Below are 144,179 nucleotides of genomic sequence, written 5' to 3'. Positions count from 1 at the left end.
TGTCCTTTGTTTAAGATGCACAAAGACCAATGTGAGCGACACAGGCTCTAAAGAGCCTCTAGTTTTTTTTTTATAAAACAATGCATGCGCTTGTCGCTAGATTATAATAATGTACTGTATATCATATATAAATTGTCGCACAGCTTAATACCAATGAAATTATAACGGTTTTTAAACATATACCTGGTGTAAAGGAGACAACTCAAATGGATTGAAGTTATAAAATAAAGCCATTTATCTTAGAAACAGTTTCGATCATGTAAAACATGCAAAATGTATTTTGCAACTGTATAATGCACAACCATGGCATACACTACAAAACATAAGAGGACCTCCGATTAATATGTAAATAACAACAACAAACTAAAATAAATTGTAATCCTTTTCCTGATAATTATCTTTATCCTTATTTATCAGTAACGTAATATTTATAATAGCTAAGATACAAAATGAATCCTTAACCTTTCACTTCACATTATCATTAATTGTTGGACGTTTAGCACTAGCACTAGCCTTCTTTAACCACATGATTATCTACATATGTATCACTCATGTGTAATCCTTGAAAGAAAAAAATGAACACTGGCCCTGTCTTTCAGAATATCAGCAAGGAATAAATGCGTTAATAAGTAGCGTTTCACATTGTCATTAATTGGTGGACATTCAGCACTAGAACTACATTAAACACATGCTTATTTATCAATCATAATCATTGAGAGCAACATTGAACACTGGCCCTGGCTTTCAGAACTCAGCACGGATCAAAAGCATTAATAAGTAGCGTTTCACATTGAATTGTGCATATATTATGCTGCTCACTTTGAATAATAGTGTATTTGTTTTGTCGCTGTCTTTTCCCATTATAGTGGCAAACGGTTAAAAAATATTAAGTAACCATCGCTGCAATCTAATTAAAAACCGATCTCTCATCGCTCCTGTTTCTGATATGTCGCGTGGGAGATCTAACGAAACCGGCTTTGAGGTCACATGTGAGTGAACTAAAAGTTACGAATTTATAATGATATGCAAATGAGTTGACGACCTATTAATAAGCCAATCAAAAAAGTTTATGAATTATTTTGACTGACGATTTCGTCGTAAATAAAATGAGTTACATCCCTTTACCTTACGTTAAACTTTCAAGATCGTGTGGACTCAATTTCATTGGTCGAAAAAGACACACCTATGAGGTCACTCACATGTGACCTCAAAGCGGGTTTCGTTAGATCTCCCACGCGACCTATCAGAAACAAGAGCGATGAGAGATCGGTTTTTAATTAGATTGCCATCGCTGATTCAGTGGGATTTCCAGTGAAACTAGAACAATAGAAAAGTCACTCTTCTTATGAAAGAGATAGAAAAGGTCTAAAAACAGGAGAGACAATTTACGCATAAAACCCGATATGCATAGGGATGAATATCTCTTAAAACACAAAACCATTATATAACTTTTATACAACCACTATAAATAAAGTATATGTTAAAGCTAAATGTGTTAATATATGATTTTTTAATTGCCAAACATGCTGTAAATTGAACAACCTATTGTTCAACATAGGGGTGTGTAAAAAACTGCCACATTTGACTGCATATTTTTCTTTTTTTTTGAAAAAAATATATATCAAACCTTAATAATGTAGCTTTCTGGGTATCCAATTTTTAACGTGTTCCGAAATGTAGTTTCGTCACAAGAATTTTTCAAAGTTGTGTCATTTTGCCTATATGAATGTCGGTAAATTCGTATGATCGAGCACACCGACAAGTATATCGTTGGGACAACTCGATATAATGTAATCAATATACGTGAAAGATTACCTAATGTGAAGTTTATCAAAATCATCATAACATAATTGATCAACACATTATGTTTGAACAACATGAGTCCTACAATATAAGATTTAAAGGTGCATATCATTTACATTCAACGTTTTTATTGGATTTTTTTTAACTACAATGTAACCTCGAGGTTCAACGTTGATAGTTAAAAAAAAAATCCCAGAATTTTTTTGAATGATATTGTAAATGATATGAACCTTCGAATTCTTATAACATCGGAATAGAAAATATGTGATCCGAATTAACCATGCACGTGTGTTACAGAAGATTATGAACTTTTATGATTTAAGGGTTTTTCTTAAACAATATTATGATCCCAAATTTGATGAATTTTGTTGGCAATACTTTAATATACACACTACATATAACAAAGTATATATTAAATCTCAATGTATTATTATTAGGAAAAATGTTTGACTCTGTAAAAAAAAATCTCCCCCCTCCCCCGTATTACATGTAATGGTTTAAACCTAAAGGATTCGCACTAACTGCCCAAAAGGGGTCCGCTCCAGTCTTGAATCAGTGATTTTGTTTATCATAAACAAAATATTGTCTCACACTGAAAGGGGCAGTCGGGCAACATGCACAGCCCGGATTGTCAAAACAACTAAGATTTACAAAAATGATTACAAACAAAAACCATCAGTTGGACAATCTTACTGGAATCTGATTATCTCTACTGATAAATAATGCAACACTAATGACACATTTAAGTTTTGGAATGATTTTATTCACAAAGAATGTTTCTCATTGGTATACATTTCTATGCTCTTGTCTTTTCAGAGTTTATATTGGAAATTAAAAATTGCTGCATGAAAGACACTAGCTCCACATTCCTATGCATATGATTTTATATGCATGAGAATCATTCCATAAAATATCCGTTTGATATCCTTTCAATGCATGACACTGTCTAGTGGTTTTTCTGCCACAATTACAAGGAAAACCTGGCTAAACTTGTGCTAAATCAAACACTTTTAAAATCTTACATCGCTATTGATGTTAAGCAATTATTTAAAGGGCCATCCGGAACTGTTGGGTTTTATGACAGTCTTCCTTCCATACACACCATCGCTGCAAAATAATTTGAACATTCAATTAGATGATTATAATATTATTTGGCAATCCAAAGAGAACCTGAAAACATCAGACCACAATAAACAGAGACCCCAAAAAAAGCCAATTTTACTTTACAATGAAATTGAAAAAGTAGTTAGTTACATGTCAAATCATCTTTTGGCTGTCGACAAAAAATAAATAAAATCTAAATTTCGTAGCATTTTACACCCCCCCCCCCCCCTTTTTTAACTGAATTTGTTCAAGGTATGGTGGTTTTACCCCTTTTCAGATTTCAGTATGTCATGTTGTATATCTTTTATAAATTAGATGAATTTCTAGCAAGTTTCTACGATATTCTTTATCATTTGACAAAATACTATGCATCTGAATTAAATTGTTTACTATTTGAAAAAGCGCGCCTTCTTTTACTTTAATTTACTTCCCTTTATTTAACATAGCAACAAATATTAAAAACTGCCACATTTGACTGCATATCAATTTTTTTTCCCAAAAAAAATATATGTCAAGCAGCATAATTAACTTTACAAATTGGGAGAAAATCAAGATGTTCCGACTATAGGTTAGTATTAAAAAAAAATAATGAAAGGTTGGCATGATTCCAGGTTTGAACCCTGACGACACTTAAAATCGAAAATTCACTTATTTACCTATCATATGGAGATACGATGATGTGATAAACTTAACAATTAATAATTTACCTGGTGCATTATCATATTCACATTACGTTGACACGTCTCAGTTCGTCTGTGTTAGCTCATTTCAAGCTAGTCTCGATAACCCAGACGCATATTTAAATATAGCGTCTGGGGTGATTAACCGGACTGGTCAGATATTTATAGGGGGCGTAACAAATAATTAAATATAGAACATATCTATAAATAGCACTTCCGTTATCCCCATTATATTTAAAAAAAAAAATAACAACAGTAAACAGTGTAACGTTACATGTATATGTGACTATTAAAACTGACATTCTTGTAGCTGATCCTATGTTGCCCAACTTGCAGATGGGCAATTTTAAAAGAACGATAAGAAACTGTAATAAGGGGCGATCTTTTTTTCTGAAATTTGCCGTCACATGTAACAAAAAATTAAAGACGTGATTTTTTTTCGTGGGAAAATTTGGTTAATTATATCATATAAGGAAACACTGTAGCATGACTGTATAGTGCCCTCCTTATAACAAGTTCTGGATCCGCCACTGGTCGTGTATAGAGGATACCACGCTCTCTGCGCGCTAAGAGAGGGATCCGTAGGTGGACCGTTGTACATAAAGTAATCCAATATAACTTAATTTTCTGGTGAGTTATAATTTCTCGAACATCTATCCCCAACGGGCTATAATTTAGGACCTCATCTTTATAATTATTGTAATTTGTTTTCGTCCTGAACATTACCATTATTTACCACAAGACGATAACAAAGCAACCCAAAAGAAAAGTCAATCTATTTTTATATTTTAACACACCACGTTTAATATTCTCTTATCTTCATACTATAAACTACCATTTTTCTCTATTTTCATATTATAGCACACCACTATATATATTCTCTATTCTTTATATTGCATCACATCGTCCTGAACATGCATGAAATATTTGCCACTTGACGTTAAGCAACCAAGTCGGTATATTGTAGCCACGTTAGTCTGTATTCCTTTTTTTTAATTTTTATCCATTTTTTTTAGTTTTGTCTTATTCTTATTTCTGTAAATTCTTGTTATAATTTATTCTTTCCTTTTTATAATAATCTTTCAGATATCTGACGCACTTACCTTACTCGAAAAGCACACATCAAGTTAGAAAAACAACTCTAAGATTACAATGTAGAAAACCCTGCTTAACAACTTATCACTGGCAGATCAGTGAGATCACACAATGAGTCAACTCAATTTTTATTTACAAAATTAACTGATCTTAAAATTGCTAACGACAGAATAGTCTGAATGTTTCACCAATAATCTATATCGCCTAATCCTTTTGGGAAGAAAACATTTGGGGATCAACCTTCACACGATACCACTTTGTCAATCTCCGTGTCTATGAAGAAATACAGAAGTTAACCAGTCATTCATGAAACCCAATACTCTTTGAATGTATGTTTGAATCAATCACATGGAAAAGATGGAATGGGATTTATCCCATACTGCATGATAACTTGTACAAAAAATAACTGAAAAGTGTATTCTCTTACTACAAACTATTATAATATCCATCATGACTTTTGTTTAAAAGGGCAGCTTCACAAAAACAACAACTTCGAATTCTCCTGTACATGTGAACCTTTATATAAAATAAGGAGATTGGTATGATTGCTAATGAGGCAACAACCCAGAAGAGTTCAAATGACATGGATATTCGCAAATATAATCACTGCTCGGCCTCCAATATTAAGAAAACTCCATACCATATAGTTAACTGAGAAGGGCCAGACATGTAAATGAGATACAACGCAAACGTGAAAACTGTTAAATTGTTTATATGATTTTTAATTTGTTAATACAAATCTTAATTCTCCGACATATCTGACAACAATGTGTTTCTTGATGTTTGTTTCATTTACTTAATATATGTCTGTGTACCTTTTTTCGCTTTGTGGTTGCTGTCAAAATAATGTTAACCCAACATTTTTGATACTGTGATTTATTTATAATGATTGCTGCTTCAGTAATTAAAAAAAATTCTTTGAATTTTTTTTCTTATAAAATTGAAGCTGTTTATGATACAATGAAAATTCGAATATTTATATAGATTTTTTTTAATTCTTCACATTTTACACATAACAACTGTGTCCCGAAATCATCATTGGTTTGTCTACAAAATAAAGTAAATGTTAAAATCATATTAATTTTTGGTCACCAGCATAGCATATATGAAAAACAAAATGTTTGGAAAAAAACATCATATAGAAATATACATTTAGAAATGTCTTGGTTCAAGCTGAATCCCGCTACGGGATGCGAGATTATCTCGCTGTGATGACACGACCCATTGGTGGCATTGGGTTGTTTCCTGCTCTTTTGTCGGGTTGGTGTCTCTTTGACACATTCCCTGTCTGTATTCTCTATCAAAATCATGCATGAATTTTTATCATTGTTAAAGGCCATACAGTTGCCTATACTTGCTCTCATCCATCTCCTTTGAACTTGGGGTGGATAGTTGTCTCATTGGTATTCATACCGCATGTTCTTACTTGTATAATGTTGACCTTTTGGTACTTTTATTTTCAATTTTTGTATAAGTCAACAAGATGTCCTCTTAATCATGTTGATGTCTACTTTTGGTAATGTATGTCATTGGGTTCACCGGTTGCTGCCTCATTGACACCTCCTTTCATTGATGCTGCATCTATTGTTTTACTGTCTTGTTTTGCATAAAAACAAATTTTCAGTGTATTCCTCATGCCATGGTTTTGTTTCAAGGTTTAGAAAGCCAATTGGTATATATTCACAGACAACATTTGTATTCTTTTATGGACTTTTTTTAGTGGGAAAAAAATGCCTCTTAAAAAGTGCAAAAAAGTATTTTTCTTTTTTAAGTTGACCAGTCCAGACTTTGTTTACTAACAGTATATTTAAATTACTTTTCATAACAACGTGTCCCACTTCTTATATGTTTGTATAAGCTAAATGCATTTGTTTAAAAAAAAAAATCGAGCATAAATCATTTTGACCGTTTTGTGTATGTACAAAATCAGTGGCATCTTCTAGATATTATATACTTTGTTTGTTTTTCTTCTGCTTATGGTTTTGAATTGCATTCCCTCCTTCATATGTGTACAACATTGCGCATCTCTCCTTCCCCCCCCCCCCCGGGCCCCTTCCCTTTTTTTTTTACACATATCAAGATGCAAACTCCTTTATACACTACATATAAATACAACAAACTTATCTTGGATGAAGTTCATATTTCGGCGTCATATCACTTTTCCATTAAGTATTTTTAAAGTTAACAACCCCAAAATGTATTTATAGCGTACACACGACTATTCGAGTGGTCCCAGTCAATACAAAAATTTCCATTTATTGTATAATTATTAACTTGCTTACGTAGCACGGACATGCATAAAAGAATATAACAACTCGATGTTTCAGTTTGCATTAACATTTATGTAACAGTTTGTGTTGTTATATAATCTTACCAAGGTTTGATGTGCTGTTATTTTCCTTCGCGGTCATGGAAGCCATGCTGTCTGGTGTTTTCCACGACTTGTATGTCGTCACAAACAAAATATAAATAGCTTTAAACAACAATCGGTACACTCGGGCTTTTCAATAGTATTATCGTAAAATAATTTCTTCCGAAGTCAATAACCAACTTCTTGGTTATTCGTCTTGGACATTATCTTTAAAAACAAGCTAAAAAAGCCGATACTATTCCGAATGTCATAAATTACCATTTTTATATCACTTGTCATCCAGACGCTCTTCTTTGAAAAATAAAGCGGCTGGGTGATCGAGACTAATTTCAAGCTCGTAAACAATGTACACCATTTTCCGCTATTCTTTACCGATTACCTCTAGTCAGAAGAGCCCACTGTTTACAGGGGCGATAATATTTTGTCACCAGTTCACGCACTGGATTAATGAAAGGAAACTACACTTATGCGTTGAAAAACAAGATATTCTCTTAGCTCCACTGAACCGTTTGTTGCTGCATACATGCTCAAACAGGTTAGATCATACTCCACAAAGTGTATCTGGTAGATGATAGAGTAATATAATATTATTTCCTAGTGATGAGGGACCGTTCAATATTTATCAGATGGATGGGCCGGTGCAAAATGGGGCGGGGCAAGCACTTTTTTTGTGGAAATATTTGGATGGGCAAGAACTTTTTTAAAAATATTTAGTGGATGGGCCAGAATATATTTTGTAGGAAAAATTTTGCTATCAATTTTATTGATGTGTAGGATATTTCTTTTGCGGGCACTCAAAACATGTCTCAACAAACTGGTAGCTTGGCTCATTTCTGTCAATTTTAAGGATTTAATTAAGGAATAAAAAGCTAGAATTTTCTGTTCAGACTATCTTTTAAATTATTTTGACCTTATAGAATACCAAATTGTTTGATAGTTTGGTGTATTGCTGTAAAATTTATGGATTTAATTAATAGGTAAGAAAAAAAAAGCTCAAATGTTTAGATAAGGCTAAATTCAGATAGTAAACTTTAAATTTTTTTCTAACTTTTTCAAATCAACTTGGATTTTCCTAAAACTCTACAGCTATCTCATTTATATATTGATCTTATAGAAAGCCAGGTTGTTTGGTAAATAGGTGCATTGCTGTTAAATTTATAGATTTAATTAATAGGTAAGAAAAAAAACCCTCAAATTTTAAGTTTAGGCTGAATCTAGATAGTCATCTTTAATTTTTTTTATAACTTTTTTAAATCAACATGGATTTTCATAAAACTCTACAGCTATTTCATTTATATATATTGATCTTACAGAATGTCAGGTTCATTGGTAGTTTGGTGTATTGCTGTCATTCTTATGGATTTAATAAAAAGGTTAAAAAAAGCTCAAATTTTCAGTTTAGGCTAAATCCAGATAGTCATCTTTAAATTTTTTTATAACTTTTTCAAATAAACATGGATTTTCATAAAACTTTACAGCTATTTCATTTATATATTGATCTTATAGAATGCCAAGTTGTTTTGTAGTTTGGTGTGATGCTGTCATTCTTATGGATTTAATAAAAAGGTTAAAAAAAGCTCAAATTTTCAGTTTAGGCTAAATCCAGATAGTCATCTTTAAATTATTTTATAACTTTTTCAAATCAACATGGATTTTCATAAAACTTTACAGCTATTTCATTTATATATTGATTTTATAGAATGCCTAGTTGTCTAATAATTTGGTGTGTTGCTGTCATTCTTATGGATTTAATAAAAAGGTTTAAGAAAAAGCTTAAATTTTCAGTTTTTGGTTATTTCAAGATAGTCATCTTTAATTTTTTTCATAACTTTTTCAAATCAACTTGCATTTTCATAAAACTCTACTGCTATATCATTTTTATATTGATCTTATTGAATGCCAGGTTGTTTAGTACTTTGGTTTTTGCTGTCGTTTTATGGATTTAGTTAATAGGTTGAAAAAAAGCTACGATTTAAAGTTTAGAATAAGTTCAGATGGTCACCTTTCATTTTTTTATAACTTTTTCAAATCAACTTAGATTTTCATATAACTGTACAGCTATCTCATTTATATATTGATCTTAAAGAATGCCAGATTGTTTTATAGTTTGGTGTTGAGCTGTCAAATTTGGGGAATTAATTAATAGGCGAAAAGGGCTGCATCAAAGTCAAAAACATGTCTGCCTATATTTGCTTAAAAAGACCATATTAAATTTCTTTTTTTGAAAAGTAGAATAGATAAAGGGACATTGATATTTGAACTATAAACATGTTCTGTTATAAGGACAATAAATAGTAATTCAGTATATGATAATATGTTTACTAGTCCAAGAGTTATTGTCCCTTAATTTAAGTTATTTCCTTTATTTTAAATCAATATTGTATTTGTCAGGCTGCACATATAAAATCAAATCTGTACATGTATATTCATACTGGTTTTGAAAATCAATAAAATGTATGGTTCTGATACACACGTAGATATATACATATAGAATTAACTAGCACATTTTAAATATTGTATAAAGTCTATTCTTTGATTTCAAGACATAAAAATTTAAAAACTTTGAAATAGAAAAAGAACCTAAATCATTTTTTATTGTCTTAGAGTTTTAGAGGGGCAAGGATTTTTTTCATAGCTTTTTTTAGATGGGCAAGGACTTTTTTCAGAATTTAAAAGGATGGGCAATAACTTTTTTAAAAAAATAATATTAAGAATGCACTGGCCCATCCATCTGATAAATATTGAACGGTCCCTGACAGCCATCTGCGTCAAAGATACCAAATTCATTCAAAGACATTTCGGGCTATTTTGTTACAACATTCTACATGATTGTTAATCCTACATGATGCTGTATCCAAGTTAGATTTGAAAGAATCTGCGACCAGGTTTAATTTAAATCGGGCAAAATCTTGTGAATTCTAGTGCAGTTTGTCATAATATGTACAATTAGAAACGCACACATAGTGCTTAGTCTTTAGTTTTCTATGTTGTGTGTTTGTTTTGTACTATTATTTGTCTGTTTGTCTTTTTATTTTTCAGCCATGGCGTTGTCAGTTTATTTTCGATTCATGAGTTTGACTGTCCCTCTGGTATCTGTCGTCCCCTTTCTGAACACAATTGTGTCGACTGCAAATCCCATTTGAGGGTGTCTATTGAGTTAAAGATAGAATGAAATTCAAAACAGTGTGGCTGTGGCAATTGTTTGACACATTAAATTCATCCATTGACTGGGGCAATTTAGGTGAACGTTTGTATGTAACGACCACTGCTCACTATGTACTCTTTAAAGACACTTAAACTATGGGGTCACCAAAGGTTCTCAACACCTTAATAAAGTAATTCGAAAAATTAATTAGATATAACACGATGTTTTGATTTATATCAATTATATAAATCAAAACATAAAGGTTATTCGTGATTAATTTTTCGAATTATTTTATAATTAAAGGCGTTAAGAAACCTTTTGTGACCCCACAGTTAAAATGTCTATCATAGGTGCGTTGTGAACAGTGGTCGTTACAGACAAACGTTCACGTAAATTGTCCCAGTCAATGGATGAATTTAATGTGTCAATCAATGGCCACAGCCACACTGTTTTGAATTTCATTCTATAATAGTTAATGGCTGGCTGTTCCATAATCGATTGATTGATTGATTGATTCTCTTTATTTCCTCCATTATACTGAAGATTTACATTTTAAACACAAGTATACTTATTACAAGAAATGAACAACATATAAATACAAACTATAATTAAAGCACATACACATACACAAAAAATAATTACATTTGACAAAAATGTATATGTACCTACAGGCTACATTTGTTTGATGCAAATGTTTAAGTGTCCAAAATTAAACCTAGTATGCTCAGATAATTCGCCTTTAAATTTTTCGTACAGTTGAAAAATATGATCTGCCAAACAACACATCATGTGACCCTAATTGTCAAAAGTTAAAAGAATGCATAAAATCGGTAATGCCACCAAGTAAAGCTACGATTATATCGCTATCATCTTCCTGAAAAAGCGTACAGATTCCTGGACTGGTAAAACATCAACAATTCCGTATATGTTTACTCTTGTTGGTAATGTGTATGACTTGGCATTTGTTGGGATGAAGTTCCAATCATTCTTCCATGCTTGTAGGGTCTCAAAATGCTTTTGCAGTAGGTCTGTGTATGTGTTGTTTTTTATTGCCCTGTATAGAACGCAGTCATCAGCAAATAGTCTGATTGATTATTTGTTCACTGTGTTATCTAGGTCATTAATGTAAGGGGAAGTGTTGATTGGAAAGGTGGAGTGTCCTATGTTCGGTGTTCTTTCATCCAGCTATGGAAATTACTTCGTGTTCCATAGTGATTAATGCATTAGTCTTATATGTGGTACCTCATCGAATGCCTTGGAGAAACCCAAAAGAATAAAATCTGTTTGTTCGGTTTTCCCGTTTTACAAGATCCTGGACAGTGAATATAAGTTGTAATTCACATGACATGTGTTCCCGGAAGCCATGCTGTGTGTTAAGGTGGTGTTTCATGATAATTTTCATAATTATATGCTGCAACATTTTACAGGTGATGAATGGGAGTGAGAAAGGTCTTTAATTTCAAGGGCGGCTCTTAGAACCTTTCTTAACCAAGTGTTTGTCTACAGGTACAGGCAATCTTTGTATCTATGGAAGACGTAATTGTTTTCAGTATATCGTGGTAACGAAAGATTTTCTTTATTATTTACCATTCGTACATAGATTACGTTCACTGAAATATAAAAGTAACTACATATACGGGCATAGCGATGAGTTTGGATATTTAAACACTGTTAGGCGATGCCAAAGGAACATTAACAATAGGTAACGAAAAATTGTTCCTTTTGTCCAAAATTTTCTACAGAGTTAATTGTACCCCCTTGCTTAACTGAAATATCAAAATCTAAAAGAGGACAGTTACTGCTGTTTTTAATTTGAAATATTTAATAAAAAGTAAATATAAAAAGAAGATGTGGTATGAATGCCAATGAAGCCACTTTCAACAAGAGACCGAATGACACAGAAATTAAGAACTATAGGTCACCGTACGGCCTTTAACAATGAGCAAAGCACATATCGCATAGTCAGCTCTAAAATAGGCACAGAAATGAACAATTGAAACTTGAAAACTTACAGTCTAATCTATAAACAGAATGATGAACGGAAAACAAATATTTAACACAGGAACAAACGACAAACACTGAAGTTCAGGCTCCTGATTTGCGACAGGCACTCACAAAATGTGGCATGGTTAAATTTGTTTGAAGGTTATAACCCTTTCCTGACCTGGGACAGTTTTGTTCGAAGGTTCCAAACCTTTCTTGACCTGGGACAGTTTTGTTTGAAGGTTCCAACCCTTTCCTGACCTGGGACAGTTTTGTTTGAAGGTTCCAACCCTTTCCTGACCTGGGACAGTTTTGTTTGAAGGTTCCAACCCTTTCCTGACCTGGGACAGTTTTGTAACAACACAACAGAAGAATAATCTATAAAATCTGTTGAAAAAGGTTTCTCTCATTATATTGATACGAATAGAAATACCTCTAACTAAATCACTGAGTAGACGTAGACGGGTACTGATACATCCCAACAAGTACAGATCTATGAGTACACACAGTTACTGACAGCTAGTTCAAAGCCAATAATATTTTTTGTTGATTTAATTTTCAGTAACTAATAAAAAAAAATCAATATTGATATCAATAAAAACGTTTTCAAAGATCTAAATACGGTGTTGTATTGGTAATCTTTTAGAAAAGTTTATTTAAAGGATCGATTTGTTTACCCGGATCGTTTCTAAATTTTCGGGCTCGGTAAACATCTCTGTAAAAATGAGAATTCTCCTTTGGATAAATATTGACAGTAGATGTAGAGATTACTGACGAGTTAAAGAATAAATATAACCAAAAGAACGGTAAGTATTGTCAACCGAATGTGATTTAGACGGGTCTTTACTATTTTGGCCATACACTTTGATTTATAAATGCACAAGAACAAGTCTGCTATTAATGCGGCTCAATTGGAGCCCATAGGCGTTCCTGCAATCAATCTGTTGATAAATTGTATTGCCGAAACGTATAAGAATGTTGTAAGAGATTTTTATGAATTACAGCAAATACATTTACATTCAGATTTTTCAGTCTACTCCGTTCAGTGTACAAAGCTATGGATAATATTTCTAATCCATAGTATTTCAATATTTTTCTAATTTCTTTAAATTTAATATTACTGAAGTCCTCAATAACAAAAACAACATGGATCCGTTTTGAAGACCGTACTTTGACCTATAATGGTGTGCTATTACAAATTGTGACTTGGATCATAAAGTTGACTCATTGGCACTCATACCATATTTTCTTATATCTAGTATGCAACACTGGTGCCATTTCAGTGGATATTTCATATCAGTCTGATTGAGAAATCGGGGTCGATGGCAGATCTTAAGACGTCAAAAGACTTTCATAACATGCACGTATAGAATACACTCGACGAAGCGTTACAAATGCTGTGCTATCATCAAAGATCAAAAAAGGAATATTTACCACCAGATGTTTACAAAAGAAAAAAAAAAATTTTGCTTGTCAGTGAAAAGTAAAATCACAAAAATACTGAACTCTAAGAAAAATCCAAAACGAAAAGTCCCTAATCAAATGGCTAAATATGGTAACAACAGTCAACACTGTGTTACAATCTCAAAACAAACAAACATTTACAAAAAAGCACAAAAAGCATCTAGAAAATTAAAAAACACATTCATTGCATTGCGTGTTTGACGTAAGAAAACGATAAAACATACTTTTAGTCAAATGTTGTTCAATTTGTTGCATAAATTAGTTCTCTTTGTGTATCATATTGAACAAGTAAGCAACAAAACCTCTTATATAAACAGAAAAATAAGATAAATAGAAAATGCCTACTTAACTTAATATAATTTGAAAATGCAAGTTCATAAAGTTTTTATCCTATTATGATTTACGTGATGTTGTTGTCTTATATTTGAAGGCCAGTCATGTACAATATTACCCGCAAGTACTGTATTATACGCTTTGTTAATATTTTGTTTAAGGCAACCATTGTATGATAAGATGATAACATGACCATATGGGATGTTAGCAAAAACCACTTCCAAAAAAATATAAACAAATACGCAAAACAGGCGTCATTAAAACACGACAACATCTCTTATTCACAAAAACGGTCTAAACACAGAAGCAGTTACAATCCATTGGCCTTTGGCTGTTTCAAACTTTGGTCAAGCCTATCGTGACACGTTTTACGATATCTTATAAATGTTGATAACTGATTCATGTATTAAGATGCGATATGATCAAATTTATGCACAATGCTTTAATATAAAGGTACATCTGATATTTACATAAGTATTACGGCACTGTTTTAACAGGTGAGAATTGCCTAACATTATACTAACAAACAAGTATATTCTGGGATAAGAGGACAATTTTATAAGTTCATTTGTTGAATTTTGCAATTCTGATTCATTCCAATTAACGTTTTGTACAGGTTTTCTGAAAGCAAACAGAATGTACAAGTTATATGTTATATTAACCATAGCAATATTGGCTGAGGGAGCTGTTGACAAAAGGAACCATGTTGGTAAGTCATTTAAAAGATAAAACAATTGATAAATCTGATTCTTAAACTATATCGGTATTATTTGATAAATTAATTGCCTTTATACTTCAAAATTGTTTGTGAATAAGGAAACCATAAGACCACTGCTCATTTTGAAAAATACTTTTTCTTCGTTTAAAAAGGGACGCGTACAAAATGAATACAAGCATTAAATAGAAAATTGTGTGCAATATTTAGATTTACCGTTCCTAAACCAGGTATTTATAATTTATCTTTTATAAAAGGAAAATGTATTCCAGTAAATGCTAAATAAATGCTAAATGTGACTTAATAATTACTTGTGGGATAATTTAAATTGCCTTGAAACCATTTATATAATTATGTTTCGGCCATGAATGTTATAGACAGGTTGAAAGTATTGGTGATCGTATGGGTTCCAATTTTCCCAAATTGATACAGAAATAATATGAAACACAGTTACTGCCAAAAATCAGTAAAAATTCAAATTCCATTTAATTTAGACATTTAATAACACTCACCTTTGCCTTAATGATATTTTGCTTTTGATTAAATGATCAAGGAATTTGAATCAATACTGCGGAAATTTACGCAAAGAAGATAATTTGAAAAAAAACTGTTAAAAACATTAATATTTGTCCTGTTGATATTTAAAATTACTGAAAATGACATTTTATCAATTTGTAAACAGTTTCTGTGTAATTTCATGCTATTGTTGTTTGTGATGGTCTTTATTTGTTACTAAATAGCACTTTTCAGTTGCTCATTTAGTATGTTCTCTCCAAAAGAGACGATAGAGGATAGTATCGTAGGTTAAAATGTTTCCCTTTTGGAGAATGTCTCCCTTCAGCTCCAACTTACATTTAGTTTGTTTCCGGACGCTCGCTATTCTAGTGTCTGTTGTGACTTCATAGTTTTAGAGGGTCGTTATTTATGTATAGCTGGTAAATCATGAAGCCAGCGATTTCGTTCCCATAGAATACTTAAAACCTTTATTGAATTATTTCATATCAAAAGATTTGGTTTTTGCTTGATTTCAAACCATTCCACAATCAAATCTTTTTGAAATGATTTTCCCATCAAACAAACGGGATATCACATCCTAGTTTTCTTTAAGTGCGTTTTGTCTTTATTTACTAAGATCTTTTATCCCCCGTATTTGGTTGTACGTTATTCCAACTGTTGTAAAGGACCAGGTTACCCATGCCTTTTTCCGGTAACTCTGAAATTTGATAAAAAATTATTTTATGTGTTATTAAGGAGCTACATTTATACACAGCCAATTTTGCATAGGTACTATTTTTGTACTTAAAATCTGTAGTACTGAAAATTTACTTTTGATATTTAGTACTATTTCTTTACTTTAATATTATTGTACTTTTTATGTACCTGTATTTTACAGTACTTGATTTGTACTTAAAATTTTGGTACAGAAATAATACCAAAGCGATCACAATATTCCATGTTTGAAAATCATAATTTTAAGAGATTTGAAATAGACATACTATCAAAATGCTGAAAATGTAACGTTGTAACCAAAAATATGTAGTACTTAAATTTTCAAGTACAAATCAAGTGCTGTAAAATACAGATACCTAAATATTACAAAAATTTTAGAGTACCAAAATAGTATTGAATATGAAAAGTAGATTTCCAGTACTACAGATTTTTGGTACAGACATAGTACCTATGCAAAATTGGCTGTGTACGGAACATAAAAGTTAAGCTACTTAATCATAAATGGCTAAACAGAGACTTCATACAAAACAACATACTAGTAACTTGAAAAATAATACAAGTATTATTAGAAATACAAGCAATCTTAAAGTATTAATTTATACAAATTTCCATTGAATCGGTAAGTTCAAAGCCATTTCCAACATTTGTGTTTTTGCTTGTTTCAGACATCGTACTTTGCATGTACATGTAAATTAAAAGTCGACAAAGACCGGTGTTTTATGTTATCGTATCATAGTGATTCCAAACATAGCTCTCTATTTCATTTTAGTTTCTCATGTTGATACCGAAGTTAAAATACAATTACATCTTTCCGACGTCCTTAAAGACTTCTCCGAGAAATTGAATGACAAATCAAGTGACGATTTTCAGAGAAAAGCAAGCCAATTTTGTTCAAAGGTTAGTAAGCAAAAACTTATTTATTTATTTAGAACTATAATTATAGAAAAAATTACGAGACCGGGTATTCACTATATTATATACCAATTTAAGGTGACTACCTATACTTTGTTCTTCTATCAATATACTAGTATATGTTTTATTTATATTAATTGCGTTGTTCATTTTAAGCTTGTTATTTGGATATCGTAGATCATGCTCAAAACACAATTTTAAATTAGTGTTTTGTATTCCTAGAAATTTAAATTAATTTATTAACCACAAAATAACAACTACATGTAGGTAAAATGTTTGAGTCTGTAGAAAAAAGTAGGAGACCAAAATAATATGGTAGGTCTTCCAAATAGGTAATTGAGACCTTATCGACAAATATGTTGCTGTATGAATACATATTGCTTGAAAAGCGCCGATAGCCAAAATTCATGCATTTATTATGACTTATTTCTTACGTATCATAAGTCATTGTCATATAATATACGAAAGTGTTTAAATAGCTCTATGTAGAGATAAAAAGATGTGGCCGTCGGTTGGTGTCTGCCTCTTAGTCGGGTTGTTGTCTCTTTGACACATTCCCTATTTCCCTTCTCAATTTTATGTGGTACATGTATGAGTGCAAATGAGACAATTCTTTATCCCAGGAACAATGTGTAAAACGTAAACAATGATAGGTCAAAGTACACTGTTCACTTATGGTTTATTCAGTATGGACGGATATGGAATTATTCCATCGGAATAAAACAATGTAACGCGAAATGATTTATCATGGATTACTTTTGTTGTGTACATTATGTGTTGATAAACACGAGAGTCCCAGTTCACTTGTACCAGACAGAAATATTTAATTCATTAGATAGAATGAGAGAATAAACATGTTCTGTGTCAAAACTAACTTTTAACTTAAACCAGAGAAAAGGTACTATACAAAAAATACTTCTGAAAATAAACCATGTCGTTTCTTCTAATTTAAACTATAAACCACAAACACAAAAGCTGAAGAGAATTTGTGATTCTGTGATATCTTTTTGGAAAGGGATAATTGGTACACGCTGTCTTTTTGAGACTAGCTTTCCATGATCATATGAGATGGTACATGTATTTGCAAGCAGTATTAGTATTTGTTTTCCATTTCATTGTTATAAAAAAGAATAGTCGGCCCTTTGATTAAAGGACATTAAGATTATACCTGTCCCCTCACATGGAAGTATTTAGATAAAGTGATTGGTAGACGTGTTGTCGGACAGACACGTGGACTAAGCATAACACACAACATAATATATAATTTCAAACAAATTATACTTTATTATTTACAGCTCGAAAAAGTATTCCATGGAGATCTCCCCGTCATTATTTCTGGATCAGAACCTTTGAAGTTTGAAAAGTGTGAAGTCGAGAAATTCAACGTGTAAGCTTGCTTTATAGACAAATTTGCATGAAATTATAGTAATTATAATTCTTTTCCAGTTTGTACATTGCTGTTTGTGAAATTGCATAGGATGTCAGTATCAATTTTATGGAAGACGACCAAGATTACTTTGGGTTTATTTTACTTCGGAATTGAAATATTTCAGTTGTTTTTCCACGCTAAACATGCCATGTATATAGTGGGTTTTTTTTATATTCGGTACTTTTGATTGACAACAATCGAGAGGCATTCATAATTTAAATTCAACATTCATAATTACATGTGCTTCACTTGACTGTGACGTCTTAGGAAAATGAACAAAAACATTTTGATACCACGTTATGTCATAGTTGTAGCATATAAATGGTATTTAAAACTTGAATACCTCTCTTGGAAATATTTTAGAATCGTAAAAAACGTATCGTGCACAATAACGAGTTTTATTCATTTTATTGGTTCTTTCATATTCATGTACAGTTTTCATTGGTTGAAAATAATAAGGGATGGTTGAGGTTGTAAACAATCTATTTTAACACAGCTATAAGCATGATAAGTGATAAATTTCGTAATAGTATACAGCAAATTAAATGTTCTTGTTATCTGAATATTTTAGGAAAACCTTTAATGGTCTTATATTGGAAACAACTGTCGATTTCTACCTTTATTTCACGGGAAGATACGACGAAAAGTTAGTACCAGCCATTTTTAATGCAATAGTGAAAAACCGCGATAAGTCAGCAAAACCTTCACACAAAGGCAAAGGGGTAGTCAGCATTGGTGGACTTTATTTTTATCAATTTGATATTATGTCTATAACTGTATGGGTGAACACCCATGAAATTGAAGATGATGAACGCTTTGATCGACGATCTTGTAAGTATATATTTGAACTTTATTATATACAATAAAAAGGCGGGAGTTTAAAGATTGAAAAAGGGAACACAATCACAAGGGGGCAATTACAAACCACAACTCGAAGACAAACATGTAACACCATGACAAGGCAATAAATGTCTACAACAGTCCTCAAAACACTACACCGAAAAACTATCACAAAGACTAAGCGAGAGAATCGGCGCCATTCAAAACCGGGAGTAAACCAAGATGCTCCAAAAGGGTTAGCAGTTCCTGTTTCACTAAATAAGTTTCGAATTTCATGATGAGTACCTATTGTTTTGTTTATCAATTAGTGAGGTTTTTTTTTTATCACGTGTACACTATACCACTTATTTGTTACATCATAATATGTAATTGCTTAATTTCATTATTTTTACATGATTATATAATTCTACTGGCGAAGGATACATTACTTTAGAAACTAGCAAACTCTTCCATCCATTTGACTATGAATTGTTTCTCTTAAATTATAAACATCAGCACTGCGTTTTAAATCGTCATTTTTTAATTTATTTACTTTTAGTGTAAACGCTAGACGAATTAGAACTATTTGTAGGTGTATGTCATTTGCCCTTTTTCGTTGTTTAACTTTAAGGGTTGTATGCTACTCTATAGATGCTCATTCTACATCTTCCGCATTGTTGGTCTCACTGAAGTTCACCACGAATTGCATGTTATTGATATATTTTCCCTCTTTTTGACAATTTGTATATTTAAACGTTTGAAGGTCCCATTGTTAGACATTGGCATAGAAATATGACCACACAAACTTGTCTTAGAGAAACGTCTTTTTGTTTTGTCTTGCGGTATATGTTTAAAACTTTAAATACGCATTTATGTCAGAATTGGGACGTTTCTTCCGTTAGTGATGTCGAGAGAGTACCAATCAGTCTTATAATAACTTTTCTGAAGAAAGGCTGTCTACTGCAAGGGAATTAAGCTCTATCTAACATTCACAATCTACCACAGGCAATCTTATTCTCCTTTCTATAGACCTTCTTTGCAAAATACACCAATTATCATCTTGAATAAGCAAGAAATATTTGCTACTGGACGTTAACCAAACAATTATAATCATCAACATTACTTCTGACATGTGACATATATAATTTTAGCTTTAGAGACAAGACTACTCGAAATTCTTCTTGACAGCCAAATCGGGAAGACAGTTGCTAGAAGAACCATGGATCACAATAGCAGCGAACGAATGGTTTACGAACGAATACCGGTTCAGAGAATTAATGAAAAACTCCAAAGATTGATGAAAATAGAACAAATCACGGCCACAAATACAGAAAACAGGGAGTACAACGATGATGCATTTGCTCTGCAATAAACTGTCAAATAAAATGAGAAAGGAAGATGGAAAAGACCTCATTATATGTTTATTTCTTAACTGTTTCTTTATCATAAATATGTTTAAATTTATAAAGCTTAGAAAATGATGTAAGTTTTATTCATTAAACTATAAACGAAATAGTTGTTTTTAATACTTTGTCAAAATGTTGTTTGCACCTTGTATTTTAAAAACAATGAAGATTATAACAAAAATGAGTATTAAGACATCGAGCTTGTATGCCCCACTTACGATAGTAGAAATGCATTATGCGTTCTGGTCTGTGCGTCCGTTCGTTCGTCCATGCGTTCGTCCTTCTGTCCCGTTTCAGGTTAAAGTTTTTGGTCCAGGTATTTTAATATGATGAACAACTTGAAAATTAGTACACATGCTCCTTATCTTTCTAATTTCAATGCAAAATAAGAGATTTTTCCCCCAATTTTATGGTCCACTGAACATTGAAAATGATAGTGCGAGTGGGGCACCGTGCACTATGGACACTTTCTTGTTTTATTTTATTTATATGGCTTTTTTATGCAAACATCTATGGTCTTACAAGCTTTTTTAAAAATAAATAAAAAAACAAAACAAAAAAACAAAAAAAGTTTGTAGGCCGACTATCTGCTAGCTCATTGACTCATAACTTTTACTCATAAGTCATATTTGAACCGAGGTTTTAAACTCATTACAAGAGGGACGAAAGATACCAAAGGGACAGTCAAACTCATAAATCTAAAACAAATTGACAACGCCATGGCTAAAAATGAAAAAGACAAACAGAAAAACAATAGTACACATGACACAACATAGAAAACTAAAGAATAAACAACACGAACCCCACCAAAAACTAGGGGTGATCTCAGGTGCTCCGGAAGGGTAAGCAGATCCTGCTCCACATGTGGCACCCGTCGTGTTGCTTATGTGATTACAAATCCGGTAAATAGTCTAATTCGGTAGGTCACATTCATGAAAGGGAAGGGGATTGTAGTTACGCCGTAAGGAACATATCCGATACCATTTGTGAAACGGTTATTCCATAACGGTCAACCAACTCGTGATGGCGTCCGTAAAATTTCGCCGAAAACATTAAGAATTTGATTTTTTTTCTATTATAATATAATTAACTTTTTGAAAATTTGCAAGTCAAGGTAAAGACCTAAAAAGTGAACAAAACTGAATTAGATTATGATTCAATCAGGGAACAGTATATGTTCTTGACTCAATGCATCTTTCTGACTTGTTGCTTGTACATGAATAAATTCAAAGTAATATAACAACTCTTGACTCTTACAAGCTTCCACAGATATATTAATTACGATTTCAACTCATTGCAACTATAACAAGCTTTCTCATTGCTGAAGGGCGCATGGTAACCTATTATAGTTGTTTATTTCTGTGTCATTTTGTCTCTTGTGGAGAGTTGTCTCGCTTGGCAAGAACTTGCCAAGACTTCATTAATATATCTGCATTTCAGATTTCCCAGGATATGTTTAATTACATCTTCTTACTTTTTTGCATTAATGACATAACCGAATACGAATGTCCTCCGGAATTTAATTTATGGAGAGAAAATACACAATAGGTGCCAGTAGTTTACATGTAATAGGAACTGCATTTATATACCGATTAGATAAATTCAATCCGATGTTTCGGGTTTTTTAAATAATCAATTACCCAATAATTTACACGTTATCAACGTAAACAAAAGTGTTTAATTCTATTGTGCAATGAATATCAAACAGTATAATAATCTCGAAGAATATATGAAACAATTATACACTTTTTGCTTTCTGACTGGTTTATACATTATTTGATTGTCTGAAGTGCTTTTCTATAATGAAGTTCAACAGAAACGTCTTCATCCAAAAATTTAAAAGCCTAAATACACGAATGAGATATAAGCTTTATTTCACAAGGGTTCAAAATATAAAAGTGAATTATATTGTATTATGCAAGTGAGAAGTTGAGCTAGCTATACAACCAGGCTTAATCCACCATTTTCTACATGCATGTGCCGAGTCAGGAATATGATAATTATTCTCCATTCGTTTGATGTATATGAGCTTTTGAATTTGCCATTTACAAAAAACATGTCTTTCTGTTTTGAATTTCCCTTTGAGATCGGTGTTTATGTTATTTTACTTTTTTCCATTAGAGATAAACTTTGACTGAGACAATAATGAAAAAAAGCTCTTAAACATTAAAGGTACCAATGGTTCTGCACCAGATATGCATTTCGCCAATCAATGTCTCTTCAGTAGTGGTTGAGGCCAAAATATTTGACAATCCAAAGCTTGTTAAATAAATGAAAAGCTATAAACAAAACAGGGTTTATAGCCAACGGTGGGCAATGAATCAGACTATCCACAAGATGCGCATTTTGACAATCAACGTATATTTAGTGATGCTCGAGGCCACAATTTTCTACCAAAATCCCGAAGGTGCTAGCATAGGTCAAATTAAAGAAAACAGTGTTCAAAGAAACAGTTGTTTTTTCACAACGGACTTGGACTTAACAAACGGGATTGAAGTCGAAGTATTAAGATTTGCTTTATTGAGACAAACATTAACATGTATTACTGCCAGCTTTCAGATAATGACATTACGTATGAAACGGGATTGTTTAAGGTACATTTTAGATAAAGTAAAAACAATTCGAACATCCTGTTTACCTTAAGCTTGATGATAACCTGTTATACGTCATATACTGTGTAATGCCAATGATCGATCTATAACATTAAAACTAAGTACAACAAAGACTACGTTTACTACCTATAACAAAGACAAACATTTTATTTCTATAGAATACGAATTTTGAACCAAACTACTTAAAGGTAAGGACTTAAAAAATCAGACGTTTTAAATTCAAAACATAGTATTTTTTCAAAATTTTGCACAGTAAATATGCACAGTAAATATATATTTAATATATATGTGCACAAGCTGTTTCATTTGCATCTATTTTAGATATGGTTTTACTGTAATACATCATTATTAACTTAGTTTTATGCAAGTCAGTTTGGGTTTGGGATAGTTTGTGTTTATTTAAATCATATTATTCATACCGAAGAAATCAATTCATATTTCACTATGTTTTGTTTTTTTACAGATATTATCTCTATATATACATGTATTATAGAAAAAAAAAGCTACCCCTTTAAGTAATGGCAAAAATGTGTGGTCTTAAGATTTAAAACAGTTACAGGATAGAAAGGATATAAAACAGAGGCAAACAGGTTTTAAGTCTTTTCAGTTTCGTATTGTTTTGGTCCATCCAACTGTTTTGCTTCGAATGTCACTGATTGCAAGCGTAGACGCAATGCGTGTCTGCCGAACCAAAATAGAAAAAAAATGTTTTTATTGGAACCAATGAGGTTTAATATTCTGTCAAAAGGTGCCTAAGCAACAATTTGCATAACATGTTAAAGTTTTTTGTTTTAAATTGTCTTTAACCTTGCAATTGATTTGGCTTTCCAAATGTTTTGATTCGAGCGTCGGTACGTATAACTTGTACAATAATTTATAGTAAGGATTTTGCTATAAAGATGCATCGGTACACACTATAGAATTTGTATTCTTTAAGCACCCACTAAACCTTATTTACAAAATACAAAAGTACCCCGACGGTGAGAGGAAATTTAAGTGATACATTCATGCCAATTAATTCTGATAGTATACTAGAAAATTGCCCCAGTAAAATTCTGTAGAATAATAAAAAAAAAAATGACCATATTTACAATTCTGAATATAAAAGAAACTAGCATCAGTGACAATTCTGATAGTACTATAGAAATTTACCTTAGCTACAATTCTGATAGTATAATATAAATTGTAATGACCACAGTTACATTGAAACACTAATCATACGTACCAGGAACTAACGACAAGGAAGCGTGTGTTGTCTGTCCTACAGATCCAAGCCAAATATCTAACAACGAAAATGAAATGGAAATCATCAGAACTTGCTGAAGTGGGTAATTCATTATACCTATTCATCAGTATGAGCGTGCTCCAACAATATCTAAGGGGTACTTTTTGAATCTGGAAAATTTGAGTACAACATTAAAACAGCTATATGAATTTTAAAATGACATTTGTCGAGAAATAAAATTGAAGCTGTTAATAACAAATTTCATTTCGCAGCAAAAGTTCCTTTGCTTCAACTCTCTCTTTTTTATTTTCTTTGTATTTTGCTGAAAAGAACAAAGAGAGTAAAATAAATTCTTCATTTGAAGGCAATCACTCCTATGAAGAGTGACAGTCTACTTACTATATCAGCAACATTTGACTTTGAATATTTTAAAACTTGCCTTGATAATATTTTTTTTTGTGATTTAAAGTGCTTATTTATCATAATATATTGTATATTATCATATATTATAATTTAAATCATATGAGGCATAAAGGAAAAATAGATTTTACCTCTAAATATCATAGTTTTGATTTCAAGAATTTGTTGAACAGTTTCGACGCATATGGACAAATGGTAGAGGTTATTAATATGTATACTCCTTTCAATTTTTCTGTATTTATAACGGTTCAAAAAATAATACACAAAAGACTATAAACGAAAAATCAAAAGATGTTTCGATTGCAATAATTCACTCACATGACCAAATAAATGATACAGAACTATCCCTGTATTTTGTAAATAAGGGTAATTGTGTGGTCATTGAATTAACAGATGTTAGCTGTTTTTATGCACATTTATTTTATTTAGCTAGGTTAATACACAGTTTAATGTGGAGTTTGTGTTGCTCAATCTTTATTTCAATGTGTTGTGTTTTGAGTACATTTTTTTGTCTTTTGTTCCTCTGGTATATTTTGCCTCTTTAAATAGTGGTAATTAAGCCTGTACCAAGTCGGGAATATGACAGTCGTTTTAATTGGTTTGATGTGTGTTGAACTTTTGATTTTGACATTTGATAAAGGGCTTTCCATATTGAACTTTTCTTAAGAGTTCGTTAAACTTATTGCTTAAACTACATACATTATATTCTGATTGGATAGTTCTATCTTATGATTTTGGATATTTATTCCTTTGCACTTTTAGTAACACTCTTATACTTATTTATTAATTCTGTTTTATAATCTCGTCAAGCTGTTTGATGTTTTATGTTAGGCATTTCCGGGTTATAAAATAAGAGAAGAGGCGTCATGTTAGGAAAAAGAGTCTATGTCATTTCGTCGAAATCTCATTGAATTATAGGATGTTTTTAAAAGTATAAAATCTATAAACTACATGTATTGGAATTGCACTTTACTTGTAATGAATTCAGGTAATGTCGGTTCAATCGTAAAGGCATACTTTGCAGTACATGTAAACGATTATGCCATTTTAACTTTCAAATACTAAAATCATTATTGTTATTGCCTTTGTAAGATATAAGTGCATGTTTATTAGGATTATTCGATTTAGTTATGTTCTTTATCTATGATTTCCGGATCAGTACCGATTATCAGGTTGTCTGCATGTTGATATCGTAAAATATCAGCTGCGAGACATAATATGAAGCTTTTTGTCGAGTAAGCGCAGCGAACGAGATCAAAAAGCCTTCATATTATGTCGAGCAGCTGATATTTTACAATATTAATATGCCGATAACCTGATAATCGATTTATCGGGCTGTATTTGCGTCTTTTGGAAGTATTGTCTTAGTTTCACCAGCAACCGGAAGTTGACTTGATAAGTTCGGGTCAAACTTATCAACGTCGGTTCAAGCATTATGACGTCGCTGATATGTCCAGTTCAAAGTTATTAAGGCCAGGTCAACGTATTTGACGTCACAAAGCCGTGATATGGAGTTTTATTAAGAGCTGAGTAGATTGATATAGACAGTTGGACGACCGATAACAATTATTATCACGTTTCCCACTGTACAAATATATGTTAGGTTTGCTCACATGGTATTTGGCAATATTACAGTACTCATTATAAGCAACTGTCAAACAAATGAGACGTTAAAGGGGCACTAGCTATCAAATTCATGTTCGCCGATTTTAATCAAATTCTCATATTGATTTATAACAATGTAAAACATTTATCCAAACTATTAAAAGTCTAAAACAAGCAATTAACAGGACATGGGCATGAAAATACGTAGCTTCGTTTCATGTGTATTTTAGTCTATATGCCATCTTATTAACTATCGATATGACCTCGAAAGTCATCCGATGACCATATACAGCGATGTATACAAAAATATAGATATAAATAGATTAAGCAAACTCGTTCAGTTGGAATTTTCTAGGTCTATTTAATATCATATCATAGGTGAAAAATAAATGTTAATCATCGTTTTAACATGTACAAGAATGATTTTTTGTAGATCGAATCAGTTAATCAAATGATTTACCTTTGTTTCACTTTCCATGTTGACATTGTTTTCCTTTACATATCTTTACACATACAATTCACGTGTTATCCATCTCAAGGTAAGGGGTTAAATTGAAGTTCACATTAATACGGATTCAATGAGATCGAATCATAATCAATGTGTATTAGCTTATTTTAACAAAATTGAACCATATTGGCTGCTAAAAGCGAATAGTAATTTCATTATTTGCATTTCATTAAAGATTGAGCAAAAAATATAATAAATTAGATTTTTTTATAAATCTCGTAGCTAGTGCCTCTTTAAGCTAGCTATTATCCCTGGTTTTACTTATAATACATGTACAGTACCATGAGAGAAATATAAGTTGTTTTCCAGTCGCTGTTTGATGTAGTCGAGTGTTTGATTTTGTTAGGTTCTATAGACTTTACCTTTTCCAATTCGGTAAGTTCGGATTTGTTTGTTTTTCCTTTTTATTTTATTTCTAAAGACAAGACAATGTGCATCACATGACAGTGGCTACTGAGGTCAGTATTAATATAAAATTACCATTTAATCACAATTATCATTTGATTATTTGATATTCCTGTCCGGTGAAGAAAAAAACCCACGAAGGTTTTACGGATGACATGTCCATCATATTAAAAAAGCTAAATTTCTTGATTATGGATAATACAACATAGTGTTTTATGTCTATTCTAAATCGGTAATGTCATACACCTTCCTATTTTCATTATATAAAATTAATCATGCCAGATCAATTGCAAACTCAAGATAAGTTGTCACTGTAAGGCATTTACCAAAAACAGTGTAACGTTTGTTTGCAAATGCCTTATGTTTTTGGGTAAGTTAATAAAAATAGATGAGAAGAAAGCAACAATAGTTTTAGATTCGAAATCATTTTAAAAGATGGGCGAAAGATACCAGAGGAACATTCAAAATCATAAATCGAAACTAAATTGACAACGCAACGGCTAAAAAAAGACAAAGACAAACAAAAGTACAACAAATCGGAACATAGAAAAAGATATTCAAATATTGTCAATGTATTAAAATCATTTTTGATAGAATAATTGTTATAACTAAAATAGTAGCAGTCTTTAACAGTCAAGGGTTGTGCAATATAAAATCGTGTAAAATTGCTGTTGTTTTCAATTTTAGATCCTGGTAGAAATGTTTAAAGACATTACCATCCTTAGCATCTTGATTCAGATGGCTGGAGGTTTTCTGCTACCTAAAGGTATCTTAACTTTTTCAGATTGGGAATTTAATGATCTTTAATTATAATTTATTTTATTATTTATTTTTAATTACGTATTCGAATAAACTCCATGACTGTCGGTTTACTTGAGATTTTTTCATTTGAGTCGTTCTTCCTGATTGAAAAAAGTATACAAAATAGGATATGAATTATGAAAATTTTTTTAAATTCGAAAAACCAATTTTCTAATAATCGTAACGAAAAAGCGCGGTTAGCTTTTTTCCCTTTTATAGTCTCAAAAGTGTTTTTTCTAACTTATAATTTTGTAACCACATTAATCAAACACAAGTTATGACTGTGTTTGACTCTACATGAATGGAAATTTTAAAACAATTATTTATATTTATTTCATTAAAACAAACTCCGTAATAGTATGGCATATAATAAATATCACTTGAATCGAGTGTAAGTAAAATATTAGAAACAAAATGCTATCACCTGAAATTGACAATTTCAGCCTATTTTGTTGATATCGTATCCATCAAAGCTTTTCTCTATTTACATGTATGTATGCTGTTTTATAATACTTTAATACAACAAATATATATACAAAAGGGGAAAAAAGGCAATTCTCGTCAACCTCTAAAGAAAAGAACAGCCGTCAAATGTGTTTGTTGGTCGACTCCAGTCAGTCATGCAACTTTCAAAGTCAATAGTACATCATAAGATTTTATTAATCTGGTTCAGACAAAATATGCACTTTTATATCCAATAACCCCAGGTAATATTGTGTAATGTATGTTATCTGGAACATTTCCATTCACCTATCGCATTCGTGTTGTCAAACTGTCCTGAAACAAAATATTATAAACTTCTATTTATTATATAAAGTATATGCACTAATCCGAAGACTCGTCTAATCATGATGCTAATGTTCAAAATGCTCTTTTGTAGGAGAAAACCATACCGGATGCAGCGGTCAAATTATGCTTACCGGGGACAAAGGTATGAATTATGACAAAACAAGACCTAATTTTTTTATATTGATTATAGAATTGAATTATCATCGAGCGTTCAAATGTAATTGTGATAATTAACGAAAACAAATAATGTCAATGAAAAAGTCAAAGTAAATGTATTTCTGATAAAGTAAAAAAAAAAAAGGCGACTGATCAATAGGTAAAGATAAGTAATTGAAGACAACTCTCAGTACGCGAAGGTAGTTTACATATATTGAGTTAACCTTGTCTTTAAAAATATAGAAAAAGCAAACATATATTTTCTTCTATGAAATCCTTTTGACCAGCTAAATATTGCAGACTTTGGAAAATCCAATATTAATTACTTCAAGTATCAATTAAACTTTATGGACATTTTTTTAGAAGAAAAAAAATATATAATTTGAGGGTTTATAATTTTTTTGAAAAATAATTATTCAACTCCTTTAGGCGTTTCATCTTGAAGGAAGCATTGTTCAAGAGGGATATTTCAACGTTCAATTACAAGTTAAATTTATAAATTTGGTGTTACTTGTAATGCTGTGTTTTATATGTGTTGTATAAAAGGCAACTAGATAATTTATTATTTAATAATCATCCTTACAGTTAGGCAATGCGCAATAGAGGATGGCACTCGTATGCTTCTTGAACAAAGAAATACTGAATGGGGATGGGGAGAGCGTTCTGAGGCTGAGGCAATAATTGCACTTCATTTGGCGAATGATGCATGGTTTTCAAAGAAAGATCCTGCCTCGTATATAAGTGTAAAACAAATGAACTTGGATTTGTTATCTGCAATCAGCAAGTATGAAAGTGTCTCATATCTGCAGATCACTAATAAGTATTATGCGTTAAAGATTTCAAAAGAAAAGAAGGACAAATGTTTTCAAGATTATTCAAACTCATAAGTCAAAAACAAACTGACATTGTCATGGCAAAAACAAAATAAAAAGAAAAGAAAAAAAAAACTTAAAGACAAACAACAAACAAGCATATTAATCTTTTAAAAAGGGCTAGTCGACTCTTAGCTGATGAAAATGGAAAGTGCTCTCGCTTTGTAGATTAATTCGTTTACTAGAATATCCACGTGCATCTATCAACAAATTTTACCACACACGTGAGGTCACACGTTATGAAGTAGTATATATCGTTTAACGTTGTTGTTTACGAAACTCTAGAAGATTCGACTATTTATAGATAAAAGTTACCTGTGTACCAATATCATGAATATGCATGATTAATGACCAGGCAAACTCTAATTGCTAAAATAGAGAGCACAAATTCGATTCTCCACGGGATTGAAGGACATTTACTAGGTTTGGATTGTCCTAACCAATCAATAAACTTTGATTATTCACGTCTCGTAATATCTTCTATTCAGGTAGCAAGAAAAATTAACGCACTGACTGTCCATCGTTCAATTCCTAATATCGACTCCTGGGAGCCGATAATCAATATGCTTGATAAAGTTTCATTTACATTTGTCTAATCACATATTGTATAAGACTTGTGTGCTCGTTTTTTGGCATTTATTTACTCGAACAATAAGGAGTTGTGATATGATAACCAATAAGCCAACTTACGGTTTAATGACCAAAATGAACAGTGTATTGAAGATTTATTTTTAGCACAAAAAAACCTTTAACTGGATTCTTAATTATTTTGAGTGGCCTTTCTTTGAATAAATGTCTATAATTTATACAAATATATAATCAGGTATTTGTGTTGGTTTCAAAATCTTGGCTATTTTTTTTTTTTAATTAAAACAAGACAAAAATGTGCAATAAGATCTTATGAAACAGATTGTTATCTTTTTACAGCGATGTAGCACTGACAAATCCTGCATGGGGACGCGGCAAGTTAGCTCATTACGTCCTTGGACTAACAGCTACATGTCAAGATCCAAGAAACTTCTATGGACATGACTTGATAGATAAACTCCAGAACCATCTAAACGTATCTTCGAAACATTTTCAAAACAACAAGTTTGCATATGCACTTGTTGTTCTATCATTGTGTAACGCGAACGCTACTGTAGATGCAGCTTATTTGAAAGATATTTCAACTGAACCAGGCAACTATACATTCGGTGTTGGTAGGTATCATTGGTAGTTTGACGCCAATCGTGTAATAATAAGTAAATATGACGACAACACATATAATTTCCAGCCTTTAATTATTATATGCTTACTTGATTTGGCCTTTTTCAACTCTTTTTTTCTTCTCGAGGGTCGCTGATGAGTCTTTTGTAGACGAAACTCGCGTTTGGCAAAAATACAAAATTTCAATTCTGGTATCTATGATGAGTTTATTTATATCATGAATGCAATTTTGATTCATGAGCATAAATATATTTTCTATAACTATTTTTAAAACTTCAATGCAGTTAATTGTACAGGACACAAACACTATGATAATAGTAAAATAAGGAATCCGCTTTTCAACTTTGTCTTCAGCTTTTAAATCGAGAAAACAATCATTATTTCTATATTACATTTTCCTCAGAAACTATCTCTAAAATTGAAAATGGAAATGGGGAATGTGCCAAAGAGACAACAACTTCTATTTTGAATTTTCAATACGTACTTTTGAATCTATTCCATGTTCAAAGTAATATTCGTGGTTTTTCGTTGTCATAAACAAAGATAACTAACAGTCATCAATCGATTAAGCAAAAACATATACGGGTCACAAACCAAATCCGAGGGACAGATCAACTTTAAGACGAAAAACGTTTGAACAACAGAAATACTGAACTGCAAAGTAAACAAATGCATAAAACATAGAACCAGACAGTTTACATAACAACTGCTAAACAACTTATCGGAATTATTCAATTTTTTATATTCTTCTGTTTTGACTCGATTTTTCTACTTAACCAATTTAGAAGGAAAACTACATATATGAGTAACAATAATATGTGATAAATAAAGGCAACAGTAGTATGCTTTTATGCTTTTTGTTATCTATTAATCATGTTTTTCTGTGTCTAATATGTTCTCCTATTTATTTGTATTGTAGTCCTGTAATATTATGTTGTCATTTCAATGTTATATTTAACTTTGCCATTAAAGTGCGAGGTTTGGCATGCCTTAAAACCAGGTTCAACCCACCACTTTTATTCCCCTTTAAAAGTGTCCTGTACCAAGTCAGGAAGATGGTCATTGTTATATATTATTCGTTTCTCTTTGTGTTGCATTTTAACGTTGAGTCGTTTGTGTTTTCTCTTATTTTTGAGATATTGAGATAAGACGTGGCACGGTACTTGTCTATCCCAAATTCATGTATTTGGTTTTCATGTTACATTTGTTATTCTCGTGGTGTTTTGTCTGATGATTGGTCTGTTTCTGTGTGTGTTGCGTTTCGATGTTGTGTCGTTGTTCTCCTCTTGTATTTAATGCGTTTCGCTCGGTTTTGGTTTGTTGCCCCGATTTTGTTTTTTGTCCATGGATTTATGAGTTTTGAACAGCGGTATACTACTGTTGCCTTTAGTATACCGCTGTTCAAAATTCATAAATCGATAGAGAAAAAACAAATCCGGGTTACAAACTAAAACTGAGGGAAACGTATAAAATATAAGAGAACTTCGAGACAACTTCGACACACCAGCGAAATGTAACACACACAGAAACGAACTATTATAATGTAACTACGGCCATTTTCCTGTCTTGGTACAGGGCATTTTATGAAAAAATGGTGAGTTGAACCTGGTTTTGTGGCTTGCCAAACCTACCACTTTAATGACAGTGTTAATTATAACATTCAAATGACAACATTACACAACAGGGTTACAATAAATAAACAGATAAATGGGAGAAAATATAGGACAGAGAAACAAACGAATAATAGCCGTCAAAAAGTAACAGGTTAAAAAATATTTGTATACGCCAGACGCGCGCTACGTCCACACAAAACTATGCTCGGATGTAAAAAGTTTGAAAGCCATAACAACTACAAAGTTGAAGATCGCCGAGGACCAAAAGTTCCAAAAAGTTGTGAGGCCATTTTATCCGCCTGGGACAAAAACATCATTATTATCAAGAATAATACATAGTTTTGCAAACAGTAAATTTTATAAAATGACTATATAATAGATATACATGATTAAACTGAAGTGGTGACTAGCTTCTGTATAGATTGAAAACGAAAACATTACAAAAACACAGCGTTGTTAACCATATTCAATGCAACGCCCAAAGTGACGTCACATTTCAATTTCTAAAACGTGTTCCGAAAATTAAGAAAGAATTTGGACGAAATTCAAGATTAGATTTGTATGATTTATCTAACTTATATCAATAACAGTGAAAATATAATACTTATTAATATTTAATTGTCGTAGTAATTAGATGATTACTTGTATTATCTAGCTTTGTGGGTGTATCTTCTGATCAAACTGCAAACCAAATATATAGTGTAAATTTCGTTGATCCAAAATTAAATCTACCAAATGAACTGGATCAATACAACACACGAATAACAGAAAAAAAATACGATTTACAACTACAAACGTTAAGACATTTGACAAAAGCCGATGACAACAACAAACACAACATCAAAACCCAACAAATTAATTTGGGATTGAAAAGTACCGTGCCACGTCTTAAAGCAATACGAATTCACACTCAGCAAAACAGTCGCATTCGGGAATAATTCACGTTCGGTAATCAAAAGATCAGACGACGTAATGACAAACCACAATCTAACACGTGGTAAAAATGACTATAGTTAGTTTGGAAAGAGATACATCGTATGGATCAACCAATTCGTGTTGATGTCCGTAAAATTTACAGAGTGAATATGGGGAATCTTGACATTAATTAGAACCAAAAATGAATGGATGTGTTTAATTACTTATCATGTTGAATTTCAGACGAAGCTGCGATGGTTTATTTAGCCTATGCTTGTGTCAATAATGCAGCATATTCATCACAATCAAAGGCAGCATTTAGATATATTCTACACAAACGTGATAGTAAAGGGTTATACGGAAATGAATATTCTACAGCATTATCAGTACAGGTAATTAAAACATAATTAGCCGTTAATATAAAGTGTTCAGCCAAAAAAGGGGAAATTAAAGCTTTGAAATGCGGTTTTTAAACCAGTTCTCTACATATGAGGACAGATGATATTTTGGAAAATTGAAAAATGGTTAAAATATGTCAAAGACATTCTTTTTTATATTTATATCAATTAATATAATAGTAGATTGCCTAACAATGTAATTTTAACACACTATTTAGTATGTAAATTTAAGAATGTTTAAAATATTTAGAAAATGATGAAAATAAACGCAATATTTCGCTAGACCAACTAGCTTTATCAAGCGTGCATCTATCCAGGTGAAATCGGATGTAGATGATAAGAAACTTTTGCAGCTCAATGTATATGTTGCACTTGAATTTAGCTGCCTTGAAAATAAGAAAATTTTGCAGCTCAATGTATATGTTGCACTTGGATTTAGCTGCCTTGAAAATACATAATTGGTAGTTGAAGTTAGCAACGTACATTGGCCAATATTACGGGATAAAAAGGACGATGCTTTGTATTAAATTATTCATTATCTTTCCTGTACCTTTTCTCGTCTTTTTCGTTAAGACCATCAGGTAAGATAAAAGTATATAATATATATATATATATATAACTCGTCTAAACATCAACCCAACAATGTTAGATCTGTAAATTTTCTTTCGCAAATTTTTTGTTCGCTATATATATATATATATTTTTTTTTTTCGCTTAAAGAAACACTGAAATAAAATGATAGCAGATCAAAATATACATATATTAGCCAGTCTTTTTTAATTTTTTAATTTTAAAATATATTTTACCAAAATCAGGCAATATTTGCAAGTCATAATAAATCATTGGAATCACTGTCAGATGCTGGGATAGCATACATGGCAAATTCTATTGGTAAGTATATATATTCACATTTTTATTCAATAAGATTAGTACACATACACATAAACATTGTTATCTAGTGCACGTTACACATTAGTGAATACAAATATACACCCTTGCTTTAAAATGAAAAAAATTCAGGCAAAACATTCTCAACCGATTCATAAAATATCCTATAAAATAGATTGAAATTCGCAGTATTTGTGAGAAAAATGTAAGTTTTAACATCGACATCTATCAAATCGTAATCTTTCAGGTAGTTGTCTAATCTATTATACAAGATTTACTAGAAATACAGAATTCCTATTCTTCATCCTTCGTGCAACGTATCAAAAATTATTTCGAAAATATAGAAAAACCTAACATAAATTTATGTTTTATAACTTTGACATTTTATAAGGCAAACCGCTGTTCCTACAATGGTAATTATAAGTTGAACTGTAATCATGTTATTTTGTTTTAAAATATTTACTTCAGATCGAAGCAAAAATCCACATAAGTCTATGTTGTTGTCTGTTTTACCAGCCTTGGCCAAAAAGTCGTACATCGATGTCGGCAGAACTCCCTGTATATCAGACATAATAGGTAAAGCTTCCAAGTATAAAGATGGACTTGTTCAATTAAGTATAAGTAAGAAGTAAAACAAACCATAATAGAATGAAATTCAAAACAGTGTGGCTGTGGCCATTGATTGACACATTACATTCATCCATTGACTGGGACAATTTACGTGAACGTTTGTCTGTAACGACCACTGTTCACGACGTACCTAAGATAGACATTTAAACTGTGGGGTCACCGAAGGTTTCTTAACGCCTTTAATTATAAAATAATTCGAAAAAATAATCAGGAATAACCTTTATGTTTTGATTTATATAATTGATATAAATCAAAACATCGTGTTATTTCTGATTAATTTTTCGAATTACTTTATTAAGGTGTTGAGAACCTTTAGTGACCCCATAGTTAAAGTGTCTTTAAAAAGTACATAGTGAGCAGTGATCGTTACATACAAACGTTCACCTAAATTATCCCAGTCAATGGATGAATTTAATGTGTCAATCAATGGCCACAGCCACACTGTTTTGAATTTCATTCTATATTGTAAACTAGAACTACACAACTAGCATATATATGTATTTTATTGAAAAGAAAATACTGATGTGAAATAATGTGTAAAGAAAGCATATGCGAATGTACTGATTTCTTTCTTCATTAGTATAGTACTTTTTGCGGATACCTGTCGCCATGATAAGCGTGTCTAATTTCCCTCTTTATATTTTTTAACAAAATACGAAGTGCGATGAATACGCTTTTTTTTTTGTCCATTTCGGTAGGAAAAATTATTTGTTTACAATTTATAAGTTATATTCCAAAAATATGTTACACAGTGATGCACACACATGGAGGATTGTTGAAGAAATATTTATTTGTTTACAATAAATATAGATACAATTTAAAAAATAAATACATATAATTACTTAAATAAGGTTAAAGTACTAAATTGATATTCATATTGGCATTTATTTTGTTATTCTAAGCCCACTTTATTTCTTTTCTTTCAGTTACTACCCCTCCTTCGTCGAAGGTATTCTCGATTAAAATTACCGTTATAAACAACGTATCAGGTCATTTCAACCGAGTGTGGTCAGTGTCGTTAAATGAAGGTCAGACGCTATTTAATGCATTGCAGAATTTACAAGCTGCTGATTCTTCTTTTAGGTAAGAACTAATATAAGTATCAAAACCTATTTGACTTAAAATATGAAATTCTTTATTTTCAAGACGAAACATGTTTTAAGTTGATTATACAAATGACAAAAAGAGAAAAAAAGAACTATTTTTTTTGTACACGAGAGCATAAATAGTAATTTAACGACTGAAACCGATACATTTTGAATAGCATTTTTTTTTTTAAATCAACCGAAATTGACAACTCTCAGAAACTATAACTCTAAAGAAATTTAACAAAATTAATACTAACGTTTTTTTTTTTTGTTTTTTTTTCAGCTTTACCAGTACTACAACAACATATGGTCAATCGATCAGATCTGTTTGCGGTATGGATGCCCTAACTGTAAATAGACAATATTGGCAGATGTTGGATTCTTATGACACTCCGTTGTCTACAGGTAAAAATCAAATATATTGTCTCCGGAATCAAAATTATTATCATTACATCCTTATAATTCGGATTGCGAATGCAGAGGCTTAAATATCTGTACAGCTGTGTAATATATTCTTCGACCATCTTTCAACTCAAAATAGTAAGTCTCAGCAAAAGAGTGCATAGTTTGGTAATTAAGGCTGAATATTAGGATAACGATATACAGTAAAACTATACAATTTAAAGTATGTCGATTTTAAAAACAACGTAAAACGTTAAACTTTGTACAAGAAATAATACGATACTCAGATTAAATGTTTTTCCCTGGTGTCACCCATTTGCAATTAATAATGACTACTTTTGACGTGACGGGGTCTCTAAGAATAATTTTATTACTATACAAAACGCAAAATTTTCACTATATATATATATATATTGCAATATGCAGGAAATACACACTGTTGAGTATCGTGAATACCTTTATATGACAATGAATACGTAATTAAGGCTACGTGCACTATACTAACGATGTTCGTGCTTTTTTCTTTCATTTGCTTATGTGCGTCGTCTAAATAGTGTCTTTATGGAATTTTGTTTTTCCTTTTTGACATAGGTGATGTGTTTATAGCGATTAAGATTATATCACAGTGTTGACTGCACATACCCTAATGTTTGATTGTTTAACCTATCATGTATAACCAAAATAAGAAGATGTGGTATGATCGACCTTCAAACATGAGAAAAAATCTATACCCTTTAGTCGTCATTTTTGTATTTTCTTTCTCACACACCGTTGTCATTATGATGATTTTCTATGCAACTGTCATACAAGGAAGAGGTTTCCAATTAGCTAGCTATAAATCCAGATTTAAAGCACCAAAAGAACTATAAGGAAATACCTGTACCAAGTCGGGAATATGAAAGTTATTTCCCATGTGTTTGCGATTTTTATTTGTCATTTGATAAGTGACTTTCCGTTTTGAATTCCCCTCGGAGTTCTTTTTGTTGCTGTTATTTTACTTTTTACACTACCCTGTAAAGTGAATAGTAAAATGAAAAATGTTTGTACTTCTTGTATAACAATTGCTCAGGGTTGAAAGGGTTTAAAACTTAGTCTGTGTCTCAATTCAAGTAACTCATCGATGGTGAATGTTATAACGAAACACTATCGTCCACCGAGTGAACTTGACTATGTTTTTTTTAAGTAAAGTTCAAAAGTGGCTCCATATTAAACAATGTTATAACATTTTATATAACATAAAACGTGTATTTGATAATTGATCGAATACAGTGACAATATATTTGATTTCAGCCTCAGACAAATTCTTCCCTACTGATGGTTCAAGCTTTACACTGAAGCTGACTAAATGGTAATCACTGGTACACATTTTGGAAAAAAATGAGACTTGAACGATCCAAGGGGACAAAGTGGAAATATAAAGGGATGAATAAAATGCTATAAACCTTAAAATATCAAAATGTTCATTTTTCCGACGTAGTCGGTATAGTTTCGGTGTGTGCCCTTTGAACTTAAGGACGCTTAACTATGGCAACAGAATACGCATGCTCGAAAATCCTTTCTGGGATTGGACAAAATGCTGTCATGGTGGGTGATTTGGTTGTGTTTGAAAAAACTTCTCGTTAATTATATCGTGATGAAAAGCAAGTGAAAAACTATAAATTTGTGAACCAGATCTTACAAAGATTTATATTTTTATTAAAATAATTGTTTCTCCAATAGCTCTTTGCATCCGTGACAGCTGTTTATTCGGGACAATTATATAATGTTTAATGTAAACTTTGTTGTACGAACGTACATGACTTTTAAAACGCACCTACGCATGTGAGATTTCCGCGGGGTTTTGGTGAATGTAAACAGAAAGATACGAGGACCGAAAATACTGAACACAAACAGAGAAAACGTTATTTAAATGGTATCTTTGTGCTTCTGAAGGTTATCGAAATGATAGATTTAAACATATACTTCAACTTAAATACGTCGGATATCTTTTTTAAGGATAGTTCTTGTTTAAATTCTTGTCAACAGGGTGGTAAAATTCTCATGGAATACTTCTAAATGTCATTTTTTGAAAGATTTGTAATTGTAGGTTTTAATGACAAATTCCAAACTCTCAAACCAACGAGTATGGCATTGATTGGTAATTAGTTGTAATAAAAGTCAAATATTTTTCCTTACGTTTAATCATTGAACAATAGCATTATGGACCTACATGTACCTCATTACTCCTATTCACTCTCTTGCGTATAGTTTAGTTACTTGTATCTGTATTTAAATTTAAATTGGCAATAGACACGTGATATTAGAACATTAATATTGAACTAACAGTAAAAGGTGACTTATTGGTCCATTGGGCCGGGTGTATTATATATGTAATTATATTTTGTACAAATTGATGCTGATTTTCACATGTCACTATAATAAATAATTTACTTACTTACTTACTTACTTGTGAGGTAAATATGTGGTAAACGTCAATAACACAACAACATAACAATTATCATACAAAAAAAAAGTAAAATCACAAAAAAACTGAACTTAGAGGAAAATCAATTCGGAAAGTCCATAATCACATGGCTAAATCAAATAACAAAACGCATCAAAAACGAATGGACAAGAACTGTCATAATCATGACTTGGTACAGGCATTTTCATATGTAGAAAATGGTGGATCAATCCTGGTTTTATAGGTTTTTTTTTTTTTTTTTAGAGATTATAGATTTTGCAAATTTGAATAATAAATCAAGATTATCAAAGCGTTATGTTTTTGAGAAATATTACACTATTGTTTTTTTGTTTTTTTTTTATAAATAAATCAATTAGATGGGAACCGATTCAAATACAAAAAGACAGGTAGATGACAGCGTATGGTAGAGAAAAATATACAAGTTAATGAAGAAGTTCCTGGGTTTTGATAGTCCCATCAATATGTGACAAAGTCAGCAACGTTTTCCGAGTTTTCCACCTCTACATTTTAACTCAATTTTTTCAATTAGAAATTGTAAAAATGCTGTAGAATTTAGAAAAGAAACTTACCTAAAACCGAAAACAATATATAATAAAAACTTAACAATACAATATATAATAATCAATACGGGATAAAGAATAATCAGATAATGGGCATACATAAGTGAATGATTTACTTCTAAATTCGGCGGCTGTGCACAATTACAATGCCTTTAAACATAAATCAGCAAACAGAAAACACCACAGGCCCGAATTGAATAACATAGTCACATTCAAAGAAAGTTTCAAAGGACTTAACTTTTAAGATATTTAAACAATATTATTGTTTGCAAAATGATACGAATGTTACTTTACTACTACAGGTAGAACAACATCAACATCAATATCACGTTTACATCCCTTTTGAAACTTGACTTGGAGTTTGGAATTTTTGTTAATATACTTGTTTTAATACAACCAAGATGTCATTGGAGAGAGATGAATACCGGAAGAACCGAGAATTTATCTAGCAGACAAATCCATTACTAACAATATATAACCAATTCTAAAAGTTATTTTCTTATGTCTTGAAATTCCCTTTACTTAAAGAATAATTAAACAGGCATGGAGCGCCCAGACGTCAAAATTTACTTTCTTTTCACACTTTTCATCGACGTCTAAAAAAAAAAACAAACAAAAAAACTAAAGTAATTTTTTTTTTACCAATTTCGTTGATTTTGTGGATTATCTCGAAACAGTTGTATAAATGCAACAATCCGAAACGTGTCCATCCTCTCAAACGTGTCCGATACCCCCAAACGTGTCTATCTCGCCGAAACAGGTCCTTAAAATCTTAAATCGCCCAAATGTGTCCGATTTCACATCCCCCACATTCATAATTGATTCGCGTGTCTGACGTCAGAAAATTATATACGTCACATATTAATGTCGTTCAATGTTTATACAACCAATTTTAAAATTTCACATGGGCAATGTTAGCAGACAGGGTTAAAACAATATAAAGTATGTAAGAATATTTTTGTAATTATTTTATTTTTCAAGATGAAACATGTGAAATTACATAATACAGTATTAGACACAAAGTATAAAAAGTTAATTATTACTTGTATGATCGATTAAATCATAATGGTATAATAAGATATAATAAATATTACAATTGATTTTGTTAATAAAATGCTGCTTCTAACAATTGCCACTTCTGATCCATTTTTATTTTTTGTGTAGGGGTTAAGAAACATACAGAGTATGTATTAATCCAATACTTTAAATATTCTATCCCACCATATTTTGCTCTTACATCTACGTTTGTATATACAGTATTTAAGTAACAACAAGATATTATTAACTGTTTTACTGTTGACAAAATCCTCAGACACACCTAAAATGACTTCTTTTCCACTAAAAGGGAAGAAGAAATCATAATTTCAACTCCAATCTATAATGGATAACCAAAAGTTTTGTGTTACATTACATTCGCAAAAAATGTGAAAAATATTTTCTCTAACTTCTGAACAAAATGTACACAGTTCAGTTTCTTTTAATTTACATTTATATAAAAAGGAATTACATGGTAAAATCCTATGATTCTCCTATGGACAATCTTAAATTGAAAATTTTGTAAAAACGAATTTTTGGTTATAATGAAGTGCATGGAATAAATAGCATTACAATCTTCAATCTGTAAAGTTAAATCTATTTCCCATTTGTTACGGGAAGAAAGTGATAATACTTTATTATCCTCCAGAAATAAATTATAGAAAAATTTACAAGATTTTGGTTCTTTTTTTTAACTCATCTACTAATTTATTTTCAATATTATCAAGTTTAGAACTACCTTCTATCCTACTTTTCCATCTATTTGGAATAGCACTTAAAATACAACAAAACTTTACAAAATTAGTATTGATATTACAAATGTACACTTTTTCTCAAATTCTTCAAATGAGAATAATGTATTATTATCTGACACCAGATCTTTGATAAAAAATATGCAATTTTTAATATATTAACCCTTCAAAATCATCTTGCCATCCATTTTGATGTTTGGATTTAGCCATATGGACTGGGCCAGAATATCGGTATTGTTTTCAACTTTCAACTTATTTTTCAATTTTGAAAAATTTACCAGGATATCATGCCAAAAGGGATTGACTTTTTTTGATAAATAAAGCAATCCTTCCTTACTTAAATGTAAAATGTTGTCCCCTCCCAAATTTTTGTATATAACTAAGCAGCAAAACTTTCCAAGGAGAGTAATTTTGGGGGTCTAGTAATTTATACAGCCAAGACATTTTTACGCTATAACAAAAAAAGTAAATATTAGGCATCTTAAGACTGCCATCACAGTGTTCGGACATAACCACTGTTCTTTTCACTTTATCTGGTTTTCCTTTCCATAAAAAATTGAAAAATATATTTTGAATCTCCTTCAAAACCCAATCTGGGGGGTTAGGGAGGTCAGTCAGAACTTGAACCAAAATGGGAAGTGCTAAAGTTTTAATCACAACCACCCTCCCAATATATGTTAGTTCTCTATAAGCCCAAGTATTAAGAAGTGACTTGATACAGTTTATCTTGGCTGTGAAATTACATAGAGTCTTATCCCTTTTAGCAAGCTCAAACCATATACCTAATAGTTTGAACCTCAAGATTTTTTTCTGGCAAAAGTTTTTCCATACTACCCTTTTTTGACCCAATCCATATGGCCTCAGTTTTGTCAACATTACACCCAAGTCCAGCACATTCTGAAAATTTATCAAACAAATTTAGGCATTGATTTAGAGACTTTTTGTTACCATCCAGGACAAGGGAAGAATCATCAGCATATTGACTCAATAAAAATTCCGAGTCATTATTGTTACCCTAGCAACATCAGGGTCATTTTTAATAGCTGACACAGGAGACAGAGGATCCCATTGACGAACCTCTCATTTCAATGAAAAAAATTCTGAAATAAATCCGTTGTTTAACACTGCACTAGAGGCATCACAGTGGCATGCCTTATTCCAATTTATAAATGTATGGTCAAAGCCATAAAACTGCAAAGCCTTTAGTATAAAAGACCATTCGACCGTGTCGAAAGCTTTTTCAAAATCGACTAAAAGTAAAAGTCCAGGAATGTCGTCTTCCTCCATCTTTTCCATCAGATCATAAATAAATCTAGTACATTCGCCTATATACCTACCTTTAAGAAATCATTTTTGTGTTTGACTAATTATATTTACCAGTACCTCTTTTGGTCTATTTGCTAAACTTGCTGTAACTATCTTATTGTCTACACACAAAAGTTAGATAGGTCGCCAGTTCTTTAAATAAAATTTTGACTTGCCCTCCTTTGGTATACAAGTAATGAGTCCCTGCCTTTGTGTGATAGAGAACTTTTCATATTCTAAAGCCTCATTTAAACATCTTACCAGGGGTATCTTAATATCATTCCAACAGAATTTATAAAACTCAACAGTAAATCCATCTACACCAGGTGATTTGGAGTTCTTCATAAGTTTAAGAGAAGACAAACTTTCCTGCATTGTTAAAAGTCCCTCACAGGACCCCACCTCTTCCTCATTCGGTTTTGTAATAAAAAAGGATTTTCATGTTGAAGAAATGTGACCCTGTGAGTTTCAAGTAACAATGTTTTACAACTAGTATATATTTTTTTATATAAAACTGTATTTACTCATTTCTTATAGTACTTGGATCTGTTATTTCAGTCTCGTCCTCCAAAATAAGTTTTGGAATAATTTTTTCTGTGTAATGTTTTTTTTTCTCCAATTACAAAAATAGTTACTTCCCTTCCCCCCCCCCCCTCTACTTGCCATCTTACCGTAGCTCTTGTTATTATCCCTTTTACATTTTCCCCTCAATATTTTTAATTCTAGTTCGATCCCTTCCCTTTCTTGGTATACTGATGGCAAGTTATTCTCCAAAAGTTTTTCATCTAATAATGATATCTTATATAGGAAATCTTTTTCTTTTTTATTTCCTTCTTTTTTCTGGAAAGACGAAAATGAGATTGCAGATCCGCGGACTTTCATCTTAAGCATATCCCATAAAAGCTGATAGCTTATATTAAACTGTTTATCCTCTGTATCCTAAATATCCATAGATGGATCAGACTCATATTCTTCAATGAAAGTTTTGATGTCTCCTTTTACTTTCTCAAAAAAATTCAGTTTCCCTCAAAAGACTGTTATTAAATTTCCATGTACCCTTCCCTTTTATCTGACTAGAAAACCTTAAAATAATCAATACAGGAGAATGATCCGATCTATAACTTATCCCTATATCTGATGAAACTACAAATGATTCTATATCTGAGGTTATCATGAAGTAGTCCAAAAGACATTGTTTGTGATTTTGACCCCGCCATGAGTACCTATTATCAAAAGGGTGCTGCTGGCGCCATATATCTAATGAATCTACTTCATGCATTACCTCACGAATCTTGGCTTTTGACTGGAGGTTATTTTCACTTCTATAATGTTATATGTCCATGTCATAGTTTTGAACAACATTCCTATCTCCCGCTACTACGATTGACGAATTGCTGTACTGGGATATTTTGTGTTTTATGTTCTAAAAAAAGACTGGGTCATCATTATTCGGTCCATATATAGCTGCCAAAGTTATATAGTAGTCCTGATTGGTGGTATCTAGTATAATAAAATTAGCCATCAGGTCTATAGTTTCCTCATGAATCTTGAATTCAAAAGTATTTTTGAAAAGAATAGCTACCCCTCTACTTTTACTAGAGTAAGAACTAAATTTCCCAACATATCCCCATTCATGAAGCCATTGTTTTTCTTTTTCTGATGTGTTATGGGTGTCTACTAATATAGTTATATCATATAAGTCCTTATATTTTGTAAATATATCAATTCTTTTAACTGTTTCTGATAAACCCCTGCAGTTTACGCTACATAATAGTCGACATAATATAATAAAGTGGTTAAAAATGAGTAGCATAAATAATATAAATATCTACAAGCACAATATATCAAAGCAGCATTAACAAAACATACACATATGCGTCTTTAATACGTAAAAGTTGTTTCACAATGTTTCAATTTTTTGTTCTTCAATTTGCACATTTGAAATTTTAAATTTGTGTATCGTTTGTATAAAGGAGAAGACAAACAAATAAAGATGAATTTAATAATAATAAACATCATAAATGGAAAAACTAAAGAAAAAAGTAAGTAACGAAAAAGAAACAACACAGAATATTTAACAACACATAAACATCATAAACTTGTATTCACACAATGTAAACAAAACACATATAAATATATATACACACATGCGCCCCAAGAACATACATCTATATATACATGTATATACAACTCGTCTAAACATCAACCCAACAATGTTAGATCTGTAAATTTGCTTTCGAAAATTTTTGGTTCTTCCCTCGCCGGGATTCGAACCCATGCTACTGTGATATCGTGACACCAAATCGCCTGCACTGCAGCCGTCCCGCTAGACCACACGACCAACTGGGCTCTCAAAAAAAGAGCTTTCGCTGGCCGTGTGTTACCTTTCCTCGTCAGTTTTAATCTAGCGGCGTACTACAGTACATGATATATGAGGCATGAAGATGTTATTGTTACAGATCAAATAATTATCTATAGTAAAGGATCCTACAAATTAATGTAATATACAGTCACAGAAAATAATTATATTTATAAGTACGTTTGAGTCAGTGACGACTCTACAACAGATGCATCCATCGGATCGCCATCAATGATGGTGATACATGGCTGTGTACAATAATGTATATACAACTCGTCTAAACATCAACCCAACAATGTTAGATCTGTAAATTTGCTTTCGCAAATTTTTGGTTCTTCCCTCGCCGGGATTCGAACCCATGCTACTGTGATATCGTGACATCAAATCGCCTGCACTGCAGCCGTCCCGCTAGACCACACGACCACCTGGGCTCTACAAAAATAGAGCTTTCGCTGGCCGTGTGTTACCTTTCCTCGTCAGTTTTAATCTAGCGGCGTACTACAGTACATGATATATGAGGCATGAAGATGTTATTGTTACATATCAGCTAAATTATCTATAGTAAAGGATCCTACAAATTAATGTAATATACTGTCACAGAAAATAATTATATTTATAAGTACGTCTTAGTCAGTGATAATTCTACAACAGATGTATCCATCGGATCGCCATCAATGATGGTGATACATGGCTGTGTACATAATGTATATACAACCCAACAATGTTAGATCTGTAAATTTGCTTTCTCAAATTTTTGGTTCTTCACTCGCCGGGATTCATATATATATACCAATATTGCTGACCCAATCTTAGCTGTATATGCAACTCTCCAATTTTAGTGTTATTTCTCGAGAATAAAAAACTGGCACTATAACATTGATTGTCTTTTAATGAAATACTTTCAAGTTTGAAAAGGATAGCGGGAAGCATAATTTTCCTGCCTGAATTTTTAAGCAACACAGATTTACTACATTTACATGAACATGTACATTCTCTGTATTTTGCATAACTATTGTAAGAACAGTGCCAATTTTTAAGTATGAACATACCCAGATTTCACGAATCTGTATATAGAAGTAAATTTGTTATTAATTACAAGGATTTGTATAGTAAGACCTTCTTATTATACAAATCCTTGTTAATTACAATGTAATCGTGCTTGTGTACTGGTTATTTTGCTCACTATTTGAAAAAGAAAAAAGAATTCTGTGAGAGGCTGACAATTTCAAATAAAATGCATGCTGGTATGTTTATGCATACATATAAGGCTTATCTCTAACTGGATCATAATTCCATGTAATCAGACTACATTTAGTTTTATCAAAGTATCTAAACGGACAAAGAAAATTCGTTTTTACGTTGAGATGATTCCGTGTATAGTGATTAAGATTTTACTTATATTTTATAGAATACGGAATATTGGGTGCACTTTTGCATATCAATATAGTGCCATTTAAGTTTTTGAGTTAATAATCACAGTAAAACCCGATTAATTCTTACCAATAATTAAATAAAGTAAGTAAGAATCCACAAATAGTTCATTCCACTACGCGATTGAATAATTTTGACGTTTCTGGTTCAACGTATTTTCTTATTCATAATAGAAATATATCAAAATGACATATAATAGAACAATATCAAACTGACGGGATCTTTTAAAGTACAGAGTCACGTTATAAGAACCAAAGAAACACAAAAAGTCGCATATACAAAACACACCTTACAAAAAATGAAAGATAATACAAACACATTGACGAGATGTTTAAGTACCGAGCCACGTTAAATGGATATTACATAAAACAATCCAACAGTAAAAGTAATATTAATAATAGAACAAAGACAAATGAAAGAACAATATAACACGTCGTTAAGATGATAAACAACATCAGTACGCAGAATCTATACATCAAGACCATCATGTATTATTTGTGAAGTTGATACGGAATATTTATCAACAAGGTCTTGGTACCTTCCGATGAACTTTTTAAGAAAAAGGAAGAGACGTTCTTTGCATACCCCTGGTACATCAACTTTCTGTTCAGACACTGATGACGTTTTACAAAGTCTGATTAGGAGCTGCAAGCTCTTGAATATCGAAAAAGTTGGGAAATATATATCCCATATGCAGGTGAAGTTGGTATATTGCTACTAAGGTGGGGGAAATTTATAATTTCAAAATTAAAATCGTCTCGTTTGTCATAGATTCTAGTACTGAGATGACTGTGTAAGTTAAATTCGAGATATAAGTCTAACAACAAGGCGAAGGAAGCCGTCTCTGTTGTTTCTTTGATTTCTAGTTCTGGGGATATATTAATGGAACCCTATCAGAAAAGTTCGGATTGTTTATGGAAAGGACATGATCAATATATCTGAAAGAGAAATTAAATAATCTGGCTTCTTTGATCCTCTTGTTTTTGACAAGTGTCTGAAGGAACTCCGATTCATATGAAAATAAGAAGAGGTCGGCAAGAAGAGGTGCAAAGTTTGGTCCCATAGGAATGACAACATTTTCACGTCTCAAAACTTTTAGCGCCAATATGTCCCCAATAAAATGAATGACATTTACGGCATTTCAATGACGGGGGAAAGATAGAAGATGTCGGGTTTTGATTGAATTCTAAACAAAATATCGTAGCCGCTATCCAAGAAAATCTGGAGGAACTTGAGATGTAGTGATCCGTGTAGAAAAATGTCCAATCTACGATAAACTATGCACAGTGAATTCTGGTTTTAAATATACAGACACCTGATAACATAAGGAATGAACAATAAAAAGTTAGTTTTGCTAACAGCGGTTTTATTAATCTTTTTATCACCGATTTAAATTTTTATTGATCTGCTATTTTAATTCATCTTGCGCGTTTTCTTAGTGTTTCACTTTTATGGTCATTTATAGCATTCCATAATTAACTGTTGTCTGTTGATTGCTGTCCAGTAGCAAGTGTTTCATGAATATTTAGAACAAAGGTGAAATATATAGCGATTAACTAGTTTTGTACATTTTAGTTCATTGCTTTCTAAGCGAATTATTTTGTTCTTATACACTCAGGCTAGGCTTAATAACCTTTAAGGATATTGCAAGACCGGTTTATTGCAGGAGTGATGTCTGGGCATTAAAAATAGGAGACGTTTTGGCTTTATATGATACGTTTGATTGGATTTGAAACTATATGGCTTTTACAAAAAATGGACACGATTTGGCGTTTATAAATAAAAAAACACGTAAGAGGAACACTTTTTGACGCCCATGGGCAACAAGGCATGTTTTGCACATTCGTCACAACACGACCGATTCCGTATCTGACTACGAACAAGCACAGTAATGCAGCGGGATTAAACGTGTGTTGAAAGATCTCAACCCTCTCTAATAACTCAAGCCAATGCAGAATTTATTTGTTCCAAGGATTAAAGCGATACAATATTGTATTTCCAAATTTAAATATGTTTTGGTTTAACAATTCTGAAAACTTATTTATCGTCTCCTCGAACGAATCATGATGGTATTAAGTCGTTTTAACTTTGAAAATTTCGAAAAACTAAGGATTTTCTTATCCCAGGAATGGATTACCTTAGCCGTATTTGACACAACGTTTTGCAATTTTAGGTCCTGAATGCTCTTCAACTTTGTACGTGTTTGGCAGTATAATAATTTTGACCTGATCGTCACTGATGAGTCGAAATTATAATCCTGGTACTTTTGATAACTATTTGCAGTTGCATTCATCTTCTAAAAGACAAATAAACCAGAAAAAAATCTTGTACAACAATAAAAATTTTCAACACAAGTGATAAACTAATTAGGCAAAAAGAAAACCCTGTAAAAATTCATTTAGTTCCTGCATGTACAGGCAAAGTTTTAAGAGAATCAAAAAGATTTAAATGGACAAATGTATCCGGAAATGAGACTTCACTAAAAGTTTTATCAGTGAAACTTAAAGTTTATAAATGGCTCGTTAACATTTAAATCTCGTTGTTTTGTTTCTGTCTTTATCCAATAAATATACAATATTAGGTATATGTCAGGAAAATATAAACTTTTTGTATGAGACTGAAACACTAGGGAAGGACGAGGTTTTACCGAGCTATTTCCCAGTTTTGCTCCTAGTACAAAAAGTTTTATATTTTTATGAAGTTGACCTAATATTGTTTTTATACTGCAACTTTTAATAATACATTGATAGGTTTTTATATTGAACACAAATGTCAAGCTTATTTTAATCCCTTAATGGAACCCTGATTATGAAGCAAATGTTCCATGATGAAATTGACATCATATAAAATATAGAGATGTTACTATATTTAAGAATTGAATGCTCTTTTTTGTAAATTTATTGGGGTGTAAAAGCGTTGACCGAAGTACATTTTGTATAAAGTTACAAAAAAAAGCATTCAATACTTATAATTACATTTTTACCTATAGGATCATGAAAACACGCCTTGTATCATTTACCTGTGCACTTTATTGTGGGACCTCGTGTCATCATGAATGAAAAGTTGTATTGTGTAATGCAATTGATTAAGGAATATCACGAGATTGGTAGTTAGCCAATCAGAATAACGTATTATAATGAAACATACATCTAATGTAATTATTAAGAAATAAACACAACTAGTTGAAGTTTAAATATCACTGTAAAGGACTTTCACTTGCATTCTATGATATCCCCGATTACAATTGTGATTGCTAAAGGTTAATTTGCTTACTGAATAAATACACATGTGATCAAGATTTCACGAAATCATGAAAAATCCTTAAAAATATTCGATTAATAATATTATTGTGTTTAGCTTTTCGTATTAAAACAGCTTACTGCAAAGGTCATACATCATGTTATTTAAAAATACATCTCGAAATCCCCAGTTTTACATTGTTCATGCAATGGATTTTGATTAATAACATAATAATTCTAGTCTTTGATTAATTCCTGATGTTTATGCAGAGGAGAATATGATATTGAGAGGGGAATAGTATGGAAGTTTTGTTCAATGCCTTTGGGAAAGTCTCACCAAATTGAAAGTCGATTTTGCTGCCAATATTCACAAACATGAGAATACAAACAAATATCGTTTGGTTTTCTTTCGGTTTAGTTTTGGTTTTGGTTTCATGTGAATTTCTAATTTCCTTTATCAAAAAATACAAAAATTGTAAATTATTTTCAAATGGCACATATAATTCATCGTAAAAAAATGTATTAAAGCGCGTTGATGATTTAAACTAAAATCACAAATGTGTTTTTTGACTTTGATCATGAAGTAGATACACTTTATATTTAACACCAAGAACAATCGGGTGTTAACTAAATTTGGTATTTTCGTTATGAGGTTGATACGTACTACTAAATCATTTTATCCCAAAATCCATACTTATTTTTAGGTATTGCTTTTTCAATAAGCTACTAGTCGCTCAGTAATTTATTTCGAAACTTCATGATTTAATTCGTTATATATTTTAGCCATCATATAAAAGCATGTAACCAATCTATATTTTCCGAAAACGTAAAAAAGAATTTCATTTTGTAAAAGAAGAAGAAAATAATTGCGACATAGTGTTATATTGTTACAGGAGTAACCAAGATATTTACAAATAAATATCATCAAAGACAAATCCAATTGACTTTGATGATCACAATTCAAACAAACCTTTAGACAAATCGCAGTTTATCATTTAATTTATGACATTTGACGACGCAGAACTGGCTATTTCGAATGTTATCATGCAATAATTATATTGTATTTGATAGCATAACGGACACTGTCGGATACAACATTTGCTGTTTTCCCACATAAACAAGATAAATGATTTTTCCTGGAAAGCGACATAATGTTGAGCATTCTAAGACAGTGGAGTTGGATAGCCACAAACACACACGATGTTACAACAGAAAGGTAAAATATTGTTTTTTCTTCTTCTTTGTTTTAACTCTAAGTATAATAGTCATGTAACCTCGCTATTATGTTTTCGGTAATAACGCATTCGATTTTGTTTATACAAACCACACATTTTCTTCTTTTATTTTTGAACACTGGTGTATTCTTTTCAAATACCTTCAAGATTGCACACTAAATTAATTTAAATGAGTATGTAGAACTACTTATTCTGAAATTGTCATGATAGACTTTTAAGAGTTTCGTTTGGAAATTTGGAAAACGTTATGTTCATTGTTATTCTAATTAAATCTATACATTTTAGCTGCTTACATAAACTTTTATTATTTGTTGTTTATCAAACAAAATATATTTACCCTGCTTGTAGTTTTAAAAGTTATTAAATATGCATTGTAATGTACAGACTCTACAGAGAGGAAACGAGATCAGGCAATTATTTTATAAATATTTTCGTACGCTTTGACCTACAAAGTATTTGTCCTAACAGAATCGAAATAATTTCTTCATGTCATGTCATGCTCTATGCTCATTTTAACATGGGTAAGCATTATATTTGACATTATTTTACACCTCGCCAACGCTCAGTGTAAAATATCGACAAATATAATGCCTACCCATGTTAAAATGAGCATATATCTTGATATAAAGGAATAAATCCTAATCTGAGTCGCACAAAATGAAGAGCCATGTCATTTTGTCGAAAACGGCAAGGATAAGCTAAACATACACCGATACAATCTATCGTAATGGTTGTTGGATGAAGTGTGCAGTGTATTCTTCACGTACTGCACTTCTAAGTGTGAACAAGGAATAACACATTTACAATTGAGATACGACAGACAACCAATCTGTTTTTGTACGAGTTTGATTGTCAAATATCTGAAGCTTTAATTGTCAAATTGAAATGATATAGATGAGAAAATCATACAATATGGAATTTTATATGTTCATAGTTTATCTCACTTTGACGTACAGCTAATTTTCTTTCAGGGGAAATTATCTTAGGACTACTTCTGTTTTATTGTAAGATGATTTATCCTATACAGCTAACAACTGAGACAATATTAACTTCTGAAGATACAACGACAAACGAGTCCAGATTATCCTCATCGAGTGAAGTCTCAGGTACAGTTGTTAAATGTGATCTGTTTCGCTATTTGTGGACATGTAGATTATACGTAACTGTCACTGTGTAATACGACTGAGCTAGCATTTGGTTGGGTTTTTTTTATTGTAAAGGACACATACACAGGCGTCTTTTAGGTTATTCTTTACCAGATATCCCTACATAGTTTTATTCATATTGTGTAAAAAATAAATCTGATTAATTACAATAATTTATGGACAACAAATGCTGTGTATTCAGCATCTTTCTATGAATATTTTTATATTTAATATTACCACCAGTTTAGTACATACAATGTATTTATGAATATATAATGTGAGATAAACGAAGTGTAATTACAACGATGTAAAAGGAAGGCATATCTATGTCAAAATACGATGTGGACAAATATCTAGTAGATAATAAAATGTCTCCGAGTGTAAAATAGCTTGGAAAATACAATGATTTTCTGAACGATTTTGTCATCTAACTTTTAATTTACTTTTTTGACTAGATACACAAGAGCTGACAACAACTGGTTTTGTTACAACAGTTGACGTAGTAAAGACGTTTAACACATCTCCATTTGAGAGGACCATTACACATAACGATTCCATGTCAAACAGAATAGCGGCTGTTGGTGATGTAAAACACATAGGGTCTACAAAATTACCACCAGGTGAAAACAAATACTAGCAACCGTAACTCATGTGACCAAAACACTTATTAGAGAAACGATGGCGACAAGTAGAACATAATCCTAAACATAGCCCAGTAATACTTTTACAAAAAATAAATGTAATTTGAACTATACAATTAAGTAGTTATACATGGTATCTTGAGTTTACAAATGAACCGATTGAAACATTTTTTTTTTAAAACTAACTCGTATTTTAGAATAAACTATTTTTTCTCCAGCCTGATTTTAAGTTTTTTTTTATGTTTCTATGATTTATATTTAAGGTACTTCTATAGCTTCAGCCTCTATCAACATATCAACAAAAGAATGTGGAGATGGAGATCAAGTTTTTTGCAGGATTCTCCAGTATGTGATGAACCGAACAATAACACCTAGTACACCACAAACAACCAGTCCAACAACTAATACCACGACTGTATTAACTACAGCAGAAACTGATTATATTAGCAAAACATTACAATCGTATATCAGCAAAACAGCTGCCGTCACATTTCCCACAACAACAAAGCGCGTCGTTACATTTACGACAACGACAAAAACCTTTAAACCAACACCGGTTAACCTTGTTTCGATGACAACTGTTTCAAAAAGTACTTCACCATCGACGACCACTAACTTCTTGGACCTGTTGCTGCATGTAATAGATAAAAGCAACTTAAACATCTCGTTGACAGATATACCACCAACGCTTAAAACAGTAAGTAAAATATATGTACTAATCAAGGTTATAAGCATTTAATTTACATTCAAACTATCACGCAACTAAATAAAAGTAACAATTTCAAATTAAAAAAAAATAAACAAGTGCAGCATGAATGTTGTTACACGTTGTAGTTTTTAGTTCTATGCCTTATCAAAAAATTATAATTTTATGGATCGTATAATCTACAAAGTGTCTTTTCCATTGATATATAACTAGTGATATTTTGTGTTAAATTATATCATGTGTTGATACAGATTCGTAAAAAAACCCTGCTTTTAAATATAATTTACAATTCTATTTGTTGAATGAAAGATTTGTATTGGCCACTGAAAATACGACCCCTCCCAAAGAGATAATGATATGTTATATGGTTATATTTATACATTAACTGTTTACAAAATTTTGAATTTTTGAAATACTAAGGCTTTTCTACTTCAGGCATAGATAACCTAAGCTGGATTTGACAAAACTTTTAGGAAGTTTGGTACTCAATGCTCTTCAACTTCGTACTTTATTTGGTCTTTTAATTTCTTTTGGATTCGAGCGTCACTGATGAGTCTTTTGTAGACGAAACGCGCGTCTGACGTATATGCAAAATTTAGTCCTGGTATCTATGATGAGTTTATTTGCATTATGCTTCGGTCTTGTTATATACACATTGCTATTTTACATTTAAGGTTATTGATGAAGTGAATGCTCACAATAGTACTAACGTGGACATAGCCACTGTCAATTCTATTCTTACTCAGTTAGATATGCTGACGAATGGAACGACTCAGTTTGGAATCCCAGAATTGAGTAATATTCTACTCAATATATCAAAATGGAAAACTTCTAACACAGCAACAATTGAGGTACTTTGGTTATTTCAACATATACAAGCTTTTAAATTCTTATATGCTAAGTTTTTTTATTCATTGACAAACTTTAATATCAGGAAAAGATAATACTTTTTTTTAAATATCCTAAGCAAAGTTTTGAACTAATAATTTCAATAACTTGTAATAATGTAACCCTACTGAATATTGGCTGCTTCAATTTTCAACTTTGACATAGAACTGTGTTTCTAATGTACCTGTTCAAAGCATTACATATTTACATCAAAACACTCGCTCCACACTTGAAACGTAATAAAAAGGAATCACTTTTATCAACTCGATTGCAACTGAAAAAGATACAAGAGGTACTAGTTTCTCGTTGTATCATTTCTCACTTCTATTTTCAAAATTACTTTTAGTTATAAATTTTTTTTGAAGAGAAAATAATTTTGAGTTAAGATCCATGAAAAAAATCTCCAAAAAAAATATTTGTATTTGTTTTTTCATTCTTTAGAAGAGTGCAAGTGTTATTTCAAATCTCATGGAAACAGTGAGCAACAATGCCAGTATAGCAACAGCAAGCGAAGAAACGGTAAAATTTATAATTCTTTGATACATCAATACATATAATAAAATTAACGGTACCAATTTTCTTGCACCAGATGCGCATTTCGACAATACATGTCTCTTCAGTGATGCTCGTGGCCAAAATATTTGAAATCCAAAGCTTATATAAAAGATGAAGAGCTATAATCCAAAAGGTCCAAAAAGTATAGCCAAATCCGTGAAAGGAATCAGAGCTTTGCATGAGGGAGATACATTCCTTAATTTATAAGTATTTCTATCATTTTGAAACAGTAAATTTTAATAACACAAAAAATCCGTATTTTCATGCCAGTACCGAAGTACTGGCTACTGGGGTGGTGATACCCTCGGGGACTAATAGTCCACCAGCAGAGGCATCGACCCAGTGGTAGTAATAAAATTAACGGTACCAATTTTCTTGCACCAGATGCGCATTTCGACAATACATGTCTCTTCAGTGATGCTCGTGGTCAAAATATTTGAAATCCAAAGCTTATATAAAAGATGAAGAGCTATAATCCAAAAGGTCCAAAAAGTATAGCCAAATCCGTGAAAGAATCAGAGCTTTGCATGAGGGAGATACATTCCTTAATTTATAATAATTTCTATCATTTTGTAACAGTAAATTTTTATAACACAAAAAATCCGTATTTGCATGCCATACATATTTGGATAACACGAGGGTACTCAAATTGCAATATATTGTGCATGTGTTCACCTTTACTTGTATATGATCCAGATAATGGTTTCAATTATGGGTTTGGTTTGAAGGCTATCCTTATTTACAATGAAATCCCATCAATTTAATTTTGAATCCATATTGAATCATAGAAAAATGGTTTTGAACCAACTTCAAAACGATCCATGATATTGTAAAGAGGCGTACCCAAATTGCATCCAAGCTTACATTCGAATCCGTAAAAATTAAATGATTAGAACAATTTGAAATTGGTCAATACATACTAATTTTTTCATTGTTGCCTGTAACTTATCTTATTTGCTCATTTTATTTAAAGTTGACCTTTTATGGAGGATGCATGGCGGCGTTTCCGTAGATTTTACGTTTTCCAGTTTTCCTGTGAATACTTCGTCTGTTAATATATACTGTAAATATTATAGGTGCAATTTGTGTACTGTGAAACTATATAACATTGATAATGGAAAAAACTAAATGAGATGAAGTGGCTGGAAAAAAATAACCCAAATAATTAAGAATTATTATTCTTCGAAAAAGATATCTGCTTGAAATTAAACTTTCAAATCTAAAAACGAAAAAACTCATCATGTTTTTGGCTAGGCTATGGAAAGACATGTTTACTGCACCTTATCCTCACTTAACGTGGGACAATGGTGCAACAGGTTAATATAAAACCGAATGGGTAAGTCAGTTAGAAAAGATTTGACTCATCAGACCGTTATTTAACACAAACACTAACCCGAGGGTATCACAAGCCCAGTAGTCAGCACTTTTTGTACTGACATGAATATTCATTGATATTGTTATATTTATAAATTAACTGTTTACAAAATTTAGAATTTTTTGAAATAATAAGGCTTTTCTACCTCAGGCATAGATTACCTTATCTGTATTTGGCAACACTTTTAGGAATTTTGGATCTCAATGCTGTTCAACTTTTTATTTGTCTATTTTCCTAAAAAAAATCCTATCTATGTTACTAAAACATGCGGAATGGGTTTTGCTCATGGTTGAAGTCCGTTCGGTGACCTATAGTTGTTTATGTGTCATTTTGGTCTCTTCTGGACAGTTGTTTCATTTGCGATCATTCCACATCTTTTCTTATATATAATATATACAGTAAGAAAAAGAATCTGTTTGTGAAATTTTTATTGGTCATACCTTAGACTTTAAACGAGCTAATTTTTATTTAGAAAATTACCGTTTCAATTTGATATATAACAACCTGGCGATTTTGTACTTAAAGTGTAGATTTTTTTTAAATCTAAAAGGTTAAATGCATTTTTCTGGTTTTATTTCAGAATGCAATGCAAAACATTTTATTGACGATGCAAAACATTGTTACATCATCCGTGACCACAGCCGTCTCTATTACATCATCAGCAGTTGGTAAGTGTCAACTATTTAACGGACCTTTAGATAGGTTGTTATAGATTTTTACATGACATTTTCCATAAATCTTCACTGGTATCAGACTGAGACTTTCATATTTTATGTCAAATGGCGTAAAATGGCGAATGCTGTTCTTGACCGAGAGCTTATAAAAGGTTTAGTATTGAAAATGCTAGTATGTTCTATTCATTACATATTGTATTTATTGTATATCGTAAGTTAAATTCGGGGCACAATATGGGTATTTTAGTGCTAATATCGACACTGGCCACTAGTACAAGCAACCGACACTGACTCCCGGCTACTATTGGACATGAAAAAACGTATATATAAGTAAAACCGTGTGATAAATATTATCAGATTATAGGCTCTAGAGCCGAATGCTGATAATACATATGATATGAAAAATGATATGTTATGATCTTTTTATCATATACTTCAAGAATGGAGAAAAATAATAATTAAATAATTCATCGTGGTTCTCAAGTATAAGCTTCAAAAGTAGATAGTTTTCGTTATTATAGTTTTGTAAGCAATACTGATATAGACATTGATTCAACATAATAAGTACATTTGTGGTTGTTATCTTTTCATCTATGAATAACAACTTTTAACGTTTTTTAATAGATATATCAACTCGAACTGTTGAAGAAAACATAACATCAAGCTTTGAAGTCTTTACATCAGGTGGAAATATTGTTCTTTCTCATAAGTTGTTTATCAACAGAATAGGTGAGTATTATAATCCAAATTAATTAAACTTTTACACAAATTATTCAAAATAGTTTAAGTTGTCCATCGTATCAACCATAATCAAACCTCAAATTGAATATTACACGAGTTCCTGTTCATTTCTTGAAATCTAGCTATGAAATACTTTTTGGCAGAAAGTATTTCAAGGTTTTTAGGAGCGTAATGATTGTTTTTATACAAATATATGCAATCTAGTACATTCAGATCAATGATTTTTGTCTTTTTCTAGGTTCTCCAATATTTGGACACAATTTTCGAATGATCTATAATTTGTTATCAATTATATTGTTGACTATGATACAATAACTATAAATACATATATATTGTATTCTAGTTCGAATATCAACAGTTGTTTTTCAAGAGACACTTGGTGAGAAATTGGGAGGAAGTAACAATTTTGGAGGGGCAGAAGTCAGTAGTAATGTTGTTGCTGTGTCTCTAGAAGAATTGAATAACACATCTCCAAGTGCAATTGCAGTCAATGAAACAGGGGCTATAATTATCACATTACCTACAGAAATCAGAAGGGTAAGATAAAATAAAAGAATGCCATCTTTTAATCTGAAAATCAACACCCAGTTAAGGCTTCTAGCGTATGCAAAACTTTTAACTGATATTCTCGGCAAGATAATTCTGGTATCTATTAGACATTGATTCCTGAAAATTTATGGATATAAAATATTATGTTGAACTGTTTTTAAATTGCGGTTAAAACAGATTGAGCCTTTTTCTCATTGACATATTACAGTATTTCTGAAATTGTCATCAAATCCTGTGCTACTGACAAACGACCGCGATGCTAAATTTGGTGTACTTGTATATAAACAAACTATAATTAGCACATTCTAGTGCAATTCTTATAATATAATATACTCTTTAACCTCGTAAATTGCTTTCAAACTGTTTTGATACAAAAGCCATTGATTATACTTGTGTGAACGAAACGCGTGTATGGATCACCAAATGTATTTACTTATCATCTTTGGTGAACTAATTATGAAATTATGAAACAATAGAAAACAATTTGTCGGTAAACACACAATAATTAGGTTGTGCAAAATGCTCACTTAAAATATTAAGTTTGAATAGTATTATAAAGACGTTTTCTTTTGTTTTTGATACACATATCTTTGTATTTATGTGTTTGTTCCGATATGCTATTTGATGATATTTACAAGTGTGATCTTTCAAAGAAAACATCCGCATATATTCTTCCTCCTAAGTTATTGCGCTTTGATGTATAATTTCAACTTTCTTTTTCAGAGGGAGAAAAGACGTATATGTACCTACTGGGATTTCAATCTAAAGTAAATTTGTTTTGTAAAGTAGACCTTCGTGCAATTTGTAGAATAAAACTGTAGCAATCAAGTTCAAACAAAACGCCAACCTAACAGTTTGTAATATTACATAACAAAAACCAGTACTCAAGTATTTTTTAAACGAATAACTTGTTGATTTAACGAATAAGACTGATCAACGAGTTTGTACTTTTATAAGCAAAACGATGAATGCAAAATGTAGAACAGGATCAGTTTACCTCTTCCAGAGCACTTGCGACTATGCATAGAATTATTTAAAGGGGCGTTATGTTTCTCTTTCTAAAGTTTTAAGTGTTTTCTTTATTAATGTTTTTTTTACTTTTTCATGAACAAATTGTTTCAATTTCAAAATTGGTCAATTTTTTTGATAGCCTTAAGGTAAGATAAGAGTGAATTACCAGTCTACTATTGCATGATGACTAACCATAATATACAAAAGAGAGGCAAAACATACCAAAAGGACATGATTGTTCAACATACTTGATCACGACGGGTTTCACATTAGAGTAGAAGTTACTTTGATCATCAGCATCCAGCGAAAGTGTCAGGCATGGATGAAATGATGTAGAAAAATAATGGTAATAGAAGCGACAAACAAATATTACATCTTTATCCGTAGACAATGACTATTCCTACAAAGCAGAGTACATTAGCCTATATGTAGATTGTCTTAACGTTTACGTTGCGATCGGATTCTATTGAACTAAAGTTCAAGGGTGTCGAAGTTCGATATTTTTTGTAAATATTTTTTTTGCAGAGGTTGGGCTTCTGACGTAGGAGTAATATTAGACAAGAATGATACCTATACAACCTGTATGTTTGACCATCTAACTAACTTTGCTGTACTTGTTATGTATTTTGATGATGAAAAGGAGGTACTTTTAAATTTTCTAATATAAAAAAAGAGATGTGGTTTGACTGCCAAAGAGACAACTCTCCACAAGAGACATAAAAGACACAGAAATTAACAACTATAGGTCACTGTACGGCGTTCAATAATGAGCAAAGCCCATACCGCATAGTCAGCTATAAAATGCCCGGAATAACAATGTTAAACAATTCAAACGAGAAAACTAACAGCCTAATTAATGTACAAAAATGAACGAAAAACAAATATATAACGCATATGCAAACGACAACCACTGAAATAATGTTTACTTGTATTCAATGTTATCAAAATATCTCAGCAATAGTAAAACGAATGATCATCGTGATTTTTTTTAACTTGTTTCTGTAAATCAATATGTTTGTAAGCTTTTTTGTTATCGAAAAATAATCTTGTTTCTAAGACCATATTTCTAATCAGACTGAGTGTAAATTACAGATCATAGATTTGTCCGACCGATGCGCTATATTTCTGGATTAACCTTCATCAGACTTTGAAATATCTACATTAAGAGGTGATCGATTTTTGTGAACTTTTAATCCGCCAGATGTAATAAATTGTTAATTCATTTTCATCTTAAAAACGAATTCTACTGCTTGCGTTTATTGAGATCATTTCGTCACATAAATGATACAAACTGCATTTTTGAGCTTATTTCATCAAAGTTTTAAGTATATAAAAAATCAAATAACAACAAAAATATGAAAATGTTCCAAATGACATATATTTCATTTTATTATTGAGCACATTAAAATGTAGTATTTAGTAGATGACTCCACAAAACAAGCAAAAGTAGAGTTTGATTACTGGCATATACTCTCCAGGATACCTACAATATTCTCGTCCGTAGTCGCATACAATTATATGAATTTAAACATAAAACGCATTAAAACCAAATTTGAACTGTCAAATATTAATATTTTTAGGTATCCATTAATCAAGAAAATATTCTCATGATTATGACAACAATTGGATGTAGCATATCAATAACATGCCTGGGGATGACCGTTGTAGCATTTGCATACTTAAAGTAGGTTTTGATTCTTTAAAAGTATATTTAACCTATTAATATTGTATAACACACGCCAGTTTGTTACGTTCTATTCGAATAACCATTATCGTGCAAGCATTTTTCATAAGGGTATCAATCAAATGGATAACAATACGTTAAAAGGAATAACTATTGTCATCTTAAGTAGACCTAACCTCATTATGATTCATCTGGCAATACACAATTGATGAGTAAATTAATAAATCGTCTCAGAAGCACTGTGCTCAGAAGTCGTTTTTTGCCCTGCAAGTAAGACATGATATATAAATAGTTATTAGAAGACATTTTAAAGTATAATTCTTTGCATCAAATAGATCTACAAATCTATGAAAAGGCATGCAGCACATTGAATTTGATCGAACGAGGTTAAAACCCTGACGGTAATAAAAATCTATATGATATCTACGAAAGCCGATAAGGCTCACCTATAATTCAGAATTCAACATTCAGAATTCAGAATTCGGAATTCAGAATTGGGAAATATTATTCTTTTTAATGTTATAAACTGAGTTATTATTGTAATAATTACTATTTGTTGTAAATTCAATAACTGTCTCCATATCATCTTCTCCTTCTTTTACAAAGAAATCTATTTATTTGTCCATGGCATGAGCTATAGAGGAGGGTTTGCTTTTCATTTCATCTTTGTGCGTTTACTGGTTTGAAACCGACTCTGGCAGTATATGGTTCTAACTTCCACCCTCATAACCTTCCCATCATACACCCCTACGCTGTTTCTATTCCCTGTCTTTTTAATCAATCAAAGAAAATAATACCCGTTTAGCGTTAAAATTAAATATAGAATTACATAAAACTTAAATAGAAGCTTTTTCATGATCGAAAGATAGTATCTCTGGCAAAACTTGATTATTTATGGGAAAATAGCAAAGCGAGACACGGATTCTAGCATTTTGCTAGCTTTGAAGTAATCCTCACCGGTATGCTCTATCTCCACACTGTATAACATCCCTTTTTGCTATAATAAAACACCCATGCAACCACACTTCCCATATTGCATGATAGGACCCGACACATTATTAATTACATGTTTCGGCAGTTAAGCTTGGGATGGTAATTTTAAGATGCATTATTTGAATATAATCAAATATGAAAATTATTCATGTTTATATTGATATATTTATATTTTAATTCTTTAATAGATCTAGTTATTATGATAGATCTGCCATCATCAGAGGTCCAACTGTCAATTTTATGTTAAAGTCTTTAACTTTGATCTACTAAGTATATATCCAATACTTTTATGTTTGCTATACGCAACTATTGGTGCTGTATTGAATATTTGTACACAGTCTTCGTCGAACTGTAATAAATGTCAGTGTTTCATTATACGTTTCTTTATTTTACGTATACATGGATTATATTTAGTTGTTAAAGCTTCTCTTTAGATTTGTTTTGTTGTAATAAATCAGTACGGACAATTGATAAAGCATCAGTAATATTATCATTTATTTCCACGTTATCATAACCCCTATCTAATAATTTCACTTTTAGTTTATTAGTTTGTCTGGTCACTTGTGTTTCTAATTTGCCGTATTGCTTCGTCTTTAATATATCCTCTGCATACATGCTGTGAGTGACAGCTATTTGATTTTCTGTGCAGAAACAGATAAGAATTTGATTCTTTAGAATGTATTTCGAGGTCAAGAATGCCATATGTTGTAAATCTTTGACCTTTAATTACATCAACATCCAAGAACGACATTTTATCGTTTTTTATTTCATAGGTGAACTTCAATAAGTGGTTATAATTATTTGCTAGACGAAAAAAATCTATAATTTCATCTGATGTTCCATCATATACTATGAATCCATCGTCTCTATATCTGCCATGATAGAATATTTTGTTTTTATATTGAAATGCAGAAATATTATTTGATTCAATATTTCGAACATAAGTATGTCACAGATTTCCTCACGTCGTCGATACAGCTTTAGCTTTTTCAATATTCTTTTTAAAGTTGCTAAAATTATCGACACATTATGACCGAGCGTCATAGCTGATAATATCTCCAAATTTGTATAGCTTCTTGCAAAATATGACGTCACAATATCAAAACAGTGATTCATGCTTATTAAGTATTGGGTGGTCATCTTCAAACACTGCTTCTTCTGCTATAAGTAGAGAGGCAATCACAAGCTGAAATGATAAGAAGTATAAAAATAAATGCATTATTCTAATGCAACGTTTCTTTTAAAGTTTTTTATTGGATATTGACCTGCATCTTATGCACGGTTAACGTTGAAAACATCATCGCACAAGTCGTCGCTCTCTGAATAAGCGTCATATTAAAAGAGTGGTAATGCCCTTCGCCGTCAGCCGTCCAACGGTAATTTTTGGCTACCGTTAGCGTCAAATTGGTTAAGATCTTACCGTGATTAGTCAAAATATCCTTATCGTGATTCGTCGAAGTCTCAAATAATTATCGTTACCGTAATTTTTGGAGAAAAAAAATAACGTGATTCGTCAAATCATCTGATTTTTTTATCGTCTAAAAGAAAGTGTACATTTTATCGTCATGCACTACAAATTATTATTTAACGTCATTTGGCAAGAATTATTAACGTTGTACGTCATGAAGGTACCCCCATTATTACCCTCTATTAAGGATAAAGGAATATACAATTATCTTTACCAAGTTTATTCCTTCATATACACAAGCACGTACACTGGAACAATCGTGATAATTGTCCAGTCAACGTTTTACACTTTGCCTATACAGGAGAACTTAAGAGGCTCAGAAGAGGATTGTATTAATTGAAACTTAATTTTTCTGAATGGATTTACTGCTTGTGACTTTAAATGTCGAAACAATATAAATAAAATTAATATAAACTATTAATTATCACTATTTCTACCTATATCATATTTATTATTCTTATTACTATTATCAGTATTCTTATTTTCTATCTTAATGCTAAAAATATAAATTAAAATGAATACTTACGAATCGGCGTGACATCTTTTGGACATCAAATACACAAATCACAAACACAAAACACTTGATAATTAGCAGATTTCGAATGCATTAAGCTTGTGCTAATTAATTTCCACAGCAGGGGATGTTATAAACACATGTTGACAGATAGAAATATTCAGCGTATGGATTGTACGATTACAGAATGATAGTTTTAGATACGAGTCCGATAAAGTGATGATTGATTTTAGGTCAGTACTGTAAAGATGTCACTATCTGACACGCATCTGTTGGTTTTACAGTGAACATGTCCACCTGCATGCTCAGCAATAGTGAAGAAGAACCGATTAATTTGACGTTAAACGGTTGTTTGCTTCTTTTTTTCCGAACTGGATACATTCGTGGATGGGGTCTGGTGGGAATGGGTGGTATTCATATTATCGTGTAATAGACATGTTCTGAGGGAGTTAATGGACGAAAAGGGATGAACACAAAGATATGACGAAAAGCAACCCCGCCTTCTATAGATTATTGACAAAAAAAACTATTTATATAAGGTGGAATAGATAACAGGCATATAATGTTCATATCACAATTGCAACATATATCAAGTATTACAATATGTATGTTATAACATTTGATAAAAATGATTTCCGAATTCTGAATTCCGAATTATGAATGCTGAATTCTGTATTTAAGGTGAGCCTTCTCGGCTTTCGTAGATATCCTTAATATCATAAACTTTAAAATATATCATCGATGTCGTCGTCTATCATCTCCTTGTTTCAATAACAATATTATGTGTATCACCAGTTGAACTTCCTTGCTTATCATTACCCGTCTTTTAGTATTTTTGCGTTGTCCAATTATTTTATACTATGGAGAATTGGCTATTTTCTCTTGTTAATGTAACGTTGGAGGTATATTAACTAATGTTTAATTCCCCTGGTACAATCCTTATATTTTTATTATAGAATTTTCAATTTCTTTAATTAAAAAAATATCGAACAAATATGACACCTGGTATAGCACTGTATATATTTCATTACTGGTCGAATATCTATAGAATCGTCATAACAGATACACATTTTTTTCTTCGGGGTGAAATACCTGTCTGTTCTTTATTAATGACTTTAATTTTCATCGTACATTCCTTTTTTTAGACTTATGTGCAAAGAGACTATTCTTATTCACGGAAACTTATCTATTGCATTACTGATTGGACAGCTGGTCATGGTAGCATCCAACGATGCTATTGAAAATACGGTATATACTTTTTAAACAATTTTGGTGTCTACACGCATATTATATGGCATAACAAAAGTTGCATGTAAAATATGTATATTATCTTAAACCGTTCTTAGCAAATGAAGGCTGTTGATTTACTTGTAGATAATTGCTAAATATAAAAATTAAGAAATGTAATATGATTGTAAATCATACTCAATGAGACAACTACATAACAGTAGTCAGCTATACAGTCAACACAATTATATCTGTTCATATAAAAGATAGGATGTGGGACCATACATTTTCGTAACTGTATCTCAATGCATATAAGTTTTTTATATAAAAAAAATAAAAAAAATACCGATGCTAGTACCGATATAAGCAATCTTCAAAGATCCCACCAGAATCTTTGATTTTTTTTTATGTATCGAACCTTACTTTAAGGCTATATAATATAAGGCAACATATTAAAGGATTGGAAGTCAATCTTACAGGAGAAATAATATTGACCAAACCTTTTAAAGATACCATAGACAGTTGTTTGATTCAGCAAATTAAAAAATAAAATATCGAACTCAAAGAAAAGGTCAAATCAAAAAGTTCGTTAAATAATAGCAATATCAAAAGCTCAAACACATTAAACGAATTAAAAACTGATTTGCATGTTTAAATTTAGACCACAAATAATGACAAGTTACAAGTTGTATATTTTCTAATCTATGTTCTAATGTTTAATCAGGTTGCGTGTAAGGTGGTTGCAATGGTTATGCATTACTTTTTCTTGTCTTCTTTCTCATGGATGATGGTGGAGGGAATTGCATTATATCTTTCCTGCACACGAGGCTTATATAATCAAGGAAACAAGAGAATGAAATATTGCGCTGTTGGCTGGGGATTTCCTCTTCTGATCGTAATTGTGTCTATTGGTGCAGAATTCCCAAACTATGGCACAGGCGAACGACATAGGTATCAAATTTAGTATATTTTTTATGTTATATTTTGTTAGCCTTTTAAATAAAACCATAATTTTCGATCATTTTCATAAGATATTTACACACAATATATGTTTTATTTAACAATGACCAAACATGAGAAACATACTAATATGGTAACTTCAATCGTAAACACAGTTCCAGTAATTCACTGCTGTTATCTTTCAGTTGTTGGTTATCTACAGATGATGGATTGATATGGGCTTTCATGGGACCAATGCTTATAATAATCATGGTATGATATCTTATTTGTTTAATTGACAGAAACTCTTTTTAATTTACTTTTATGAATCTCACATGAAATAATCTACAGGAATAACTCAGGATCCAAAATCTGTATAGCAATGGCATCAAACCTAAATAAGTGATAATGTAGTAATCGATCTGTAAAGTTTATTAGTTTTGGGGCATAAGTACATGTCTTACATAGACACATGTTGTAGGTGTATCTTGTTTACTGGTTAAGCCAGTTAATTTCATCATTTTTTGCATAAAGAAATCCCTGTTCCAAGATAGGAATATGGTATTTGTTTTGCATTTGTTTGCTGTGTCTCAGCTGTATATTTTTCATTTGATATTGAACTTTCCGTGAGGAATTTTCCTCTGAGTTCGATATTTTTGTTATTGTACTCTATGTCAGAACATTTTTGTTTTTCTCTTTTTCTGAAATTAGTTTTTTCCTATAATAGTTATCAAATGTACCATGATTATAATTTAGTACGTCAGACGCGCGGTTCGTCTATAAAATTTGGAGTCCGCCTCTATTTGTTTTTAAATTTCCTTAATGGGCCTTGTTTCTGCCTGTCTGTCCCGTATCAAGTGCCTATATTTTAATAGTTATCGTTGGTTTGTGTTGATCATATTTGTTTTTTTGAATATTTATTTGTACATAAATCAGGCCGTTGGTTTACATTTCGTCATATCGCCCACCTTACGATATAGATGTTTAATATGGTGAAAGACTGAATGATGAACTATAGTTGCTTTTAAAAAAATGTTAGTAATTTGGACTCTGAGGTAAAGTTGTTGCGTTGGTAATCGTAGCACATATTTTTATCTTCAAATGTATGATAATATACATGATATACCTACGCATGTCATACAAGTGAAACGCAAATGAAATAGACTTCTGTTTCTGGTAAGTTACTTCTAATTAAATCTTAATTATTCTCTTAGTATCTTTATATTAGATTCAATTGAGACCTATTATGATATATTCATCCTTTGAACTGTGTATGTGACAAGTGAAGATGGAACTCACAAAGACAACAAGAACTATCAAATATTTTGGACAGTACAACAGACCAAAACGACACCTGACTGCTATGTAAAAAAATACTTTCTGGTCATATGGTTTGAAAATACCTGTCGTTGGTCTTTGTAAATTTGTCGTGTTTAAGATGTAACACCACTAATTTGGGCCAGGTTAGAAAGGACATACCAGAAAGTAGTAAATATTGAAAACAAAAGTCCCTTTTTTTCACCCATCCACATGGGTGCTACTTTAAAAATATGTAGAGCATTTTTGTAATTTTGGTTTCAAATGAGAGACGTAAGACTGCTGATCATTGCAGAAACTTTTCGACTAATACAATTAAATATAATTTAAAAAAAACTGCATGCAATTTTAAAAAGAGGGTACATTGTGCCTTTTTCTATTACCTAAAAAACCTGTTTATGTACTTCCTAAGTTCCGGGAACCAGTTCGCTTTTGTATGCAATTAAAATAATGGTGATTTTGTCCTTTGTCAGCACAGTACACACTCTTCATTGCTTTGGCATTAAAAGGGTATCACATTTTTAAACTTAACAACGACAAAAGAGCTACATGTTTGAATACTTGAAATTAAAAATGATAACACAGAAAGTAGCTGGGACAAAAAAGTGGTGTACGACTTTTAGAGAAAAGAATTTTATAATGGTTTATTTTCTTTTACAGTTCAACATGTTTGTGCTAGGATTGGTAGTGAAAGTTTTTCTTTCACTGCAAACTATTTCAACCAAATCGGAAACTGCTAAAATAAGGTATGTGCAATTTTACTATTTGATTTAGAAAGGAAATATAACAACATATCTTAATTAAGTAAATATATACTTGATCTACATATTCAATATTTTTAGCTTGCTGCAATTCGGAAATACCAATACAGCATTTTGAAATCAAATCAATTAAGCCCCCTTGTGGTCATTGCATAACGACACATGCATTGTACATGCTCGAATAACACTAAACACAGATAAATAACGAATTAGTTTGATATATAGTATGAAATTCAAAACAGTGTAGCTGTGGCCATTGATTGACCCATCAAAATCATCCATTGACTGGGACAATTTACGTGAACGTTTGTCTGTAACAACCACTGTTCATGACGTACCTACGATAGACATTTAAACTGTGGGGTCAACAAAGGTTTCTTAACGCCTTTAATTATAAAATAATTCGAAAAATTAATCAGGAATAACCTTTGTGTTTTGATTTATATAATTAATATAAATCAAAATATCGTGTTATTTCTGATTAATTTTTCGAATTACTTTATTTAGGTGTTGAGAACCTTTGGTGACCCCATAGTTTAAGTGTCTTTAAAAAGTACATAGTGAGCATTGGTCGTTACATACAAACGTTCACCTAAATTGTCCCAGTCAATGAATGATTTTAATGTGTCAATCAATGGCCACAGCTACACTGTTTTGAATTTCATACTATGTAATTTTGTACTAACAATATGGTTGTTTATAAAGTTTACAATTTAATTTGTTTTAGAGCCAGTATAAGGGCTATGGTGTTTTTGCTGCCTCTATTAGGTATAACCTGGCTGTTAGGTATCCTTGTTCCACTTCATGCGACTTTTCACTATTTGTTTGTTGTTGGAAACTCCCTACAGGTAGGTCAGTTTGTCCTAATTGAGATTTATTGTTATACTACAAACAACACACTTAAAACACTAAAACACATGACATCAAACTTATGAATCGTTTAGAGAAAAGCTTATGAGGTGTAATAAATTAAAAGTCTGGTGACTTTGAAACGTCTTGTACACAGAAAACATTTAAAATATATGTTACTGACGTGAAAGTAAGACAAACGTATCTAGATTCCGTGGAATTTATGATGATTGGACAGAAGTTTTGTTTATGAACTAAAGATATTACATAGAGCAAAATCATGTTAACAATTATTTTTATTTCACCTTCTACTTTTTTCAAAGTTATCATTTAGATACAGAATTTTTATAAAACTTGGATAGAAGCTAATCTCCAAGAATTAAAAAAAAAACACTTCTAAATCAAAAGTTTTTAATTTTTTTCTAAATCTGTATTTTACCATCAAATGGACTCGAGCTAACTTTTTATAGTCACCATTACATTTTTACACTGACATCATTAGAATACTAATCAGTATAGTTTTTAACTCTCAATTTTTTGAAAGAAAGAATAAAATAATATGCAAATACTAATATTACCAGTATGCATTATTCTGAATGATATTTCACGAATATTTTATAGGGAATGATGATATTTTTCCTTCACTGTATCTGTAACGATGAAGTAAGTATTACATAAATATCAAGACACTCATTCAATCTTTTAAATCCATGTATCTTTACTTTCACGATGAAGGTAAATCATTTCATCACTATTCAGTATAGAATTGCTTTAATATATATATATATATATATATGTTCCTTTTACTCTAATGATAATGATTACTATTTGTCACTCCTTAAGTCTCGAAGAGTAACTTAAGTATTTTTTTTTGTTTTGATATCCTTAAATGTTTTGTATATCTTGGGTTTTTTTTCATGGAGCTTAACGTCGAGTGTTCATTACAAACGGAAATTAAAAAAAAACGCACATGCTTTGTCCAAAGAGGTGTTTATTGTTGATATGGTAGTTTTATTGCAGCTCATTGTTTAGGATAGCATGTGTTTACTCAGTAATCCGAGCATTCGTTTGTATTACCTGTGTATAAGGTATTGTTTTTTTTTTAAACTTTTTGGTTATGGACACCACTCTACAACATTGGAAGGGGTAACAAAATCATAAATCAAATTGAGTTTTTAAATATTTTTTAACATTCTACAATACGCACTTTTTTAACACCACGATTCTTTGTCTTCGTCGTTACTGGTATAAAAGATACTTACACTTAATGAGAGATGGGTTATAACAAAGGAATATTCAAACTGGACGCAATGATTAAAAGCGAAAAACGACAAACTAATAGTCTTCATAACCCAACAAAAGCATCTTAAAATAAGAAACACGAACATCAAAAATACCAAAGGAGCTCAAGATGGGTACAGACTTCATGATCCAACTGTTGCATAAATAAGGCGAATCAATAAAGATATCAGTACATAACTTATATTTTAATAATTGTTTCTTTATCTTGGTATGGCCTGTTAAAGTTGAAGGTTTTCTGTAGTAATTGTGAACATCTACAATCATATAGTTTATGTATTCAATGGATTCATGAGTTTAATTAAAAATTGAAATTGTGTAGGATAAAAATGTATGCATTTAAAGCAAACACCAAAAACAGCAATACCATAAGTAACGCGATAATGTTTAATTCTTTTGTTTTGCTATAATATTTCATCATATGTTTGTAGATCAGAAAGAAATTTCTAGAGAAAAAGAAAAGACTCAGTTCGACTCAAAGAACATTTGCTGACCCTGATATGACAGTCATAGTTAAAAGAAATAAAAGGGTTGGTTATCATACTGACTTATCTAAAGCTTTCATTTGAAAACAATGTAGTTTCGTAATGCACCTTTCAAACATGAGAATTTTTTTCAGTTACTTTAGTACCAGGGTAAGTATTGCTTTAGTACTGTACAATATTACGCCTATATTGTACAAAACTATTTTGAATTACCTTCTTTTCGTAAGCGAGTTTAAATCTTCATACGATTATTTATCTTTCAGACACAAATAACATTAGAGTTACGCTTGAAGTCCAGCTGTAGATTGCGAAGTTAAAATTACGATTGTTTTTATATTTAGCTTCTTATACTTTTTGTTTCAAAAGTCTATTTGTGGTGTGTTCTGATAATGACATATTGCTTTTAAGTTCGGTATAACGGTGTTATTCACTAAAATACTAGTACAGATATTTAGTATGATTTACTGTGAGACGACCATCTACAAGAAACATATTCAACTTGATTAAGCACAGAGTAAACTAATTTGTATCAATACTAATTACTTAATAAATATTGAACCTAAAATATAAACAATTTTATCCCAAGAGATATTTTACTGGTAAAATGCAAAACATATTTTGTTTCAGAAGAACATGTTTTCGGATGTTCAGTTGGAGATTCAGAATGCGCCAAGAGGTAAACCGTTTATAAGTATTTTATATAAAAAAAATCCCTTAACAAATATTTGTTAATTGAAATAAATGCATTTAGATTGTTTGTCTAAAAAATTCGTAGTCTGCATGTAAAGTATAGGTACATTTTGAAAAATCATTGCAAATTATTGTGAATGCTTAACAGATGAGGAACTCATTTTATGTTTTGAGGATGAAATAACGAATTGTACCTCCAGTTAAAATATTAAATATTGTAGTCATTAACACTGTTAATAAAACTAGACTGGTGTCTACAATATAGGAAGAAGATGTGATATGATTGTCAATGAGACAACTCTCCACAAGAGACTAAATGACACAATAACTAATAACTGTATGTCACCTTACGGCATTTAACAACGAACAAAATCCTTACTGCATAGTCAGCTATAAATGATCCTTAAAGGACAAATGTTAAACTATTCAAACGAGAAACCTAACGGCCTAATTCATGTTTAAAAAAATGAACGAAAAACAAACATGTAACACAGCAACAAACGATATTCACTGACAAATTATAATTGATTATTGGTTGAAAATCTACACTATTTCTAGCTAAAATTTCATTGAAATGCTTAAATAATCAATAGATCTGAAAATATTTCAATAAAGGTGACATTAAATAAAATAGCTGCTGCAAAACGCATCTAATTTTAGTGGATTATTAAACACAAAACAAAATATGATAATGTGTGTTAAACTCTATCATACCAAACCATACGCAAAACTTGTCAAACGTAATTTTATAGTTGTTGATATGTTTACAGATCACAAGTATGCTTGGGTATCGTAAAAGCTGACTGTCCATCTAATATGCTATGGTAGAAAAGCTGTGCAAATAAATTCTGCTTTTGTTTCTTATCAATTACTCAATTATGCGTCAACGGTGGTTAAAAAGATGACAAACGTTTTGAGACTTTGCTATATTTTCTGTTGTTAATCACACTGTATAAACTGTATCGCTATAGCAATAAAATATCGATAGCCAAAAGTAATAATTGAGTGATGTGTACTGATTAAAAGCGAGCAATATCTGTACTAATGGCTTGAGACCTAGAACTATTATTTTTGAAGTCTTGTATTAGTTTGTTACAGATGTTTCGATAACTATCGTTTTTTTTAGTTTGTTTCCAATATTGTGCAAGGTGACGTACATTAAACGATCATCCATTTAGAAAGCATATCAATGCAACTGAAGTTTGGGGGAAATATGTTGTTTAACCATGTCAGTCCGTCTGCCCTTCTTCTTTCAGTCCGTTCCAATATGGGTATACAGATATTCTAGATAATTCCTTCTACAGATTTAATAAAAGGAAGTCTTCAATTAGCTGGCTGAACTTAGCTAGCTTTTGGAGATAAATATAGTTAAAATTTGTCATTTTGAAGTATATATTTGCATTGGAGGTGCATAGCTATTCCAGATTATTCCCTGTACAGTTTGAATTCTAGGAAGTTGTAAGTTTGTTGGCTGTTAGTGCATATATTGAAGGTGTGCATGTGGTTAAGGTTTCGATTTTTTTTATTGAAATTTGCTCTTTTGGAAGACAGTTGAACTTTATAATTTTAGTAGTATTTACTTGCGTAAGTGGTATATAACGTTTCGGAATAACTGTTACTACTGTGAAGCAATGGTCAAGTTTGTGTATTTTAGAATAAGACTGCATCTGCGGGGCGGGAATCATTTGTGTCACTCAGACACAATAATATCGATCCCAAAGGAAGTCCTGCATTGACTTTGTGATAATACAGTTACTTCATTTTGTCAATATTTATTCTCGCCGATAGGGAACATAATTATTCTATATCATATATTTTATAGAAATATGTTGATATTATAAAAAGCCGAAAAAACAATGCATGAAACAACATTAGTATACTTTTTTTTTTGCAAAAAACTATACTTCAAAGCATGTAAAGATTGAAATATATATATCGCGAGGAAGATGAAATACTCATTTTGAAAGTTAAATCATTGAATTATTCATACAAACAATATCCTTCTTTAATTCTGGAAACGCATTACTGAGCTACCTGGCTGTTAATAGATACCCCCGGGAACTTACATCATAACAGCAGCGGGCTCGACACAGTGGGTATTCTAACATGAACTCTTCTATTTGTTTCTGCACCTCCTGCAAATTTAAAATTATCTGATTCTTCAGTTATGATCTTGGCAACAAAGTCGGAAAAACAATCTAGTTCAAACGTAAAAGCGGTGTTAAAACCAAAAATGAGAATATTGGCTAAGCAATGCATCACAGACATTATATCCTTAATTTCATATGAATTCCTGTGTATAATCTCTGCAGATTCCATTATATGTATCATAATATAATTTAATAGAAGTCCATGAAAACTAATTGAAAATAGTAAAGCAATGTATTTTTTATTTTATTTTAATAATCACACTTCAAAACGAACAGTCTGCAAAACATCATAAAAAAGCAAATCAAATGTCTTTGTTTAGACGTTGGCATAAAATGAACAGAAGTGTTATAAGGGTTAACTGTTAGTTGCATAGACTTGGGGAACACGTATTTGCTATGCTGATTTGGGGAACACGTATTTGCTATGCTGATTTTGGAAACACGTATTTGCTATGCTGATTTGGGGAACACGTATTTGCTATGCTGATTTGGGGAACACGTATTTGCTATGCTGATTTGAGGAACACGTATTTGCTATGCTGATTTGGGGAACACGTATTTGCTATGCTGATTTGAGGAACACGTATTTGCTATGAACACAAAAGGTTCTCTATGATATCCATTGAAAGCTTTTTACGAGGTTCCGAACTAATACATGAATGTGTTGCGTCTTTTTTTTTAATCTCAACTATAGACCTTTATAATTGAGATCTGTGGCATGACAAAAAATCATTATATGACAGTACATAAAAACTGAGGAATTACAATTAAAGTACACAAATAAATGGCACCGTCATTTGAAAAAAAGATAAAGAAAAATACTCAACATCTGTATTCTACTGATAAGCATATGGAAGATATCAACAAACAGTTGAATTGACAATGATGAAAAAACAAGTTCCGCTACTGATTGTGCAATACGTACAACGCATTATATTTAAGGCTCTTTTCTACCAGGAGTCCATGATCGACTCCTGAAAAACGACAAAACATCAGATATTAAGATAAGACCGAAGATAACCGTTAAGAGTATAATACCAAGTGCACCCACAGCAGCCGATGAGGGACGACTGTCTGGTGCAGATATCTTAGTGTTCTTAAAAGCGGAAGTGCCTTTTGGATCAATTGTTAAATTTCCTCGTAGATTAGCTATTTCCTCTTCCAAGTAAACTTCGAGTTCTTTCTTAGTCAAATTTAGACCGTTAAGAAAATCCCATTTAGAAGAAACCGATGAACAGGGACAATGACAAACGGGTTCTGCACTTGAACTCTCCTGTTGTTGCATCTCGGTTGATCTCAGAACGTTATCCACGGTAGAAAAATTCGAGCTAGAATAATGTTCAGTTGATTCCGTTATTATTTCAGTAACATTTTCAATGGCTATGGTAGTTAAATGACTGTCTTGTGTAGTTTCAGAGGATAACGTCGTTTTTCCCTCTGTTTTTGATGTTGTCGATTCAGTTATGTCTTCAGTAAAAGTGGTGAATATATTGGAAGATGTTGTTACTGCGCTGGTTTCGGTGTTACGTAAATACCATCTTGTGAATTGATCTGTGAAAGATAGAAATCAAATATACTTTTTGTTTAGAAAAAACAATATTTTAAACTAGACAAAGTGATGCCCCCGCACAACACTCTCAAGTAACTGTATCATAACAAAGTCAATTTAGGACTTGCTTTGATATACACTCATCATAGATACCAGGATTAAATTTTGTATATACACCAGACGCGCGTTTCGTCTACAAAAGACTCATCAGTGACGCTCTATATTATTGTGTCTGGCAGACACAATAGATGACCCGCAGATGCAAAATGTTACTAGTATTTTAATATACACAAAGGTGAGCAGAGGAGCATGCTCCTCTTATGCAAGGTAATACTCCATAACTGACAAAGATCAACTTTTCCGAAAAGAGCAAATACTAACAAACCCTGACCGCATACATACCGTCAATATATGTAGAAACATACAGCAAAGTGAAAACATCTAAGGATTTAAATTGTAAGAGCCGTTCTGCAGAGGGATAACGATATACTCATAATGGGACGGACGGGCGGAAGGATGAACGGAAGAACGGACAGCATGACGCACGGACGGACAGAGGTAAAACAATACGCCCCTTAAACCCTCAACTTTTAGTTGCTGGGCCATAAAATAATATATTAAAGCTATAGTGCCTTTCAAAACTATAGCAAACCCCTCCCCCATAGTTGTATTCTTTATTATCTTTTCGATGTTTTTATAAATTTAAATGAACAAAAAACAAATTTGTTCTTGTGTAAAATGAACGTAGAGGAGATATAGTTTGAATCTGAATCTTTGTAGGTAAATATGATGCACAAACCCACACGTTATATTATTTTTCTATGATATAAAGTTGCTTAGATTTAGACCTTAATCCATGACTTTAATGCGTAAATGAAGGTCATTGACAATTAATTGTAGTGTGAACCAAGCAAGATTACTCTAAAACCATATTCAATGATCCCAAACTGACAATTGATTTTAGTTGTATAGATATATTCCTTGATATAAAGCCTTTTTAATACGGATAAATAAACGAGCAAACGAACGAAGAAAACTCAATATCTCTTTCATAACTTCATAAAACTATGGATCGCATTTTTCAACATTTTGAGCAACTTTTTAAAATTATTTAAATTATGAAGCTGTCTTAATAGAATATACACATTTAATGTACATTGTACGTACATATCAAAGTAACTCTATACCTGCTTATAACAAAAGTAAATAGTTTATATTCAAGGCAAATTCAGTTGTCTCTCTTCTTTCAGTAAATTTCTTACATTTAAAACGTAATGTTGTAATGGACGTTATTATTATTTTTCATTTAAATAAAAATTACTTGTAGTTGCTTTAGTTCGATGTATGTCTCACTTTCTATGATATATACTGTAAGCATTCCGTGTAACTTTGAAAATTTGCTAAAAAGATTTGCAAAATGCGGTTGAAAAATAGAAGTCTGCATAATTTTTGTCTGATAAAATTCAACTGGTGGTGTCAATGAGATTAGGAATGTTAAAACATCGAAATTTTTTCTCCAAAACATGCAAGCATGATTTATGAGAGTTTGCCTTATGGAATTTTAATACACTCATCATAGTACCAGGATAGAAATTTTGTATTTGCGCCAGACGCGCGTTTCGTCTTCAAAAGACTCATCAGTAACGCTCGGATAAAAAAGGTTAAAACGGCAAAATAAAGTATGAAGTTGAAGAGCACTGAAGACCACAAATTCCTAAAAGTTTTGCCAAATACAGCTAAGCGCTCTCAAGCCTACAACTTGTATAACATTTTTCTGAAATTGTTATCAAAAGTATATATCGGCCATTATTATACTATAATTTACACGTTTGATACAAATATTCAACAAAACCAAATCGACAGACGTAGCATGTTCTGTTATGAGAAGAACATCTATGGGACTGGATATTTTTTTTTACACAGGATAACGAAAAACCGCATTTCAAATATTGATCTGACTGTTCCTGGGTTCAATATAATGTATCGCATCTAAAAATAAAGACACGAACTTGTGGATAATTGTAAAGTCGTGGACTACTGGGTATATTTTAACTGAAGTAAATTTTTTTATACCTGAGTTCCTGATTTGACAACTATGACCAACAACTTTATGTTTACAAATTGCTCTCCTAAATCCAATATAAATACTGGAATACATAAACAAGGATAACTTGTTTGGTTGTGGTATTATAGGATCATTGTTTACCGCATTGAAATTTTCTGGTATCAAACTAACTACATATGAAGTTGCATTTTATAGTTTACTTAATTCTGTATGCCCTGAATTCTTAATAAAAAGATCATTCAGTATTATATTCCAGTGTTTGACTGTTACCATCTTTTCTTACTATGGCTATACATTTATACATTATTGCAATATATACACTACCTTGTACTGCAGTATTTTTGTCAATCATTTTTTCTACATGATTTGAAGGAAGCATTGTCGTGTACTTACAAAATTTCATTATTAGGTGTGTGCAATTTTCTGTATCTTGAGTTGGAACAATTTCTTCAGGAATGTTTTCATCTTCTGAACAGCGACATATGTCTTTTCCTGTCTTCAATGTCAAATTATTATTAAGACATTTGAACTTAAGTTTAAATTTTCATATATAAAATATCATGTCAAATGCATGTAAATTTGATTTAAAGAACTTGTTTGTTAATGTTCCTGAATGAAGAAGGATTCAACTGATCTTGGCCATTTTTGGTTGTCGTTTGGCTATCAAGTACATTATACATAACATATATGTTTAAATCAAGTACTGACCAAAGGCTAATACCATTCCTCCCTTAAAGCAAAAAATACTTATATCTGTAAAAATTTAGAATTCGTGCACCTCTTTTTATTTGTTTCACCAACAGTGATGAAATATCCAAGACTAAAAATTCTACGATAGTGTATGAATACGTATTTTGAAACTGTACTAATGTTACTCGATGTAGCTTGATAGGTTAGTTCTTATTCTAATTCATGATGTAGCAGTATTTACCAAATGTACTGTTACTACTTTTTCTTGTCTCCATTCCAAACAATACTGAAAACTCTTTATTCTTGATTGTATTCAACACATTTGAAAGATTTTTATGAATTAAACATTTTTTAAATGTTTTTTTTTTTAAATAAACTGTTCATAGTTTGTCCTTTATGGGTAGAAATTGATTCAGTAAAATTCAAGTGGTCGAAACATGTAAACTGTATCAAGTACTATCCATAATCAAATTTAGTATAACATATGGAAAAGTATTTTCACATTAATAATTTTTACTATAAACAAATAGTTAAAAGAGTACTTTTAAATCTTATTACTTGTATAAAACATATAAATGGATCAAAATCTCTGATCGAGTTTGTGACTTTGAAAGTAAAAAGTTGTAGTAGTTCATTCTTAGATATAAGAAGATGTGGTATGAATGTCAATGAGGAAAGTCTCTATCCAGGTCACAATTTATAAAAAGTAAGCCATTATAGGTCTAAGTACGACTTCAACACGGAACCGACCACAGACTTGATAACCAGCAAGCAACAGGCTATGTCTCTTACCGTTTGAATCACAGCAGGAACCGGGTCCTTGCTACTATACTTTTGACAATGATCTGAACAGTTTGTAATTACATCAACACCATCGCACGTCAGTGAAGTATTATTTCCACAAGCGGTGACATTATGAATTATATGGCCTCCTGTTGATATAAATTGTCATTAGCGATGTGAATTTTAAAATTTTAGTATATACCACGTGCATACAACAAAGTGTCGTTCGTGATCTATAAAGGAGTTGATTTTAAATAATTAAACCTAAGCATATAATGGTATAAAATAACGGTCACAATAGACAATGATAAATGAAATATTTTAAGCTTTGAATAGCAGTTTGACAGGTTATACAAAAGATTTGATAAATTCTCAAAAGGAAGAAAAAACAATTATTACTTGCAAATCAATTTCTGATGTGGCTGACTTTCCATAAAAACATACGGCGTGATTGCTAAATAATACTATGATTGCACTTAATTTGTTTGGAATCTGTGTGTGGTACTTAAAATACTCTTAGAGATTGTGTTATTGTGCTATGGTTATTTGATTTTTGCATATATACTTTGTCTATCGAGTGTCTATATGTCATTTTGTTTTTCTCAATTTTTATTTTTATTTTATAGTCATTAAGATTATAACACAATGTTGACTGCTGTACCACTTTTGTGACAATTTTACCAATTATGTCTGTTTGTTTAGCTCACTCATTTTTGTCAATATAATGGATTTCTATGAGACTGTCAAACAAGTGAGATGTTTGGCTAGCTTTAAAATTAGGTTTAATCTACCATTTTCTACATCAGGAAATGCCTATACCAAGTCAGGAATATGACAGTTGTTTTGAATTCGTTTACCTTGTTTGAATCTGATTTTGCCATTTGATCAAAAACTTTCGGTTTGTACGTTTCCTTGGAGTTCGGTAATTTTGCTATTTTACTTATTACTCTTCCGTACATAATTCTTTGGCATTTTATTGTCATGAGAAATTTTTGAAAAGGACGTGTTAGGTTTTTTTTCCGAATCGAGCTTTAGTTGAAATTTTAATAAGATGTTTTGACTGCAAATAAAGGCAACAGTAGCATACCGCTGTTCAAACTCATAAATCCATGGACAAAAAACAAAATCGGGGTAACAATTCATTAAAATTTCATATCTGATATAAACTTTAACCTTAATCTTAATAGCATTTCAGGAAAATGCAGGTAATATCTTGTTATGGTAAATATTGTGAAATAAAACATTTTCGTTAATTTGTAATTTTTTGTCCTTCGTTCTTCATTGATATAATTCTGCTGACTTTATCTGGTGGAATAATTCATTACATGTAATTTGCATATATTACGCACTATAAAACTGCTTTATGTATTCGTACATTTACACATCTCTTTCATTTTAAGATGTGTTGTCTTCATAAACAAGTCTGAATTAATATCAAAATAAATGTGTTCCATTATTAAAACTTAAAACGTTGATCATGCACATAGTATACATTTGTAACAAACTGGTCCTCTTAACAAATATCAATATGTTAAATGGTTAATATCAGAATTACCTTTAAAATGTAATGTTGCACTTGTTGTACCTTCACATGTTGATTGGTGTTTGAAACCATGGTTTTCGAATAAAGTGAAATTCGTATCACATCGACAATAGTTACCATGCTGAAGTAAAAAGGCTTATATTTAAAGTAGGGTGTAATCACTAGTTATTGCGTATTTGATATCAGTCTTGTAAACATCAATACAAATATATTATTTGAACGGCTAGTACAATTTCAAAGCTTTTCTTTTTTGCGTTTTCCTGATTCCAGCATCAGAGAGTTACTAAAAAGAAGGAACCCAATAAATCTGTGAGTGCGGTTCAAGAGTTAACTTGAGTCTAGCAAGTCTTTGTGGATTCTTAAACAATAATTGTCCAATGAAAAAATCTATTTGTAGTAACAACAATTTTGGCATATTGTTGAAATGCCTGTTAAATAAACGTTTTACAGCCGCCACAAATTTTCTAGAACATTCATATAAATTCAAAATAATGGCAATTTCTTAAGATGGTTAAGCAGAGATTACTTCTTCCATGTTTTTACTCTTGCTCTAGCCTGATGATTTTCAAGATAAGACGGAAAAGTTGTGAAAATCATCAAAGGAAAGTTTTGACGCAATGCAGATCTTCGTATTTCTTAACTTGCCCATCATTTTAAACCGTTCATAACCACTTATTGTTTCTGAGATATCAAGCAGATAATGTATGTTATATTTAAGTAACACCAATCATGTTTTTTGATGGATCAGAACCTCGGATACTGTTTACAGACTAGATACATCAAAAAAAAAAAAAAAAAAAAAACACAAAGCTAAAGGTACACAGATATTGGCTTGTTAAACAATATAAAACTGACCATGTTGCTATAAATAATTTAGGCTTTTTTAAAATAAGAAACATTTAATTTTAACAACCACAGTCGTGTCTGATTGTGTTGTGCTTTGGGATTTCTTTTTTTCCTGTGTTTCCTCTTGTGGTTGATGCGTATCCCTTGGTTTTGGTTGTTACCCGGCTTTGTTTTGTTTCAATCGAGTTACGACTTTGGAACACCGGTATACTACTGTTGCCTTAAACTGGAATCCGCTTGTATTACGCTTCACTTAACGAAAGTGTAGTAGTCAGTCGAGAACCAGCTTACTGTTGCCTGTATTTATCCATAGAGTCATAAGCTAAAGGTTTCCAAACTTCATTTACCCAAATGAAAAGCTGTACAATACACCATTATATCATATGTTTACCATATTCTAATCAATTTTATTGATATTATGATATTGGCAATTAAAATAGATATTTTTCTGCACATAACTGTCTATATGAGTAAAAAAAAGATCTTTGGTATGGATGTGGTTAATATTTATCCTGAATGCACATGTTTTCATGCGAAGCATACTCCACCCAATTTAAAGTTTTTTAAATGGAGTTGGTTTCTGTCATATTCGAAATACACTCGCACATTACAACTTATCACTGTGAAGCTGCTGAACAAATAGGTCGGTCGATGTACTTTCTTTTCACCGACCAAATAAATGTTTTTATCATACATTCGTCTTAAAATACAAAATGAATTCAAGAGGCAAGACTTGTGCTTTTGATATAAACGTCATTTCTATTTGAGTGATATTTTTTATGGATTACTTTGTGAGGTGAAAATCACGGAATAACTATGTTTCTTTGTCGAAAATATCTGCTGTATGTTGATGATGTCTTATTATTGATTAATAATTCAATTAGTATAATATTTCAGTATATGCTTACATAAGTAACCGCATAGATCTAAGTGGAACTGATACAAATTACATTGCTAAAGCGTGATTGTTTATCCAAACAATCAGTTTGACAACTCCCTTAATAACGAAAAGGGTGTAAACCCCACTGAATAAAGGTCTGCTAAGTCGCCCCACTTATAAAAATATCTTGCTTCCTTTAAGTATGTTAAATTACTAATAGTTCGTATCCAGTCGTTCTGGTGTAGTGGTATGTGTCGTGACCTGATATGCTAAAGGTCTTGAGTTCGAATCCCATCATAAACACTGGATTCTTTCTTCGTGAATTTTGATATATAGTCTTTTCCGTATAATTAATTATAAGTTATATAGTAGATTTGACAGTCCCGCCAAAATGTTACAGAAAAAGGAAAGCATGCATAACAAAGAAACTAAAACTGGGCTGATCCGGCTCAGATCGCACCTGTTAGAACAAAGGAGCTGGGATGTAACTTTATATACCCTTTGCTTTGGCATTGGCACGATGAAACTATATATGTTAATTAATTTAAAGCTATAAGAAACCTCAAATTAAAAAAAAAAAATACATATGTTTTTTATTACTCAATGGATAGTTTTCATTATAAAACTTATGTACATATACTTTTTTCCGACGAAAATTCTTTAATTTGTTCATATTAACAAGAACTTTACTTTATTTTAGTTGCTTCCTTCCAGGAAGCAATTCTCCGACATATTTTCCGTATGCAAAGTGACCTCCGTGTGACCCATCTCGTAAACTTCCGGTGATCGCAATACGCACGGATGTCCTTAAAATAAACTATTATCTGATTGTACATGTTAAACACGTGCGCCATATGCATGCTTTTTAGTTGATTGTTGACAAACAGGTGACAATCGTTAAACTTCGGCTTCAAAACAAGAACTTTAATTACCTGCCACATTTCCACAACAACAAAAAATTGAAGATTATACGAAATTTATGCGAAAAAAATGATAAAATCGTGCACAGAAGATGTTTGTATGCATAGGTTCAAGAATTGGAATAACATTATTTTTCACCGGTCACTCGTTTATTATTACTTTAGAATTAAATCAACAAAATACGTTTTAGTTATGTAGTTCGTATTCCGCTATTTTCAGGATCTGTCAAATGTTGTCAAATGTTGTTTATAAAAGAATAATTGAATTTTGGATGTCTTCTGACTGGCTTACGTTGTTTTGTTTATAGGCTCATAGACAAAATTTAGTAATGTGACCATGACGTCATCGACGTTTTTTCATGGTTTACTCCGGTTTCAATCGGAATTTATAATTAAATTATAAGTTATAACTGTAATATTTTTTCTGTCTATTCGAAATAACATAAACAAATGTGGTGCTACGCGTGTTATTCAATATGCACCACATTTTTGATGTTATTTCTTCATAGACAGAAAAAATATTACAGTCATTCCTTAACTGAATGTAGGGATTATCTGCTAGATGAGTTATTTACAATAGAACAAAGTTAAAGAGCAGCGTTTTGTCATGCGTTTGAAAGTTCATAAATGATATTACTTAATTAACTTACTTCTATTCCTGCAAAGTCCCGACCAATGTGTAAGCAATACTCCACACAGTATTCGGCCGTTAAATTTGCGCTTGTAAAGCCAATTGTATGATTAGGAAATGGACTATAACATCCGTGAAATGTAAAACCTGGAAATGATTAAATATACTGACTACTACTGCCAAGTTTGCAACCATAAGTTGAAAAGAAGTTTTTTAATCAAATAAATATATTGTGGAGAGTTGTCTCATTGGAAATCCTACCACATCTTCTTTTTTTTATATCTCTTAATTTGCAGTTCAAATATATTTGTTTGGGTACTATATATAAATAACTAACATTCTAAATCTGGTTTTTCTGTATAAATCCTTTAAAAAGATTGTGACATAACCAACTATATGTTTGAAATGAATAACACGATGGGTGCTACTGGTAGAAAATTAACTGATTACTCCAGAAGGGTTTGTGTTGTCTAATCCTTAGTTATATATGAAGTGTTTTAGTTTTTCTTGTCGTTGTTGTTTCGTTTTTGTCTCATGTAGACACGTCTTGCGTTCAAAATTGTGAGTATGGTATTTGTACATGTCGTTGTCGGTGCAAATGCCTGATTCTACGTTACAAACCGTATTTCCAGCTTAGTATAATTGGCAGGTATAGTCAGACCTATCTAGTCAATTTCAATGTTCAGTTTATTCTAATCAATGAAAAATAAATTATTAAATGTTTAACTACTGCCTTTTCACATCTTACTTACATGCTCCGATTGCTTTCTGTGAGCAGTCTCGATTAAAGTCGTTAGTTGCTGGCATTGTGAGACTGTCTATGTCTTCATTTGAACAAGCACATGCCATCTAGAAAATGTTTTTTTATATAATCATAACAAAATAAGAAGAATAAAAATCTAGAAAAATTTAAAAGAACAAATAATGATCTTCGTCATATTTACACAAGAGAACATACACTGAACGAATACATTTAATCTGACACAATGTAAATATAAAATGAATAAGGTGTGAGATTTTAAACAGTTTAAGAAAGACAACCATAACCTTGATCAAAATGCCGCCAAATAGAATAATATACACAGGCAAATAAAAATAGATTTGTACGATAAATTTCGAATTTAAACAGTAAATAGTCTTGGGTGCTACTAACTTACAAAATGACCGCGTGCTGTTGATACCATTTTTTCTCTCTGAAACTAGTCATATCATGTGCTATGTAGCACGTATAAATCACAGTTAAATGTATCGTTTTCATGTGTACCATATATACTTATGGAATTATCGTCAAACCGAACTCTCTGAGCCAGTGATTGACACAATTTGGGGTACCATTAATGTAATTTTGAATATTTTTATATGCGTTTCTACTTTGTCATTGTTAAACGATGATGTGATGGAGATTCATCTTTAAACAACTACCTCCAGGACATTATAAGTATAACAATAATGTTTTCGATGCTTATGCACTTACCATATCATTATCATGAATCATAACAAAGGCTGTGAAATTTCGACAGAACTGTACACATTGACTGGTTTCAGTTAGACCGGCACAAAACCGCATTATTGCGAATCCTGGATACCCACAGAGGGTCACATTCAAAATATAATCTGTAAATACATTTTTTTAAATTCATCATAACAGCAATTTTACGAAGTATAACTATTTAGAAAATGCAGTGATATTGTTGGTAAATAATAAGATTCTGCATGTTTTATTCACACACACATTTTAAAGTGAAGAAATATTGTATCCGAAAACTGGCTTTGATTGTCTATTTTAATTAACCGGTTGTTTTGGGTTGTTTTTTTTTGTTAAAATTTACCAATCAATTAAATCAATATTATGCAAGGTTAAATAATGTTAAATTTCTAATTCGCCAAAAAGAAATAATTAGAAATTTGATACTAGTTAATTTTATGATGAATATTCAAACAAAATTTGTCAATTTTGTAGTAGAATAAGTTTTAATTGATTCGCATATGCAATTATCAAATAATGATGATAGCAATTCTTGTGGGATGAATTCAAAATGCGTAGGTATTCTGTCATATTATGTTGTAGTATTATTTCTCCACTACCTTGGATAACCGTTGAGTACACAACTTAATAAGTCCATTAATACGCAATCAATACGAAAAGGTTGATTTAACCAGTTATTTGTAATTGAATACATTTTAAATTCAGTACCAGTTAGTAGTCTTTTAGGAGTTAAACCCACCGTACCTGAATGGTACAAGGACGACGTTCTATGGTCATTACATTTTGGTACATAATTCGATGTTCTAATCACCAGGTCATAAACCTCAAACATGTCAATAGAATCACTACATCTACATATGTCGTCTCCCTAAATAAAATGAATGTGAACTTTAGCATGTACTTTATCTTAAAATGTATGTGAAATTAAACATATTTAAATATATTAAAGTAAATGTTGACTTTAAATATAGAACATTTTAAAATGAATATGAACTTAAACATATTCATTCGTCATACATATTTAAAGAATAAATTTAAAATTAATCATATCGAATATTGTTATCAAAGGTATCAGGATTATAATTTAGTACGCAAGACGCGCGTTTCATCTACATAAGTCTCATCAGTGACGCTCAAATCAAAATATCTATAAAGCCAAACAAGTACAAAGTTGAACAGCATTGATAATCGAAAATACCAAAAAGTTGTGCCAAATACAGCTAAGGTGATTTATGCCTGGGATAGGAAAATCCTTAGTTTTTCAAAAATTCAAAGTTTTGTAAACAGGAAATTTATAAAAATGACCACATCATTGATATTCAAGTCAACACTGACTACTGGGCTGGTGATACCCTCGGGGACGAAACGTCCACCAGAAGTGGCATCGACCCAGTGGTGTAAATAGTTATCGAAGGTACGAACATATTAAAATTGATGTGCAGTTAACATAAAGAACATATTAAAATGAATGTGAAGTTAACATATAGAACATATTAAAATGAATGTGAAGTTAACATATATAATATATTTAAATGAATGTGATGTTAAACATATAGTCACATATTAAAGTTGTAAATTTAATCATATGCATATATTGTGAATGAACAGTAATCTGGACCTGATCGCTATCAAATAAAACATTTTGCATAAAAGAAAACTAATGGTCTTTCCACCTACAAAAGTCACACTTTTGAATAATGAGCTTTAATACAGTTATGTATATTTATTCTATAAAGTAGATATTCTTTAAGTTATCAAAAGAACGCTTATGTTCCACTTATTCCAAAAAAATGTATTATCAAGTCAGGAATATGACAGATGTTATGATTTTGTTTGAGCTTTTGATTTTGTCATTTACTGAGGGACTGTTCTTTTAGAATGTTCCTCGGATTTCGGTATTTTTGTTATTTTACTTCTTAATTGTTGTGTCTCAAATAAGCACTTATTCAACTACTTTGTAAACAGTAACATACTGAGTCAATGTTTTTTGACGTAACAAAAATGTTTACTATATAGTTTTACTTGAAATAAGGGAGATAATTTTCTACTTCCGATTTAAAAAAAAATATCTTTCGTCTTTCTTACATTATTCCAAATATACATGGTTTCTATGAACTTTTGATGAAAAAAGGAAGATATTATACTACTTCCGGTTTTTTTTAAACAGACACATCCGGCTTCATACAAAACAGGTGTTATTAATAAAAAGTCCATAAATTCAAATACTGATGTTTACAAAATTAAAACTAAAGTCAAATATACGAAGGCAATCAATAATTTTTACAACGTTGGCTTATAAATATTTGGGTATCAGATTCATTATGGGAAACACATTTTGTCTGCTAAGAATCGGTATTGACTCATTTTAAATTTATAAGAATATTTATAGTTTTATTAATTATTCTTTTGATTTTTATTGATTTTTCTACTGTAAAAGAGGGACGAAAGATACCAAAGGGACAGTCAAACTCATAAATTTAAAATAAACTGACATCGCCATGGCTAAAAATAAAAATGACAAACAGACAAACAATAGTACACATGCCACAACATAGAAAACTAAAAAATAAACAACACGAACCCCACCAAAAACTAGGGGTGATCTCAGGTGTTCCGGAAGGTTAAGCAAATAAATGAGAACTTCGTCCTCATATTGGCTTACATTACCGCTAGTTCCCAAAATAAACGTTTTCTATGTTAGGTTACTTGAAATACGAACCAATATAAGACTATAAATTTGTAATTATTGGTGTACACATTCCAAACTAAAAGACAAATTGAAAGAGTTGGTATTGCTTTGCTTCGTAAAAAAGAATGGCCAACGTAGATATAAGTATCTTGTCTTAGGGAGGGATAAATCCTACTTTGTAAAGGATCACTTTGATTCGAACAAAAAATTCTCTGAAACTGATATTATCAAGATGCTTGATTTCTTGATTGACAACATATTTGTTACGTTCGGAGGACGTGTTTTTCAACAGAATGTCGGCATTCCAATGGGAACAAACTGTGCCCCTCTACTTGCCGACTTGTTTCTTTATTATTATGAGACTGACTTCATGCAGGAACTTCTTAGGAAGAAAGATAAGAAGTTAGCAATATCCTTTAACTCTACTTTTCGCTATATAGATGATGTTCTTTCACTAAATAATTCAAAATTTGGTGACAATGTGGAACGCATCTATCCAATCGAGCTACAGATAAAGGATACTACAGATACAGTTAAGTCGGCCTCATATCTTGACTTACATCTAGAAATTGACAATGAGGGTCGGTTGAAAATAAAACTTTACGACAAAAGAGATGTTTTCAGCTCTCCAATTGTGAACTTTAAATTTCTAAGTAGCAACATTCCATCAGCACCTGCATACGGGGTATATATCTCCCAATTGATACGATATTCCCGTGCTTGCATTTCCTATCAGGATTTTTTTGATAGAGGGTTGCTGCTCACAAGGAAGCTATTGAACCAAGAGTTCCAAATGGTGAAGTTGAAATCATCCCTTCGTATATTTTACAGACGCCATCACGAGTTGGTTGACAGTTATGGAATAACCGTTTCACAATGATATCGGATATGTTCCTTACGTCGTAACTACAATCCCCTTTCCTTTCATGAATGTGACCTACCGAATTAGACTATTTACCGGATTTGTTATCACATAAGCAACACGACGGGTGCCGCATGTGGAGCAGGATCTGCCTACCCTTCCGGAGCACCTGAGATCACCCCTAGTTTTTTGGTGGGGTTCGTGTTGTTTATTCTTTAGTTTTCTATGTTGTGTCGTGTGTGCTGTTGTTTGTTTGTCTTTTTTTACATTTTTAGCCATGGCGTTGTCAGTTTGTTTTAGATTTATGAGTTTGACTGTCCCTTTGGTATCTTTCGTCCCTCTTTTAATGTCTATTCCGGTGTCATACCACACGTACTAGATTTTGTAAATAGTTTCTATGCAATTGTGCTTCAAATTAGACTAAACCAAATGATTCTTCAGCAATGTGATTTCCAGTTGACCTTTAAAAATCGAAAACTAAAAACCCACATTGTACCAGCATGTATTGATCACAAATAAAAAAAAAAGCCAAATAATCTTGTTATAAATTTCAAGTTCAAGGATGATTGGTATCAAATAAAAAATTGATTGATCTTTGGTTAACATGTAAAATGTAAAGGCAATTGTTTCACGAATGTTCAGAACAAGAAATCATTACAAACCAGGTCTCTTATGTGTAAGATTTAACAAATTAAATCTAGAGGGAGAAATCACTTTAACATATATGTTTGTGCTTTGCGTCGAATCGTAGCTTGACAAAGATTCTTTTTACAGTTATTGAGTAGTTGCGATAACACTCAAACAAAGTTCAAAATTTAGAAAATAATCTTGATATTTGACCTTGACATACTTTTCTTGATTGTGTACCAAACACTTAATTTCAAAGTATTTAAATTGTATATGTTAGATTAAGATCGACGTCTGGTCTCTAATCGATGTATAAATCTGACGTCACAATAAAACATCCTTTCAAATCGACGACTAATTCTATGCCATTCTAATCCATGCTTTTGCTTCTCTTATCGACATCTAATTTTTAGCTTATCTAATCAATGTCCGTTTTGAACTCAGAATAGAAAATTGACAACCGACAGCAGCTTAAACCTTTAGACCTTTAAACATATTATGACATAATAATGTGTGAAAAATAGAATCATTTTTTTATTTTAGAAATTTCGTAAAAATAAGGAGATATGATATGACATGAAAAATGTAAGCAACTCAAAATAAAAAATAAATCTTATTTATGAAAAAAATTCAGAAAAACAAATTTGACAGACATACACCATCGAAAACCACAGCACTACAGGCCCATAAAGACGATGTCGAGGGTAAACATGCGTGTGTGTGTGAGTACTTCAAGTAAACTAGATCAGTTATGTAACAGCACAACATAAAGCACAGTGCCACTTTCTTGCGTGTATGTTTCACTCCAAGTGTAAAACAAATGTTGAAAATATCTTACAGAGTATATATTATAATACTAAAAAAAAACAATTGGGTGTACTTCGTTATTTTGTCTATTGTTGAATATTTAATAATGCCCTCTAGAAGTCATTTAGTTTTCTTTGTCGTTAGATTGCTTTCTCATTGACACCCACTTACATGTCATTTACTAACATGAATAGGAATGACACACTACTGTGTAGATCGATTTGATTAACTTTTTATCAAGATAAACTTCAATATGCATGATACCTATTTCGGGTTGAAAAAAATTCTAAGTAATTAATCATTTATTAATTTTGGACATTGATAAAAGAGTACTACAATCACTCAGGTGTAGTTTTGTCAATACATGCCGTTACATTGGACTTCGATTTGAGAATGTGACGTCCGATTTGGAGGTCGATTGTGGATTAAAATATTGGACGTCATTTTGAGAATGTGACTTCAGATTTGGACGTTGATTTGAGACTGGACGGCGATTAGAGGCCGGACGTCGATCTGAGTCTAACATATATAAAGGCAAGAGTAATAAATCGATTGAAAGAAAAAAAAATCCGGGTTCAAAACTAAAACCGATGGAAACACATTAACTGTAAAATAAAAACAACGAAACAAAAGAAACACTTAAGTGCAACAAAACAATTGCCTTATAACGTATTCATGAGTGTCACCTCACTTTGTGAAGGACAAGATGGGAACTAACTCTAATTAAAAGTAATCGGATAACTCGATTGCCAATAAAGATTTTACCGGGGAATGATTGAACATTTTGAAACCAATAAAATCGGCATCTTTTAAGTTTCTTTGTACATGTTTGGCTTTAAAGATATTTCAATATGAGCGTCACTGATAAGTCTTTCAAAGAAATATATGAAATCAAATAACGTCTTAAAAGGAATAAATATGTAACGCTGGATTCTTACGATTTGGGGGAGAAGTAACACTGGTTACACAAGTACTTATTTTCTATTTATTTAGACTTATAAGGGATGCTAACTTTAAGGTTATTTAATTTACAAACAACGTGTGTCATAAGTTATGTTTTAAATTACCTCGACTCCAGAGAAAGTTTTGCCATTATGCAGGCATGATTGTGTACACATCTCTCTTGTCACATTACTAATCAGTAGTGCTTGGTTACTTGCTCCACCATATACAGGTGCTTCATAGCAGCCAATAAACTTATTATCTAATATTTTAAAAAAGAATAATAGCAACGCAAAGAAAACATAATACATGTACATAATGCAGTAAATAGGTTTAATCATGGATTATGTTTAACCACTAGTTACTTTAGTGATTATATATATAAATTACATTTAGTGAATGCAGGTGTTTCATAAACCACGCTTCATTTTGAGAGATATTTAATATTTATATATACTTTTTTTTCTTTGTGCAACATAGTTAAATAGCATATCACTGGAAAAACGTTTTTAATTTGAAATGTGATAAATGAATAGGAAATAAAAACTGCCCACTTCACCCGGTAATAAAAAAATACAGGTGAGTTATTTCAAATCACTTTCAGTGATGATATCCTCACAAATGATTTAAGTGACTATGTTAAATTCCAGGAAAAATTAGGGATCCTCCTTAATCCCTCGTTATACAAATTCACTGACAAATATATTCTGCTGTAACAAACGCAATGTCATTCTATTTAATTTCACGCGCATATTATTACTTCTCGTTTGTCGCCAAGGAAATTTCGGATCTGTGAATAATTTGCCTGAAACGGCAGTACCAATTGTTACATTGATAGTTGTTCCTTTGGTATATTTTTCATCAATAAATAGCAATGACTTGCAAAGCAACATGCTATTATAATATTGACAAAAATAGTGGCATAAAACATAAGAAAAAGGTTTGAATATATTATGTTGGAGTCAAAGATTGGACACTGGAATTCTTCAGTCATTATTACAGTGTGAAAATGTTTTTACAAATGGTTAATGTAGAGGTAATATTTCATTATCGCGACTAATGTGTTTGAATCTCTCTTTACGGCGATCATGACGCCGCTCTTTATATTATACCCGTTCATATCCTGACTGTAAAGCTATGATTTCTGAATTTTCTGTTTGTCAACTGACATGTCCTCAAGATTAACACTCTGAGGATGCCAAATTCGACTTCCATAAAGCTTTCCAAAAATAATGCAATAGACATGCGAATGATGTACACAAAATGTACATGTGTATTAGAAAATTTAAAAAATACATATCCTTGCTTATTTATTGTTTTACGTTCAAATATTTTGTGTGTTTATTTTGACTAAACAATTTTTTGGCTGTACTTACAGCTGAATAAAATGGCCTGGAAACGGAAATAATTATTTCAATTTAATGTATGAAATCTTCTATGGTTACATTTGATGTTCTGTAATGTTCTCTTACCTTTACGGGTTCCATTGTTAGATTCACAAACACTCTGTGGTGGAAAGGTACTGTTTTCGCTACTGACAATTTCTCCAATGTTAACAAAAAGCATAAACGTAAAAATAGAAATCATGGCAGAATATTTAAAAACTCTTATGACACATCTTCATAGCAGTTATAAACTTTCCCAATATGCACAAGTAGTAACTCCGATTTACATGTCGATAGGAATGTCTACTCCTGCACTTCTAAATTGAAAGTTTTTTTTTAAATTGAGTAGTGTATCTTATTTCGTAACAATTATCCATCCAATGACAGTCGTAAAATCGATTGATGGTTCTAATATAATTGTTATTTTAAGTGAAAGGATGTTCACATTTCAAAACTTATTTTTTTTATTGGAAATGTATCAAAATGTGTATTGATTAACGACAAGCACATACGATGGTTACATTTCATACGTGTTAATGTTGTTGAACTGCAATTATAGAAACGTTTCTTTAAATAACGAAATATAAAATAAAGATAAAATCGAATTATTTTACAATTAAGTTTTTGATATTGCATAACTATTAGTTTAGCAATACATTGTACTTGAAATATAAATTAATTAAGATCACAAATTTGTAAAGTTTTATTAAAAATATAACTTTTTGTTGGAATGCATATATTGAAAAGTTCTATGAGTGTACACGTTCGCTTGATGGAGAAGCAAAATAACACATTATCTTTATTTAACTTGTAGTTTATTCAATTTTATTTCATCAGTTCACCTCAAAATAAAAATTGCTGATTGTGTTTATTAAAACAAAATATTCTGTAAATTTTTCAAAACAAATATTTTATTATCATTTTGTTTTTCTATAATTCTTTAAATCATACATAAACAGTTGAATACACCCCAAAACCGACTAAAGAAAAATGATAAGTTTTTAACAATATGTATCGATATAAACAAAAGGATAAATAGCATTTGTTCCTATATTAATACAAAGAAAATTATGCAAACTGCTGTTTTCCTTTTTTTAACATTGGTAATTTATTTTTTTTCTGTTTTGAAAAAAAGTATATGTACTTTATTCATGGTATAATAGACGGGGAAATAACATCATATTTCTAAGGGGGTGTTGAAGCACGTTTGGTCCTCAATCCTGCCGTTACTAACGTTTCTGGATTTGTCAGGGTCATTATTATATCATACTATTTGGGACACACCAGTTGAGGTGATCTTTATGAAATTTAAGCCTGGGAAAACATGATTAATTAATAAGTCAAAATTGTCTGACAAATATTTTATTAACTACAAGTACTTTTAAATCAGTAAGAGATGAGGCAACCTTTTTTCAAATTATTGTGATGATTTTTCATGTTTATCGTAGTCATATTCTGTATATCCCTTCCACCATCACGCCACCACCACAAAAAACTATTTTAAATCGGCCTTTTTGGATGCACATTTGAATAATTTATTAGGAAATAGAGAGAACTGACCTATACATTCTATATACAATTGAGGTAACATATCCTGTACAGTGGTCTAAATTGTCTCATGAAACATTCAAGACTAAATGCACTACTGTACCTGTCGAAAGGCAGTATCATACATGTAAGTCAGTGGTATTTTTCTTGGCTGTTGTCTTATCATATACCGTTGTTTGTTTGTTTGTTTGTTTGGTTTTTTTTTTTTGTTTTTTTTTTTTTTGTTTTTTTTTTTTAATTTGTAATGCATTTTGTCATTTCTGGACGTTTTAATTTCAACTTACTCTAATGTGTATGTTTTGTTCATTATTAAAGATCTTAAATTGCATACAGTTGTGTACATTCTCGGCAAAAGGTTTTTGGTGGATATTTTCTATTTGAAATCATAACACATTTTATTTCTTTTATTAATTCAGCAATCATTTGTTATTGGTCACTTTGAATCGTGAATTGTCATATTATGTTGTTAATTATACAAAATCTTTAATTCTGTAAATTTTCGTTTGATTGCATTGTTGTTGGTTTTTTTGTTTGATGAGCGTATTTTGCATAAACATACGCGTAACTGTCCTATCGCCTAATTTTTTGCTACGTCGAAACCATAAATCAAAAATAATCCTTAATGTCGTATGAAATGTTTAAGTAGAAAAGATAAGCATAATTTTCAATATGAAAATATTACATACACCAAACTACCCATGTATTTGCCGGAAACAAGCAACTTTATTTAGAGTATTATCGCATGATGCTTTAATAATGAATTTTCCTCTACCAAAACATTTATAGTCGGAAATATTCGTCTATTAAAGTTTATTTCTTAATTGTTATATATTTAATCTTTTTTATTTCATTTATTTGTGTATTATTATTGTTGGTTTTTTTTATTGCTTTTTTTTAATATAACGGGAAGCCTGATTTAAAAAAAAAATGTTTTGGGTTACAAATTGCCTTAAATCACAATTTTGAATGCACCTGTGTCACCAACAAATAACGATGTAGTGATGATATAGAAAATACAATTCGTCAAAACCGTAACTTGGCAGTCTCAAAGTTTTGATTTTACAAAATTGTTGACGGTATATTAATCAAAAGCCATAAATGAAATGGATGTAATTTCAGTGGAATTATTTATAGATTGTGGTTTCAATGATTCAGTAACATATAGTTATGAAAGGTACCAGGATTATAATTTAATACGCCAGATACGCGTTTCGTCTACATAAGACTCATCAGTGACTCTCAGATCAAAACAGTTACGAAGCCAAACAAGTACAAAGTCGAAGAGCAATGAGGACTACAAATTCCGAAAAGTTGTGCCAAATACGTCTTAGGTAATCTAAGGTAATATATCAGATAGATACAATATATTTCAGACTAATAAACTGAACAATGGATCTATAAAAAAAATAATCGATTAGATTATTTTTTTTTATTATTATTGATTTGCAAATAGGAAATTATAAAAATAACGATATGATTTCTTTTTTGTCACAACAGTTTAAAACTTTATTTCGACAAGTGCGTAACGATCATAATTATAGGTCTTGGAGCGAATTTAACAAAATGAGATTCATCGAACAATTAATATTGTCATCTGCTCCCCTGCTGTCAGATAATCATTGTACAACATTAAATGTTGGTTCATATACCCGCTTTAAAATTCACTTTGTATAATTTATATTGTCTGTGAAAAACGTCTTCTTTTGTATTATATTTTTTCAATATTTTAATTTCCGATTGAACCTTTAAACTATAAAACAAAGAACTGCAGTAGAAATAAAGTTTTACAATTACAACATGCCACTAAACAATCAAAATAATAGTGATGGAAAAATATTTCATCAAGTATAATGTTCGAAGACTTTTTTATATTAGCAAAATGAAATGTTATTTTTTCAATAGTATCATCAATCATCGGATTAAAAGAAGCATATGAAAAGTAAGCGTTTAAATCAAGAGGAGAAAAGAACAAAACAATAAAACAGTGTAATGAGTGCAAGTACTGCATATTGTTGTTTTTATTGAAGATTAAAGAATATACAGAGCAATGATCGATGTTCTTTAGAAGATGTTACAACTCATAAGTTGCTGGAAGATTCAAAGCATACTCTAAGGACCATTGAAACCAACAATTGTTCAATATCGACAACACAAAAAGTCTAATGTTGATAAAATATTCTACTATATACATGATATAAAACAATAAATAACAAGGTTAATAAGAAGATGTGGTATGAGTGGAAATGAGACAACCCTCAATCCAAGTCACAATGTATAAAACGTTAACATTTATAGGTATTCAATCTAACCTGAGATAGTAACGTTACAACATAAAAATTCACACTATAAAATATCAAATGAAATAGCTTAAGGATGTACTTAGGTGAGGTTTTGGAAATTAGTGTCAAATGTTCGGATTCCTTGGTATTTTTCCATCAATACAGGGTAGAATATTTTGCCCCATAACACCCCTTTTTCTTTGTATAAAAGACTTCAATAGCTCATAAAAGGCCATTTTCCAAAATTTGAGCAATTTCTTAATTTTTGTTCTTTGGATTTGAGACCCAAATAATACCAATCCAAATGTAAGGTAAAATTCCGAGTCAGCCTTTTCCCGCTTTTTTAAAAAACTCAAATATCTCGAAAAGGAGGTCCATGACCTATCAATATTTTTAGCTTATTTTGTTCCTTAACTAGTACTCTTTCAAAATGTAGTATCAATTTTAATTTCTTGATTTTTTAAATTTCACCTAAGTACATCCTTAATAGATCTAAAAGACGTTTTTAACAAAAGACAAGTAAACTTACACTGAACGGATTAGTTTGATTTACGGCAAGATATAAACACAAAATGCCGTTACAAAAAACACACATCAATTTATATATAATAGTATTGTTGTTAGAAGTATGAATGTATTTTTTTATATATAAGATTATTAAATATATTGTTCACAGTACAGAATTTAAAGTTTATAGTTATATTTAAACGATATACTAATCAAAGATGGTACACATTAAAAATAGTGAGACGAGATATAACTCAAAAAAGTAATCATTGAATAACCAAATGCATGCATTTAAGGACACAGAAGAAGTTTCCTGATGTTCTTGTTTCAGAACTTATTTTAAAATATATTGCACAACAAAATACGAAAAAATCGCGTTATCTTCAAAACGATAAAGACCAGTGCGTTGACAGGATAAGTGTCCAGTTCTATGTATGCATGGAACAACCGCAATGCAAAACCAACGCTCAGTAAAAAGTCAAAAGTCACAGTTATGTATAGGACGCAGTCGAATATAAACATTTAATGGTTCTACGAAAACTAGTGTTCATCTATCATCAAAAACCCAAATATTGCTGAGCATTATTCCTACCTCCATGCAATATATATTATTGTTCCTGTCGAAATAGTCAACAATATAGAGCCAATATTTGTTTCAAATAAATAAATTTATGACTATTGAACAATGTAACTACAGTTGCCTTTTTTTCCATGTTGCAATTTTGTGTATACTGGGGAATTCAGTCAAATGTTATTTTAGGGAATAACTGTAATAATTTTTTCTGCCTATGAAGAAATAACATAAAAAAATGTTAAGCACACTTAATAATCCGCGTAGTAGTCTATTTTAAGGACATACGATACAGTTACAGGGGAAGTAATGACGTTGCTAACGTAAATTGTTATTTTCTCGATGTCAAACTGTGACTTATCAGGAAAAGATGTAGTTTTCGACTGATTTTTATCATTCAAACTGATTCACTTAAAAACGAGTTCATGGACCCCTCTTTATCAAAGTGACATTTGGTTTGACTACGTATGACGATTATGCATACCAATTTTCATGAATAAGTCAATAGTGCAATTTGTTTTAATTAAATAAATATACCGCAAAAAATGACATTTATTTTTCTACATTCATGAGCATTTGATAAATATGAGTTATTTTTATGAAAAATAAAATGTACAAATTTATATAAAAAAAGAAATTACAAATACTTTAACAAAAACAGCTTGTGTTAGTCTTTTAAGACAGAAAAATTATGTATTTCTGTCAAAAGGAAAATACGTTTACAAATCCGAATTTTGAGGAAATATCTAAAATTTCAATCTCAGTTTACTCAAAAAGAAGCGTATGATGGTATATTTTTTATTACATATTTGATTTAATCCGGTGAAAAATAGCATACAGACAAATGTTCAACCACATTACAATACGGGATCAAAACTGTATTGTATGCCCTTAAAGTGTCATTCCTTATAATTTAATTCTAAATTCTATTTCACATCAGAGTAAATCATGAAAAAACGTTAATGACGTCACGGTCACATGACTGAATTGTGTCTATGATGTAATAGACAAAATACGGTCAGCCAATCAGAAGACGCGTTATATCCAAAATCAAATGATGCAATTATAATAATGTCTTGAAATTAATAATGAATAGAAAATAGTGTACGTTTGATGTTGTTCATGGTATAAAAGAGGGACGAAAGATACCAGAGGGACAGTCAAACTCATAAATGAAAATAAACTGACAACGCCATGGCTAAAAATGAAAAGGACAAACAGACAAACAATAGTACACACGACACAACATAAAAAACTTAAGAATAAACAACACGAACCCCATCATAAACTAGGGGTGATCTCAAGTGCTCCGGAATGGTAAGCAGATCCTGCTCTACATATGGCGCCCGTCGATAACCGATATGCCTTACATTTGTAATGTACTAGTTCTGTTTTTGAAATCTAAAAATATGTTATAACTAGGTATATTTCAAATACTGAATAGATGATGAACAATATCAATCGAACAATTGTAGATCGTGTCAGATAGGTATTGTATTCAGTTCCTACTAGTAATGAAAAGTTGTCATCAGTTATTTCATGGGTTATTATTATATAACAAGACATACGATATAATATATAATGCACTTCGTATTCAATGCCAATGAAGCATCCAATTATCGTTTGCTGATGCCGATGATTCTATAAGTCCGTAATAGGGGTGACAGATTCTCGTATAAGGTATTTAGGTATGCGAACCAAGTTCTCTGATAAGCATGCACGCGAGGCTGTAGCGTACGAGGATAATTTGTAACTTGTTGCTCTTTAATACGTGAACTACATAAAAAGATTGAAACATTTAATAACTTTAGATTACCAATTAGAAAGATTCTAATAAATTCTAATAATGGATAAAGATTTAATCATTAGGCGGGGTTGAACTAGATTTTACAGATCACAGTCCCTACCTATCAAAATTTTAATTCTTTGAGTCAAAACATGCACTGGAAACGACAATCAATACAGAAAAAAACATATTTTGTTAAGGGAAGTAATATGGGAGACAGGTTCTCGTATGTCTTTAATGTAATAGACAAAGCGTCTCATACAGGTTTCCGAACCAAGTTCTCTGGTTATCAGAAAAACATATTTTGTTAAGGGAACATAAATGATGTTGATTGTATTGCACCAGATTAAATCATAATCCTGGTACCCTTGATAACTATTTACGATGTAACTTTAAACACTATCATTTCTAATAATGATCTCAATTTATGAAAGCAAACTGATATGCATAGGCTACACTGGATATTCATTTGATCTATAGTTAAAGTATTGATTGCTAGAAATTGAAACTTAATTGGTAGATTTTGTTACCGAATGTACATAGAGCAGGGTATCTTCCCTTATAAACTAAATGTACCTCTTGGAATATTGATTTATTGATTTATCGACAGGTTTTTATTGTGCACCTTGTTGCCTTGGAGTAAACTGTAGCATTTGAAAACACAACAGAACAAATATTTCATGAAAATACTTTCTAACAAAACAAATGTCAAATATGTGCTTTTATGCGATAAATGAACATATGCATTCGAGTACACTTTAATGTTTTTAGTGTTGATGATTAAATATGTTTAATGTACTGAGAACTCTGCGTATTCTTTATCAATTTAATTATATTTTAAACTAACAATTTAAATCAAAACTGATATCAGATATGGGAGATGACTATCGAAGAAAGGCGATACCATTTATGTCATACAGTTGTAAATAATTCCGTACTTTAAGAATTCAGCAGATGGAAATGATCTTAAATAAGTTATTAATTCAATTCAATATTCAAGATTTAAAAGTGTAAATTATGCAGTTTGAAAAACATATTTCTATGACTGGGTAAATCATGAATTTATTTGATTTGCTATTTGCAAGCATAAGGACGACCTAGAGCGGGACGTAACTATATTGACCTCTAAATATATTTGACTTTTTTTCGTAAGATTTCAGTCTCACTGACTTAAATGCCACCTCTGCTTTCAATCCTACTATTATAATGTTCATGTTCTGAAAGATTTTCCCACACGAAACATACCAAATCGAATTGCTAAGTTTTAAAAGCCTGTCAGGTAAAATGGAATAGAAAAATCTTAAATCGCACAAGGGTTTCAATCATAAAACTTGTTTTTACATCATAAACTGATAATGATAAGTAATGCTTTGATGAATAGACTATCGATTTTCAATAAATGTAGCTATGCAAGCATCTTTTTGTGTTTCTTCAAATACATCAAAATGACAAGTAATAGTAAATGGAGTGAAGATAAAGGAATTGTAAAGAATCATTTGAAAAGTGAAAAAATAAGAAAAATACAGAGAAAAATGACAATATTCAAGATCAAAGCTTTTATCCACAAATGATGACAACGATGAAGCTTTTATCACAGCAGGAAATGCATGGTAGAAGTTATCTAATATAACTGTGCTTTTATTGCCAACTAGTATTATTTCATCTCTAAAACAGGACATTATTAAGAAGAAGAAACCCACTAACAAAAGACGTTTCCTTAATATAGATAATACCTTTTTTATAGTTGGTAGATTTCATATTTTTAAAAACTAAAACAGTATACGTGCATCATTGATAATAAACTCATTAAAGATACCATGATTAAAATTTTCATTTACGTAAGACGAGCGTTTCGTCTACAAAAGACTCATCAGTGACGCTCAAGTTAAAAATATTTCAAAGGCCAAATAAAGTACGAAGTTGAAGAGCATTGTGGACCACAAATTCCTAAACGTTTTTACAAATACAGCTAAAGTAATCTATTCCTGAGGTAGAAAAGCCGTAGTTTTTCAAAAATTGAAACAGTTAATTTATAATTATGAACATATCGACGACACAGAAGTGCTTACTACTGGACTGGTGATACCCTCGGGAAAATAAATATCCACGAGCAGTGGCATCGACCCAGTGGTTGCAAATAAACTCATCATAGATTGATAACAGTTTTGGAAGATAAAATTGTAAACGGAAATGGGGAATGTGTCAAACAAACAACAACCCGACCATAGAGCAGACAACATCCGAAGTCCACCGATGGGTCTTCAATGCAGCGAGAAACACCCAGTGGCGTCCTTCAGCAGGCCCCTAAATAAACATTTATACTAGTTCAGTGATAATGGACGCAATATTAAACTCCAAATTATACACAAGAAACTAAAATAAAAAATGATACAAGACTAACCAAGTGTATTTACTATAAGTCTGGTATAAATAAAGAAAATACGTAAGAGAAATTATTTTAACGTTGATGTGTTGCCCAAAGTTCTGATTATTACGATAACTTTAATATATTTATATATAAGCCCCTTTATTCATGCACTGTTTGATCTCGACCTCGATGCAATAAGCTGCATAGTATATTTACTTGAAAGAGGAAAAGATACAATATCGAGATAAAAACTTTCTGTCAAAGTCTCGGTCAGAAATTTCTGTTTTCATTGTGGACGGTCCCAAGGTCCCAACAATTCACAAAGACTGTCAAACGTCAGACCAATCTTGGATCATATATATAGTTTAAGGGCTTATTTTCTTTTCTATCCGGTATATAGTGTGAGGGCTTATTTTCTTTTCTGTTCTTGTCATTTCAGTTTCAAGCAAAGTTGTATTATCTGTTCATTTATTTACACTTTTCTATTTTATTTGTCATTTTATTCTGATATCTATTCTTTTGAGTATTCTTGTTTTAGATTATCACCAGTATCTTTATTATCAATTTGAAATTTGAGTGGATTTGTCTGTCTGTGGAGTATTAAAACATTACTTTGATCCTGTTTATATCGATTGCATTATACTATTATGATCAAATATTCTTAATGAAACCAATTACACCATTTTCAGAGTCGTTATACTTTTCAAGTAACGCACCATAGCACATTTTGAAGTACCAGACATGTTTCAATTTCACTTTATAATTTTGTTATGTAAACAGTACATCTTTGACAGGCTTTATCAATTTAACTGTCCATTTCATTACCCTGAAATTAAATACCAGAATAATCGATTGCCTTCCTATACTGCCTGTGAATTAAATTGTTGACGTTATCTTTCTCTTTGAATGGCACACCTTGTATTTGAAATACTAAAATGTTTTCGTTTAAAAAACATGCTAAGTTGGCAAATTGTAAAACAATTTTACCAAATTGGAATGGACTGCTGGACTTAGCTTGACTATAATAACATAAACGGTACCAATTTTTCTGCACCAAATGCGCAGTTTGACAATCACTGTCTCTTCAGTAATGCTCGAGGCCAAAATATTTGAAAATCCAAAGCTTATTAAAATTAGAAATGCAATAAACCAAAAATGAAATGCAATATTCATGATGACACGTGCTTCCAAAATAAGGTGCACAGGTAAATTAAAGAAAAAAACTGATAGAAACATGTTTTCATGATGGGGAATATGTTAAAGAGACAAAAATCCGTCCGCGCTTCATACAAAATGTACTTCGTAATAAAATTTAACATACATGTTATGTAATATATAGCATAAAATGACTATATTTTTTACTAATTTGGATTAATATTTTCACTATCAATAACTGTCGTCATTGAGCAATTTGATTCAATAAAAAGATAAAAAAAAAAAAAAAAACACATGTATAATTCAGGTTAACCCAAGAAGCACTTTTTTGAGAAAAAAATTTCTTCTCAATGAATTGTTTTAGACATTCAGGAAAGGATGTTGAAAAGGTAATATTATTTGTTTTGTTTAACTTAATTGCTATTCAATGTGCATGGGATTAAAAACTAAAAGCTATCCTGTTAAATAATTTTGTAATCTTTGCACATTTGAAAGAATAAAGGTGTAACTGTTTTGAGCGCTTTTTTAAGCCAAATGATCAATTTAGTTAGTGGGATAAGTCAATAGTCCATTCTTGTCATAGTTTTACCCTTTGTCGTTACGTTAACTATTTGTAGAAGAGAGTTATGTAATCATGCAGCGGAGAAATAAAAGGTCAGACATAAATTGTGTTGTCCTGTTACATTGTAACAGAAGAGATAATAATGGGAAAACTAATATAATATCTGGTCGTTACATTCCTTGCAATTATACTATTCCTTTGTGCTGTCTGTTATTCGATCGGTATAAAAAGATTCATTTGAGTTTAAAATGTTTTGTCACATTTACATCAGTTTATTACTGAAATTGAGGAAAAAATATAACTTTTCTCATTTCTAATTTTTTCCCTAATTAACTTTCAATATAAACAGATTCAATGAAAAAAACCTTTCGGTGCGTTTACAGAAAAATGTTCATTGGTTACTGTCATCCTCTCTTTAATAGCAAATTGATATAACCAAAACAACGAATTTTAAAAAACAGAGAGTATCAGATCAGCTTTTGGTTGATTTCCGGACGTCTAGTCATGGTATTTAATTCTGGTATCTAAGAAATGTTGATTTATCTAAAACAAAGGCACGTTTGATACAATAGACAAAAGAATAAACAGGTAGAATTCTTAAGTGCGATGGAGACGCTAAAGTGCGATGGTATACGCTAAAGTGCGATGCCTCCATACGCTAAAATCCGATGGTCCACGAAAGCATAGACGTCAGAAACGTAGTTGGATTATGACGTTAATTGACAGTCGTTTAAACAAACTAAAAATGAACATGCCGGAAGATGAATTACAAATATTGTTTAACAATGTCAATGACTAATCAATTAAAACCTAACCGTGCTTTGTCGTCTGAAGCAAAGTGTTTTAATTTTTTATGCTGGTATAAAGACTTGTATCTTGCAGTCGACCATTTTACTATTAAGATATTTTGCCTAATTGAAAGCGAACGAATTCATTAAAAATCATTTTTTGTGTTGCAATTTAATTTGCAGTCCCCGTTAAAATATTGTCGCTTTTATTGTAACGTCGGTAAAATAAAGGTACATGTTTTCAAGCGTAAATATTATAAATTGTGGACTATAATATCAGTTTGTGCATTATTGGAAATTATAACATGTCTTTTTGTACTCGCTACGAATGTTTATACTTATTCCGACATTGGCCGAATTTTGTATTTTCAACGACGACAGTATAGGGAGGTTTTCATATTAATAATGGTCCGAGACCACAATTATTCGTAGTGCATTTCTTTTAGAACATAAATGGAAATTAAAAAAATCCCACCTGCGCTTTCTCAATGAAAATTTTACAGTGTGTTGTACTACTTTTGGGACAAATTATATCAAAATTATAGAAAACTTCATCGGCTCTAACTCAAAATATGGACAATTTTATGTTTAGGGCGTCTTGAAATCTTTTTACAGCTTCCGAAGTGCTAATTTTTAACCTTTTTCAGCTGGACCAAATCACTACTTTCCTTTGAAATTCTGGACCCTAATTTTTTTTTACTGTGTAATTTCACCCCTACTTTCAATTTGAAGCATAAAACATGGAGAAATAAATTTGGAAGGGGTATGAAAAATATTGGCAAGTAACCCACTGTCAACACTAGGGACTATAACAACGAAAATCAAGGGACGACAATTGTGGTCTCGGACCTAATAGACTGTTTGAACGGCAAGCTACACCACTTATACAAAACGCCCTTATTGTTACAAACTCCTTTACAGGAAATATAGTATTTTGTATCACCTACATTACCTTTTTAGCAATTATAACGTAGTCAAACCTTTTTGTCGATACATTTAAGACTAACGGTGAATAATAAAACCTATCACAGTTCCATCGTATTTTAGCGTGCTATACCATCGTACTTTAGCAAACAAACAACCATCGCACTTTAGCGTGAGACAACATCGTACTTTAGCGTAGACCATCGCACTTTAGCGGGACTATTGCAATTTAGAGAACCTTCGCACTTTAGTCCTACAGATATAACAAACCAGTTTGAATACATATTAGCGGCCAATGCTATTAAAAGAAAAGCGCATACAATTTGCCTAAACCCAACAACTAGAGTTTACAAGAAACTTTCTTTTTTCTATTAGAATTCAATTAGCCTACAGCATCGTCTTAATTGCTAGAATACAAATATAATTTCATTTAATACACTTATGCATTGCTGAATTTTTTTTTCTATTGGTAATAGTGTGTGTACAATAAAACTGACAGACTTTAAAAGCATTCTTTTATAGTTTTCATTCTCAGTTATGCATTTATTGTATAATACATATATAAATAAAGGCAACAGTAGTATACTGATGTTCAAAAGTCATGATTCGATTGAGAAAAAAAAAACAAATCCGGGAAGGAGGAAAACATCGGAACAACAGAAACACTGGAAAACAATAACAAACATCTTTTTTATGTCTGACCTAATCATTGAAATAATGCGCAGCATGCACCTGAAAAGTTGAATTTTAATGTTCAAATCATGAGGTATGAACTGAAAATCTGTGTTTTTCTCTCTCTCACTTATTAATACTGTAAACCAACTTATTTTCGCGGATACTATGTTTCGGTGAAGTCCTTTCATGACAATTTCGCGACGATTTGATTTCGCGATTTTCAAATTTATTTGATGTAATTCATTAAGGAAAGATCCAAGTTTTACAATTTCGTGACGATTTTAATTGGCTATTTTGTCTATTCACGGATGTCGCGAAAATATATCGCTCGCGAAAATTAGTTGGTTTACAGTAGTTATCCACCGCTGATGAATACTATTTAACCAACATATTAATTGATTGACAGACAGAGCATTCGACCATTTCTGGTGTGGAAGTTTTAAGTTCAATTATGTCTGAAGCGTTTATGGCATGAATCTACATATTGATTTGGTCATAGGAGGTAATTTATAAAAATTCTGTCTACAGGACCGCTGTTGTAAATACAGAAAATGGAATTTCTGAAATGATTTTATCTTAAAATATTAAAACAGGAACAAACTATTGGCAAGCGCATCGATAAAATCAGTAGCTTATTACAAGCTACATTCAACTTCAGATCCGAATTTACTATAAATCTTAACAACGCCAAGATATTAGTTTCAGCCGCCTAAACTATAACTCTTATGATACTAAAATAAATGATTATAAGACAAAAAATCTTATATTTCCAAAAATTTTTTATTTTTTCAGAGTAGAGAATTAAAAACTGTAACTGGGTATAAATGCCTCGGTATATTTTTTGCTAAAAGAGGTTCATTTCTAAAGACAGAATCATATATTTGTGAACAAACTACAAAAGCAATGCATGGTATTTTTTTTTTTTTTTTTTTTGGTAAAAGTGAAGACAAAACAGTTTCACACATTCCCCATTTCCTTTCTCAATTTTATGTCAGTTAGACATTTTTGATAAAATGGTTTTACCTATTATTTTTTATGGTTCGGAAATTTGGGGATTAGAAAATTGTGATTTGATAGAACGTGTACATTTAAAATTTGGTAAGCTTGTTCTACATTTAAAACAAAGTAAACCTAGCTGTATTGTTAATAAAGAATTGGGTAGCTATCCTGTAATTGTTAATGCCAAAGTTCGTATGGTTAGCTTCTTATGTAGATTACTATGTGGTAAAGAAAGGAAAATATCATGTCTATTGAATCAAATATTTCAATTCAATTCTCTATTTACACTTAGCCACAAAATATGTGTTACATGAGGACAAATTATAAATCAAATACAATAAATGACAGAATAGACCGGTAACTAAAAACAAAAGTGTAATTTCCAAAGATCAGAAAACTTATAAGATACATGCATCTTTCTGAATGAAGGTAGATAGTTTCTTGGTAAATATAGCTAAGTTATACAATATTGTATATTAATTTTTTCACTGTAAATGGATATGATTTGTGAAAAAAATGTTTTTGATACCTTCTGAATAGTTAGCAAAGGTACCAGGATTATAACTTAGTACGTCAGACGCATGTTTTGTCAACATAAGACTCATCAGTGACGCTCATATAAAATATTTATAAAGCCAATCAAGTACAAGTTGAAGAGCATTGAGAATGAAATGTCAAATACATGTATCTGGTTGAACCAATTGTAAGATAAATGAGTAATTTAAAGTATTGAGATGAAACTCAAAGACTAGTTTTTACAGAATTGCCTCAGCTAAATTAACACTACTCCTAAATGCTTGTGTTATAGAAATTTTAAAACTGATGTTAAATTGCAAAGCTTTTTTCTAATCGTCAATATTTAATCAATTTTTGTTTTGTAAATTTAGATGTGAAAGTTACCGATTACCTATTTAGGCGAGAAGGTGGAATAACATATCCAGAAATGGTAGGTGGTGTCATCTTTGCGAATTAAGAGACTTAGGTGACGAATATCATTATGTTATGTCATGTATATTAATCAAAAAAGAAAGAGGTTGGTACCATACTATTGTACTCTTCGTCCAAATATTTATAAATATCAACAATTGATGAGCTCTAATGATTATATTGTTCTTGAAAAATTATGTACATTTATAAAAAATATAAATGTGAGGGTCACTCCTCCTGGTTATTTGTAATTTAATGTTTATGTTTGTATTGTTCACATGTGCTTTAATATCTAATGTTTATACATATATAGTCTCTGTAACTATGTAAGTTGTAGTTAATGAGAAATAAAATTCATTCATTCATTCATACGTTATAATCCTCACCATGTGGTGCTAGTACATAAAAATATTTTTTTAATTGTCTTACCTTTTAAAATTAGTGCCAATTTGTTAGTGTATAAACCGGTTTATTTATGTAGATGTTAAAACATAAGGAATGACATATTATTGACACATTAAAAATGTTTTACTTTTTTATGGGTGACAGTGATCATCAATTTGTTTCAAATCAAGACATTGAATTAGTCACATGACGTGAGAGGTGTAATTTCTGTAAATTATACGGACAAAAAATATACTCAATAGATGAAATGTGTAAGTAACATCATCAGTTATAATCTTTCATTTTCTGTTTTCGCTATGAGAGATTTAACATAAGTTTGTTTTTTTATTCATAAAGATGTCCTCTTGGAATAGTCGGTTTCAGAAAAAGGTACGTTTAATCAACAGGACAACTAAGTTCTTAATTCTTGTTTATTTAATATAACAGTTCATATATATGCAATACTTTATGTTTTATTTTTATCATATTGTATTGTTATAGTGACATAAACATCATATTAAGTATTTTTGTTTGTAGCTTTCGTATGTGTGGAAGTTTATATAAACTCAAAAGTATACACATAATAATAATATATGACAGGATTGACGATGAGAAAGCTTCTCGTTAGAGTCCAAATGGCGTAGATGTATGCAGCAACAATTTGAATATGTCACTTTGCAGCCTCTCAGACTCTCAAAATGAGAATAATGATGTATAAAGAGCCTTCAAAATCCCGATATACTAAAACAATTAACAAAACAAAAACTATGAAAGATAGCAAACAACCGTAACGGCCTTAAATCGCTTAGATTTTATATCTTATTGTTGGATAGTCGTGACGGTCTCTTTTGCAATCATACAGCATCTTCAATTGTTTTTATTTATTTCATATGTAAATAAAAGGGAAAAAACGTTCATTTGCTCGGTAAATTCAAAGGTGATAAAAAGCTTACAGCAGGTAACTATTGACATGTCGTCATATAATGTATTTGTAGATAACTATACAGAATACCAAATATAAATGTCCTTAACAAATGTGTGGTAACGGAACCTCCAACTTTATAATTTACCGACAATGCATAAATTTAATTGTTTGAAATCTAAATCACTGAAATAGCAAACCGGTTCGGAAATGAACACAGCATTAGAAGGTTACAAAGTAACATCATCGTTCAAAACAGGAAAATTAACAATCGGGAACGAAAGTGATATGTGTTAACCCGTTGGATCAATGATGAAATTATGCACCATTCTATCTATATGATTTTAATGCATACGTATTGTCAACGGAGACGTTTGATTCTGTTTTAAGTTGTATTTTATCATAAAATAACGTAGTTTTTACCAATGAATATTCCCTTGTTTTCATACGATGATACATCAAATGACAAGACAAGTCATGTAATGTAAATTATTAATTATCAGTTTTTATAATATTTTGCAAATTTGTCTGTTTGCAATGTTATATACTTCTCATAATACATGTTCGCTTACACAAGCAAATATTTACTTTTGTATATACATGTCGGGAATAACACCTACTAATTTATCAGGTGTGCCCATATTGTATGTTAATTATAGAACACTTAATGGTAGTTAAAAGATGTCTTAAACATGTGGGAAACCGGTGTGAGGATTTTCCTAATTTTGTACACCTCGATACCATTCTTTGAATTAAATTACAAATAAAAGAATTGAAATGAACGGACGCGAAAGAAGGAACCGTGGACGGTATTCTGAGGTCAGTATGCACTATTTGTTAGACAAGAGAGATAAATTCTAAAAAGCGAATGCTTAGCCATTTTATACAGCACGATAACAATGAATAGTTCTTGACAATGTTCTCTTTGTTAAAATGTGTATTAAAATCAAATTTTAGTATTATGCAAACAAAATATTTCAAAATAATGTTTTTATAACAAAATTAACAATTGTTATAGTTTGTCATTTATGATTTATGACAAAACAAGAACCTATGCAATGATATTAACATGTCAAAAACGTCAATAAAGATCATGTTTTTGTTCGAATATAGAAATGTGTGGAAGGCTATGCCTAAATGATTTTTAGTTCTTATAAGAAAACAATTTATTGTCTGGCGTATATAAATATTAGAAACTTGTGATGTTTAGATATGCCACTTCACAATTAAGATACAAAACTTAAATTAAAAAAGTGTTTTTTACGATTGACAACTATCTTATCAGTGTGTCAATATGTATACTTGCATAAGTGTATAGTTAGCAGACTTTCCATAACATGGCTATAGATAATTCGTTTAACTGTATATACTAGTTACCTTTATGGTGTTGGGGTGTGAATGTTACATGTTATTTTTCTTGGCCTTAAGCATACAAATGACATTTCAAAATTGAATTATGCTATTCAGTTTTCATATTGAACTCTGACTCACACAAGACTGTGTTTACCTGTTGTGATTTTTTTGTGCAATAGAAGTAAGAAAAAATCAATTAATGTTGCTATTAATTATATAACCATATTTTTATCACTTATTCGAAAGGAGAGAGAAGGAGGGGGAGAGATACAGCTCTAGTCCAATTATAATAACAGACAATGACGTAGCAAAATTAAAATAAAACAAAACATCACAAACAAACAAACAAATTCTAAAGATGATTACGTTTTGGGATTTAATATGACTGCATATAAATAAACATTTATTTTGGATAGAATAACATATATGTTATCACATAAGCAACGATAACTTATTTGTTATCACATTAGCAACACGACGGGTGCCGCAAGTGGAGCAGGATCTGCTTACCCTTCCGGAGCACCTGAGATCGACCCTAGTTTTTTGGTGGGGTTCGTGTTGTTTATTCTTTAGTTTTCTATGTTGTGTCGTGTGTGCTGTTGTTTGTTTGTCTTTTTCATTTTAAGCCATGGCGTTGTCAGTTTGTTTTAGATTTATGAGTTTGACTGTCCCTTTGGTATCTTTCGTCCCTCTTTTATAATAAGTTATATTCTTTTGGAAGGAATTCCGTATTTTGAATCTTATTTATAATATTGTATGAATGCTTAAATTAGCAACTCGACGGATGGCACATGTGGAGCAGGGTCTGTTTTAGACATATTTTTTTTTTATATATTTAACATTATTTTCAAAGTATAAAACAACTTTAAAATCATATCGGTAGTATCCCCTTACATTAATAAACATTGTTTACTTATTATAGTGGCCACATATGACAACCCTGTATAATAGCAACAGTCGTATAAATGAAGCAGGAAACAACAATGATGTTCCATTGAGTACTATTGAAAACAGCTTTGAACCACCTAATTCGCATGGATATTTTCGCTATAATGGACACAGAAATGATACTTTAGATTCAGTGATATCAGAAGGAATAAGTTCACGTCCACCGTCTTTTAAACACGAGGAAGACGAACGAGCATCGTCTTACGAGCTTGGAGACAAGTTTAAAAGAGGGTCCACATGTAGAGTGATACTTTGTATATTTTTCGTACTTTGTTTTATTGGAGTAGTTATTGCCGGTGTTGTGTTGTCTGTTTTACGTAAGTTTTTGAAAGCTAGAAATCCATATTTTTGTTTCTATAACTATATTTTGTGTCCTGAACACATTTCAAAAGGATGAAAGATTTGACATGTGATGCCGCTTTCAATCATTTGTGTAATGTTTGTTTAACAACTTTACATGAAAATATAGCGTAATAAGTGTTTTTTCTATCATGCATCATTATAAACAAATATTATGAACGGGAGTTCTTTTTTAACTTCGAAACTGTTTGTCTATCCATCAACTAAATGCCTTTGGTTTTTTCATGTCAATAAAAACGATGGCTTATTTTGCATAATATATCATGTGATTTGTAGTTAATAATTTCTAACATAAAGTTAAAAATGATTTATAAATATACATAATGTTTTGACTTTTGAAGGTAAGATAGGAATGTTTAAATATTTAATATGAATAGATCACAAATGAAATTTTACGTCCGACCTGTGAGTAGCGGGTCTTTGCAACGGTTCGTTATACCAAATCCATGTATCAGATAGACAGCCGTGAAGTTGACCTAATGTAACAATACATTGCACAGGATATATATATTTTTTAAGACGTAATATTTCCAAAAGACAAGTTCAATGAATGGTGTTGCTATTCAGTTTTTTAATGTCTTAAAAAGATATTATGCGTGACAAAGCTACAAATCATCGCGCAAACATTTATTTAAAATATAATATTTTAGTTTGGTTCTTAAAACTGCAATACGAAAAAAATGTTAAAATTTTTATTGACGTTCACAAATGTTACTTGTATGTCTCTGTCATTTCAGTGTCACAACGAATACTCCCAAAGAAGGTGTCCAGTAAGTAAAATAATACTTTTGGTTTCTTAATTTTGTATTGAAATTTTGATGACTTTTCTTCTGTTTTTTATATTGATCATGAACATATTGCTTTTTCGACATTTTTTTTTTTTAAATTATCACCATGTTATCTGCTAAATATATTTCACTCCATTATTTAATAAAAAAAAAATTGAGAAGACATATGATTTCCTATGAGAGATCTATCACCTATAGTTCAAATGAAGTGGGCATTTGTTAATCAATATGAGTATTACTTTTGATATCTGAAAATGTTTCTAAATAATGAACACTGCCTCTGTGGTCTTTGTTCGTAGAGAGAAGAGCTCAGGCTTGGTAGGTAAATGCGATCTGTTGTACTGTTAATTTTTGTTTTTAATTCCTGTTGTCTCTTTCACACATTTTTCATTATGCTTCTGTATCAATCTAACACGTAGATATGATAAATGGGATCTCACTTACTATTACATACTATGATGTTTGACATCATTAACCTCTAGACGAATAATAGTTTCAGTAGATACATGTATCAAGGGCAAAACTAAAATAGTAAAAGAGATTTGTAATGTACTTAAAGAAAGTTTATAACTTAAAATTTTAGTTTTTTTGAAAATACAGATGAAACGACCACACCTAACTTCTCAGTGAACACAGATACATAATGCGATGTACATTATGTAGGTTAAATTTCAACTCTCTATATAGTACTGGATTTAAAGGACCATCAACAAAAGTACAAATTGAAACGTGACCATATGTATGATAGCAGCCTATACATATAAAAGAACTTAAAACGCATTGCATCAAGCATTGTGTGTGTAATAGATATGCATTAATTTGATACTTCTTAACAAGCATAACATAGCAAACTGTCTCAGGTATTTGGAAATTTTATAGTGATTTGGAACGGTTCAGATGTGAAGTGCATGGTCGCAAGATTTAATAAAAGGCTGTATGTTAAGGTACAATTTTCCTCGGTTCATCTTATTCTAAGCATATTATTGAGGGAAAGTAAGGCAATAATTCTATACCTAATGTAGGTTATACGTCAATAAGACAGCAATCAAACGACAAACAAATATTAATTACTTCTAGAGGGCTACACATAGTATAGTTTTCAACAAAAGAAAGGTGTCTACACTATACGACAATTTCTAAATCTTAATTTATTAAAAAGTGTAAATGAATTAATCAAAAACGATGAAAACAATCTACCATCAAATTGCAATTCTCCGAATAATGTAACAATTTAGGAAAACGCCTAAATATAAAAAAAGAGTTAATGATTTAATACCTACCAACATTTAACTACATAAAAGCGTATTTCCCCCTTTTCTTTGTTCTACAAGAAACTTTCTTAGGAGCCTTGGATTTTGAAATATCGTCCGCATATTTCCAAAATGTTCACATTGATTGATGACGTCATGTGTTAAAACAGTTATTGGCCAATCAAATCGGTATATATGATTTGATCTGCACGGCTAGGGATGACCCTTTAACCCGAACTTCTACGTTGTATGGGTTAATTAGGGTCACCCTAGCCGTGCAGATTAATCATATATAACGATTTGCTTGGTCAATAACTATAACTTATTCGTAATGCATAAGTGGATAATAATTTGATTATCCATGCATCTAAGTAGATCTGTAAAATACATGTATGAGGTATAGGTATTATTACACTATCATTGAAAGATAGTCTGTATTACATTTTGAATTTGTGAATTAATTGTTGGAATAACATGCATACCCTATGCGGAAAATGAGTTTTTTTATGTTTCTAAACAAAATCGTTTATCAAAACTCTTGATATTACAATACTTCCTGTACTTTCTTTTTAGAAACGTTCGAGTCTACAGCTACCCTAAATAATGCAACATTTACTGAAGCTTTAACAGATGTTAATAGTCCCCAATTTCACAAACTAGCAAAAGACTTTTGTGAAGCAGTAAGTTTATGTTTAGTTCAATTGATTTTCCTCTCAATGCTCTTCAACTTCGTACTTTATTTGGCCTTTTTAACTTTTTTGGCTTCGAGCGTCACTGATGAGTCTTTTGTAGACGAAACGCGCGTCTGTCGTATATATAAAATTTAGTCCAGGTATCTATTATGAGTTTATTCAGTATTTTTGTGATTTTACGTTTTACATAGTAAACATTTTATCTTCGAACATGAAAATTTTCAGAATCCCTTTTACCAATTTTAGTTATACTTTATACTTTTTGATTTATTAATGAAGTTATTAAAATGCTAAAAATAGCTATCCTTGTGTTTATTGTTTTGGCGTAGTTTAAACTTGAGCTTAATAGATAAAAAATGCAACCGGTTGTCATTACTTTGTTTTATTTAGGAGTTGTTCAACCACGATATCATACTTGGTTTTGCTGTATCCTAAAACAGCTAATTAACTTGAAATCTAAGCGATAGTAATGAGCGAATTTGAAAGACCAAACAAAGATTTTAATACGTCTAATTTACGACCAGAAATGATGTTTGAGAAAAGTGATGTTGAAATACCTTTTTTCTTGCTTGAAAACTATCACAAATGATGCAGTTCAGTCTTAAAATAATACTATATTAAAAATTGATAGCACTACCCGATTGTTTCGTCTACAAAAGATTTACTATTGGCGATTTAATTAGAACAGTTGTAAAATCATAACAAAGTAGAAGAATATCGAAAATCATAAACAAACAAAAAAGTGCTTAAATCGAGATTTGGTATTAATGCCAATAAGACAATTATCCAAGATTTGGTATTAATGCCAATAAGACAATTATCCACCGAAGGACAAATGTAGTTGATGTCAGCATTTTTTTATAGGCAACAGTACGGCTTTAAACAAAGTAAAACATCTGTACAATATAGTTGAAAACTAAAAACGGTCTAATTTATAACAAAACAGTTAGTAAAAACAAATATGACAGACATGAACCAACGACAAGAACTAAACTACATGGTCCGGCCTTGGAACAGGCACGCACAGAATGTGTTTGTTAAGATCATTTAGTTGTGTTGAATGTCTGTAATATCTGTTTCACACAATTTTGGCTGCTGGATCGTTAACAAATACTGTCTGTTTCGCAGCTCCAAATTTGGTCAATATATTACAACTCTAAATAAAAGAATCGCATTCTAGTGGGAGGTTTAGTTAGCTGTAACACCAGGTTTAATCTGCCATATTCTACGAAAATTGCATGTACCAAGTTTAGAACATGACAGCTGTTTTGAATTTGTTCAATTGGTCGATTTATATAGTGAAGCATTTGATTTTTGTAGACTTTATGAACTTTCCCCTTTTTGAATTCACCTTGATATTTAATCTAATACTTGTTTGCATGGTGTTATAAGAATAATGAAATAATACTATTCTAGTTGATATTTAAAAAACTTTTTAGTTACTTCATTAATGCATTGACATTTACAGATGAAAGCAATGTTTACCTCATCATCGTCACCTTTCATCGACGATTACGAAGATTGTGAGGTACTGTCATTCAGGTAATTTAAGAAATAATTATTCAGTAAGATGAGACCAATTTTAAAAAAAAATTCTGAATCAAGAAACACACACAATTTATATTTATACATGATCTGTTTAAAACAATTATGAGATCACTTTAACACAAATGTAGCTGAATCGGTGTTCGTGATACCTTCTCGATATAACAAGCAAAATAGCAACAAAAACTGGTTAAAACTTCAGCATTTGCCAAATAGCACAACTTTTTATGTCCTTAACAACAGTTGGTCAGCAAATACAAATCTTGTTTATAATAATACAGTCATATTCCAATATAGAATAGCAAAAAGAGAAAAGAGACAGAAAACACAGTTGTCATAGTATCATATCTATTTACAATGAACTTGTTAGTTGTCAATTCAACGTTATTTTACTGAAGAAGAGTATCGCATACATATGGTAATCTATGCGTCAAGTATTCAAGGTTTTGCTGTTGTTTTCAACACAAGGCTGTGTGTCACCGCTTGCATAGCACTTTTTAAAGGAATGTTATTTCAAATGAAGACAATACAGAGCAACATCGTATTTTAGTAAAGTTTTTTTACATAAATAAGGCCGTTAGTTTTCTCGTTTGAATTGTTTTACATTATCTAATCGCGGCCTTTTTATGGCTGACTATGCGGTATGGGCTTTGCTCATTGTTGAAGGCCGTACGGTGACCTATAGTTGTTAATTTCTTGTCATTTTGGTCTTTTGTGGATAGTTGTCTCATTGGCAATCATACCACATCTTCTTTTTTATAATACTAAAATATTTGGTATTTAATATACTGGAAAAACAACTTCATTTGAACCATTTCACATCAATAGCTGAGAACATATCTTATGTACTGTTAAATTGGTATTTCTTTTAGTTGTTCCAAAACTCAAGTAATGAGTTGTGGAAATAGAGAAATAAGGAACACATAAAGCAATATCTTACAACCTTGTGCTTAAATCCATCATTGCAATTTCAGTTTAATGTAAATCATAAGAAATAATATGCAAAAATCATTTCAAAACTTAATTCAGTTTACACACAAGCTAATTATCTTTTAAATGTTTTGAATTACAGACCTGGCAGTGTAAAGGTTAGATTTAGATTAGGCTCAAAGATATATTCAGAAGTTAATATGGAAACTATATTAGGGCAGTTTAAAAATCATTTACAAAATATGATCACACGAGAAGGACCATGGAATCCACTAAGAATAGATGAAACAACTATTTTAAATTTCAAAGAAGTGGAGCCAAGATACAGAATAAAATACAGTAGCCAGTTCAAGATGTGGACGGAGAAGACATTAACAGAAAATCTCTTAACTAGGTATATACAGTCCTCTTTAAAAGAGAAAGAAATAATGTCTTCACAACGTATAATAGAATCAACAGAGATTGAACCATCCCCGTCTCTTGATAATTTTTCCTCTATAAAAGTGAAAGAAGTAATGTCTTCACAACGTATTATAGAATCAACAGAAATTGAATCATCCTCGTCTCTGGGTTTGTCCTCTTTAAAAGAGAAAGAAATAATGTCTTCAAAAAATATTATAGAATCAACAGAAATTGAACCATTCGCGTCTCTTGATAATTTGACCTCTTTAAAAAAGAGAGAAATAATGTCTTCACAACGTAATTTAGAATCAACAAAAATTGAACCATCCGCGTCTCTTGGTATGTCCCCTTTAAAAGAGAAAAAAACAATGTCTTTACAAAATGTTATAGAATCAACAGAAACTGGACAATCCTCGTCTCTTGAAAATTTGTCCTCTTTCAAAGAGAAAGAAATAATGTTTTCACAACGTATTATAGAATCAACAGAAATTGAACCATCCCTGTCTCTTGATAATTTGTCTCCTTTAAAAGAGAAAGAAATAATGTCTTCACAACGTATTATAGAATCTACAGAAACTGAACCATCATCGTCTCTTGATAATTTGTCATCTTTAAAAGTTAAAGAAATAGTGTCTTCACAACGTATTATAGAATCAACAGAAACTGAACCAACCTCATCTCTTGAAAATCTTTCATCTTTAAAAGCGAAAAATATAATGTCTTCACAAAATATTATAGAGTCAACAGAAACTGGACCATCATCGTATCTTGAAAATCTTTCCTCTTTAAAAGAGAAAGAAATAATGTCTTCACAACGTATTATAGAATCAACAGAAATTGAACCATTCTCGTCTCTTGATAATTTGTCCTCTTTAAAAGAGAAAGAAATAATGTCTCCACAACGTATTATAGAATCAACAAAAAATGAACCATCCTCATCTTACATTTCTGAATATGTGGGGCCAAAAACATATATTCAATCTTCATCGGTTTTGAATTCTTTTGTATCTAGCTATGCAGATAATGAAATAACAACTGTCCATTTATTTAATGATGAAATTTCTAAATCAAAAATCAAAACCGGTTTAACGATGCTATATTCAACGGAATTATCTACTAGGAGGTTCAAAATGTCTCACGAAACTACTTATTCCGATACCATTCTTACATCAATAGTGTCTGATAAATTGTCCAATGACTTTCTTCACACCGAAAAGTACCAATTAGAGTATATGGAATCTGAAACACATAGTTTGAATTCTGCGCATGCAACAAAATTATATATTACACCTGACATGGTTGTTACCAGTACTCTAATGTTTACTTCTGATAGCAGTGTATTTAGTATGCCTCTAAAAGATTATCGAAAAATTGATGCGAGTCAGGTTTATGTTGATACTTCAAGCGCCAGAGATCAGAGTAAAGTTGGATTAGAAGAATTAAACAATTTTTCTACACAGTATCAGTCTTCTTTTTCTGGTTCAGGTCACTCAGAAGATATCATATCATCAAAGACAGCTCATGTCACAGAGACAATTAACAATAATATTCAAGTGTATTCGGATAATGTAACACGAACATTTAATCAAACTCGACCTGATTTACAATTTCATACGACTACAGCAATGTATTCAGGAGGAAGCTCACAATTGACAATGCTCTCATCTCTATCACTTTTAAACACACCAGTAAATGTAAATACTTCAGATAACTTTGATTTCATAAGTAGTAAACTTACTTTAGATGGTGACGAATTTAGAAAAGCGTCAGTAAGTAGTACAAACATATCACCTGATAAAACAATGTCATTGACAGCAGACAATATCATGCATACAGTCGCATCAGTTGATAAACGTGTAAGTTCTACGGTAGAGCCATCCTCCGTAGAGGGGTTAACGAGCAGTTTGCTAGAACGCATAACAAATTCAACCACAAAGTATATAAGTCAATCAGCTTTACCTTTGAATAAAACAGGTCGGTATTTGTCAACAACATCTATTTTCACTGATCCATCTTCGCCATTGACAATATTGTACAGCTCCGATACATACGCATCAGTATCAACAACAATAAATCTAGAAACAACTTTTGTCGATGTTAATCAACAAAGCTTAAAACCCGACTTAGTTACAAAAATGGAACAAACTTTTGAAAAGTCATCAATGCCATATGTCGGTTCTATGACAGAAACAGGAAGTTCTACATCGGAATTTCCTTTTCACGAATCTACTTATCTCAGATATATGCAACAAGTCGTTAGTGAAACGTCTATCGCTTTCCAATCTAGTAATGAATATAAACAAGATAGTGCAATGCGTTTATATGAGTTAAGTGCAATGTATGAGACTGAATCCACAATGCCATTTTCAGATAAGAATACTTCTAATTCTACCCAAGAACTAAGACCATCATCATCAACAGAAGTTGCTTATGGCTCATATGTATATGTTTCACCCGATACTTTGTTATCCGAAAACCGAACCTCAATAGCAATTGACAAATTCTATAGTTTCAGTCCGGATCCACCAAACGATCATCGGTATCTTCAATCATCGCAACCCACGTTTTCTACTATGACAGAACAGTCCTTTACATTGGTGAAGCATGTTTCTTCTGAAGTTGAATTTTCATCTACTATTTATACGTTTTCAGCTGAGTATTCAGATTCGTCTGACATCATGAGAAATATCGGTTCATCTTTAATATCATCTGCAATAGATGAACATGTTTCAGTAACAGACACATCGTCAATATCGAACTCCTTATATGGTATACAACCAAATATAACCAATAACCCGATAACAGAAAAACTGTATGTAACAAAACTGAAACCCGAAATAGAAAACGAAATATTTATAAATGAAACTTGGATTATATTACCAGTAGATGACTCGTATTCTTCTAAATTGATAATAACCCCGCAAAAAGAACAAATGATTTCATCTCAAATAATTTCAAAACAACTAGATATGATGTCAAGTAGAGAGAGCGAATCTCAGCATTCTCTCATTTCTCTTGATAATCAACATACAAAATCCCTTACTTTTGAATCAGTGGACAGTTCAGCAGCAACGAAAGTTGTATTCAATTTACAACTTCAATCTCAAGTACAAGAAAATACATCTATTGTGGATTCAATGACAACTTTAGCTGTAGAAAGTTCCATCCTTCAAAATAATGAAGTAGACTTTTCTCTCTATAAAACTGTTAATACAACACTATCAAAATCATTTACCAATATATTGTCACACAAAACAAGTATTGACAAGCCGATAAACATGTATATTGAACCAACAACTGTGCTGAAAGCTACTACAAATATAGATGAATTATTTGCAACTCGAAGTGTAATATTTGAATCTCTAAATAGAAACAGTTCTAAACTCTTTTTGTCAGAAACTAAGCCAGTGCCTGAAGTCATTACTAATGTACTTACATCATATGTTGAAGAACAGCCTTCATTGACAAATCTAAAGACTTCAATCGACAGTGCAGAGTTGGCTTCTGTGACAAGTTTTATAGACTTATTATCACAGCAGGAATCTGGAATAACTGACCATTTTGATAGTACTTTACTTTCAACTGAAATCATTGCTTCAGTTTTAATCGGACACGCTGAAAATAACACTTCAAATACCTTCTCATTGCCCATATCGAACAGTTCAATCTATAATTCGTCAACTGCTTCGACAATTAGCACGGCTGGTTCTTTGTATGGACCAATGCCCCCAATGACAGTTGTTGATGAACCCATCTCTGAGGAATGGGTTCTTATTGAACCTGTTGATATATCATTACTTTCTGAGGAACACGTTTCTTCCAATGTCTTAATTTCACATTCTTCTATAGAAAAAAAGGAATCATCGAATACACAATCCGCTGCAGTTGATCTATCATGGACTAATTCTGAAAAGTATAGTTTATTGTTTGCGGACATGTTATTATCAGAAGCAAATATTCTTCAACCTGTTGTGTCAACACCGTCGTTCTACAATCCCTCAAATATAGACTTATATACTACATTCAGTATCAACGAAGAAACAGACATAGCTGATGTTTCCTCTTCATCTCTTATAAAAAAAGAAAAACTTGAATCCAAATTTCAAACTTTTGAGAAGACATTTACATCATTGATACAAAGTAAATTTCAAACAGCATATGCAATGGATCAACTCTTTCCTAGTGAGTCACCTACAACATCACATGTATCTGATAAAGATTTTAAAACTACACGAACGATTGCTGACACAGCTTTTTCAACTGAGAAGAATTTACAATCCGATTTTAATTATGTTGAAGCTACCTCAATAACATTGAACAAAGGAGAGTCAATATTAGAAGGAAACCAATCTACTGAGTTTATTTTAAAATCAACAAAGTTAGCTGAAAGGAATCCCGTAGACAATACATCATCTAACTTTGTCGTAGCATCGCAGTATGACAACATACCTTCAATTAGAAGTTATATGATATCTTCGTCTGATTTTCCTAGTGAACCTCTTTCAATGATGAATTCGATTGACCAAATAATAGAGGGCACAATAGTTTCAAAGATTCAAATGTCACCCGATAAAAGATATTTTTCTTCCATTACGAAGGATAACATTTCTCATATTCCTACTGATCATTATACGTACAGTAATGATGTTATGGCTTCAAGCTCCATAACTAGCAATATGCAACTCTTAACAAATGGAAATATACCAAACAAGACTCCATTTGAACAAACGTTAAAGGTAGAATCTATGAAGCTGCCATCTGATGCTTTCCAGTCTTCGGTTCAAAAGGAGGAAATCTTTAAAACTGAATTCAATGAAATTAACATGCATTTAATTACACCATCACAAATACAAAATGTGCAAGAAAGTTCGTTGTCCTTAATCTCCGTGTTTGCAGTGAACGTAGATGATCAGATACAACAGAAATCGCAAACTGCTTCCGTTTATTATTCATCTATCAGACCATCGGATGTTGTGTTATCTAATTACATCAATATGTCTACAGCAAGTAGACCTCAACTTACGATTAAATCTACATCTGCTATTGAGAAAAACATTTCGTCTTCCAAATTGGCAAAAAATGGCATTATTTCTCAGAAAACACCAACGCAAGACGTAGTAACATCTTCTATACTCAACATTCCTGATATTTTGCCTAATGCCTTTTATGACACACATAGCAGCTTATATCCTACCTATCTTAGTTCTATAACAAGGGAAGTAATTCAAATTATAAATCATTCATCTACGTCTGAAATACAAGAAAATATGGCAATGGACATATCTTTGCTAAATAGTACATTATCTACTGAAAAAAGTGAACAACACGATATATCATCAAGCGCAGAAAACTTCCTATTCAGCAAAAGTGAGGAATTGGATTTCTTTAAAACTACAACACAACCATCTTCAAATATAGGGATAGACAACATAATGTCAAATGTGTCCGCTTCGAAACAAAGCATCGTCGATGGTGTGTCAACTAAACAAACTGACGTTAATGATACATATTGGATGAATAATGAGTTATCTCCTAGTTCAACTACAACAAAAAGCTCTACATACGAGCATAAAATCAATAAAACCATGGTGGTTGATGGTTCAGAAAATACAAATGCAGAACTTTCTGAAGAAGTATTAAGTTCAGCAAATCAATCAGATCTTGAGAACAATAAAACTTTCTTAAGCAAGATAATTATAACTGAAATATTGGAAACATCGTTCAAAAGCATACCTGACATTTTTATAACAGAAACAGTAGACAATTTTATTAGGACTTTTAGTTTGGATATTTCAGTGACAAATTTACATCTTTCTACATTATTTTTGACTTCTTCGGAATTAGATACAAGTGAATACTACAACCAAGGTTCATCTATTCATCCATCACAGAGTTTATCTCCATCTAGTGTTCTAAGCTCTTCCCAGGTACAAGATAATATACCAGATATTCTGAGATTTTTAGATACAACTCCATAGAAGCATTAACCATGACTTTAGTTTCATCATTGTTTTTAATTAATGTGACATTATGTTGGCTGCAATTACCTTCATTTCATCTTTCATGCATCATATTGTAATAAATTATTCAGATCCAATTTTATTTTGGCTATAATTGGTCATTATACTCAAAAATAGTTATTTTAAAGACTTATAAAACAACGAAACAAAAAGAATTCAATCTTGCATTTCAATAATCGCAAAACATAAACGTCACCAGTGTCTGAGCAAGCTCAGAACTTCTCGTCCCTTTTCTAAAATAAAGTCAAACGGAAGATACCAAGACCGTGTTGATAAATACTCCGTGTCAACATCACAAACAAAACACGGTGGTCTTAAAGTATAGATTCTAGGTATGACGTTGTTTATCATCTTATTTACATGTTATTGTGTTCTTTTATTTTTCTTTGTAAATTATTATCCTTACTGTTAAGGCTATTTTTGGTAAAATATTTTTGACTCGGTTCTGTACTTATGCATCCCGTTATTGTGTTATTGTGCTCTGGTAAATTTTGGCATTCTTGTCTTTCGTTTTATTTTTTTTGTTTTACATATTTGTTTGTTTTTATAGTGATAACAATTGTAACACCATGTTGACTGCTGTAACCCTACTTTTGACATTTTTAGCTGTAAATTATGTCTGTTTGCTTCGTTCACACATAGTTGTAAATATAATGGAGTTTGATGCGACTATCATTAAAGTGAGATAATATAAGTAAGCTTGATATAAAACCTGGTATAATCCATCATTTTCTACATAAAAAATGCTGGTACCAAGTCAGGAATTAGATAGTTGTTAACCATTTGTTTGATGTGTTTGAACTTTTAATTTTGCCACTTGATTAGGGACTGACTGTTTTGAATTTTCCTAGGAGTTCAGTATTTTTGTGATTCTACTTTTATGTTTAGGTACTTTGTTTTTATGACCTCTTTTTTTCTTTGTTGACAAATTTGTTTGATTTGTAGTGATTAAGATTATAAAATCAATACTAGAGTCTATACTTTAAGACCATTATGTACTGTTTGTGAAGTTGGCACGGAATAATTATCAACAAGGTCTTGGTATCTTGCGATGAACTTATTTTTTATACATCCCGTCAATTTTCTATGCTAATTTTTGTATTCATTTCTGATATTAAGCTTTGTCTTCGTGCCTTTTTGAGTTTCTTTGTCTCATATGACATGGCTCTAGACTGATATATTATCCGTTATTGTGCTATGGTAAATGTTTGTTGTATATTTGTTTTTGTTTCATAGTGATTAAGATAATAACATAATATAGACTAATGCACCCCTATTTTTGAACTTTATACCTATCATGTTTTGTTTTTGTTCACACATCATTGTCGATATAATGGATTTTTTTCAGATAAAGGAAGGGGATTGTTTAGTTTAAAAACCAGGCAGGTTTAATCCACCATTTCTTAGAAATGCCTGTACCAAGTCAAAAATATGCCAGTTGTTATTTGTTCGTGTGATGATTTTTTTAGCTTTTGATTTTGCCATTTGATTATGGACTCTCTGTTTTGAATTTTCCTCGGAGTTCTGTATTTTTGTGATTTTACTTTTTGGTTAGCTTTTTTTCTCTTCATATGACAAAATCGATCTTCTGGTATTATCAAAAAGGATAAATGGGTTATATAGGCTTAGATTGATGGACACTTCAAATTTTCGTTAGGGTTGTTTTCTGAAGACATTTACCCAGGTAAAGTACATCGCATAAGTTCTTGATTTCCTCTTTTACAATTGCCGTAACAGTTTTATTTGAGCTTTTAAGAAAATCAACAAGACTCATACGTCTGCAATATTAGAATTATATTCAAGTGACATGCAATCGAAAGACAAAATGTGGTATGATTGCGAATGAGACTCTTCACCAGAGACCAAATGACATAGACGTCACCGAAAGGCCTTCAGCAAGAGACAAGCCAAATCCGCATAGTCAGCTATTAGAGACCCTAAAATCACATTTGTAAAACAATTCTTACGAAAAAAAGTAACGACTAACAGCAAAACTCGAAAAAAACAAAACTTATATAGGCATCCAACAGCAAACGACGACAACTGAAATACAGGCTTCTGACTTTGGAAAGGCTTATACAGAATGACGGGATTTCATTAATTTGTTGGCGCCTAAAACTTCCCCTAAACTGGGACGGTAGTGAACCAGTTCAACATAAGAACAAACTATAAATATCAGTTGAATCATTAAATTGTATATCAAATACAGACAACCTCGTCTTGTCAACCAATTTAGGGGTTGTCCTGAGGATGTTTATACTATCAATTATGTAGTAAATTGAAAACTTGCAAATGTAAAGTCAAATCATCTTATTTGGACCAATCAGCAACTGTGCTAAAGAATAGTTTTTAATCAGTATTGATTTCGTTCGTTCTTATGAATTTTAAACAAATATTTACTTGATAGCTTATGAGAATGAGTTTTTAGTTTTAATCAAAAGTATTTCGATCGCTAAGGCTATGTTTTTTTAAATGCGAACCGTCCTATTCATGTCAAAATCCTATGTTCAATCAGTTTTACTTTGATATGGGGAAAAATTTATTAAAACCATGTCTTTTACAATTGCAGGTATAAGGACTCGTTCTAACTGCAATGTAGCAACATATGTTTTAAACTTAATTAAAATAGTACCCTTGTCCGAAAAATCAACCACCTATAACTGACTAAACTGGAACTAAAGCAGAACTTTGACATACGATCTCTTCTTTTATTTCAGTTTTACTTGAGGCAGTATACACCGTTGCTTTTGTTCAGTTACAATGTTTATAAATAGAAAATTTGTTTTTCAAATGTATCATACAAATCAAGCGAATGATATCGCTGATAACAGGTTTGACAGCCCTACAGTCAACAATCTATAATCAGTAATTTATATATACATGTATATAGTTTTTTGGTGGGGTTCGTGTTGTTTATTCTTTAGTTTTCTATGTTGTGTCATGTGTGTTGTTGTTTGTTTTGTTTTTTTTTATTTTTAGCCATGGCGTTGTCAGTTTGTTTTAGATTTATGAGTTTGACTGTCCCTTTTGGTATCTTTCGTCCCTCTTTTATATATATTTGTTGTCATTTAAATGTTTTTCAACGCAATGGGCTCGTATGACACTTATTTCCAGAATTATAAGATAAATCTTAACCTGTCCCTGGAACCCCAAATAGATGACATTTTTGAACGAATTTACATAAAAGAACCTAAAGCAAGACTGTAAAGCCTTTTTTTGCCGAATTTCCAAACACTTTGTTGAGTTTGGTTTTGTATTGTGAATGTTTTATACTCTTTTCACGATATATTTGTTTACATTGTAGCAAAAAAAGCCTCATTTTTTTTTTTTTTTTTTTTATACGCAAACAATCATAATATGGAATTTCTCACTACTACAGAATTTTGATTTCACAGCATTACTGGGAAGCTTATACATCGCCATTGCTTAAAAAAGAATACAAATAGACAAACAATAGTACAAAAAACACAACATAGAAAACAAGAGACTAAGCAACACGAACTCCACCAAAATATCGGGGTGATATCAGGGGATCCTCATGTTGCACCTGTCGTGTTGCTCATGTTAGTACAAAACCAGTAATAAGTCTAATTCGTAGATTACTTTAGTGAAAAGGGGCGAAATTGTAGTTACCACATTAGGAACATATTCGCCATCATCTGTGTAACAGATATTCCATAATAGACCTCCAACTCGTGATGGAGTCTGTAAAATTTACAAAGGAATGATTTCTACTTAACAATTTGGAACTCTAGGTTTAACAGATTCCTTGTTAGCAGGAACCCTCCATCAAGGACAATATGATAGGAAATGCACATCCTGGAATATCCTATCAATTGGGAGATATATACTCCGCATGCAGGCGCTGCTGGAATTTTGCTACATAGAAAAGGACAGTGACAATTAGGAAGCTGAAATCCTCTCTTTTGTCGTACATTTTTGTTATCAACTGATCCTTGTATAAAGGACACGTTTCGGCGTTACACACTCCTTACATGTTTTGGCGTACATTGACTTCCTATTATTGACATGTTTTTTTTAGACTGGACAAGTTTGAAGAGAAAGGCACTTTTCTTAGTGTTGCATATACAATTTTCCTGTATTTCTAATTGGTTTCTAATCTTTGAGTCGTTTGTTTATCTTCCTTTCGGTCAACATTAAAAAAACATCTTTTACAGGTAGAATGTTTAGTTTGATTCAAATTCAAAGTTAAGAAAATGTAAATTAACTATCGGGTTTTTAAAAATCCTTTTGGCATCATTGATACCCAATAAGTTTGAATTAAGAAACTTATATATCTCTAGATCAGTGTATGCTCATTTGTGTTACTCCTGTTTTTTAGCCAAACAAGTACAAAGTTGAAGAGCATTGAAGACCCAAAATTCCAAAGTTGTGCCAATACGGCTAAGGTAATCTATTCCTTGGATAAGAAAATCCTTAGTTTTCTAAAAACTCAAAGTTTTTCAAACAGGAAATTTATAAAAATGACCACATGATTGATATTCATGTCAACACCGAAGTGCGGACTACTGGGCTAGTGAAACCCTTGGGGACGAACGACCACCATCAGTGGCATTGACCCAGTGGTGTAAATAGTTATCAAAGGTACCAGGATTATAATTTAGTACGCCAGACCCTCGTTCACTTATATAAATTGTGACTTGGCTGGAAAGTTGTCTCATTGGCACTCACGCCACATCCTGCTATGTCTATCTAGTATTGACAAAGGAAATGCCATTGACGTATGAATCAAAACAAGTAAATCGACTGGATTTCAATTTATTTATATCACTTGGATAAATCATACAATAAAAAAACATATACTTATATACACATAATTATTACAATTATTTGACATTGTGTTACAATGCATCGTACAAATGTTTGTACTGTTTACCTCAAACTGTAGATTGTATATTTACTTATGAATATGCGCATACATAGAGAATGTGTGCTTCATACCTGTTTGTATATTAAAAGTGTTAACATAGTTTTCATGTACAAAATATTTTCTTTTATAAAAAAAAACCCACTTATATAGAGAACAAAATGAAATGTTGACAAACTAACGCTAAAAGTTTGGACAGATTTGAATACACCAATTGGTAAATGAATAATTAAAAATAAATACTGATACTAAGTTAATGTGATTTGCCTATTAGTAAACCATCATATGCACGTTTCTGTTTTGGGCTTGTTTGATATTTTTTTTACTTTCACACTGCACATATTGTATAACAACCTAAACCTATACACATTTGTCGACTGCAATAAAAGGGGGAATTCATATTTGTTGCAGAACACTTTAAATATGTCAATTTTGTATGATTGCCAACATTAGCAATTATGGGTCATTGTACGGCCTTCAACATTAGGAATAATCCATAATGAAGAGTCAGTTAAAGGGCCCCGACATAAAAAAATTAAATGCTGCGTTATGACATAGAATATAACATGTTCAAAAAACGAAAAAGAAGTGCAAAAGTCATAAAATAAATCTCAAATATACTGCAGGAAATCTAAATACATTTATGTTTTTGAATGTGAATTCAATATGTCACTTATCATTTCAAATCTTTGTAGGGTCTACAAAATCCTTGATTACATATACGATACAAATTGATGTAAACTTCATATTTATCCATGTTAATTGTACTTGTACAAGTACCTGATTGGATCTGCCTAAATTGAAATCGTATGTATCGTCTGTTTTGTTTTCACTTACACCACATAATGGTGAACGTTACTAGGTTTAGAAGTTTTAATTACTTCTGTTTCACTTTCCACCGAGATTTGAAAACGGGAATGCATTTTGACCAAGCAGGTTAACGTCAAATAAGAAAAAGCTGTTTGAGCCAGAGTTAAATCCTCCTGTTTGAAGTTTTGTTGCTTTTGTTGTCGTATCTCTTTTCGAGGCTGTGGTACCTTCACCTTTGCTGACATTAGATTTACTTGATAACCGGGAATTTGGACTCGTTGGCTTTTTGGTTACATTTGTTATCGATCTCTTCACAGTAAACCTTGATGTAGAAATTGCTGGAAAAGTTGTACCGGTCTGTGAAGGTTTTGTCGAAACATCCGACTTTTTCGTAGAAGGCAGTATGGTTGTAGGAACGATTGAAATTACCTTTGAAGGTTGCGGGTCTATAATAAAAGGGGTAGCTGTTGAAATTCCAACCTGTTTTACTTCTACTCGTGTAATACTATGTATGGTACTTGTTTCCGTATTATTTAACACTGTTGTGTTCCCCTCATAAAGAACAGTTGTATTAGGTATATCTAACCTTGTAGGATCTGAATTATCAGATGGTATTGTTGCATATGATGTTGCGGTATCAGTAGTTGTTGTTGTACCATTATATATAACTTTTGTTGCATCCTCATTGTGGCGTGTCGTATTTTGTGCCGTTCCATTCAATGTGTTGATATAGAGTAAGTTTGTTTCGCTAATATTTGTCGTATCAGTTAGTACTGTTGTATCAACTTTAGTTGGAGCAGAAGATCTTGACATCTCAGGTACAGAAATGTTGGATATCTTATCAAAGATGATGTCTTCTAGTCGTATTCCGTCTGCTCTTACTGGCATATCTACAGATGAGGTCAGATTAACAACTGTAGTGTTGACTAAATGTGAAACAGCGGTCAATGTAGTGTTGACTAAATGTGAAACAGTGGTCAATGTAGTGTTGACTAAATGTGAAACAGTGGTCAATTCATCGACGCTATCCTTACTTAAGTTAAACCTATTATCCATATTAACTATACTACCATTATCTGGAACAGTGATATTTACTGCGGATGTTGCAAGTAACGACGAATTATTTATCAAATTCCTGCTATCTTCTACAGAATCATCCCTAGTTATTGTCAAACTACGTTCACTTTCGTCACTTTTCTTCGTGATATGCTGTAATTGAATTGTAACATTATCAGCTGAAGATTCTGTTATATCCGTGATGTTGTCTGTTAATACACCACTATGGAACATGTCGTTATTGATAACGCTGTTATTTTCTTGGGCAACATTTGATACTAAAACTGATGATATGGTCGTGTCATTTATCTTTACTGTTTCCCTAAGTATTTGTATTTCATGTACTGTACTATTGGCTATTGTTCCTACAGCTGATTCGGTGTTTATCACATGTTTTGTCTTGTTACCAGATAAAACTGTCACCATGAATTTAGTATCATTATCTACTTTAATGTTAGAAACAGTATTTTGTTCTTCGTCTTCAATTGCCGATGCATTTATTGATTCTTCAATATAGTCTGTTAAATTTCCAGTTAAAGACAGTGTGTTAACGTTTGTTGTATTTGGATCCAAACTGCTAGCCGAACTATCGTGTGTCTTATTGGTTTCTTCAATTGACACCGTCTTATTAATTGTGCTATTTATGTTTGTTGAATATTCGTTTTCCACATTGGTTAAATTATTGTCAGCTGCTGGCATTGATTCAATTGTCATATTTTCTGGTAAAGAGTTGTTAGTTGCTTCATACCGAGGTTCTGTAGCATTTCGCTTAAAATCATTTATATTGTCAACTGTAGTATTGTTAACCAGATTATTATTAATTATTTCTTCCGCTCTATCATTTGAGATACTAGTTTGTATTTGTACATTGAGTTTTGAAACATTTCTCAGTAACGTGATATTTTCACCTTCAAAGTTACTCAATATAACATTAGTTACATTATGCGACGTGGAGTTTTCGGCTCTTATTTCAATAGGTATCGATACACCAGTTGTAGTATTATTCAAAACCGTTGTATTACCATCTTTATATTCATTGGCTGTTAACACGTCATTCGTTACATCATCTGTAGGTATCGATTTATTAGATGTGGCATCAACGACAGTTGTTGTCATTTTAGCAGATAAAATGTTCAGATTAGTTTCATTTATATTTATCAAATTAGTTGTGGCATTGTGGTCAGATCTCGCTGTAAAGTTGTCAGTTTTATCAATTAAATTATGAGTTAAATTAGATTGTGCATCATTATGTGCATCCTGGACAAAAACGTCGGTCATATTGTTAAATCGTTCATCAATAATTTGGCCATCTAATGGTAGTGTTCGGTTACTGAATACAGGCACTGTTATATTGGATGAAGTATTGTCCGGGTTCTCGTTATTTAGTTTTTCTACATAATCTAGTATTGTACTATTTATCAAAGAATCCGTTTTATTTTCTAATTGGACAAACGTAGATATACTATGATTTAAACTGTGTACTTTCGTCACCAATAATGGTAATAATGATTCAGATAGTGAAGAATTCGGCTTTTCGTTTGACTCTGTTGAAATATTTGTCTTTTGAGAATTTTGTTCTGTTACGTTTGTCATTGGTTTGCCAGGTAATATCAACAACGTGTCAGTGATATTGGACTCGACAACCCAATTTGCTGCATCAAGTGTAAAATTATGAACCATAAGAGTATTACTATCCGTTTCGTTCTTGTTATGAGTTACACTTGTACCGTTATTTCCAAATGTTCCGTTTGTTTCAGTAAGGACAGTAAGATTTGAATCAATGCTATCTTTGATATGTTCATACACATGTGGATTTGCCACAGAAGTAATACCATTGGTCGAACTGGAAGTTTTATTTTCTTTTTCGATTTCCAAATTGATTTCTGTGTCCAATGTCATATTAGAGTTTGTTAGATTAATAATTTGTTCTTTGATTTCTGTAGTTACATTTACAGCATCCAATCTAAAAAGTCTCTCATGAGCATTTTTTTGATTTCCTTCGATCACTGTTTGAGATTGATTCGTATTAGATTTTTTATCGAATGTGATTTTTCTTTTCATTATATCGTTTAATGCATAATGATTATCTAAAGAATCATTTGACCTCTCCCTGAACTTATTCTTCAATGATTTAGTTGATGCATTAACGAAAATATCATCATTTTGTTCAAAAGTTACATTCAAAATATCAGCAACATTATGATCATTATCCATGGATACATTAAACGGACCAACAGAATTATTTACTAATATGTTGTTGGACATGAAATCAAGATCATCGTTGGCAGTCACATTTATAGTGGTTCTATTAGTGTCAACTGAACTAGTTTCAATTGTATTGGGTGTGGATTTATCGTTGGTTCTTACTGTTGAAGTATTTGTCCTAATAGCATCTGCAATGCTGTCATTTGTGCTAGTTGTATTTGACGGTGTATCTGAACTTATCGTTTTATTTGTATTATTAGGTTCCATTTGCGTATCTTTATTATTCGCTGTTTGTTGTTTGTTATTGGATAAAACACCCGAATTTATCGATTCATTAGATACTGTATCAACAACTGTTACGGTCACTTTAGCATTTACAATTTTCAGCTTTGTTCTATGCATATTTGTAATATTCTTTGAGACATTATCTACACTGGTTGTATTGACTTCAGTAGACTTATTTGAATCGGTTGTTCCTTCCTCAGTTATGATTGTAGGAACTGACTGAATTATATTAGAAGTTTCATCGTATGTGATATTTGTTTTCATTGTATCATTGTGTACATAATACTGATCCAATGACTCAGTATAAATTTCCGGAAATGTCATTTTCAATGATGCGGTGGGTGTATTACCAAAATTATCATCAGTTTTTTCAAGAGTTGCATTCGAAATATCAGCAACAGTTGGGCCATATTCTGTTGATATATCAAACTGGTCCTCAAAATGTTTATTCATTGTATTGTTTGACATGAAAATAACATCATCATCTAGACTCGTTGCATTTGTGTCCATATGAGATAATTGTGTAGACGTCTCAACTTTATGGTTTGTCACCATCAGTAGAACTTCATCAGCTTTGATTGCTGGATCAGATTTTCCAGTATTATTTACATTTCTGACTTCAGTTATTTTCTGATGTTTTTTGTTATAAACATCAGCATATTTATCTTTACTGTTATTCACATTTGTAGTTGTAGTGGTACTGGTATTGACTGAACTCATTTTGGTTATGTTTGGTGCTGTTTTCCCGAAGTTTCTTACTGCAGTTATATTTCCATCAATGGTTTTCGTAATGGTATCATTTGTAGTTGTGGTGGTATTTGATGAAGCTATAGAAGAACTAATCGAATTACTGTCTGTATTGTTTGTAGTATTTGTGTCTTTATTGTCCACAGGTGATAACCCATTATTCGATAAATTACCCATAAGTATCGATTCATTAGCTATCGTATCAACAACTGTTACTGACACTTGAGCGCTTACAATTTTCAGTTTTGTTCCATAAACGTTTTGTATATGTTTTGCAGCACTATCTTCACTGTTTGTATTTATACTGCCTTTGTCAGTTAAATTGGTAATGATAAGTTCATAAACTGATGTATTTGTTTTCATATTTTGGTTCGTAGATTTCGTTGGATCATCTTTGCTTCCTATAATACGTTTGAATGAGGCATTACTTAATTCAGTTTCGTTAAATTCATTAATATCAGTCAAATTAGATATGATATTCAATTCTTGAATATATGTTTTATTTTCTCTTACAGTTTGAACAGGTGCAGAAATTGTTAAGTTCGTATCCATTTTCAAACGTTCATCAAGGGGTTCTTTAATGTTGCTATACGATTTCATAGTTGTCGGACTGTTTGCACTATCAATATTTTCTAGTGGTGGTGATTCTGTTGTAATAATGTCGTCAATCATGTCCCTTCGTGTTTCCATATCTCTATATGGTTGTTCATGTACTGCATGTGAACTGAACGATTGAGTTGGAAAGGATATATCATGACCATAATTATACATTGTGCTAGATATTGACTCCGTTGTTTTGATAGTCACAGAATGACTGGTCATTGGTAATTCAGTTGAATTAGCATTTGATGTTTCGTTTTCTGTGCTATGTGTTTCATATTGACCAAAATTAAGCAAATCCTCAGTTACGTTCTGAATATTTTCCTCGCTTTTGTTTGAGGACAATGTGTCTGTAACAAATATTGGTGCCAATGTTATCTTTATGCTATGATCTGAGATCATTGAGTTGTTATCTTCGTTTTTGTTGATATTGGGTATTGCTTGATCATTTGCTATAGTATCCAATGAAGACGTCTTATTTTCGGTTTCATTAGTTTGTGTTTCTGTACCGTTATTGCTATTTATTATTTCCATCACAGACATGTTATTATTGTTTTCCTCTATATTTGTTTCCTGAGTTGTAATTTCCTTCAGGTCATTTGAGAAGAAATTGAAATCGTTACCAGATAAACCTGATAATAGGTTATTATCAAAAATGGAATGTCCAAAATTCATTGGTTTAGGATTTAAACTTCCATCTTGTCCATCGAAAATATCTCTAAGATGTTTGACTTCTTCAGATGATAATACTAGAACACTGTCGGGTTCTTTCATTTCGGTTGTTGTAGTAATGGGAATCGTTGTAATAGCTTGCTTAGTAGTCGAAGATGAAATTGGCTGTTTTGTTGTTGTTTCGAAAACGGTTACAGACTGTCCCTCTAGTTTAACTTTTGGAATACCATTATCAACCGCGATGTCACCTTTTATTAGATTATTTCCTGTTTCTAAAAGCAACACCATGTGCATAAATCCTTTCCTGAAAAGATATTGGAATACACCATGGTAAAGTTATAATATTAATAATATATCAATATACTATCAATAGAGCGCATTATATACAACAGCAATTACTCTAAGCGCTTCACATTTAGAATAAGTAAAGTATAGAATACAAAATTAAACAAATACAAAGCACCGACTTATACGAATCAAACAAGCAAACAGAGATTTATTAAATCAATCTAGTATATATTTGAACTGGTTCAGTGAACAATTAATCATATATTTTTTTTATCTATTATGCCTTATAACCACGACTTTAATCGATGCATCACTCCAAAATTTGTTTCCAACAAAAGTTACTGTTATAAAGTTTAGAAGTTGATGCACAATGCACAATAACAAATAAATTTAATTGTAACATGAAATGAGAACGAATTTTATTTTTATAAAAAGAATGCACAGCTTTAGATTTAAATGTTATGGTCATTTTCTCGCTTTGTGTTATACTGTTCTTGTAATAGGGGTACAAGCTTACTATTATGCATTTAATAATAGGTTTTTGGATCATTTTCTTAAATATTTTGTAAGTTGTTACCAATTCTTCTTCCCAATTGTGTTAATGTTTTCATACTCACTTTTTTGTCAACGAAATAGAACAGTTATGTAGTTGTTTTTCTGGAGACGTTATATTATTTCGTTCCAATGCTGATTTGATCTAAAAAAAATATCAATTACGTTTTCTGTAGTTAATACGAAAAGCTTGAATTCAGCAAATGAGTTATTCATTTGCGAAATGGTATTTCAATTCAGTTCATTATAAACGTATACGACACATTTATACTTTATCCTAATATATCTTAAAATATCTATGAAAACCTTTTGGTATATTACTGAAGTATAACACAGTACTGCCCAATTCACTTGGTCTCTTTGAACAATAGTTTACCACTGGTGCCTCTTGTGTGTGTAAACAGAAACAATTTCATTTAATTTTTCCCAATACAGACACGACGAATTTCATAATACATTTGAGGTTCTACTCAATTTGCTACTTCGTGTTTTGCCATACCATTGTAATGAAAACTTCGTTTGATTAGATTGAACTTATGCATGAATACTCTTTTCAGAATTTAAGTTAAAATCCTAGTATTTAAGAGTAATGTCTAACATGATTTAGGCAATAGACTTACTGTTAATACATTAGCTTGATAGCGGATTGCTGCACACAAGGAAGTCATTAAACAAATAGTATCAAATAGTGAAGTTAATTTTATGGACGCCATCACGGGTTGATGGACCGTTATGGAATTGCCGTTTCACAGATGATATCGAATATGTTCCTTATGTCGTTATTACAATCCCCTTCTCTTTTCACGAATGTGACCTACCGAATAAGACTTTTTACTGAGTTTTTAATAACATGAGCAACACAACGGGTGCTACATGTAGAGCAAGATCTGCTTAACCTTCCGAAATATTTGAGATCATCCTCAGTTTTTGGTGGGATTAGTGTTGCTTAGTCTATAGTTTTATATGTTGTGTCTTCTGTACTATTATTAGTATGTTCGTCTTTTCTTTTTTTTTTATGCCATGGCGTTGTTAGTTTATTTTCGATCTATGAGTTTGACTGTCCCTCTGGTATTTTTCGCCTCTCCTTTATTGCCTAAGATTTAAGCTAAATGCCTTATTGTCGCTAACATATATATATATATATATATATATATATATATATATATAAGTACGTCTGAGTCAGTGACAACTCTACAACAGATGTATCCATCGGATCGCCATCAATGATGGTGATACATGGCTGTGTACATAATGTATATACAACTCGTCTAAACATCAACCCAACAATGTTAAATCTGTAAATTTGCTTTCGCAAATGTTTGGTTCTTCCCTCGCCGGGATTCGAACCCATGCTACTGTGATATCGTGACACCAAATCGCCTGCACTGCAGCCGTCCCGCTAGACCACACGACCACCTGGGCTCTCAAAAAAAGAGCTTTCGCTGGCCGTGTGTTACCTTTCCTCGTCAGTTTTAATCTAGCGGCGTACTACAGTACATGATATATAAGGCATGAAGATGTTGTTGTTACAGATCAGCTAAATTATCTATAGTAAAGGATCCTACAAATTAATGTAATATACAGTCACAGAAAATAATTATATTTATAAGTACGTCTGAGTCAGTGACAACTCTACAACAGATGTGTCCATCGGATCGCCATCAATGATGGTGATACATGGCTGTGTACATAATGTATATACAACTCGTCTAAACATCAACCCAACAATGTTAGATCTGTAAATTTGCTTTCGCAAATGTTTGGTTCTTCCCTCGCCGGGATTCGAACCCATGCTACTGTGATATCGTGACACCAAATCGATTTTTTTTTAATTAACGAAGGTCACGAATATGTATACTCACCAGTGTACAGACATCTTTGGATACATTTTTCTCTTTTGACTTCAATAATTCAAGGTCTGTAATTGTAGATAGTGCTGTGCCGTTTTCTACAAAAGAAGTTAACGACGAGGTGAAAGATATTTATCAAAATTTACAGTTTTATCTGCCATACTTTAAAATGCTGAGTGTTACGCGAATAATTAGATGCGTTTAACCTCAGCTGGAATTATTTGTCGACAACTATCCATTGTGTGAAGGGCCATTTGGGTCATAATGCCAGTTGGACACTATACTAGAGGAAATCGTTGCTGTTGGTTTGCATACCCTAGCAACACATAACAACAAGTTTACAAACCCTAGAGCAACGCATAACAATTAGTTAATGTTTCCTACAGAAATGGCATTGTGTATCAAGAAGCGTGTAACTTATGATTATTTTTATTATTTTTCATATACCGAATATATTCCAGATTGTACAATGCAGTGCTTGTCGTCATTTCCTAATAAGCAATTCAAGATGATATATAATAAGAAATGCCTAGACGAGAAAGACACGGTGATAACTGATACATGTATTTCTATGAACTTTTAGAATACATCTGCAATAAAGATTTTTATTATAGCAAACAATGGTCTGATTCCATTGATAAAAAATGTTTAATCGAATCAGCAAACTATAGATAAATATCAAAGAATCCGATTAGTAGTTTACATAAATAATTAAAGGAATATTTTTAATAGGTGGTCAAAACTGAAGCAGGTCCTGGATTTGTAAATCTATCAAAATACAAAGGATGATTACACGTATATGCATACCAGTGTTGTTGACATAAGTAGAACTACTATGTATGAAAGACATCTAAAATATTTCTGTGAAATTCCGTATTGACCGAAGTTTGGTTTTTTTTTAGTTTCATTTGCATATATTTTTCATTATTTCATTATGTTTTGCAATGTTATTGAAGACTAATTTTAGTTTAAAATCATTTATTCATAATATGTTTGAAATCATTGAATATATAGATATAGGAAGATGTGGTGTGACAACTAGACAACTCTGCATCCAAATAACAATTTATAAAAGTAAACCATTATTGTTCAATGTACGGCCTTCAACATGGAGCCTTGGTTCACACCGAACAACAAGCTATAAAGAGCCCCAAAATTACTAGTGTAAAACCATTCAAACGGGAAAACCAACGGTCTAATCTATATAAAAACGAGAAACGAGAAACACGTATAAATTACATAAACCAACGACAACTACTGTACATCAGATTCCTATAATATACATGTTCATACGTATTATTATATATTTGCAAAGATAAGGCTAAATGTCGCTTGATGTTGACTTTCTCGTTAACTTTCGACCCTGATCAAAATATGTTTATCATAATCATTATCCTGACCTGACATGACTTATTGTCTGATGTGTGTTAAGTAATTATAACAAGTTACAATAATAATCAGGAACAAATTGCATGTCAATAAGTATTAAAAAGAACATAATATATGACATGTTTTATTTTGTCCTCGCATTTCTTGGTATAATAGAATTGACATGTTACGATGTGTTATCTTTACATTCCGTGATTCGTTCATTTGATTTGTTTCAACAGTATTTATCTCTTCTATCTATAAAGCAGAAAGTTAATGTGAAATGACAGTAATGTGAAAAGGGTAATCTTGTTGAATACCATTTAATGTTTAAATATTTTACTAAAAAGCATATCGCAATAGGATAGAAAAACTCCTAAATAAATTCTAGGCATACTCGGGAAATACGTAGGTGCTTCCCTGCTATGGCTAAGATGGTTCATGTTATTTTTTTGTTGTTTTGTTTTTGACATTATTGAATCATTTGTTATCACTGTTAATGAATTGCACTTTCAAATGTACAGGCTTATACTGGAGTGTAACAAGCATTAGTGTAGATATCAACTTCATCAGACTGTGGACCATGGACGTTGAGCTGGCTTTTAGAAATATGGCATTCTTTTGTTTGGTTTAATTATTAATCTTTTAAGCCTATTTTATGTGTAGAATTGTACCAGACAAGAAAATGATAACTGCTTGATTAAATGTTGTATTTACTCTTATCATTATGTAAGCTGTAACAAGGATTTAGATTTGATAGCGTATGTGTTCGCGGTATTGGACTTTTTTCTTTCTTTCTTAAAAATATTATGTATGAATATATTTGAAAAGTCAGTTCTGCGCCACAGGAACATGTAAGTTTATTTAAGGAGAAACGGATACATAAGTGACAGAAACTTTATGGTACACCCTTTACAAAGATAATACCTTGTCAAACGATACGCAGTGATGTGTATTGGTTTGTAATGATAATTTTATTGTCACTGAACAGTAACAGTCACGGAGTTATTTGTCAACAGGCGACAAAACAACTCATAAAACTGATGTCACATTTCACCTAGGAAGCGGTCAGTAATGGTATAATGCATTTGGTTGTGTAACATGAAAACTAAAGAGTCCTCATACTTGACCTTAGAGTTGACCTGCAATATGTACTTAATTCGACAACATTGTCATATTCTAGTGACCAGTGGACTTTTTATAATTTATTGAGATGCGAATAAACTTTTAAGCATGTGATGTTTAATTATGTTTCACCCATTCAATATTCTCTATAACGAATGTGAATAACGAATGATTAGACATGTCCCTTTTGTGAACACTTCAATGAATTAGCAACCCAACAACCCCGTATATGGCAGTAGGGCTACCAAGCACCTGTTCCATTTTAATTTTAGTCAAATATTGCCACAACAAATACATATTCAAGAACGCGATCATAAACGAGTTTGAATAAAATAAATCGAATAAACTGTACTTTATTGGAAATACATAAAACAATACATTACATGTTATACTAACCTGCAGTTTGTGAAACGACGTGTGGCTCGGTCCCTGAAATACATAAAATAATATCAATGTTCTGCCTTGAAATAGTTGTTACAAAATGAATAATGAACCGGTGTTTCTCTCTGATGATGCAATACGATTTGGGATGATATATCGCACAATTGTGTTTTATTTACAATTTTGATATGAATACAGTACATGTTAAAAGCCAAGATAGTATGAAGATGTGATCACTAAAGTTGACTACAGCTTAAAATATTATTATCTTTGCACTACCAAAATTACGAGTGATTAAGAATGCATGATAAATCCAATTCTGTTGGAACCTTAATTTCATTCGAATTTAAAGAAAGTAGATTTTATTTTTTTATTTATTTAATTGATATCTAATTTATCTCCAAGATGTCCACGGGACATTTTCTTTAGTTTAAACATATTTTATTTACTCAAAGTTAAATGGATTGGACACAAGTAAGCCATACTTATGAAGTCCGCTCCGAATGACAATAATTTACAATACAATATTAATATGAGCATGCAATATCAAAATAAACAATATTTTACGAGTCTATCAATTGAGAAAAAAAATTAAACAGAAATAAATGTAAACATTGAAAACGAAGATGATGATAATGATGACGTGCATGTACCGTAAATACATTTTCTACATAACAAGAAATCTCTCAGACCTTTTGGAAAATTCGAATACGTGTTTGAATATATTCACGTTTTGTTCATACGAGAGATTCGGATTACCAGATGTAAGTAACTTAACATTCAGTATAAGGTCATCAGGAAGCCATCTTAGATTGTTCATCAGAATTTCTCTCTGGTGTGTATATAAAGAGCAGTCGAAAAGGAAATGGTGTACAGTCTCAATGTTACATCCACAAAAGCAAGATGGATCAGCAATTATATTGACTCTAAACAAGTCATATTTCAAAAAAGATGAGTAGCATCTGAATTGTGTTAGAATCATATTTAGTTTCCTCGGTCCATATAGATAGTGCTTAGGTACATCTTTATTTGTGGTATTTAACCTTTTTAATTGGATTTTAAGCTTTGCTATAGAGTCTGATTTTCGAAGGGACAAATCGGTATGATTCCATAGGTTAATAGTTGATGGTATAAAAGATTCTTTAGTAAGAGATAATCTACAAAAAGGAACAATGATGTCATTGCCATTTCTCAAGGGATATGCAGTTGTGCTCTGTACATTTTCTTTCAAATATATCAGTTAATAAATTTGAATTTTGACTTAAATGTTGCCATTTAGGCTTCAGACTTCTTGTATTTAATAAATACTTTTAAAATTGTCTGACTTTTAGCTCTTGCCATTATGATATATGTTGTGGCTAACATGGATATAAAAAAAATTAATAGTTGTCCTAAAACATGTTTTAGAGGGTATTATAAGGTCGGATTTGTCAATTTCGACATTTTTATTTAACCCTGGTGTCATTATAGTGACGATTAAAAGCGTCCAGACAATATCATCCTATTTATTTATCAATAAATTAACATAATTCTAAAATGATTGAATATGTTTACTATATCTAAGGGATCAAAAAGAGGTTATGGCACGTATCTCCTCTTTTGGGATAATAATGAAATGTACATTGATTCAATAAGTTTGATATCACTGTTATACCCTTACCTGTTCAATTAAAAAATGTCAGCATTGTCTAAGCCAAATATCAATGCCAATTAAAGAATCTCGAATAAACTGTTATGAAAATTTTTGTCAAGATTTGATTCACACAAACTTTCAATTAATGCTGGTATGGATATGTATTACATCTTTACAATGTATAAACAAACAGCCTGTAGCCAATGCAAGTGTGCAACAAATCATTTTACCTTACATATTAAGTGACAGTTGGAAATTAATAGCGATTTCATTAAAACTTTCTGTCAATCATCTTGACATGTGATTCAATGAGCCTATCTGAGAAATTGAATCCATTCTCTAACGTTAGATTCGTGAAGAGCGTCAACCAATTCATCTTACAACCATGTTTTCGTTGTTGAGTTATTCATGGGAATGAGTGATTCTACATGTAAAGGTTCGGAAATGTCTTAGATTGTATATCCAGTAGAGAAACCAATTAATACAATGGAAACGGATTTCCAAACCACAATTTCTGTGCATTATCATATTTTAATTTTGCGCGCATTCAAGTTAAAGAATATTTTTACATTATTATTTTATGCTTATATTTGGGTGATTTTTTAAACAAGTAAAGTTTTAAGAAACGACTCTCTGGAATTCCTATAACTAAATTCTTACATGCCAGCAATTATGGATTATATCATGGTAAATACAACGGACACTACAAGACCGATGTTTACTTAGATATACGGAGAACAACCTCGGGGAAAAAGGGGGGGGGGCGTTTCAATCATTCTTTGGTAGATGTGTACAGCTGACACAACAAGTACTCCACTCTTTTCATATATTTGGAATATCAAAATTCATTGCAAAGTCATGTACACATGTTAACGGCAAACCATGTTTGAATTCAGGCTTCGGAGAGACGAACGACCTTAAAACTGAGACTGACAGTAAATGTCACACAAGGATAATTTGACATTATGAATATGTTTCAATGAAAATCATTGCTAATAGAACTAGATTTTGTTTTTGCATTGTCTATAACTAAATAATACTTACATAAAATTGACAATACAACAGAAACAGAGATAATTGCAGCAAAACTAAAAATAAGCATAGTTCCTAAACATATCCCACAGCATGGAACTTTCTTTGTTTGGCTTTTAGCGATGGATTGCTGGCTCATTGAATATGCACTCATACTCCTTCTGCTGGATCTGATATCGTCAGGGTGGACGTAGTACCTGTAAAAACCTCCTGGCCCTGGTGGTAATACGGGGGTATTATTATACCCCTCCACGGGAGAATCCCTTTCAGCTTCATTATTTTGTTCATTTTCAATATGGTAGAGAGCAGTGAGTCTTGGCCACTATGATTAAATAAAATGTAAAGTTATTTAAGTTCGAAACTTAATTATTTAGGGTAAATCTAATATTCAAGTTATCAGATAATAAGATATTGTCTTTGGTTTCAATTCCGTATTATCTTCTTTTTTGTAAAAGCACACTGAAAGTTCGATTAGCGAAGTTCTTAGAAAAATTACTTCTGACTACGATGAGTGTTTTTTTTTTATATCAAAGCATTAAAACATCAACAAATCCAACTCACCAGCCCGGATTTGAAATCCGCATTAACGACAAAGGTACACAACTATAAAACGCAATACTACTTGATTTTTTATGTATATTTAAAAAATAGATAATAGCTATTTGAATTGCAAACATTAGATGACCATTTTAGATTTTCAAGAAAAGGGCTGTGGTGAAAGATGGCCGGAGTACTCAACTGTTTGTTTATCTATTTTATAGCTAGAATTTAATCGCGGTTTTGTTGGTTAAACTGATTTGTAAATTTCTAGGAAAAAAGTATACCGACAGTTTAGTTACAACAAAAAGGAACCAATATTTTTTAATAAACTAACAACAATAACAAAAAAATCACGCGAAAAGCATGTGGATTTGTATTCATAAGAGTATAGTATAAGAAACGAGAATGGAAATTGAAAAATTAATTTTGTATCACCAAACTTTCAAATTAAAAAAATAATTAGTATTTTAGTGTCTCTGTTATGTGCTTTCTATACATGGAATCGAAAAGTAAAAATAAATAATTAGCAGAAAATTTACCTTGTCATGATATCTGTCGGTCCACGCCATACCTTCCTCTGACCACTAACTGATATGAGAAGAAAGTAGGACATATTCGATGTCCTTGTCAAATTCCTTTACACGGGGCTATTGTTTTCGCGCGTAAGGGTTTGTTTAATTGTCATTTTATTCG

The 144,179-nt window shown here is 31.5% G+C and overlaps 5 protein-coding genes and 3 long non-coding RNA genes across 9 annotated transcripts; 4 read left to right on the top strand and 4 right to left on the bottom strand.

The window, feature by feature from the left end:
* Positions 1 to 2,544: 2,544 nt before the first annotated feature.
* On the bottom strand, positions 2,545 to 3,687 carry LOC143068068 (uncharacterized). The gene is made up of 2 exons (XR_012976105.1): positions 3,615 to 3,687; positions 2,545 to 2,910 (listed from the first exon to the last, which is right to left on the bottom strand). It is a non-coding gene; the product is annotated as an uncharacterized LOC143068068 (long non-coding RNA).
* A 1,696-nt stretch (positions 3,688 to 5,383) lies between these two features.
* LOC143066437 (uncharacterized) lies at positions 5,384 to 7,332 on the bottom strand. Its single transcript, XR_012975617.1, has 2 exons — positions 7,057 to 7,332; positions 5,384 to 5,729 (listed from the first exon to the last, which is right to left on the bottom strand). It is a non-coding gene; the product is annotated as an uncharacterized LOC143066437 (long non-coding RNA).
* A 7,057-nt stretch (positions 7,333 to 14,389) lies between these two features.
* Positions 14,390 to 20,596, top strand: LOC143066436 (uncharacterized). The gene is made up of 6 exons (XM_076239363.1): positions 14,390 to 14,475; positions 14,595 to 14,687; positions 16,693 to 16,820; positions 18,131 to 18,222; positions 18,836 to 19,095; positions 20,235 to 20,596. The coding sequence occupies exons 2-6, from the start codon at positions 14,615 to 14,617 to the stop codon at positions 20,453 to 20,455; spliced, it is 774 nt and encodes a 257-aa protein (XP_076095478.1). The 5' UTR covers positions 14,390 to 14,475; positions 14,595 to 14,614; the 3' UTR covers positions 20,456 to 20,596.
* Positions 20,597 to 23,135: 2,539 nt separating this feature from the next.
* Positions 23,136 to 38,482, top strand: LOC143068067 (cobalamin binding intrinsic factor-like). 2 transcript variants are annotated; one of them, XM_076241813.1, is made up of 12 exons: positions 23,159 to 23,289; positions 27,281 to 27,317; positions 27,952 to 28,030; positions 28,946 to 28,996; positions 29,596 to 29,794; positions 30,810 to 31,084; positions 33,863 to 34,011; positions 34,833 to 34,908; positions 35,374 to 35,481; positions 36,462 to 36,618; positions 36,907 to 37,028; positions 38,316 to 38,482. In XM_076241813.1, exons 2-12 carry the CDS (start codon positions 27,300 to 27,302, stop codon positions 38,375 to 38,377), a joined length of 1,296 nt encoding a protein of 431 aa, XP_076097928.1. In that variant the 5' UTR covers positions 23,159 to 23,289; positions 27,281 to 27,299; the 3' UTR covers positions 38,378 to 38,482. The 2 variants fall into 2 exon arrangements, with proteins under 2 accessions (XP_076097929.1, XP_076097928.1); XM_076241814.1 differs by lacking the exon at positions 27,281 to 27,317 and having other exon boundaries at positions 23,136 to 23,289.
* A 13,877-nt stretch (positions 38,483 to 52,359) lies between these two features.
* LOC143068063 (uncharacterized) lies at positions 52,360 to 72,917 on the top strand. The gene is made up of 20 exons (XM_076241809.1): positions 52,360 to 52,511; positions 53,006 to 53,170; positions 53,455 to 53,888; positions 54,572 to 54,748; positions 55,227 to 55,304; positions 57,296 to 57,383; positions 58,014 to 58,118; positions 58,474 to 58,667; positions 59,403 to 59,446; positions 60,216 to 60,333; positions 61,271 to 61,374; positions 65,495 to 65,597; positions 66,301 to 66,527; positions 66,722 to 66,788; positions 68,493 to 68,578; positions 69,321 to 69,441; positions 70,064 to 70,105; positions 71,173 to 71,271; positions 71,854 to 71,902; positions 72,687 to 72,917. The coding sequence occupies exons 1-20, from the start codon at positions 52,415 to 52,417 to the stop codon at positions 72,710 to 72,712; spliced, it is 2,424 nt and encodes an 807-aa protein (XP_076097924.1). The 5' UTR covers positions 52,360 to 52,414; the 3' UTR covers positions 72,713 to 72,917.
* A 1,377-nt stretch (positions 72,918 to 74,294) lies between these two features.
* Positions 74,295 to 93,042, bottom strand: LOC143068064 (uncharacterized). Its single transcript, XM_076241810.1, has 10 exons — positions 92,859 to 93,042; positions 91,512 to 91,648; positions 86,204 to 86,327; positions 85,448 to 85,587; positions 84,726 to 84,822; positions 83,993 to 84,120; positions 80,709 to 80,817; positions 79,163 to 79,302; positions 78,074 to 78,176; positions 74,295 to 75,617 (listed from the first exon to the last, which is right to left on the bottom strand). Exons 1-10 carry the CDS (start codon positions 92,971 to 92,973, stop codon positions 75,004 to 75,006), a joined length of 1,707 nt encoding a protein of 568 aa, XP_076097925.1. The 5' UTR covers positions 92,974 to 93,042; the 3' UTR covers positions 74,295 to 75,003.
* Positions 93,043 to 109,873: 16,831 nt separating this feature from the next.
* On the top strand, positions 109,874 to 123,531 carry LOC143068062 (uncharacterized). Its single transcript, XR_012976104.1, has 6 exons — positions 109,874 to 109,985; positions 111,442 to 111,784; positions 112,565 to 112,597; positions 114,439 to 114,545; positions 116,026 to 116,099; positions 117,175 to 123,531. It is a non-coding gene; the product is annotated as an uncharacterized LOC143068062 (long non-coding RNA).
* Positions 123,532 to 128,217: 4,686 nt separating this feature from the next.
* On the bottom strand, positions 128,218 to 144,121 carry LOC143068061 (uncharacterized). The gene is made up of 6 exons (XM_076241808.1): positions 144,026 to 144,121; positions 142,959 to 143,268; positions 140,297 to 140,329; positions 137,420 to 137,505; positions 135,623 to 135,702; positions 128,218 to 135,021 (listed from the first exon to the last, which is right to left on the bottom strand). Exons 1-6 carry the CDS (start codon positions 144,053 to 144,055, stop codon positions 129,231 to 129,233), a joined length of 6,330 nt encoding a protein of 2,109 aa, XP_076097923.1. The 5' UTR covers positions 144,056 to 144,121; the 3' UTR covers positions 128,218 to 129,230.
* Positions 144,122 to 144,179: the final 58 nt, after the last annotated feature.

This window comes from Mytilus galloprovincialis, chromosome 3, assembly GCF_965363235.1.
Source record: "Mytilus galloprovincialis chromosome 3, xbMytGall1.hap1.1, whole genome shotgun sequence".
Classification (NCBI taxonomy): Eukaryota; Metazoa; Mollusca; class Bivalvia; order Mytilida; family Mytilidae; genus Mytilus; species Mytilus galloprovincialis.
Note: the sequence above shows the minus strand (reverse complement) of the source record. Positions and strands in the feature narration are given on the sequence as shown.

What these genes read in the sequence shown, in the direction of transcription:
- LOC143066436 (XM_076239363.1), top strand. Translation starts at nt 14,615, where the DNA reads ATGTACAAGTTATATGTTATATTAACCATAGCAATATTGGCTGAGGGA. An exon ending in TGACAAAAGGAACCATGTTG is followed by an intron (nt 14,688 to 16,692) that starts GTAAGTCATTTA and finishes ATTTCATTTTAG; the next exon opens with TTTCTCATGTTGATACCGAA. An exon ending in ACGCTTTGATCGACGATCTT is followed by an intron (nt 19,096 to 20,234) that starts GTAAGTATATAT and finishes ATATAATTTTAG; the next exon opens with CTTTAGAGACAAGACTACTC.
- LOC143068064 (XM_076241810.1), bottom strand. Translation starts at nt 92,973, where the DNA reads ATGATTTCTATTTTTACGTTTATGCTTTTTGTTAACATTGGAGAAATT. An exon ending in ACAGAAAGCAATCGGAGCAT is followed by an intron (nt 84,121 to 84,725) that starts GTAAGTAAGATG and finishes AATCATTTCCAG; the next exon opens with GTTTTACATTTCACGGATGT. An exon ending in ACACCTAATAATGAAATTTT is followed by an intron (nt 75,618 to 78,073) that starts GTAAGTACACGA and finishes TATCTTTCACAG; the next exon opens with ATCAATTCACAAGATGGTAT.
- LOC143068063 (XM_076241809.1), top strand. Translation starts at nt 52,415, where the DNA reads ATGATTTATCCTATACAGCTAACAACTGAGACAATATTAACTTCTGAA. An exon ending in TATTACATCATCAGCAGTTG is followed by an intron (nt 57,384 to 58,013) that starts GTAAGTGTCAAC and finishes GTTTTTTAATAG; the next exon opens with ATATATCAACTCGAACTGTT. An exon ending in CAATGCTTATAATAATCATG is followed by an intron (nt 66,789 to 68,492) that starts GTATGATATCTT and finishes TTTCTTTTACAG; the next exon opens with TTCAACATGTTTGTGCTAGG.
- LOC143068067 (XM_076241813.1), top strand. An exon ending in AGGTTTTCTGCTACCTAAAG is followed by an intron (nt 28,031 to 28,945) that starts GTATCTTAACTT and finishes GCTCTTTTGTAG; the next exon opens with GAGAAAACCATACCGGATGC. An exon ending in TGACACTCCGTTGTCTACAG is followed by an intron (nt 37,029 to 38,315) that starts GTAAAAATCAAA and finishes ATTTGATTTCAG; the next exon opens with CCTCAGACAAATTCTTCCCT.
- LOC143068061 (XM_076241808.1), bottom strand. Translation starts at nt 144,055, where the DNA reads ATGGCGTGGACCGACAGATATCATGACAAG. An exon ending in CCAAAGATGTCTGTACACTG is followed by an intron (nt 135,703 to 137,419) that starts GTGAGTATACAT and finishes TATTTTTTTTAG; the next exon opens with ATCAAATCAGCATTGGAACG. An exon ending in TCTATTTCGTTGACAAAAAA is followed by an intron (nt 135,022 to 135,622) that starts GTGAGTATGAAA and finishes ATATCTTTTCAG; the next exon opens with GAAAGGATTTATGCACATGG.